Source organism: Varroa jacobsoni, unplaced genomic scaffold, assembly GCF_002532875.2.
Source record: "Varroa jacobsoni isolate VJ856 unplaced genomic scaffold, vjacob_1.0 scaffold_1157, whole genome shotgun sequence".
Taxonomy (NCBI): domain Eukaryota; kingdom Metazoa; phylum Arthropoda; class Arachnida; order Mesostigmata; family Varroidae; genus Varroa; species Varroa jacobsoni.
This window is the reverse complement of record NW_019214059.1, coordinates 4,707-139,402: the sequence shown is the minus strand read 5'-3', so window position 1 is coordinate 139,402 and position 134,696 is coordinate 4,707. Positions and strand designations below refer to the sequence as shown.

At 40.9% G+C, this 134,696-nt stretch overlaps 6 protein-coding genes and 3 long non-coding RNA genes across 21 annotated transcripts in view; 4 read left to right on the top strand and 5 right to left on the bottom strand.

Moving 5' to 3' along the window:
- Window positions 1-13,035: 13,035 nt before the first annotated feature.
- LOC111267222 (uncharacterized) lies at window positions 13,036-69,063 on the top strand. 2 transcript variants are annotated; one of them, XM_086971228.1, is made up of 4 exons: window positions 13,036-13,256; window positions 62,586-62,695; window positions 63,430-63,564; window positions 67,839-69,063. In XM_086971228.1, the coding sequence occupies exons 1-3, from the start codon at window positions 13,212-13,214 to the stop codon at window positions 63,437-63,439; spliced, it is 165 nt and encodes a 54-aa protein (XP_086827354.1). In that variant the 5' UTR covers window positions 13,036-13,211; the 3' UTR covers window positions 63,440-63,564; window positions 67,839-69,063. The 2 variants fall into 2 exon arrangements, with proteins under 2 accessions (XP_086827354.1, XP_086827353.1); XM_086971227.1 differs by lacking the exon at window positions 13,036-13,256 and adding an exon at window positions 60,839-61,240.
- Window positions 69,064-81,774: 12,711 nt separating this feature from the next.
- Window positions 81,775-97,202, bottom strand: LOC111267219 (uncharacterized). Of its 6 annotated transcripts, XM_022845312.2 has the most exons (19): window positions 96,982-97,202; window positions 95,299-95,346; window positions 94,478-94,783; window positions 94,060-94,104; window positions 93,575-93,622; window positions 92,923-92,967; window positions 92,653-92,730; window positions 92,354-92,395; window positions 89,777-89,818; window positions 88,583-88,633; window positions 87,815-87,907; window positions 86,767-86,808; window positions 86,190-86,258; window positions 85,695-85,733; window positions 85,450-85,491; window positions 85,140-85,181; window positions 83,856-83,897; window positions 82,594-82,674; window positions 81,775-82,279 (listed from the first exon to the last, which is right to left on the bottom strand). In XM_022845312.2, exons 1-19 carry the CDS (start codon window positions 97,067-97,069, stop codon window positions 82,095-82,097), a joined length of 1,428 nt encoding a protein of 475 aa, XP_022701047.1. In that variant the 5' UTR covers window positions 97,070-97,202; the 3' UTR covers window positions 81,775-82,094. The 6 variants fall into 6 exon arrangements, with proteins under 6 accessions (XP_022701047.1, XP_086827355.1, XP_022701048.1 ...); XM_086971229.1 differs by lacking the exon at window positions 83,856-83,897; XM_022845313.2 differs by lacking the exon at window positions 85,695-85,733.
- Window positions 84,778-87,148, top strand: LOC111267220 (uncharacterized). 2 transcript variants are annotated; one of them, XR_002684475.2, is made up of 4 exons: window positions 84,778-84,865; window positions 85,080-85,183; window positions 85,400-85,465; window positions 86,754-87,148. It is a non-coding gene; the product is annotated as an uncharacterized LOC111267220 (long non-coding RNA). The 2 variants fall into 2 exon arrangements; XR_002684474.2 differs by lacking the exons at window positions 84,778-84,865; window positions 85,080-85,183; window positions 85,400-85,465 and adding an exon at window positions 86,206-86,306.
- Window positions 97,203-100,556: 3,354 nt separating the features above from the next.
- On the bottom strand, window positions 100,557-103,692 carry LOC111267215 (uncharacterized). 3 transcript variants are annotated; one of them, XM_022845306.2, is made up of 7 exons: window positions 103,555-103,692; window positions 103,236-103,414; window positions 102,593-102,749; window positions 102,175-102,281; window positions 101,597-101,930; window positions 101,234-101,444; window positions 100,557-101,057 (listed from the first exon to the last, which is right to left on the bottom strand). In XM_022845306.2, exons 2-7 carry the CDS (start codon window positions 103,381-103,383, stop codon window positions 100,821-100,823), a joined length of 1,194 nt encoding a protein of 397 aa, XP_022701041.1. In that variant the 5' UTR covers window positions 103,384-103,414; window positions 103,555-103,692; the 3' UTR covers window positions 100,557-100,820. The 3 variants fall into 3 exon arrangements, with proteins under 3 accessions (XP_022701041.1, XP_022701043.1, XP_086827356.1); XM_022845308.2 differs by having other exon boundaries at window positions 103,236-103,411; window positions 103,555-103,635; XM_086971230.1 differs by having other exon boundaries at window positions 103,545-103,562.
- A 101-nt stretch (window positions 103,693-103,793) lies between these two features.
- Window positions 103,794-106,125, top strand: Sf3a2 (splicing factor 3a subunit 2). 2 transcript variants are annotated; one of them, XM_022845310.2, is made up of 5 exons: window positions 103,794-103,910; window positions 104,367-104,532; window positions 104,999-105,197; window positions 105,395-105,587; window positions 105,936-106,125. In XM_022845310.2, the coding sequence occupies exons 2-5, from the start codon at window positions 104,379-104,381 to the stop codon at window positions 106,050-106,052; spliced, it is 663 nt and encodes a 220-aa protein (XP_022701045.1). In that variant the 5' UTR covers window positions 103,794-103,910; window positions 104,367-104,378; the 3' UTR covers window positions 106,053-106,125. The 2 variants fall into 2 exon arrangements, with proteins under 2 accessions (XP_022701045.1, XP_022701046.1); XM_022845311.2 differs by lacking the exon at window positions 103,794-103,910 and adding an exon at window positions 103,998-104,020.
- A 1,593-nt stretch (window positions 106,126-107,718) lies between these two features.
- LOC111267214 (uncharacterized) lies at window positions 107,719-110,521 on the bottom strand. Its single transcript, XM_022845305.2, has 2 exons — window positions 110,006-110,521; window positions 107,719-109,249 (listed from the first exon to the last, which is right to left on the bottom strand). The coding sequence occupies exon 2, from the start codon at window positions 109,187-109,189 to the stop codon at window positions 107,912-107,914; it is 1,278 nt and encodes a 425-aa protein (XP_022701040.1). The 5' UTR covers window positions 109,190-109,249; window positions 110,006-110,521; the 3' UTR covers window positions 107,719-107,911.
- A 153-nt stretch (window positions 110,522-110,674) lies between these two features.
- LOC111267218 (uncharacterized) overlaps window positions 110,675-134,696 on the top strand; it is a 28,716-nt gene continuing 4,694 nt past the window's right edge. The window contains exons 1-3 of one of the 3 annotated variants that reach the window (XR_002684472.2): window positions 110,675-110,912; window positions 125,257-125,516; window positions 125,734-125,918. This is a non-coding gene — a long non-coding RNA (uncharacterized LOC111267218). Of the gene's footprint in view, window positions 110,913-116,028; window positions 116,113-125,256; window positions 125,517-125,733; window positions 125,919-134,696 lie in introns of those variants that run through there. The other 2 variants (XR_002684471.2, XR_002684473.2) reach the window with 2 other exon arrangements.
- LOC111267216 (chymotrypsin-like elastase family member 2A) lies at window positions 115,769-117,701 on the bottom strand. Its single transcript, XM_022845309.2, has 4 exons — window positions 117,464-117,701; window positions 116,952-117,179; window positions 116,195-116,391; window positions 115,769-116,071 (listed from the first exon to the last, which is right to left on the bottom strand). The coding sequence occupies exons 1-4, from the start codon at window positions 117,632-117,634 to the stop codon at window positions 115,807-115,809; spliced, it is 861 nt and encodes a 286-aa protein (XP_022701044.1). The 5' UTR covers window positions 117,635-117,701; the 3' UTR covers window positions 115,769-115,806.
- On the bottom strand, window positions 121,927-132,972 carry LOC147752573 (uncharacterized). The gene is made up of 3 exons (XR_015313704.1): window positions 126,412-132,972; window positions 124,829-124,888; window positions 121,927-122,563 (listed from the first exon to the last, which is right to left on the bottom strand). It is a non-coding gene; the product is annotated as an uncharacterized LOC147752573 (long non-coding RNA).

The following is a 134,696-nucleotide window of genomic DNA, read 5'->3' as shown; positions in this document are numbered from 1 at the left end:
ATAGATAGATTGATTGATTAGATTGATTGATTAGATTGATTTGATTGATTGATTGATTGATTGATTGATTGATTGATTGATTGATTGATTGATTGATTGATTGATTGATTGATTGATTGATTGATTGATTGATTGATTGATTGATTGATTGATTGATTGATTGATTGATTGATTGATTGATTGATTGATTGATTGATTGATTGATTGATTGATTGATTGATTGATTGATTGATTGATTGATCGATTGATTGATTGATTCATTGATTGATTGATTGATTGATTGATGACTCCGCCGCTCCTCTTCGAGGAAGAGAGGCGCAAATGACGACAGCAAGCGAGAGGGAATAGTAAGAGTAGTAAAAAAGGGGTGGAGAAAGAGGCGAAAGGAGGAGGGGGACCAGACGACATTTGAACGCTTGACCGGGCAGAGAGATCAGCGTCAACATAGCCGCTTGAAGCTCCTGCAGAAGCACTGGGTGGAACCGTCCTAGGAAAATTAACGAGATACAGAGAAAGGGAGGAGGGAGCTGGGGGGTGAGTGGGGTGTGTGTGGGTATGGGGCAGCAACAGAAAATGACACATACAGGCGTAGAAATGAAACATGCCGGAGCAGACGAGTTAACGCAGCCATCGCCTAAAGGAAGAGTGATAGCAGCAAAGATAGAAGATGTTAGTCAATGTGGACGTGAATTAACGTGCGGGAAACCTGCGTGGAATAGCAGATTTAAAAGAAGCACAGAAAAAAATATTCGCTAGGTAAAACAAATTTCTGATGGGGAATGGACCTCTAACCTTTACAGTACGAATTTATAGTCGAAGACGGAAAATCTGGAACAGAGACAGATGGTGACTGCTGACTCGATTACAGCTTTGTGCGTCATATGCAATCCTATAACTAAAATGAGTAGGACAAGAGAATTGCAACTTTAGGTCGCGTATGCATATAGTGGAATATAGCAGAATGAGCATGTGCCTATTTGACTGGCCGTGATACCGATTTATTCAGTGAAGGCAATATTCACACGTAAAGGATGAATCCAACAAAACGTACGCCGAAGTACATAGATATTAAAGCCAAACCGATGGGAATCGTTTTCTGTTTTAGAGTCCCAAGTATAGGTAGGTTGCTTCATGCCGATGACAAAGGCCGAAATAACCACTCTATGTACAGGGGCCTCAACACCCTATACCCTAGGACAAAGGAGCCCCTTGAGTAGGCTGCTGTTGTTTCCGTTCAATTCAATTATCGTTCGCCTCGGCGTTCCCAAAGTCGCGAATTCTTCACTGTTGGCGATAGTTACAATCCACAGCGACATTTCTATTTGCTTCTCGTCCGTTTAATGTTTTCACTATTTAGAAAGAGGAATTGAGGATGAAATAGGATGAAGTGATTTAAGTGACGAAGGTCCCTGTGATTTCTTTTCTTGTTTCAACGAAGAAATGTCAGTAGCACACGTTTTACCGGTAGTCGATTTGCGACCATACGTCAAACGATATCACCTACCTAGTAGTATAAAGTAGGTAGCCACCTAGTGTCGGGGTAGTCTACAGCTGGGCGAAAAAGGTAGACCACCTACTACAATATAGTTAGCGTCTGCAGAGTATGAAACCTAAACCAGGACTTGCGCATAAAAGTATTACGATGTGCGTGGACACGCACCCATGGAAAAATACAGACGAGGCCATACTGTCAGTGTACGTTTTGTAGGCAGATGAATAGGCAAAAGCTGGACTTTCCCACAAATGATCACACGAAGCAGTTTCCTGCTTTAAACCACTATTGCACTTCTAATTTTGCTCTTATTGATTACATATATGTATTTGATATGCATGCTAATGGATTTGGGTAACTGCTGAAGCGATAATGCCAGCAGTCTCGTATTAGAAGGTTTACAAGACCAAGTCGGTATTGATACGTATCATCTGACTATTGATTGTAGCATAGGATGAATTGAAAGAGAAACAAAGTAGTTTCGGGTACATTCAATCCGTATCTCCACTGACGGGACCCCACCAAATGAAAAATCATTTGGCTACGGAGTTGTCGACAAACAGAACGACCGCAGAACTTTACATATTTATAAACTATAAACAGATCAGCTTGGAAATCTTAGATCAGAAATGCCGATACCAAAGCTGACTATAGGACCGGGTATGGCCGAGTGAACCAAGAACACAATACTATACCTAACGTATCATCGTTTACATGCACTTCCCAGTAGTTCTGTGGGGCTCTTGAATTAGCTAGAGACCCTATTTTGACATCTTTCTAGATCCCTTATCTCGCTCTACTACAATATTATCGCCACTCTATCTCAGTCCGTCTCCAATGGCCAAAGTCTCCCTCTCGTTATATGTATATATACACGCTCTCACGGAACGTTTCTACTTTGTGTCACTTACGAGTTAAGTATGAAAGAACGTTTTAGCTATCAATAGGAACTGGTATACAAAGTGGCAATGGATCCGGTGTCGACTGTAGTGGATTGGAAGGAATGATTCTGCTCAACGTTGAAACAGAACCGATAAAGCTGGTGCTAAATGAGCAGATGCAATAAGATAAACAAACAAAGCGAAAATAGTAAGGCATCGGTAGAAATCACCAGAAACAGAACAAGAAAGATCATGGTTTGTACAAACATGAGATCGATGAGGCCAAAGTTGAAAATGTGACAAAATTATATGATTAACCTATATATAACCTAACTATAAGTAGTTCTAGCGTATTCTGAAGCATTCCTGCATTGATTACTTTGCTTTGTTCATCCCATACCGGTATGTAAGTGTCATCAAGGACTCTGCCCAGATGACCTTTCATTCGGCGATGCGAAGAAAAATAAAAAAGGAATCCGCACAAAACAACAACAGCAAAAATACAATGAAGTTTTGCGGACGAGTCCAATTCCATTAAAGCATATGTCTATAGTGTTTACTCGTTTATGCATTGCTGAATTACATGCAACATTTAGACAGCATATTTCTTGACATTATTTCATATTTTATTGATGTGTTGGCCCTCGGCTGAGGCTCTCTTTTCGCCAATAGATTAAGCACAGTTTGATATGGTGCTGGTAATGGTAGGTCTTTTCCTCATTGCAGAAAGAACAAGCAAAAACAGAAGGCTATAGACACCCAATAGCCATACCCTCGTCTATGTTGGTTGGTTCTGTGCTTTGTTTTCCCAACACCACTGGCCAAGGTCATCATTGTTGGCATCATTTTCTTTCCAACTTAGATTGATCTATAATCGGTTATGTCCCATCTCTTCCGCAGGATAGCTCGCATTTAACTACGGTACCGTGTCAAATCTTTCTCGACTTACGTAAGCTCCCCAAAATCTGACGTCTACTTGGACGGGACACCTTGTGCTTTAATGAAGCGCCACGATGCAGAAAGGTGGATTGATTTTACAACGGCTAATGCCGAACAGCGCGACATTTATCCGTCGTACCAGCTCCGTTTCTTGTTTTTGGCCCATTTCTACGTCGTTCGTACGCATTCGTCTGCGGCTACACACACTTTGTAAATAGAATAGACAGAGCGTCTTCGTTGTCGTGCTGCGATCAGACGGCTGCATTTGGAAGGGATGACGGTTAAGACCGCGACGTCAGCCGCTGCACCGTAGTCAACGTCATCAGCCTCATCATCATGCAATGATCAGACCGCAATGGATATTAGCACCACTATAATCGTAGTTTTTCTGCGGTTCATTCATTGATACTGTTTACCTTCAACGTTCACTAATACTTGAGCCGCGCTTCGTTCTTTTAACAACTAACTGCAAAAGAAATATATATGTATGTGTATGTAAACATATTCTGTCATTTGTTGCAGGGGTTGTCGATTACTATTACCAGCAGCCCTACAATTGTTATACTATATAAGGCCGGTTTGCAAGCAATACATTGTTGCTTACTTACCGTTGCCGTCATGGCCCGCGCATGACGGCAGCGGAGAGCGAGTCCTTCGCGCTTTAATCTTAACGGGCTTTGGTGGCTTTTGTATTTAGGGGGATATGAACATATCTGTATGTTTTGTGTTGTTTATATAGATAGACATCTGAAGAAATACCTTGCTTGCTATTACTGAATTATATTTGTGTCAATAGAGAGGACACCTCATGTCATAGCTATAACGAACTTGTGACTTTGAAGTTATTCAGTTACAATGAATGGGAATATAATAACAAAATCGGCATCATATTAAGTTCGGCTACGTCAACACTACTAAAACCCTTTGTCGCAGAGAAGAGGAGATAAACGCACTGAGTTAAAATGCGTTCCGTTGTGTTATGTTTTCGTGGCTTGCTTCGACCGTTGTGGAGGCGTTGCGGGAAAGCTTATATTGATAGTTGTACGTCAAGTTTACGAGCAGCTCGCCCCTGTGGATCTGTGTATACCAGAATATATAGATGTGAGTGCTTGTGTTAACCATTAATATGTTCCTTATGACAATATGTCTCAACGATTGTAGGTCACACTGAGGCGCGGCCAAGACGTTCGCTCTGTCTGGACTATGTCGTCACGGAGTCGAGGGGGGACACGCTAACAGGTCATAACAGGAGGAGCAGTAACGGATGCACCTATTGAGCGAACGGTAAAAAGCAGATGATTTGTGCACGAGTTATTGGGAAGGAACGATGACGGAAAACATCATCATAGAAATACACTACAAATACGTAGAACACAGGGAAAGCTAGGTGGCTACACGGCTGGCAGCGATATCAGCTGATATGTTCAACATATGTTCCTCCCCGCCGTTAAGGTAAGGAAAAAAATCTAACAGAAACTAATATATATATAACAGGGGAATAGTCCGTCATGCGTTCCCTGCAGCACCAGATAATGGCGGGAACTTTTTGTAGATCCTATCCCTTCTGAAGAGCAAAAATGCAAGAAGGCAGTTCGCCGAGGTAAATATAACCCTTCAGCGCTAGCAGACGCAACGTAGCCATTTTTTGCTGCTAAGGAATAGTCACGCTTTGACACTGTATCATAAACTCTGCAAAAATAATCAACGATCGATTATAGCTAAAACAGAAGCCGAATTTTAGGCTTATTTGGTTAACAGCGATAGTAAGTACGTTATGGTCCTCTGATTATGGAAGGTGATATGTACCTAAGCTTAAGGAGAAGTCGACTACCTAAAAAAATCCAAATGCATTATACGGTCATGGCTACTTCATTAAAACGTCAAGGATGCTTCACCTATCCAGCCTAAATGGTAACCCTCTCTCTTTTTCACACCGACCTCGATCAGAAGATTCATTCGTCAAATGTAAATTCACGTCAGTGTTACTAGGGGATACAGAGTGTGAAAACGATACCTCTGAAGTCAACCGTGACATCACCTTTAATTTATCACTTTTCCGTCAACTTAACCATCTTGGGAAAAAAGTTTATTGAAACTGACATTTTCTCTGCAAAAAACCTTTTGTTGTCTTTATCATCGTAATGCTTAATATGCCTTTAAGTTTTATCGTCTTCGCTTCCGCTAAGCTTTCCTAAGAGGCAGATATCTATTTTATTAACTATACGCCAAACTGGTCAAGGTGGGAACGAACGCGCGTATTTCAGATAGAGGAGATGTTAGAAACTGATCATAGAGGCTGAATAGAACGGAACACAACAACATCAAAAAAGACAACAAATTACATCAATTTGGTATCAATGGTTTGACACAAGCAGCGTGACAGCAAACAGATCAGCGAAATGACAGAAAAAACGGAAAATACACATTTCGACCTTTATGCTGCTGCCGGGTCCGAGAACAAACGGAAGATGAAAAATGACGACAATCGATCAGTCATCGATTACGTTGATTCTTCGGATCAATTTGTTAGCTAAACAATAGTTAACAGTGTGCCGCTTCGCTGGCCAATGCAAAATGTGTGAACGAAAGCTGCTCACGAAGCCGTCAAGTTTGGTGCCATTAGTTCGTCGAAATCCCATAGCAAATCCCATAGTATATAGTTTAGCTTTCTGAATTCGTACAAGCATACAATCTCTAAGGGTTTTTTTTTCCATTTCGATTTCACACTAACCAGGATTGTCGGTTCACCACGATTACATAACAAATCCACTTAAAAATGACGGTGATAATTACTTAATATAAGAATAGTGTTCACACGTTTAAATGATGGAGAAAAATCAAGTGGTTAAAGACGATTGCATGATCCACGCATTACGGTAAGGTACTCGGAACGTTCAGATCAATCTGTTTAGTTACTCTGGAGCCTGCTCTCCCGATGTATCCTTACTCTTTCTACACTTGAATCAAATGATCACCTATATAATAATAGTAAATAGGTTTAATTAGTACATAGTCATTTCTATTATAAAAATTGAATTTTCTCATGTAGTCATTGTGCCAGTCAACCACCATTATCTCTATGCGCATTACTAAGCTATACTCGTTGCGAGACAAAACTGAGCCGTTATGGCGACAGCCGACGCATTGTCGACAGACAAACAAGGTAGGCGAGACCGTATAAACTTGCACAGTGTACACCTATCAATCAACTGAGTAAATAGCGTTGTCACCACGTTCTGGTGTGTATTTGCCTAAAGTAAGAAACGTTTTACGGAACTAGGCGGTGGCCTGAGCAGTTAGGGCTAAAATGTTCCATGGTTTAAGGCAGGCCTTCTGTCACCTGCACATACGCGTTCTAGCCAATAGGAACAAAATAGTATGATTGTCAGCGTCTTATTCTCTATAATTCGATGTATGTTGCTTCCGCTATGCGCCCCGCTGTCTGTTCGTGTGCCATCCCAAGTCGACCTATTTGTCGTCTTGGCTATCTACATCTTGTGCGCCTATAAAGCAGAGCGTATTATATAACAAAGTGTAGGTATAGAACTATTAGTATTTTGGCGACGATGCTGGTCGAGCAACATTTATCGTTAGCACTTAACGACGACGAAAAGAAACTCGAACATTAGAATCCAGAAAAAAATCCTTCAAGCATAATGCTCTTCATTTTTCCTACCTTATTTTTCTCCACGCACGACCAGGATGCAAAGTATTAACGTTTCCATTTTATATCTCTTAATTTCTACCGTTTCTAGCGAACAGAGAACTGATGCCAAAAGCAAACGCAAAAGTATAGAAGTTTTAGTCGTAGGTGCAGCGGTAACTGCGGCTCCTGCTGCGGCTTCCGTTGATGTCGGTCGCCATTGCTGATACGCTGAAATGATTTACTTGTTCTCATAATATGTTTTTTTTTGGCAGCGGCGAGAGTGACGACAGGAACAACAAACCGGTTATAATATCATAGATTACGTATAATGACATATTATCTATGAAAGGATGTAGCAAAACGGTCGCAATCGCAATTAAGCTTGCTCGTTTGCCCCAGCTATTAGTGGAGGCGAAACGCATCGCAAGGGAGGACGCTCAAACAGGCCAGTAACGAGTCAACGTACAGATACACGGCACAATCAGACAAAGAGCCAATTACACAGACGGGACGAGACCAAAACGTCATAATATACTGTTCGAGCGGACGGATAGACTGGCAACTAAACACTGTCGACGCCGTCCATCGCAGTGCTGCCACTGTAGAAAAGTTGCTGGCAAGTATATCTCCAGGCCATTACGTTTCGAGTATTAGGTCCGGCGTCGTCATTAGACACTCTGTCAGATGGCCAACGAATCGCGTCCCTATGTTTCCTATGGTTCGAACCTAGACCACACCATGTACTTAAGATTAGCTGGCAAATATGTTACCCGCTAACCGATCACGAAAGTCAGAGCTGCCTGGAATAATATGAACGGTTTTAGCTTTGGCTAGTGCAATGTCAATCAAGTATCATCTGCGAAAAGGGCCTTGCTTCTTGCACCTTCGGTTTTTCGTTCGTCCTAGCTGACAGACGGCAGTTGTCGCTGACGCTTGCCGTCACCTGGTTACATCTGCTTGTGAACTGTGGCAGAACAGATATGTATAGGTACGCATCCGTAATGCTCATGTAACCAGACGACAGATATGATTGAGCAAAGAAATAGATGTGATGTGTCGTCAAATAGCAGATGACGACGTTGGCAGTCACTGGTTTTCCTTTTATTACTATCGTTCCTGTCCGTTCGGCTGATCCTAGTACCGTTGTTGCACGGTGACCGTTGCCGTTATTACGGCGGAGGCGGCCGCTGTTATGCCGTGCGCAGTCGTGTTTGGGGCCGAAGCCGGCGAGTTGACGGGGTAGGTCAGTGCTGATCCATCGCAAAACTTGTCGCGCATATAGGAACGCGCGTAATCTGGCAAGCGTCAAAGCGCGGTAACATACTGCGCTAAAGAGAAAAGAAGAGAAGAAAACAGCAGACGGTAAAGGCTACCGAAGCGCTGATGCCCGCCTATGATGGCTTTCAGTACAAAATGCACGTGCCAAGAATACAAACAAATCACTTCTAGTCTACTGCGTGCGTCCGTGAACGTCTGTGTGTATGCGTGTTTACCGATACTGTGAAAGATTTACCTATTCGCTCGAGGAATATAGATCGCATCGTTTGCGCCAACGTGTGCTGTTCGGCACAATGGTAATGTTCGTAATGTCAACCGTAATAACCCACTAGCACATCATGCGATGACAAAAGCCGCAAGTTTGGTCGCCATGGACGGCCCTTGCAGTTCCGCGATACGCAGACGATGTGAAGACAGCGAAGTGCCACTGCCTTTCCAAGGAAACACAAACCAGTTACTGACAACTTATCATACCGAAAAATTCAGGAAGAAAAATCAAAGAAAAGATGTACACAATACGGACTCTACATTTAGTCGATGGAAGGAAGAACTATTTCGGTATTTTGATGTTCAGGTGTCTTTCGCCTACTTTTTATTATGAGCTATGATATATAAGAACGACTGGACAACAACCGAATGATGCATGTATATATTCAAATATGGGAAATTTGTTCAAATAGAAAGTTTGCGCCGGACTGATGATTATCATATACTGTAGTTTTTTGGGCTATTCAGCCAGGGTCAATGATATGTGTGTAACGCAATCTGTGAACGTTCGAGTAATACACAACGGGTGGAACTTGTGCCAGGAAAACTTGTCTCCTGCCGGGAAAACATCGACTGGGGGTGGCAGTAACGACCTCCAATAAGATGCAAAGGCCCGCTGCGGTTGATATAGAGTGACAAATTCAAACGGGGCCATGACAATGATTATGTCAATCGTCGTCCGGTTTACTAGTTGATACTATCTGTCATCAGTCGTATCTAGGCTGTAACAGATTTCATAGCATGGATGAGCCTTTTGGCACGCCAGAGTGACGAACTAATCAGAGCGAAACAATATGCCGTTATAGAGAAAAATTAATAATCTACTTGGCAACAGATGTAGATAGCGGCCATGCATCTGCTTATTCCGACAGGTAGAACTGCCAAGTAGATTATTAATTTGGCTCTGGCGAATTGTTTGATTCAATAACATACTATAGTTTCATATAGAAGTAAATGAAGTACGTGCCCTTGCGTAATAATGCATGCATACGTAAATGGCGTGCGCTTGTGTGTACCTGAAGCTTCAGCACTAGATTAGCTAAAACATGCAGCTTTTACCTAGTATAGTTTCGACGAAAAACCTCGAAACATGTCCTCCTATTAGGACGAGTTTTGACCTAACTGTTGCGTTTTTTTCGACCTAAAAAAATCCTGCCATCGGCACTCGACGCCATGCGTGTAACTAAGGGTCGATCTCCCTGAACCGGCTACGGTAAAAGTACGGTGTCGTTACATGGGGCGCCTCCGTTGCGCCATCGCCCAGCAGTCATCTCTTTGGTGACGTCGCAAAACATATCGACGGAATGCAGCTCTCGTCATCTATGTCGTCTGCAAATGATGTCCCGCTTTGGGCATTTGTCCGCGAGTTCTGTCGTCAGGCGATCTCTTTTTCGCTGCCCTATCTTTGCCTGTATTGCTGTGGCCAGCTTGATGCATTGTTTATTGAGGAAAATATTGAAGCTGAACGGCTAACGTTTACGGAGACGAACACACACACGTCCAGTTACATGCACACACTTGTGAACGGCCAGTCATCGTACACCGTTGACATCCAGACGATTTCTACAATATGCGCGTGGTAAGCACTCCCTTACAACACAGGTGAGTGGCCACGGCCTCAGCAAAACCACTACAGACCCTATCGACCCAGGCCCTCTCTCCGCAACCCAGTCCCATCGGTGAAGTCGAATCAGCATTAACATTTGAAGGTTGTCAACGGCAAATCGTTGCTGTGCGGGCAAGCCACTGACTGAGCGGCTGTTTGTTGCCAAAGTAACCGTTGACTTGACGATTGAAAATTTGAGTGGATATGATGATGCTTCTGCTGCTGGCGTCGGATATTATGAATCTGATGATTGTGCATGCGACGCGCGCTGTGGAGCAGCGGTGATTTATTTGAAAGACATAGATAGATATATGTATAAACGGTTTATTTCATTAAATAAATGATCGGGCAGACACATGCTATAGACGAGGGTAATTTTCTCCAATAGCTTGAATGCACACTCTCGCACTGAGCTGTTAGTTCCAATAAAAGTTCCGACGAGAAATAGAGAAAAAAAAAAAAAGAAGAAATAAGATGACAAAAGTATCTGGTGGTCGTCTTCATTGTCGCCGCCGCCGCCATCAGAAGCTTCGTTTTGAAAAATAGAAACATTTATATATTAGCAATGATCGTCACAGCGTAGCGTGGTGCTGATATGAGCAGAGTGACTTCGGCGCCACGGCCCAAAATGCCTGACGCCTGCACGATCGCTGATAGTGATACATGTAATATGACGGTAACGATACGGAGAAGCTTTATGACGTCGTTGATGGCGTCAGTGGCTTGCAGCGTGGATTCACGATTTTTCACCAGGCAAAGATGACGAAGAAGTGAGGTCCAGGTAGGGGAGCATGGTAAATGGGATAAAAAGAATTGACAACAACTATGAACGAGGTCGGCCAGCAGACGACATTCAGCAAGCTGGCAATCGGGAATTGGCAACAATGTAGTTTCCACTGGATAACCGTCTGTTCGTCCCCGGTGACATATTTCTTCGCTAGATCATAGCGAGAGAGGTAACGCGGGAAGGGTAAAAGGGTGACAAAATATGCGCTGTAAGCAACCTGCGAACGAGCGCAAGCTTTATATATATATATATGCTTAGAAAAAAGCCGGTGCTGTTGAAGAATACGGGTCATGTATACGGTATCTTAATGCGTTGTTACCGACTAGCCAAAAAGGAAATATTTAGTTTTCCCTAATTTTCTCACCCTTTTCCCATGTAAATCCTCGTCCTGGCTGAATCTAAATGTATTATGGTGCTTTCTTTCTTCAAGGTCGGACAATGATAATGCATAGTAGATGAAATAATTCGCAGACGACTATATACACGATCACTTACAATGTGAGATATCTAAATTCATCAAGACCAAAAAAAATGCCATAGCCGACAATACGTTATGATCGATAAAGGACATAACGGTTTAAGCGGAGTCATCGGAAACGCGACTGCTAGCCACAGTGACAAAAACTGCCACTTTCCATTTGCGTGAAAATTGAAATTAATGATAAAGCTCTTTGTAATTTACGTTTTCAATGGGTGTTTAATTGATTTCAGCTTACTTGTACTTCGAAAAATTAACGCAGCCAGTCGATAATCGGGTCGAGGTATCCGATCGCGGGTCTGAAGAGACCCGAACAAGTTCTTAAAGATTTTGAAGAAATTACTATGCGACTTTTATTATCACTACTGTGGTCGTCGTCGTCGTCGTCGCTGCCGCCGTCTTTCTTTTTTCGCTTGATTTTTTTTTTTTCAATTTTTCGCCACTTTTTTACGTCGTAGTAGCGGTAATAGCAGTAGTAGTAGTAGTAGTAGTAGTAGTAGTGAAATATGGTGTGTAAATCACTTCACGTTTAGCGAAATCACTGACGAGCAGCGGGCACAGTAAATGTGTCAGCAACATAGAAAGTCGCCCGAAAAGCGGCGTTGACGTCAGGCCATAGATTCATATATTTCTCTAGCCGTCGGGAGCAGATGATACAGCGTTCGGTAGGCCAGCTAGGCAGGAGATTGGAGAAAAAAAAACAGCCAGCGGACTAGCAAGCTGGCTGGTTGGTTAGGGAAAAATAATGCCGAGAAATGACTTATTGTCAATGATGTACCCACAGAGCTCTGGCCGCACGTCAATGGATATACGCGAAAACGCCAATCACCCATAAGGCCTGCGCCATGTAACGCCGAATCGAGTAGAAGGAAGCGATAACTTTCGAGCCACCGTCAATAAAGCGGTGGTTTACCTTTTTTTTTTCATTATTTGTTTTGTTCATTAGCTTTAACGACTAAGGAATGAGCACACCGGCATGCCTGGGTGAAAATAGTAAGAATTTATGTAATTTTAATGCTTTTCAGTTGATTTTTTTCGCCTGACAACTAAATAGCAAGACTCTGAGTGATGTTAGGTTTTTTGTTCAATAACCAACATCTCTACCTATTAGAAGAAAAGGGGGATTAAAGAGTCACAGACACGGTATAGTTCCAGTATAACGTAATCTAAATTTTGCAAAAAAAAAAATGTGAGCGTGCAGCATTATAAAAATCAGAGCAGATTTCACCTATATACGCAAAATGCGCGACACATGAGCGTGCTTATTTATTGGGAATTTCGCATACTTTCAGAAGTGGTACCTGAACGAAGTTTAACGTGCAAGTATGTTCATAAGCGCCTATGTTAACATGTGACGAAGATATGCCCGCATATGTGGGGGCTGTACGCAAATCCCAGATAATGGGATAGTAAGGGCATAGAATAGATCAGGATAAGTTCAAATGCGTTATTGTAAAATGTATTTATTTGAAAGCAGCTCCACAACTGTACTATATAGAGAAGTTGAACCTTTCATATAAATTGATGAGAGCAATTATCGCCTTTAAACGTTGATTTCGAAAGAGTTCTATCGTATTCAATGTTTTTCGTCGCTGCGATCGATCGTCTGCTTTCGGAGCAGACGCTCAAAAGGCAACCTTTAGCTTGCACGCGGACGGCGGTCGTGCAGCTATTTTTCATGCAAACAGTGCATTGACTTCGACCCATGCAAATATTGTACAGATGATGATTCGTGCGGAGCCGAGATAATTAAACTAGGTGTTACCAGTGAATGTTAAAATAAACAGATCCAGTCGGCAAGCCAAGAGTAGCCGGTATCTATGATTCGATTGTGGCAATGCTGAAGAGGCGAGAATCTGGCGGGTTGCTGATACAGATCGAGGTGGGCAAGCCAATAGTAGCATTATTCTAGTTGGTAATCACCTCGAACTAACTGCGACAGGACGGTAAATACCCTGTACGAGACGACAATAGTCAATGGCGAATATCCATAATGTTGTTAAAAAGCGTTGCAAAATACCTGTGTGTGCTTTATTAATCGTTACGCTTACCACAAATATTCGAAGTAGTGCAGCGTGTCTAAATTCGATGAGAAAAATCTGGCCTCAAATTTATCAAATGTTTCTGGGTGCATCGTAATTGAATTAACTATGTTTGCACTTATCGGCTATCGTCTTAATACTCTAGTGTCGTCCTGATCAGTCAGATCTTGCAGATATGCAAGACCAATTACCCTTTTCTAAGATAAACTACGACAGCTTTGGAGTGATATGTAACTAGGCGTCGTGTCTAACAATGCTAGATTTCATCGTTTTTTTTCCATTACATTTTCCTAACCCAGCACTTGGCTTCAATCAGAAAATCGTTATTCGATCGATTCTAATCTACCCGTCATGCAATAACACACGTGTATTTGTAAAGACTTTACATTTGAACCCTAGGCACAGGTTACAGATGTCACCAAATTAAATAGAAATAACAAAAGTGCGTTTTTAATATACTCGACCACTTTTCTCAGTACTCGAGCATTGCCAGCGTAATATCAATTGATGCGTTCTTTTTTCCAAACGTACATCTGGTATGGAACTGTGCCATTTTTTATAGATCTCTATAGATATAAATCACCTTAATGTACAGCTATAAAGGTCTTAAACTGCGATAACCTAGCCTAAGGCAAGCAGCCTATTTCCTTTGGAAGGTGTGCCAATGGCCAACAATAGCACGCACACTAGTCACATTACCTTAGCACAATCAGCGAGAAGAGGCCATTACTATTCGACACACAGACATTTATAAATATACAGACACATTCGCGAGGTATCAATCGTGTACACAGAGGTACGCTGTGATGGCTTCGATCCTGTCGCTGTCATATTAATCCAGTGGCAACCCCCATGTGCTTCGTAACGTACACAGCAAACGGCCACGTCGGTAAGCATTACCGCCTAGGGAGCTAGATTACATCCGATTGCAATAACTTAGAGCCCGGCGACATACTCGGGGGTTTGGTTAGTGAATGACGAGTCATAAATGTATCGAGGTCGCAAGTATATTCTACTTGGAAATGTACGATGTACACACCCTTATACGCCTACCCGAACCGAATGAATGTTTAAACTTGTGAACAAAGCCTTTGAAGGGTTATGGGGAAAAAACCGATCAGCATTTTCATTGAGAAGATCCCATTGAGATTGAAGAGCGGATTTTTCGCATTATGCTTTGTTTAATGTCCCGATGCTAAGGTAACTTAAACGAAGGTCTTTTTAGCTATATAAAACCTTCGTGTATGGTAGGCGATTCAACTCGAACAACGGTAAATTAGCTACGATAACTTAAAACTATCGCAGATTCGGTTGTGGATGGTGGTAAACTAGCAACGTGCTAAATGATGATATTACACGCTTATGCCTTTCCGATGATCAGTCAGAAGCGCAGTTGAATGGATTTGTCAGCGAATCTATTTTATAGAACGAATACAACAGGACCAGTCAAAGTGAGCCAGATTAGAGTAATGGCATTTTGTCGTTTGGACGAATGTCACGGCATGCTCGAATGTCTGTCTATCCACATCGCTGTGTATAGTCGTTGTACATGTTGTACACCTAGCCGTCATGGCATTCAGTTACGAAGCATTTGGTAACCGAGCGCACTACAAAAGCCAAGTTCGGCCTAATGTACATCTGTTAGATGGCCAGTGAGGTGTCGACGCTTTAGGCTGCTTCTACGCTCCCCTCCTTCGCTCTCACCCAGAGCCCTTTCGTGGCGAACCAAGCAACCCCGTTGATTCAGAACCTACTTCCTGTCGGGTTTCCGCCACAGTTGAAATCCTCAGGCAGCCAGGGCCCGCCACTAAGATTAACCTGCTTAGAACGTACGCTTCATCCGTTCGCGCTATGTGCTCAGAAGCAATTTCTCTTAATTTCACAGGAAAGACCTGGCCTCAGCGCGTCTGCCGCTGTTGCTCTTGGTATATAAGAAAAGAATACTTTTATTTAATGCCCCATCCCATGCTTTGCTGCGTTCTTCCCCTCCTACCACATCTAGAATCACTGTCGCTTTGTCGACCGGAGCTCGCAGCCCTTCAGGCTCCAAGCTCTCACTGTTGTTACACCGCCTCAAGGCATTACTGCTTCCTGTAGACAGGTGACGGCTAGCAAACTTAATAACTCGCTCCGATTCGTTTGCTTTTCCTGCGCCGGAGTATGTGTCGGTATGAGGGAGGGAGTGAAGCTCGCAACTGAAGTTGATATTAACTTGATATCCTTGATTTAACCGACAATGACCACTGCCTATTCCATGATATAATAGTGGCTTTAATAGATATTGGACTGTTTCAGATGTGAACGCTCCGGAATTGCCGGAAACAAAGCAAAGGAACAGGCGCTTTCCTGCGCCGCTTCTTGCTCAGGTAGACGTTGTCTACCAAGAAAAAGCAAGAGGATTGTGCTGCATTCTGTTACGCACGGCCAGTAGCGTCACAATATGGTTCCTCAATTGGCATAGTGGAGTGTTCGTTGTCTATTACTAACTGGTTCATACTTTGTGTATGTTGAGTTCTGGCCTCGAAAACGATACAAAAGTTTCGTTTCTATAAATTGTTTCAGCGACCGGTTTTTCCTACCTCGTACATATCTGTTATAGTGAAGTTCTTATTATTTATTTGAGTATAACTAGTAGTTGGTAGAAGTCACTTTGTTACCATCGAAACCCTCACTCTGTCACGCTAACTATAGAGGCAGTATTAGTTTCGACACTGCCAATGAAGACAATGATGGACGATCTCCTTCAGGCTTGTATCCAGTAATAGTTTATAGTTTTAGCTAAAAAAGTTTACATGCGACCAATGTAATGTCTTTTCGTTGATGATGAATGTGAAGAATATTAATTCGGTCGTTGCTAATGATGTGTCTGTGTTAAGATAAGCCAGTAACTAACTGGACATATAGAATGTTGAGCGTAGAGAGATGTCGATCAGCCTGCCAGGATCCGAGAAAGCAGCTAGTATATACCTTAAACAGTGTTTTGGACAAAGCAAAAGCAATGACCATGGAGGCCTATCATCAATACCTGTTCGAAAAGAAACCTGTCGAAGAGAAGATCAACTTGTTTATTAGCGACGAACTGCCGGCCATAGTGGAGACTAGCCTACATCGATAAGTACATTGAAACTTGGTAAGCTGTTCGGTATTGCAAATCTCAAGTTGTACGATAGACTATTGGTGCTTACTTTTGCCGTATTCCACGATGGCACCTCGGGGCCTTGATAGCGAGGCTTATCGACAACCTTAACGAGACAACGATGACAGGTGTCATCGAGTTCAGCATATGTTGTGATGTCACCACGCCACAGCTCCGGCCACCGGGCCCGATGTTGCTTGCGCGCCGTATTAGCGCGACACGAGAAAATTGGAGGGACAAAAACTTTTCTTTAGACCAGCTTTTCATTTACTTAGCCACTTGCCATAGAGATGAAAATTCAAGTTGTGGGCCATGGAAACCGTCGGCGGCCAGCATTACTATAAAGGAGCCCTCGTGGAAAACCCCTAATTTACATAAGTGGACGAACTGCACATACGAGGACGACATTATACAACGGGTCAGCTGGACAATTTGCATCCTAGACTGAGGCAGATATTTTATTTTGGCTCAATATACGAAGACCGTACCGAGGGCATTTACGGTGGTCAAAGGAGCCTCACGGACGGGCAACAGGTACTACAACTGAAACATATAATGCGCTGAAGTGGCCGCTACGAACTCTTCTGCTTAATTTAAAACACTCGATAGTTCAAACGTAAACAAAAAAAGATCATTATAATGTCGTTATCCAGAACGATGATCTCCTTTACACTAAAATCATACCAAAATGAAATAAACAAATACTGTTTGTATTGAAGAAAAATAATTATTAAATAGAACCAAATCTTATAATGTAACTATTAAGTAAATAACGTAAGAAGTTAACTTCGTAGTTGCCAAAGGATCAACACTATCTCATTCATATATTCGATGATTCTTTTTGTTCAGGTGGTCGAGTTGAGAAAACCTATGACCTTGTAGCGTTCCAGTATCTTACGATATTATCCAACCATAGTATTTCAAGCAAGCTTGAAATTGGAAGCTTGGCAAGCTTTGGTCTTACTCTCACCATCGCACTCTGTGGATGCTGTATGATGCTGTGCCATTAACATAACCATTGTTGTTGGGCATGAATTCATAATTCCCCAAATTATTTCATAAATTGACGGGGATTATAGAACGGACTTGTTTGCCTTGTCGCCAACGCACCACCCTTCATCGTAGATCTCTAACGCCAACTCAACCAGGGGCTAAAACGGACTGATGAGAAAGAATCACTTGCTGAGTAACTAAACGAAAATGCTAGATATGAACTTCGATACTTTTAACGTCACCCTAGACAAGCCCCAAGTAGCCACGATCCCGTCGTTTGTCGAAAAAAAAAACGCGCTTCATTCATCAATTGATTGATTGCCAAAATCTTGTTGTCCTTCGAGTTCCGACCTAACTTTATATCTTCCTTATGCATATTTTGCTTAAGTAAAGAAAAAAAAATGCCTCTTTGTATTGTATACATGTAACAGTAGATGCTTGTTTGCCGTAAGCCAACCAATTTTTTCAATCTTGGGTATGATAAATCTCAGACGGGCTATATAAATTATATGAAGCGCCTTCTTCAATGTTCATCGCTCTTATTTCAGAAATGGGCCAGGTAGAAAGTAGCGTTCCCGCTCCGCACTATAAATTGTCATATTAGAAAATTTAACAGGAGCAATTAGTCGATAATTAAATACTTGTTGAGCGGAATAACAATGATGACGATGATCTTTCATAGCCAAACGCGAAATTCAAATTCGTTCAGCGGATAAATATTGGCCCGATTCCGACGTTTAGACTGGCGTTGCTTTGAGCCAATCAGTAATTACAAAACTTGCTTGGATATGTTCGCTCTACTGCGAATTATACACGCTGTTATTACTACGATATACTTTTGCGCAATCGGTGGACGAGAAATAAATTTAAAAGCTAAGTAGAATATAGTACCTGGGTATTAATGCTCGTTTTCTAAAAATAAAAAAAAAACTTTTAGTGTGCCAACTTAGGACGAATAATTGTTGCGGCAATGATGATAACGCCAAACATAAAAGTTTGTTCGCAAAAAAAAACAACGAAGACCACGGTGATGGCTGCAAAAATTAAAATTATTGGGTATCATAACGCATGGCTGGGCTGGAATCACACGACTGAGGTGGAGGCCAGGTTGGCCAGAAGCTAATTATTAGCAGAAAAAAAACCAAGCTACTGCGCGCGAAACATCGCTAAGACACGGCGATTAAGACTAAAAATACATTGGTCTACCCAGACGACCAGTATTGAGCTGTAGTCAAAGACAAATTAAGTCATGGCTGCACGTTTGTGTACACGTGTGCATGTACGCTTTTGCGCGTCGACAAGCCAACAACGAATTCTCTTCAATGAACGTTTGAAGTAATGAATCAAATAAGCATTGCACACCACCCACGACACGATGAAGATGTAATCGTCTGCTGTAGGATTACCGCCTTTCGACATGATACGATTGGCCTCTATGGCTTCGCAGAAGCTGAAGTCTACGAGCGTGTCTAGCATAAACGAAAAGAACGATACTGTTTCAATGGACTAATCACAACCCTGCGTTGCAGTTTAAAGCCATTGGTTAATTAAATAGGTGGGTACATTTATTTTATTGTCACATTTAACCCGTCGGCGTCTATCTAGCCAAAATACAACGTCGTAATTACATAGATAGCTAAATAAATGGATCTACAATCAATATAGTATATAACTTAAAGTGAAATACTAATACGAAACGAACAAGTTACTAAAGTATAAGTAGGTTGCAATTGTTGACGATCTAGCAGCTTTGTTCTCCATGCTCACGCCAATAACTGCAAGCAATTCGAAGACCCAATTTCATTATGAGAGACGCATACAGATAGTCCTCTCTTGAATAATATAGTTTCTAAATTATGTCGTTTTATTGTTATATATCTTTAGTGTCGTTATTCAAAGAAATACGCAAAGAATAGAACCAATTTTTTGTATTTCCGACCTCAGTCACCATCATGGCTATCCTAGTCATCCCCTTCAGAATCGTCAGCCAAGTCGACAGGACACCCTTATCGTCTAGCCATGGTTTAATGGTCGGTGCCCTTGAGGTTTCGTCGAAGGGGGGTCCGTTAGAGGAGCAGGTTTGATTGAAACAATTAGCTCTCATGTCCCTTTTCCGCCGATTGGTCGTTCCTAGTCCGCCCCAAGAGCTAACGAAGCTGACTTTGACAAAGCTCACCTCTTAGATATTCGAGCACCGTATGACCCGCCATCAGTCGCCATTCTTACTTACTCGCTAGCCTACTCCTGCCTCTTCATCGAGCGACAACGCGTACCCGAGCACTCCGCACAGGTCGTAGCTTAGAGTTGGAGCCCGGCAATGCTACACTGATTCGCTAACCGACGTCACACGACGCGCTGCCATTCTGCTGCGCAGGTGGATGATGGCAGACACAATTCAGGGGGTGCTGCACCCGAACACTGCTCTGGTTGCACCAGTGCTTACGCCAGCGCGTTGGGATATTAGCTTGCTGAATTCGAGTCGGAATAGGAACCGAGCGTTGGGGGTTGGATTTTGCATTCACCGACTGAGGTCGTCCTACAAGACCCCCAAAACTGGTGAGAGCCCTGAGAGTTGAGCCGAGCTAAAAGGGAGTGGTGTGACGTGTGGGGCGGTTTAATGATGTGGGTTTGCATGACAGATAGCGTCGTCGTTGTGGTCCACTTTTGTTCAACCTGCTGATGTTGTTGATGATCCCAGTCGTCGAGGTATCGAAGCAGAAACTATTCGTTCTCTCCGCCAACAGTGGCCTTCTCCACTTAGTCCGGTAGTGTCTAGTAGTCCCATAAAGACTGCACTGGCTTTGAGGCCGCTTGCACAACTAACCTCTGTATCTAAGGAAGGCGGTGCCTTATGTAGGTATCACAAAGCCTTAGTCGGATCATTTTTGGCGACTTGCGGAGCTGCACGATGACAAGAAGCTGAGTAGCAGTTTGTTGAGTACTTGGGGGTGCTGTATAACCGTGAAAACTGATAAGCATGTGTGCCCAATAACTGGCATTTACATTGCATCCCTCCTCCGTTCTCCACTGAGGAACGACGAAACGGCTAGCCAAGGGAAAGGACGAGCGAGCGTGACAAATCGGTGTAGTCAAATGTGACCTCGATGCGATGTACCGCGAAAATGGCGCTCCTAAGCGCCTCAACAAATGTGAGCCAACCTGAGCGCAGGCAGCTACCATTGAAACAATAATCCAAGTGGGGAACGGGGGGTGCACTTAGGAGAAGCTACCCATACTGCGGCACAAGAGGGCAAAGAATGTTTGGGGTAAGGGATAATGTCGATTGACACAATCAAGTGTGCCGGTTTAGAGTAGGTTAAGCGGCCTGGCGCGAACTGGGCGCGAATCGTCTAAACGTAGATACGAAGTGCCTTCTGAAGTACCTGAGGCCCACATACCATTCGCGTAATAAAATCATTGTTTGTGTATGTGTGCACACAACTCTTATATGCATCTGTACTATTTTGTGGGATCAAGAGTGAAGAATATTAGCGGGTACACAGGGCGCACGAAACTATGTTTCCTATATGAAAGCATAGGATAATACGATTCGGTTTCATTACTGAACCGTTACTCGATCGAATCCTTAATCGAACCATTACCGAGGAAAAGTATTCTTTAAATCGTATAGGTTTCTTTCGCGTACAGGTTTATTAAAAGGTTACAAGGAAGAATCTGCGCCCTTAGCTTTAGCCATTTGTCAGCGCAATAAATATCAGGCACGAATTCCCTACCTTATTGTTATAGTTTTATTTTATAATAAATCTAGTTAGTACTTTCTTTCAGTATTTGAATGAAAATTACATAATAATATAATATATTCCTTTGCAAGACACGGGAGAATAGCTTGAAACAAGGAGTTCTACCGTTTTATTGTATTAGATGACCTGTTTGTTCAATATGCAGACAGGGAAGGTCTATTATGGATGGAACAGACCCTATAGAAAATATTAAGAAGAAAGTGACTGTTCCTGCGACATATTGTTGAAGTTCTACTTTCGTCGTTCATTGAAAGACGCGAGAAACGATCTGTGCTTTCGTATTGTCAAATACATTAGGCATACAACCCTTTCTTTGTCGTTCGTTCTCATTGTTCACTTTTAACGTGTGTAGCTCAGATTATTGGGTAGCCCAGAAAAGTCATAAATCGTACGCGCTCGTAGTGTTGTGCTGATAACAATCAACTTATCATAACTCGACATGATCTCCTGTATCAATGTGCCCGTTTGCGCTACCAAGCTAGAATAAGTTATTACGATGTTATTGATTGTGCTGAATGCTCTCTGAGTAGCTTGTTGGCCTGTGCAAAACAGTGACGCTGTTATCACAGAGAAGATGTGGGAGGAGGGTATGCGAACCCTGTTTACAATGTATACGCATGCACGGATACTCTGCCAGGATTATATATATATGCCCACATCGGCATAATTGCATGTAACGTGCAATTGAGATGGAAGTAAATTAGTTTAGATGAGCGGGTCGCGCACGTTAAGGCCGACATTGGACAGACCCCCTTCTTTTTCTTGTGGTTTCTTCTGGTGTGTAAATTATGACACTACTCAGTTGATTCTGCAGGATAAAACAAATCAGGATCACTATGGGACAGACAGACAGACAGACAGGCAGGCAGAAACTGGGATTGAGTAAAGCGGAAGGCAGGCAGATATGAAAAGAAAAACAGTTTTGACTACTGCCCCTCCGCCTTAAGCTATTCTTAGGTTCTCCGGATCGCCATGTAATCTGCATGGGTAGGCGGTGCCGGCTGAATAATTCCACGCACTACCGAGCCTTGACGCAGTCCTTTATGCGACAGCAGCAGCGGGAAAATCGGGAGCGACTCGACGCAGCAGAGATAATCACTACAGCTTTATCGTATTTTAGCTGTGAGACGTCGCCATATAAGTTGCTATCCGCGAGGTGGGGGGGCGCGAAGAGGCGAGTGTCCGCTGCGGCTGGGGGTGCTTTTGGTCGATCCGAGCAACATGGCCTTATCACTACGACTCACCGCTGCAGACGTTATTGTTATAAGTCGCTGTAAGGAAGGCCGAGGCAGGAGCGGTAGTGGTAACGGTTATTCCTATCTAATGATTTGGCTCACGAGCACAAGACCGACTCGCATCGTCGCTGCATCATCGAAGTAGCGGTTGTATCGCATGCAATCAGCTCATCAGACATTAGTAGGGGGCCCCGCCTACTGCTGGTGCCCACCCTTGGTTTCACGCTTTTACAGCACTGTTTTCTCCCCGATTCAGCCGTCCTTCGTACCATTCTGGATTGTATAATTTATTCTCACTGCTAAGAGCAGACTATTATATACCTATAATATATACCTTATTCAAATCATCGACAGTTAAGACATAAAACTGCGCGGAGCGATATGGCATATGGAATATTATGTACGATACCGTGTCTTCACAGAAACTAGAGAGATGTTGAACTTCGATATATCAAATGTTCGGAACGGGGTTGTTGGATTCGATCTATGCTGACGCGGCAATTCATAGCAGTATCGAAGACACACATATTCATACGTACCCATACAGGATAAACTTCCTTCTGCTACGTAATTAGCTACAGTGACTGGATGATCGACGAACAGCGCTATCGAAAGTTTGCTACAGATTCCCGCTGAGATCTTCATGCGCAGACAAGTTCTATAAAACTGTTTTTTCAAATACGCAATTCATACACCTTTATGAGAACGGGAAAATACGTATGTCAATAAGGGCAACAAAATGTCACTAACTAATGTTTTTTTGTGCAAAATTTGATATCTATTCTTATAATATTGATATTATTGTCAAATGAATATTTGTCGATACCACCGATTCTGATCTCTTTATGTTGTAAGGATTGCATAAGTACGGTTATAGACAAAATGAGGTGGTGACCTGAGAGGTATTATCTGCCGCCAAACGAGGTCACATATACGGTTTAAGGGCGTCGTCTCATATTTTCCCGTTACCGTGTCGATTGTATCCGCATATCGAAATGGCAGCCGAGTGCTAACACTGACCCTGACTCCTATCCATTTCAATCGTCATCCCTCCTCGATGGCTGCGATGGTTGTAATTGAGAACAGTCCGGAATTCGTTTCCCGTTCTGGCCTGCAGAGCAGTTTTCCTAGTGAAAGCGGTTTCCATTGACGTGTTGCACTTCCCCACTCTTTTATAGTCCTCTCTATGATGGCCCTTGGACGAGTTCTTCTCTAGCGTGACCACGGCTGAACGGCCAGCGCCTCGTACATTGCTTGTCACTAGGCAATGTGAGAGGACGCGGATGAAATACGGAGAGCGTAGGAACATTGGGGCGAAACGATTTTAGAGGGCGGCCGTTCGTAGCGCCGCTTGTTTTGCCGCGCCTTCAGCTAGCACAGCTGCTGCCCCCTGATTGGTAATAGACACCGGCTGGTCGTGGCTCCATCTCGGGGGAGAGAAAGAAGGAGAACGGGGGCCCGTTCGGGAGATAATCATAATACAGACTCCCAGTGACTCGGATTGTTGGATCAGGCGGCGGACCATTGTCGAAGCCGCTCCGATGACAGCGTGTCGAAAGCTGTAATGAGAGCGGCATGGCAAAACTACGACATTGGAGGAAAACGATCGGATTGGTGGCGGGGGTATACGACATAACCGTTTGTCTGCCTATGCCAACTGCGAATAGTTGGGTTAGGTGGGGAGGAATATGTCACGTTGTCCGTTCACTGTCATCGGTGTTTTCCGTAGTAGTGCGGACAAAGCTCAGAAGAAGCTGAGATGCATTAAGATTCACTAGACCACTAAATCCAGACGTGTGTAATCGCTTCGTATCGATGATATCTGATTTCTCATTAAGACGGTGAAGACGACTTGCGGTGGACTCGGCACCACTACAATATTCGGTCGTCCACCAGATGAGCCTGTAAGCGTGGCAGGCCGTCGGCAGGCAACGGGAATCGCTGCCAATACGACCAACACTGCCATCTCTCCTTGGCTAGGCCAAGCCTAGGCTGTGAGACTCCATCATCAGCTTCGACGAACGGTCCCACAGAAAGTAGATTGAGATCAGCGACGAAGAGACGACTGGGGACGTTCTGTTTTCGGTGCTAGACGGCCACTGAATGCATAACCGATTGGATCGAATGATCTGCCAGCCGCCGACGATTCTGGGGACTATTCGGTACGAGGATACAGCATGATAGGAACGCTCTAGGCACGATCATCATTCAGCAATCCTATGTATGTGTCATAATGTTGTCAATGGTCATTAAACAATTCTGCCGTCGAGATCATCATGGGTCGGGCTGCAAATGAGAAAGACCTAGTGGAAATGCTGTCGTACTGGTAGTTATATTTCGGCATAAGTGTCCTGAGTTGAGGAAGACTCGCTGGAAGCTGCGTTCGTGCGTTTCGACGCTGGACAGTCAGAGACGCTTCACGGGGAGAGCGAAGCAAGAAGTACAAATTAAAGTACTTGCAATTGCCGACCAGTAATATGAACATAAGAGCCAATACTGGAGTTGTGTTGGGGGGGAACTTCTTACACCGCCGACGTTGGAACAACAATAATGGTTTAAAGAATTTCTAAAAGCTAATATTTCGAGATACCAATACGCTTATTAATATGTGTTTTCCAGCTCAATTATTTTTAATTTAAATAGAAAAAAAAAGCAGAACAAACGTTTTAAGGGAACTCAATTCCGTGTTTACATACACGCCGATTTTATATAAGCATATATTTCTTATATTATATTACTATTTTATTTATAGAATATTACTATTTTGCAAATAACCGCATCGATTGGTTTCACTTCCTGGTCCTTGGTCCTTTAGCGAAACTTTTGTCCTTATCGTAGGTATAGCGTGTTTACCGTAGTACTATTATACGGCTTGCAAAATGCCCACCAGTATTGTTCACACAAAGGGCGCAATCCCCTCAAAGTACGAAACGTAAAATAGTATACAACAAGTGTCTCATAGAAGCTGTTTTGTGATTAGTCTGGCATGCTATGCCATGATGCCTCACGTGGTGGATGACACATCCAAGATCAGCAGGCAACAAGGCCAGGGTAGCACAAGAGCAATCTGCTATGAAAGACGCCTAGAAATTAATCAAAATATGGCCTTCTTTTACATTAAGTCGCTGTCATTTCAGTCTGCTGTCTGAAGGCATTTACATAATTTTTTAGGCATGAGAAGAGTCTTCGATAAAATTACACTGATTACCCAAGGCCGTTGGCTGACAATATGATAGTAATATCGTCGCCGCCAGCGTCGTCAAGAGATAGATGGCCTGCTTCGAGTTTGAATAAGGGCATGAGAACAACACAAACTAAAGTAAGTCCCATACAGAGTACGAAACAGTACGACTAAAATACCGGCATTAAAACTCGAAATATATTTACCAATCCACAATCTTTTAGGTACAACACGAGACGACTGCTTGCTGGAACTTAGCGAGCAATGTTTTCAAAGGCCAAACACGTTAGTCCTACCCATCAGTGTCAATAACAGCAAGCTAATAAAGGGTACGGTCCTAAGGCGCGTCAAGTCCCAAATATTCACTTCAGTAAATTAAAAAGAACTATAAAAAATCAGTAAATCGTAGAAAAATAATAACATAGATGCGATTAAACAACTACTGACAGAGGCAATTTTCCGCGTTTTGTTGAGATATATAAATATCGGCTTTAGTTACGATTTTTCCAGATGGTTTTCCAGATGGAGTTAGCATATGGATAGCAAACGAAAAGGCCATATACCTATCCAAATTTCCGCACACACCAGAGGTGGCGTTACTTAATAAAGCGAAGACAGATTTATCAGTGTGGTACGAGCTTTCTGCCAGGCTTAAGTTTTCCTCGCTTCGTTCCGACAGTGCTGTTACCATAAAATTGAACATTTCAAGTTTTTTGCCAGCGGAAGATCGTGAGTGACTTCTGCGTTTTCGGAAGCCATGTTTGCCTTCGTTGCTGCCACAGTTGCCCAACAGGAGTCATTTCATTGAACATACATTTTGCCACCATAATTTTTCCCATAACAGCAGCAACGCCAGTTGCTACTGGTATCATATCAATAACAGTAAATAAATGTGTAACAACCGAACATGCAATGAGAGGTCTACCCGCGACGAAAGCAAACGCTTGCACTGATAAATACAATATTGTGTAGCCCAGATACACGGCGTCGTATCGAGGCGTTACACTTTATGCGGCCGCCTGTTTTCTATAACGTTAACAGAAAAGCACGATCAAACAGCGCCTCTGAACGCTAACACTATGGTATAGATACGCGACGAGAGCTAAAACTCGAAAAGTTGACCACTTTATGCAGGAATATCATTTGACAGAGACCAGCAAATCAATGCTGTTACTGCCGCTGCCGCGTTTGTCTATGAGGTCCGATGGATTATCGAAAACTATGACATCCATGAATGGAGCAACGCACACCGGGCGTTGGTACAAGCGGATTGGCCCTCGCTCTAGCTCACACTAGCTTCGCACTTCGTTCTCAGGTGACATCTACCCAATGAGTCTCTGGTAAGGGACGTCCATTTAAAGCAGTGTGCACAGTAAACACGGTTTTATAGATGTCCTCTGGATACATTGGTTCACATGAAATACATTGGGTGGAGACTGTTTCCAAACCCTTTGATTTTACTACTACAACTATCGTTAACGTTTGTCTTCGGAAAACCACCTGCGACCTTGTGGCCATCACTTGCCAACTTTATAGCGACCCGATTATTTTATCGGTAGCTCAAATTCAAATGGAAACTCCTTGAACAACAACTGCCATCGGTATATGGGCCCCAATTGTTGCTACTTCTGTAAAAATGCGAAATCATCACCCCACTCACTCGTACGACAGCCGTGTCCATGACCGCCACCTTCGTGTCAAAGCTCGGTCGAATCATACCTTTCCAAGCAGAGAGGACGACTTCACTGCTGGACGGTTCGAGAGACGTCGGGACAATGACGATCGAGTAGGCCAACAAAACCAGGCGCAGAGCTCTATTTGCCCACAGCGGTGTTAGCAACAAACTCTATAAGAAACTTCAATCTATCGATTGGATTAAGCAAGAGCTCAGTGGATATTGTTTTGTCTATGCTGAGTAGGATTTTGACCTTCGGTGAACGTTGTTGAATTATGGATAGAAGATGTTGTTGATGTTAGATGACGTGCCTCCGAAGTGTTGACGAACCGGTGAGCAACAAGCAGAATAACGTGATGACGAAGATTATTGAAGCTTAATTTCTATGCAATCGCTCAAACGCAACGTGTTCCTGAGTGCTGCCAATAGACATTGTGACGGATCAGGTCCTCAGGCTGAAAAAACTATACGTACGGTTAACTAATTGTAAGTTTATGATATATTGTGTAGTTTGTTTGCTTGGGCATCGAAGACGGCGACAGCAAATGGACACGGCGCAAGCCCTCTCCAACGATACCGTCCACTAGAGAAGTAACGAGTTGAAGTGTGTTATGTCTGACGTGGTCTAAACTTCCGAAGGCTTCTGAATGGCAAACGATGCATATGCTAATGCGCCTTGAATTATTCGTACATATGTTTACATTGAACTTTGTCGGCTATTCAACTTGGTCACCTTGCGTCTATAATAAAGATATTATACTGACAGAGACAATGTGAGCATCGAATGTGTGCAGTACGCCCGGGTCAGTACGTGTCGTTACGGGAAAAGTAGCGTAAAATCTGTTCTAGGTTCGATTAGCAGGATCTTGCTACCGCTAGTAAGGACAAGCCCGAGCGTTCTGCCTGTCATTGTTTGAAGACTTTCGTCGAACCGCGACGATCAGCGCGTTCGTACGTATACGTCCGCACTGATACGAAGCCGGTGCAATTTAATTGCCATCGCCATGACCAGTTAATCGGACGAAGCTGACTGCTCGTGCGCTATGGCGGCAACGAAAAGACAACGGCTCGTTCGTTCACCGTACGATGAATTAATTGACGCTGATCACAATGGCGGCAGAAACATCAGCTGCAGCCGTAGTGTTGCCGAACAATAGAGCAACGGCAACAGAATTACGTGAAACCATTCGTGCTGTCGTTTTTTGCCCATCGGCGGGGCTATAGCTGTCACTTCATTGGAGCTGTTGTCGTTCCATTAGCAAATGTTACTTAATTCCGCTGTTGTTGTTATCATCATCGTTATTAAAACACAGCACAGTTTACTCCAGTTCAGCTTGAATTTAGGAGTTCGCATTGCCGAACTGCCAGCTCTGCCATAACACGGGAGGAGAGGAGGCGTCCTAGGGCGCAGAAGAAGGTGACGGTCGTAGGGAAGGCTTTGTCAGCAGAAGTGACTTTTGAAAAGTGCCAGCTCGAGCGGAACGCGCACCTTAAGTTATCAATGGTGGGCAAGTCAAAGATGTTAGAAGAAGCGCCGATGCGGCTACTCAACGAGAAAGAAACGCTTATAGGCGAAGAGGAATACATAAGAGGGAAAACGAACAGACTTATTGCGGTGACCATGGGCACTGCGGATCTAAGCGGGAAGAATTAAACACTTCAAGGCTCGTGTCCGCGCGCCCGGGAGAAGCCTGATCACTTCATTAGTACGGAGTGGGTGACCGGTTCCGAAGTCAGAAGCGAAGTAAGCGATGACGATACGCGACTCAAGGCATCGCAGACGATCGCCAGATCAGTGGATCAGATTTGTCGGGTACGATAGCTTGAGGAATACAAGTCGCTGTTATTTCTGCTGCAGAAATAACAGGAGCTGGCGCAGAGGTTGCTAGCTAAGCCCAATAATAACATCAGTGCGAATAGAAATCACACCGCAATCGGGACAGAAGAAAATATGTTTTCGCGCAGACCAAACCTTTCTCTTTCGTCTAGCTCCCCACCTGCTACCCCTCTTTCTCTCATGCAAACCCTTCCCTTTTTATGGTCTACAGGGGTCGTCGTTATCGCTGTTGTTGTTGTTGATTGTGTTGCGGCTGCTCGAAGGCCCTCTTAGCAGCTAATTGGCTCAACAGTGACGGTGGTCGCTGTGGGTAACTCTGCCAATAGTGGGGTGGGCGCTGCCGGCGCACTTGCGACCGCCACCTTCAAATGCTTAGTGCACAGATGATGAAAAGGAAAATGCCGCCGACAAAGTCTCAGTCGTTTGGATCGGACCGTCCACCGATCGCTCACTTCAGCGTTGGCCACTCCTCACTGCTCGCCCCACATTAACTGGTCTTCACCATTCACTTCAGTATGCGATTTAGTGTTCAGTCAACATTCTGCCTGCCATAGCCGCTGTTGCTGCTGCTGTCAGCAATGAAAGATGTGAATCGAGGGAATGCAAAGGAGAGAATGTCAGAACAAAGAAGATGGTTCTTGATGATGGCATCTGTTCCAGTTAATTTTATAATGGTGATGCTGTCAACCAATAGCATGGCTGTCTGGATTCTGCCATGTTTTAACCAGAAATTGCAATAAATACCCTTAGCGGAATAGTTCACAATACTTTCTACCTTTTACTAGGACCATGGAAAGACATACGTTTGAGAAATAAAAGACAACAATGTCAATTGTATCTAAAAAAAGGGCCAGGACACAGCTTCACGATATACCTGGGTTTTGCTTGTGCTTAAGCGAAAAAGCAACGTCGTCGCCTATATAGATGCGCATCTAATACTCGGAGGTTCGTTAAACGTAAGTATAGGAAGATAGTATAATTTTCCGTCCCTTCTTCGTATAGTACACGAAAAGTTTCGGCGTCGGAAAAAAGGCGTCCTATGTACGTCTTCTGCGCGCAGTCTGATACCTTTGAGTTGTGCTGTTAACTGTTTACATGTTCTTTTTTATGCCATGTTGTCAAGCGCATTTTGAAGCTTTGCGTAGGTGGATGGATGTATACGTATGTGCGCGCGTGCGTACGTACGTACGTACGTACGTGCGTATGCACGACTTAGTTGGTAAAAAGCGGTAACGAAGGGGAACGCCGTTACCTATACGTGACACTGCTGAGTTTTTTATGCGAATAGTTATAACGGGAATTCATTAGTTGTTACTAGTCTAGTTTGTACAGGTAAGCCTTTCAGCCGTACAATCTTTACCCACAGCGTATCAGCCCAGAATCCTGCCTTTTTAATTTTGTATCGAAACACCACAAACACAGATAGAAGTTTCATAGAATTAAGCCTGTGCCTACAACAATTAGATAATTTATTTTTTTAGGCAGCATTAAAGCTTTATTATTTCGTAGTGACGGGTCATAAAGATAATGCCGAGAACGACTGGCAAGTTAGTTCCCCGGCTGTGTCTCAGTGGCAGAATTTCTTGAAGAAATAAATAGCTGACACGCATTGTTTTATTGTATTTTAATCGTACGACAACAATCATGATCTCGGATGAAATCTTGCGAACTACTGAAGTATTTCCAAAAGGTAATATTCTATCGTTTTACTCATACCCTTTTACGACTTTTGTGTTCTGTGAAACCGTGAACGGCCCAATGAAATCTCGTTGTGTTTCCGATTGTCTGCATTTCAATCAAGTAACTAGCGTACCTATCTCTGAACAGGTCCGTGTAACTTCCAAAGACCTGCCTGCTCTGATGATACTTCAGTGTGTCAGACCCACAAACGAAAGAACGCACGCACGTACGTACGTGCGTGCGTGCGGCGAACGAAATCCACTCAGGTGGACAAAAATATCGTGTCACCCATTGTTTACGCGCCCGTATCTATTTGCTGGAAATAATGCGTGTAGTGACATCCCTCGTTTCGTACCTCTCCTCTAGGAGGATTAGGGCGATAGATTCGTCATGTACTATATACATAGACAGTTTACCTGATAAGACCAAGCGGCTCAAGTGTCGGAGTAATCGCGGTAATCGGTTATAATTACTAATAATAGTAGTAATATTAAGTTGTTATTTATAACAATTATTTATTCAGTGTCACCTCGGTGATTTAGACATTGGCTAGCTAATAATTAGGTTTTGATACGGTTGTATCGGAACGTTTTTTCGAATAGTGTATAGGACGCCTAAGAGCAAACTTTGCTTGACAATGTCCGACAGCTGCTTCGGTTCGACTTGTATCTTACTGCCCGTTTCGATGGCGTACGACAAAGATAATGAAGAATTGTAACAAGCATTCAGTGATCACTCTTTAAGGTTAAGTCTTTAGCAACCCCAGTGCCAAATGGGCTGTTTGTGAACCATTATTGTATGGAAGCAGCTACTACAAATATCTAGACATATTAAGTTTGTTCAGTTTTCGGTATAGGTCATTGCCTTTCTTGTTGCTACGTGCTTCTCAAGTATATTATTAACCACTTAGAAAAACGTCTGGCAATAGTGTTTATAGTCAGACGTAAAGTACGTACGTTCGACGAGGCACGCTAAGTGCTAACTTCGAGAGGAAAGTCCTTGTCTTCAAAAAGGTCATAAACTGAAATTTCTGAACGGCGTCAATTGCTAGCCACGGATAAAGAGGGTGAATATGTTATTATGTGGGTTATCGAAGAAGATGTCGCACCGATCGTTTAAATACATTATTTTTTCACTTACTTTTGCAAGTGGCATTCTTATCAGGTTTGCTCTGCGAACAAGGCCGGCTCGGGGCCAAGGCCAAACCTCAGACCGTCGCAGGTGGCCAACTGGCGCTGTTCGCCACCGTTGGATTTATGTTCTTTCTCAACAATTGAAAATTAATATGAGGCAGCGCGCACTCAACCTGCTCTCTAGCCTCTCGTTGTTGCTCGCTGATCAGCGATCATTACGTAGGCAAACTACTAAGATATTTATGCCACTTTACTATGCTTAGAAGCCGTAAGCTACTAGTGGCGTTAGTGGCGCCAAGCATCAATGGGTCGACGGTGGTACAACACGAAGCACTCGCCTGGGGAACAAACGTAAACTAAGCAAATGACTGTTGCGAGCTAGCGACGAAGCAGGCGGGCCAGCCGTGCTAGCGTTACAATTTCTACGACCACTATTGGCATGATCGTAACGTTTAGCATAGGACGGCGCGTTCGATGAGTCGCATAGCATTTCCTGTGACAGGTCGACGGACTGATTGTATACGTTTCGACGCAGTCGCGCATGACGTACTCGTCTGGTGACAGCCGGGTGCTTCATAGGATGCAATGAATATGAGTACTGTGAAGCAGACTGCTGCAGTTCCAGGATGTAGATTGCCTGCATATAGCCAAGACGCTGTTCGGACTAGACATGATACAGTTATCGTACTGTGAATACATTTGCAGCCTCGGCCGAAATTTACATAAATGCGCCATATTTGATTACGCACGCGAGTAAACGTGTCTACCTTCATCTTCGAAGCTTACATGACATCATCGCAAACATCTGCTGAAGTATACGATTCTGTTTTTAGCGATCCCCGTCAACGGCGCATATCATAAGCTTAAATAAGGTTTATAGCAACCAAGCGGTATTAAGATTAGGTAAAGTGTATTTTCGAAGCAGCAAAAGTTCATCAACGATGACCGAATTTGGGGTCGATCGGACTGTTTCCAATTTAAATATTAAATTGAATGGTTTAGCTAAAGATCAGTCAGAAGAGGCATATTCTATGGGAATATGTCCTTCTATGGTTTTGTTTGATGTCATTTTTTCTTCTGGCCAAAAGTGGCATCATGCCGCTTCCTGCATATAAGAATGCGAGATTTGAAACCAGCTACATGCTACCCCTTATCCAGCTATTCCCGCCGTCGACAAGCAGCTAATTATCAGTGATTTAGGCTTGACCGAACGGGTTTCTACTAGGACAGACCTTCAAGAGGTAGCCACTCCTTGAAGCCTTCTCGACTCAGCATACAGAATACAATGAAGGTTGTTAAATGTTTCAAGGGCGCGACCGAATGAAGTGTCTTACGACGCCGCCGCCGCCAAATGCAATCTTGTCTAACAACTTTTTCGAACAATGCTCTAGTTTGAGCCATTATCTATGAACTCGGGCCAGATATAGTTTGCGTTTCGACCCGCGATGCTCAGACAAGCAGACGCCGATGGGCTTCTAGCGAGCTAACTAGAGGGTGCAATTGGAAGGAAAATAACACTTTTGCTTTTGGTTTTCTTGGCACTCATTACTAGCGAGGACAACTAATCGTAGTACCAATACGGATTTTCAAATAGGATGACACGGAAATTTCTAGCAATAACACTGCGTATATTAAGTATGTAACCATGTAGCAACTAACAGAGGGTTTACTTCAACTTCAATGTGTAGAGCTCAAAATAGGAGAAGGGTGTTTAGCTATATATTTGCGAATGTGTGTTCACAGATAACGATGGAAGAACAGCTGCTCGTTCTCGAACGTCATGTTTTCGATCGATAGCTGATTGCCAGTGACAGTACTTAGAAATAAACGATGAAGACCAAGGCAAAATTTGTGCGTAGCAATTTGAACAGTAAAAAATCAGCAGTGTTCACATGGGTGACGGGTCGAGGGTCCTGCCGGAGCAAAATCCTGAATGAGATTGCTTATACATTATGCTTTCTTTTCCAGTTACCTATTCACCTAGTTCTTTAGTCCGACGAACGGGTCAGCGAAATAGCAGTAGTAGTAGTAGTAGTAGTAGCAGTACCACTGGCCTATTTTTTTTTTTCGAAACAATAAAGATCTGCGCATATAATAGCTATAAAGAAGTCTTATCTGCGTTCCTAGCTGAGCTTGTTTCGCACGTCATGACACCCCTAATTAGCTAGCGACAAAGGCTCAAGTTATCATCGTATGTAAAGAACTGGGGCAAGCCAGTTGGCCAGCGTCGAATAACGAATAGGACTAGTAATCCGGGCTGGTATTACACACCGGAGCCTATAACACAATGTAATGAATACGTTTATAGTGAAAGCCTCCTATTAGTGTGAGATGACGGCAAAGCTTGCCTATGAGGCAATCAGGCTCAGAGCAGATCAAGCAATTTCTGAAATGTACAACCGTCAACGTACGCTCGCTGAGGGCTCAACGCGCGAGACTACTACGAGAGCCACGCGTGAAACTAATCGCTATCGGAGCAAAATTTGAAGCTACGTTATACGTTCTCAAGAGGTCTCTTTGTTCAGTTATATCGGGCACGATGAGACAAAGTAGGTGATAAATTCGTTTAGTCATGTTTTGAGATGCCTGTCGTCTTTCAATGCCAATACCACGGGAACGCACAAAATTGCTTGCGTCCTGTTAGGGCTACCTAGGACTGATCAGTATAAAGAAAAGGTCGCCTGCAAGCGAAAGCGACTTGATTGAACTATGCCCACTAATAAGTTCTACCAGCAAAGATCATCTGGAAAGATAGAACCCCAACCACAGCTAAGTAAGTTGATAACTATGTTGTTAGCGGTCAGTTGTTTGCTTCACTACCGCGTGCGGTTCTCCTTGACGAGCTTGTCGAACGATAGAAGTTGTTTCACTTCTACAAAATTGGCTCGGAAATTGACCTTTATGCTGTATTACTCATAATTTATCGAAAGGGATTTAGCTAGCTGATTTGAAGCGGGTAATCGTTGTTTCAGATTCTCCGAATTGCCCCGAACAGAGTTGAGTCAAGGTTCCGTCGCGAGATATATGCCGTTACTTATAATCGAATTACCTTACAACCCAAAGTGTCATCTTAAATACTAGAGATTTTCAGAGAACCAATACAACTATAGCTGAATTCAATCTAACGCGCGCCCAAGTTAAAGACATTTTTCCATAAAAATATGCCGGTAATTTCCATGTAATGAAAAAAATGTTACTCAGTCTTTACGTCTATCTATGTGAAATAGCTATTACGCGTTCCAATATAACATGGTCTTATTAAGTCCCAGCTCGAAAAAGTTTACCTAACTTATAATCACCTAATTAATTAAATCAATTACGATGAAAACGAGCCCAACAAAGACATTCCTTACATAGATACGAACATTTCCATACGTTTAATAGTTCAAGTAAACGTTATGAGCTCAATAGAAAAACGCTTTTTTAAAGGCTGCCTCCGTGGAAAAGTCACAATATAGATAAGCTATGTGTGAATATAAATAATTAACACAATGGTAACCCAAGGCGAGCGTGAGCGGCAGCGTGGCCCAACATGCGATCAAAATTGATTACATTGTTAGACGAAAACAAATACGATGAAGATGATGTCGGACGGCTACAGCAGTGGCCTGACTGATTCAGCTGCTTCCGCATGCCCCTATTGGCTTGTTTCTATGGTGCAAAGCTGGATAGGCAGATTATCAAGTGGGTCCACTCCATACACCAACGGTGCTCGTTATTTCACCATCGGAAAGGCTCACCGTGCCTTCGGCAACCATGACGCTTACGTACATACAATAGACGATATTGGCCGGTGGCCGATGGGCCTTGATGTAGAGTGTGTGGGCCATCGAACAATGGGACTGGTAGTAGGGATGATGAAATGAATTGCTCGCACGCCGGAGTGAAGCATTCGCTGTGAGTGTTCCCGTGGATTGCTCCCTCGCTATCATCTTCTTTCGCCGGATTCACTCAATTGTGGTCACCAGTCGTGCAGGTGATACTAGGTCTGCTAGCCGCTACGTGCCGGCAAAATCTTCGATGGAGAAATCGGCCATAGATGATCACATAGCCAGTCAAGCAGGCCCAAGTTCACTCGTTCAATTTTACGCGACCGTATTTGTGTATTGATGGCGCTGGCGGGAGCAGCCGCGCTAACGGCAGCAGTTCATTGCGGGCGTCTCCCTGGCGGGCGTCCAAGGTTCCCACGTGAGTAGCTTTGAAGGCGTGCCGAAGTGGACTCAGTGAACCGCCCAGTCGAAATCGTTGCTGTTCGCCTTTGCTATTTTTGTCATCGTTCCTAGCCGGCTATCCACTGTAATCTCATCGTTGCGTTTACCATAGCGGCACGCGGTAAAAGAAGACCTCTTTTCTTGTTGACGACGTCGTTCATGTTATTGCCGTTGTTATCCGAAGCTATTGGCGACCCGAAGCGATTCGCTAGCCAAAGTGTTTGGTACCTTTGCTGCCCCTGCGACGAGAGTGACATCTGTGTTTTGAAGCGTTCTTCTTCTGGCCAGCGCTGGCCAATTCTGGTCGACCAGCCAGCGACAATCGGTCAGCTCTGTTCACCGCTGCAGAGAGTTGACTTCGTTGATTTAATTTTTGTCATCTTCCCTTTTCGGCTTCGCGGCCATTTCTACATGAGTACATATGTAAGGCTGTGTGCGTATGTTTCTGAAGGAAGAGTGACGTTGGGCGGCGGGGAGCAGGTCGTCGTGGCGGGTTCGTAAGCGGTTCGTCAGCTAGATGATGGCACCGAAAATTGATGAAAAAGCAGCAGATAAAAAGGGGAAGAGGTTGCGGAGAAGCAAAAATCGTACATAATACGAGTCGAAAAGGGTATACGAAGACATGAAGAGTCATCGCGCGAAGATCGGCCTTTTTGAGGTTAACCGCATCGCCGCTCATCTCTTCACAGGTCGACACAGAGACGTGTATCTAGCTAGCTTACTAACTGCTAGATAAATTTAACGCTTGACCACCTAAGAACCATTTTTCTCTATTGCCCTTAAAGCACTCAAGGGAAGCTTCAAAACAGGCCATGATAGGATAATGATAACAGAAACCGAACCTAGTGCACGAACGTCAAAAAGGGAAAACACTGTTAGTAAAATCGAATATATCAATGTCAGCAACGATCTTTAATGACGGGCCAACGTGCAACGGCAGCATGTAAAGACGACTTATATCGACACACTAGCTATGAAGAATAAGTTGTTCGCTAGCTAGAGGGCCCTCTCTACGTAGTCTCTGTCTTTTTGCCGGCTTTCAGTACCTAAATGGGCACCGGCTCGACGCTCGTGACCCCAAGGCTGGCTCACGCTCATCGATCAGCATGTACACCACTGTAATGCTGATATCATGGCTGTCTCCTCTACTTTAACTAGCCGAGAACGGGATGGCTGGCTCGCATGAAGCTCACTCAGTGAAAACATGCAATTTCCTAATCAAAACACCTCACGTATCTTCACTGGTGCACTATATGTAGATATATATATAGGTGTGCGTTACCAATGTAAAGGTATGGTAACGCTTTGTCAACGACCAATCGATATTGCCACAGTAGACATCAAAGCAGAAGGAAAAAGATCGAAGCGTTGGATAATGCTAACGAACCAGGGCCTAGCGTCAGAGCAATATACATTTGGATATTTAGCGTTTTCGCAAGTTTTCGACAACCGATCCGGAAGTACAACTGGCTTGTTTCAATAGGAAAAAAGCTTGCTTTTTATGTAGGATAATCGTAGGACTAACGAATACAGCATGCATTCTAAATTAAGATATAGGCAGCACAAAAGCCGATCTGTAGAAGTGTGCGCTATTTTTTAACCGTTTCTCTTTGTGCCAGTTGTTCCAAAAAAGCTTTGACGCGTTTATTTAACCCATTATACTTAATGTTCACTGTTAATGGGTCGTGCGTGCCATTGCGTCACTGGGACCAGGCTTTGCTGCTCAGATTAATCTTAGACCACGGGTGGTAGTCAGGGGCGGTTGATTGGACAACGCACGCAATCGTCGAGTGGCTTTGTATAGAGCCACATGTGTCGCTCCGGGGTGGGCAGCCTATTCAATAAAGACGATGAAGCGCTCTAATAGTTTTAGTAGAAGCAGTAGTAATTGCGCGCCAGCCACCCCACCCCCCGCCTCCCAAAGAAGGGATCGCCCGATTTCCCTTGAAAGACAATAAAAACCCGTTCGGTCGTAGTTAACGGAGTCACGCATTTGAAGCAGGAGGCTAAATAAGGCGCGCAATTCGAAGCTGGTACCATGTTGGACAAGCATCAAGATAGGCCAGAATTGATAAATAATGCTAAATAATTATTCTGCACCAAAAGCAAGCATACAAATACGAGCAGCGAAGTCCGAAACAAATCACCAAATTCATTATTTTTGGCACAACAAATCATCCGCTACGTATCGATAATGTTAATGGCCGGCTGTGGTCCCGATTAGTACGTGCAGTAGAGGCACAATTCGAATGTAAGCTTGATGATATAAACTTATACAGCTCTTGTTAACTCGACTGATCTCTTTAATATTAGGCTATATCTGGTTCCGTTCGTGGACAGTATGTTAATGTGCAAGGTGCCGCCATAAGAAAATTATATCACTATTTAGATACATTTATTTTCTACTGCTGATACATAACCTTCTCAGCACTGCGCAGCTGTTTACCATTGTATTCAATAGAGCTGCAAATTTCTCCGGAGGCAAAACTGTGAAAAATTTAGTTTTCGGCGGTTCTAGAAAGCAGTACTTTATTAACGCTCAACTACAGATCAACTTTCTCTTCAAGGTCTTGGGTATCAGAATAGTACGCGTCAAGTATGTTTGACTGAGCTCCAGAGGCTTCAACGACGAAGCAGGGGAAGACAGCACAGCTCCATCAGAAGCCTGAAATTGGCCTACTCACTAGGGATTATCACACATATGAATCGCCTTTTCAGCACGCGAGATTTTCGACTGAGCACAGACACGCGTATAATTTTCCATGCGTAAAATGTAATAGGGAAAGAAAATTTCTACCTTTTTGTATCTGAGAAAAAGTAACACTATTTGTCAGAGCATCGACGTTTTAGAAGAACACGGTTTTTTTAGATACTATTTTTTAAGAGAAGTCCCTAAGATTAGCTGTCACAGCAAAGACGGCCGTATAAAATATTAGCCGTGCACTCCTATGATATGTTTAGAGACGTGAATCTATCAAATGCTTGAGCTGGAAATTTTCTAAGGCACAGTATTAGGTAATCCATAAAATACAGCCAGAGCATCTCTGGTCGCGTGTCAACTGCGACCACGCGAACGTACTACATAGAAAAGTGCAAAAGGCATTCTCGCGAACCAACGATAAACCTATGTCAGCAGAACTTTCCTTACTACGATTAATCTAAATCTGGGCCAATTTGAGAAATCCTTGTCAGTGTTTACTGATGTCTGAGCCCAGTTTTCAGCGCCAAGTCGAAACTCTAGGCGAAGACCGATTAGCTCGTATAATAACACGCATGAAAATGCTTTGAAAAAACACGGTAGACCCATATCAGTAACCTAGCACACAATAACCCTATTTAAGACGAATGAAATTACGCCCAGTGGGGACGATTAACTACCTTCGGTGATAATGTCTGATTGAGCTTCCTTCTTTATGGCGTCTTCTTCATAATCACTTTGTAGTTGTAAAATATACCACGCTCGGCCTAAACCGTTTGCAACGATATCGCTTCTTTGGTAGAGTTCTAGGACGAAAAGATACGATGGTTTTCCGTAAACTATGATTATAGCGGGAAAATTAATCCGTTTCGAAATTTCCTGCATACATAGTCTTCGGCAATTGAAGTGCACTACAATAGTTCACTATAGATTACCTGGTAAATGTAAATATTATACGAATTTTTAGTACTTTGTTTACTGACCGCTCTTCTACATCAAACAAAACTTGGTATCTACTTTCTTTATCGCTGCAATGACCAGAATGTACCATAATGCTACTTTCTGACACGTTGATGGCTGTAAGTATTTCAGTGGAGGTGATTGGGGGGGCTGGAGTTTCTGTTCGTCAGGACGGACCAATGCGTAAATTGAAGTGCAGAATATGCCTTTTGCAAACGAATGTTCAGCGTGATCGTCTATCAACAATTCCGCATCCAAATGGTCGTTATGAGTGGCATCAGTGTTCGTGATTTACAACTACTCGTGATTACACGCGGATCATAGAAGAGAGATCAGAATAGCATCAGTACAGCGTCTGGATCGCACGCAAATGAAAATCGAAGCTCTCCTCGACGGCCCAACTACAAAACAGCCACTGTAACTCACGAAATAGAACGAGACAGGTTCTAACTGTTCAGGGCTATTACTTTTACATAGGACATATGTAGGAAGGCCATCATCGAGTCCTGCGATTCCATCTGAGCTCCTTCAAAACAGCACACATGTTTCGGGATAACGAACGTCTTCGGTTGGGCTGTAGTGAATTAAGCTGTAATGCGCTGCCTTGAACGCCAACAGTTGCTTGAGACCGTAGCACGCAAGCAATGAACGTCTGCCAACATGCAGTTGTTCCCCAGATCCTTCCACCTTTTCCTTTCTCGTTCGTCGTCTCATGTCGGCCAGAAATGGCACAGTATTTCTATTAGACCCTGAGTAGGATACGAGGTCCGTCATTGCTATATTGTGGCGCTATCTCGATCGAGGTGGTCTCATTCTCTCTCTTTCCCGCTATTTCTATTTCTTTTGAACGTCGTTACTGTCGGCGTGAGCGACAAAGAGGTGCGTCGGTGAAGCGCTTCGTTCGCGCTGTTGCTAGCACAACAACAACAACAGCAGCAATATAGGCAAAACAACGTGATCGCAAATGTAGTCACAACTGCGGCACACAGCCTTGTTCCTCACTCTGTGATTATTGTCGAAGCGGCGAGGACAGGCTGGCCTTCAGCGGACGAATCGTCTAGTAGCCGCAATACCTATTCACTTCCCTATTGCCCTTGAGGGCTCCTTTAGCGGCGGTTGCTGATCCGGGGGAGATGACTGAGCCTGATTACGCGTTACGCCACGAGGGGCGGGCCGGACTGCCTCCTCTTCGCACCATTGCGACTTCAAAAGGAGCTACCGACGGACCCCGGCTGATTTAAGAAGCGACGCACGAAAAGCGCATCGAGGCGATGGTCAAGCTAACGCAAAGCACCGAAGAAGGATTTTCATTGTCAAGATCAATAGTTGACATTAGTTTAATTCCGACGATTTCCACCACCGCTTCTGGGGTAACACCTCCGTAGCAATTAAGTTAGCTACATGGGAAGATGATGCGCTGTGTACGTCTACATTTTTCCAATTTTTTCACCATTGACGATAGATACAAATCGTGATCTCATGGATTTTATTCTAGTCGCAGTCGAGATCCTGGATCGGTTTGCTATTATTTATAATATATATAGTATTTTTGGTATCAATCACCATTTAAAGACGAAGTTGTAAAAGTAATTAGGCATGTAATGACATTTGTTTGCCTGGTCGCATGATGTTTATTTACTAATATAAACACATGCAATGTTGCATCAACATTTATTTATTTCGACATCTTGAAAATTTAGTTCTACATCATAAATTAATGATTGCTTCCATTCCTTATATTCATTACACAATGATATAGATCTTTTATAGCGACCTAGGAACGGTCTAACAAGAATGGTCATCCAAAACAAACCCAGAACGTCGGGTTGCGAAGCTGTTAACCTTAAAAAGCAACTCTCTTGTTTGTCAGGCTTTTCCTCATTTTCAAATCACGAACTGATCGGATCTTTTTGTATCGGTAATAGAACGGTTTTCTGTTGCTTGAGTTAAAATGTTCCGAGCTAAAATAAGCCCACCAGCTCAGAATCCTCTGCAAAACAAGCCTAATATATATATATATATATGCACGTTTACAAACACGGGTAAGTAAGTATGTATTGTCTATGCGTCTATGTGTGTGTGTGTGTGTGCGTGTGTGTGTGTATGTGTGTATATCCCTGTCGCACACTAAATTTGGCATTGCTTAGAACAACTGGTTGACGTTAGGACAAAGAATAGTCTTTTACTGCAACGGTCGCATCGAACTTACTTCCTCTGCTCTCCTCGTTCTGCAAAAAAAAAAAAAAAAAAAGGTCTAAAGAATCACCACTATCGAGTTATTTTCGCGCGTCGGAAAATAACGATAGCTGACTAGATTTTCGCGTCTGGTTGATAATGGACATTAACACCAAAAATAAAGAAAGTGATGATGATGGCTGCTACTTCTGCACAGCGTCTATCGTATGGTAGTATGATTTGAATAGAACGTCATAATTATACCATCTAGCGTAATAGAGCTGCTAGTGGTGACTCTCCCACTATCACATATGAAGACGACCTGAACAATACAACAAAGACTCTCAATACATCTAGACACGACAATATTTGCCTGATCATCACCGCGGCCGTCACCGAAGGTGCGAAATAGGCCTCCACATCGGGTAGGTCGGTCGGTCGGTCGGTCGGCCGGTCGGCTGGCTGGCTAGTAGGATGTGGCCTCCTTGATGTTGCCTGTGTTACCCTGTTTCGAATTAATAACCCTGGTTGTCGACGGCAGCAACAGTGTCACATATGTGCACGCAGTGTGCCATTGGCGTGGCAAGGAATAGTACGCATTAACGTTATCTCTGGTTGTTTTCGCATATTCCATCTGCCTTTGACACACAATAACAACACTGCAAATAAGGGAGAGCAAAAAAGTAAACGGAAAATTTCACGCGCGAAGTGGATGCCTAGGCCAAAAAGGGCTTTGAAAAGGACAAAAAAAAAAACTTAGAGATTTAGCTCTTTTCTGAGTTATACGTTTCACTTAGCTACGGAATCGAAAATGTTTATTCATTATAAGTATATGTATCTCAAATTTAAGATTTTCTTTGGTATTCCAAAGTTATACCTTGATATCCCTACAAGACTACCTGATAACTAAACGAGGCCCATGTAAATGTGTACGCGAAATGGACAATACTTTGAAAGTCGGAAACCACTGAACCCTGAAGGAAATGATCTGGCAAGCAGGAGAACGAATTTCGAAAACCGTAGCGCTCGAGTTCGTCATGTCAGTCCAGAAAGATGGGTCAAGCAGTCAAAGTACACAAAAAAAATCAATAAACAATTACGTAAGGCCACAGCCCAACGCAATTGTCAATTTACATTGATTACGCTAGCTCGTGAGGGTTACCCTCTCGCCAAACTTGACTAAGACACTTTCTTAAACAAAAAAAGCAAACAACTGAAAGCAGGCAACACATCTCACACTGTTAGATAGGAAAAAGTGTTTTATTTATAAGGCCATATACGCAAACAGGAACATGCTAAACCAAGGGTAGAGCCTAGGGGAAACATAAGCCAAAAGTAGTACAGCCTATAGATGGAATTTCATCATCAGATGAAGAGCGAATAATGCTGAAAATATTGCCAAGTTTTCCTGCTACAGATCCAGAGTCCTAAATAAACTGGTATCGTTACGCAGCAGTGGCAGTAATGCAAATAAGCTGCAAAAAGATGCTCTGAATATGGTTACAGAGGCGGCTTGATGGGCTCTGGCAACACCAGGAACTACAGAACTACAGGGGCTATAGATAAGTGTCAAAAGTGATTAGGCATCGTTTATTAGACATGGTTAGAAAACGTGTCTCGTTACCTTTAGGATAACTTGAACGTTACGGGGTGGAGGCCAAAGTCAACAATCGTGACGGCAAAATCTTACTGCCGGCATTCGAAACATGCAGGAATGCCCCTTACGGGACCGACAATTTCATCAAAAGGTCAAATCTAAGATCTGTTTACAGTGTGTTAAGTGCAGGTTGAAGCCAAAGATAATAGAACATGTGCAGCTAAACTAACTCCGGGCGTCTGAGTGAGCGAGCGAACACCTTTCCGGTGGCTAGGACTACCAGACCAGATAGGTTACATCTGGAGACGACATAAACAATATTACTATAGCAGCCTTTTGATACGTCCGAATACATACTAGCCTGCATAGTCAAGAGGTTTTTATATGTGTAAGATGTATATACCAAAGGTTCAAAGACACATACAAACCTTTTTGACTTACATATTCCATGAGCCTTTGTGGTTGAGTTAAAATACCTTCCTAGAACGGCCTTCCTAGACCTTACTAAGCATCTGTTATTAAAATTTTGTTTAAATTTTGAAGAAATGTTTATTCACTTGTTTAAAAGTGAGCAATTATCTAAACTAGCCCGTTATAGCCAGACCAGTTCACTACGAAATCGCTGTCTGAAATTTCGCTCAAAGCGCCATATCGACTTAGCTGGAAATAATCGTTGGGCTAGAACGTCTTCTTCTAGAATGGTGTTTTCGATGGAGCAAACGTGCGGCAGTGTGGCCTGACTGTTCAAGATAAATGAAGACTAGATAGCAACATAACGAAAGACTTGTCGTGTCCTAGAAGAAGGTACAAGCGTTGTGTTATTCTGTACACCCAGGAAGATAACGGACTAGTAATGAGTAGACGGATAATACCTAAATTAGTGAAGGGATTTTTGTAGATCAGGTCTTTCTGTTACGTTATAGCGGGCAAAATCTACCGTGGCAAATGATTCATCGCTTAATCACAGGCCACTGATTGATCCCTATCGGCAAATCACATTTCTTCGCGATCCAACTGCGCTGAAAGGCCAGCATCGGCCTTGTTCTTTACTCTGGAAAGAACAGCTGCAAAATGGACCAGTCGGCGGAGTATCTGTGGACTGCGTCAGACCCCTCTATGGCTGTCTGTCAGTGTGAGCATTTCAGGGCATTTTCCGAAAATTAAGTATTCTCGAGTGACGCGACTCGACTAACCTCGTCGTAACACCCGTACTACGGAACAGGCCCCTAACCGCTACCTGGCCAGTAGCAAAGCTAAGCTTTTCCTAGCAATAGCAAGCAAACACTTCTAATAGTTGGCTTGTTCCAGCTTTTCGCTTTCTCGTTCTTCGGAAGATGAGGAATGTCTGCTTTTTCTTCAGTCTCATCTGCTTGAGCTGATGCTTCTTTCTTAAAACTTAACAGTCCGTTTATTTCCATAGCGCATCACAAACGCACGTCGAACAAGATTCACCACAGTGTCCATAGCGCCGCCATTGTTGCTGTCGCCGTCGTCTTCATTAGGATGAGCATCATCATAACCATCATTGTGAACAGGAGCATCACAATCGGTGGCATTAGCGGCATTTTCCCGATTACCGTACGGAACTTACTCAAGCTAGCTCTTTCTTTTCCTCTTGTTAGACGACAACCGAAGCACAGGCAGGCATATAGAATGTCGTTTTATGTGGCACAAGAGGCAGCGTTGTCCTGAACCGCCAAGGCATTCAAACTCTCTCATATCGCCAGTACCGCTAGCGCTGCTCAAGCCAGTGTGATATCCGCACACACTTACCTGAGTACGGCTATCCGTCGTATCGTTCAGAGCGCTCTCGTTAAGGCATGCTTGTCACCTCAGAACAGGACAAGCAGGACGCCTTGTACTGTGCCACCCGGAGCTGCCACCGCTGCTAGTTCGGCAGCGTGTTGCGCCAACGGTATGGAGCAGCCAAGTCTTTAGTGTCTTCCTGCCGCGCCTCTTTGAACGCAGTCCGAGAACGGAATGATTGAGAAACAAAAAGCAGAAATGTTTGATTCCATGTTGAAGAGTTTTGTGCGTCCTTCTACGCCACGCACTTAGTAGCCGAATGCCGCCACTCCCAGTTTCACTCTCAGACGTGTGGAACTAGCCGCGTCGCCACCCTGGAACAACTGCGGAACAAGCGCTGCTGCCACTGCTGTTGTGGACGGTGCCCTGTGAGGCACCAGATTACCGCAGAGTAGTCATCGCAGCAGAGGCAGGAGACCGCTTGGCACCAGCCTGGTCCCCCATCTGTGAAGGGGTGAATTACTACAAATGCAGCCATTATTATTATGTCGTGCGCAGGAGGAAGTTAATCTTACATCGGAAATAATTGAGTCTGAATTTATTGTGCGATATGAACATGTGTGCGTGCCAGAATAGAGTCACGCAGTCTGACATTTTTTACATTGCAGTGTACTCACCTCCGCCGAGAACTCCGTACTTGATCGTATACAAGCACCTAGCTGAAGGGTAACGATACATCCTGTAGGGTGGAAAACTCTCGCTGAATATAACGTAAATACCATGCTCGCATGTTTGTAAGCCTCGGCTAAGCTGAGGAAGAATAGAAATCGCGGCATTTACTCAAGAGATGATGACACACATGTTATACATTCAATACAATATATTACATGAGACTGAGTACACATTTGAATCTCGTATGACCTGTCCAGTATATTCATGCCTTGATAATTATGTGAATTGAATCTTCTGGTGAAACTTGTAATAAACGGTAAGGGCAAAAGAAAAAGGGGCAGAAAAAGAAACGATAGTTGTTGCATTGTCCGTCATACATCACATAGCTAAAGCAGCTATGTCAAGGCATGAAAATCACCAAGAGTCGCCACGTTGCGGCCAAACCGTAACTAATCCATTTTACCCATTGTACAAACATAAATGAACCAAGAGAGTCACCTATACTATTCAATTGCGCTCTAATCAGACGTAGCAGTCTATCGCAAAGATATCATTGTCTAATATGAATTATTGAGTCTCTTCATTTCCACAAAGTAGACATCCGGTCTGTACCTAATGTCCCTTGAAGTGGCCGGGCGCCGGTACACGCTAGGAGCTTTAATGGTATAATAGTACAGGTTCCTAAGCGAGTCTCGCTCGATTTGTGCGCGAGATACTCTCCGGTCTAAAGGGCAGCGTGATGTCAAAACGGCGATACAATCAACTCTGTTGCTCTCAGCTGCTCACCTCTGTTTGTTTCCAGGTAACGAACGATGCCTGAACTACTCAGATGATCTTCTCTGTTTTCCGAGTAGATCTACTGGACGAGAGACAGTAGCAGCCGTTTTAGAACGAAACGTTTTCCATTACCTTATTCTATATACCATTCACAGTGGTGATGCATTTGCCAAAAGTTGATGATGCCAGAGTTAATTCGGCGATTGCCTGGCGGCTCTCTGAGGACACTGTTTTGGTCCGACAATTGCAACCGCGAGAGAGATTGTTCCGATAATATTTTCGATTGCTCCCTATTAGTTGGTCTAAAGAGACGATGAAAAGATGTTCAACGGTGCCTTGCCTGATGCGCGCGGGTAACAGAATATGACAGCAGAAGATTTGTCTCCTGTAGCAGCCGGTCAAGTCCAAATCAATCGTATAATACAAACCGCTTCATGGATAAAAAATCAACTGGGACAGAATAGGTGTCAGTGCTAAATAAGACGCCTTTTGAACAGTCACGAACTAACTCTAGGGACCTTTGTGGTCAATTATACACACTCGATAGACGATACGTAGTTCTACAGCCATTGCTAACAACTTGGCCTTTGCAAAAGAGGTTAGCGTATACCATAAGCTAAACTTACGCCAACGTTTGCTCCGTGACAAACAACAGAAACGATCAGATATAATGTAATATATATTTAAATTTCGAGTGAACCAACGAAGCATTTCGTCAAAAGTGCTAAATTTTTTATGTGGAAATATGTCCTATAGTCGTTATTGGTTATTTCAAGTGAAACAGCCTCTTCAAGTAAATGTGGGTGCGTCTCAATAGGTAATCAGCATCGGGCGTACCATGTGGAAATATTTACGCTGCCTCGTTCGAAGTGAGGTGCATCTTGTTTGCCGTGCGTGCTGGAATATCTAGGGAAAATAGAATGCTTTTCAGGACAAAGCCCCAGAAAAAAGACTGGAACCTATCGCTAATGACTTCTCACTAATTCAAGCGAGACCCAAGTCGAGTTATAGCAATTAGCTTAATCAAGTCACTCAGAACCAGCCGAGAATGGTAATCGACATCGAGTGACAAGGCTCGAGTAAGCAGCACCACTGCCACTGTCAATATATATATCTCGTCATCTTACACGTATATGCATTATACGTATGAAGGTAATGACGGTGAAGAGATATTCTTTCTAATAGTACGTAATCAAGTGCCGTTCGGTTCGGGCACGGACCTGCAGATCGTCTGACCAACACATAACAGCCAGGTATAGGCCTAAAAACCTGTGTCTAGTGACATATCTGATGTCCTTTCCGAAGCAATTCTGCTTTTCGAGATCTTCAACGATTCTAAAACCGTCGTGATTTACCTAAACTACTTCGCCACCTATTCTAAATGGCCTCAACGTCGTCTGTCTGCCCTCTTGTCTCTCAAACGCATCGTAAGTACTGATGCCATTCTGGCTAATGGTGTCTCCGGAGAATCTCGATGTAGTTATCGCCTCAGTCATCTTGATGACGCTGCAAGTTGTCGTCTTGCATTTATGTTTGCCCACTGTAAGCACAGAGTAAAATTCGGAATCGGGTTCTGTACCGCTGTGACAAACAGAACCGCACGGCGTAAGGGTATCCTTCAGTATGTCACATACGCGAGACTACTTCTCTATCCCGGCTTCTGTTGACCGTCCTTTAGGCGGTTCATACTCAGGTCTAAGCTTACAGGTTACCTCAACGGATGTTTAGTGAAGGATACGATCGAGATAAAAAAAAAAGTTTCAGTGGTATAATTATCTACGACACAAGCGGCTGTATAAACACGACTCAGGAACGCATGCTGGAATGTCCCAATGCAAGATACCTTGCCGATGTGCTTAGTTGTCCGCTTCGTGATCATTGGTCCGTTCTCGAATCTTCAAGACGGCCGTCCTGATCAACGATACTTCGAGCTTCTTAATGCCTCTGCCCAGAATCTACTTGCCTAAAGCATTTTCTTAATTAAAACAGTGTCGACTTTCAGTCGTCGACGGCTTTGGCCTCGTCAAAAGTCCAAAAAGCAAATGACAGCTGCTACGTAGGAAGATCACAAGTTAGCCGCTTGGTAAAAAAAACAGCGGAATGGACCTCGGAACGCCTCAAAAGTGACCATAAAAATAATAACCTATACTGGCTTTGACCTAGACTAACGTCGCGAGAGGTCGTAACACAGGCGATAACGGCATCCCTTCATACAGAGCTACTCGAAATCGCTGCGCAAAACATCGGAAGCGATTGATAAATTCCAATAGTTCTCGATTTTTTTTTTTTTTTTTTTTTTTTTTTGTTGAAGGCATTGGAAGTATTCTAAAAAGCTTTAGTTTGCCGGTATAACGTTTTCTCTCTTTATAGTTGATAGTACACTTTCAAGTAAAAGTGCTTTTAAAAGCTTAACCTATCTCAGAAATGTCCCTACGAAACCACCCATTGGGATCAAATGAGACCCACAACAGCGTTAGTTTTGTAACGAATGAATGGTTAGCTTTGTTGTTTATTCGCTGTAAAATTACTGAGACACTAACCGGCGGTCACAGCAAAGAGGGGATGTATTTTGGCGGGCAAATAATTACATCGAATGAGCACCTCCCCCTTAACTCTGCCGCCATAATTTTTTGAAGTATTTTGAAAAGAAGGATTTTTTTTGCACTCGTGCATATGAAGGTGTCCTGCGTCCGGTGATACTGCTACAAAATTATTGTGTTGTCATCCATACACATGCAATAATGTCTGTCCTATTTCTTTTATGGCTATGAATCAAATATACCCTTGCGCGGGATCATTAACAACGTGTTCCCAGTGAACGTTGATTTTTTACGCAGTAAACAACGCCTGAAAGATGTCATGTAGAAAATTTCGAGTGTGATTGGCATAATTTCGAAAATAAAAACGCTCAATCCACCTTTCTGAAGCGAAGTAGTGGATATTTTCGCTGTTAAGCCGATGATAGAAACACAACGAAAGGACAACACAATAATATACTGCATGTCCGGTTATATTAATTTTCTTCTTTTATTATTATCATCATCATTCCACCAGCTTTAATTATTTGAGCTGTGCTTTTTTTTTTAGCTTGATTCTTATATCGGGTACGTTCCCTCGGTGGCTAGCTGGGTCGGTGTCTTCAGATTTTGTTCCCAACCCAAACGACCGCAATATATCACCCTACTTTTGATTTTTACACGCTGTGAAAATACAAATGAAAAAATCTATTAGTAATAACAACCGGAGAGCGAGGTGACAGAATTTTGAATTACAATGACGGTGGAATCCTATTGCTTGCGTGATGCCTCGCCCCACAACACCAAACGGCCATGACCGAACTACTTTCTCGGATAATAAATTATTAAGGGAAAAAATGAAGTTATACGATGATGAATATTGGACGGTTGTACGTTTGGGTAGAGAGTTCAACCGATTAGAATAGAAAAACGCAGCAAATAACGAAAAATTCCAGTCGAATGTTGTCTAGGTCCACCAATCAATCCATGTGTGTGCACTCATCAAAATGCCACTTCTTCCGATAACGGATAGCTTGTCACATTTATTCTTACTTTGTTCATTAGTTAAAATTAAAACACCGAAACAAAAGCCACGATAAGGAACAGGCACAAAACTGATAGGACGCATGATGTTAGCACGAGCTAAAGTAACACCTTGGGGCAAAGTAGTGGCCACTTCTATAAAAAAAAAAACTTTATTTTCTCGACAGCAGCGCCAGACAAAACGAGGAGTAATAAATGTACAATTCAGAAGTAACTAAATATTGATAGATTTACTATGCATAGATAAACTCGGATCACTAGAATGGATAGGGTAGCTTCGATCGAAGTTGTTGATCGGACACATCTATTTTCTGGTTCCGCCCAATTTCTCGCCCAAACAATAGAGAATATAAGTATATAAGAACAGAGCAGGAAATAGGAATGTTTTCAATATACTTTATTTAGTGCAGTCGATAGTTGCCTGTAAGGTACGGCAACTGCTAAGTACTTTTTAGTAAGTAAGTAAGTTTAGGATTCGATCTAAATAAAAACAAGCGTTTCTCACATGTCGAACACAGAAGGTCATGCTTATTCGACACAGGCACCACCTACTGCGATTACAGACAGCTCCAACTACACAAATTTCGATAAATGGCATTTTTCGGAATATCCCCGTTTTAATCTATTAGTACCTTTTTGATAGCAACGTGCGCTAAGCCATATTGCTAGTTGTAAGTTTGTGTAAGTGTCACTTAAATATTTTACATACGGAAATCAAATTTTGGGCTGATAGAAGTCAAAAAAGGCCTCAAAAATTCCAAAGTTCAAAATTGTTAAAAACGTGCGAACAAAAACGCGACAAGCTTCACAAGATTATCCGACGAAGCTTCCCTAAACGACCCAATCGACAACTGAAAACGTTCCTCTTTGAAACGGGCTTTATTTTTTGTATCGAAAATCAAGCTGTGGCAAAAAAGGCAGTCCTGCAAATCTAAAACCTATGGAAGATATTCCAGTTAAAACAGTGAAAATCTTTGAATTTTTCAGAAGGCGTATGAAAACTGGCAACAACGTAGGCCATCGATCTCAGGCAAAAAGTTCGTGATTTTCATAGGGAAGGAGGGTCTTTCAGCGCGACGCAATTAAATAATTAATAACTTATTTTAGGCCAAATAGTAAAAACAACACATCATAATGAGTTTATCCTAATTTAGATGCCGTACCCCGTGTGTCGGAAAATCAAATGCGTATCTTAATGTAGATCTATTATTTTACAAAAGGCGAAAACTTATCGAAATCAGTAACAACACACTAAAAAGTGAGATAGGGATAACTATCTGTATAGTTTTAGTTGAGATTTCACCTACCTTCCGCGTTGATTCCTACAATTAGTTTTCCGTTTTTTGTCTCGCTTAATACTTAAACATGAAAATATCATCTATTGAACAGTGGCTATTTTTAAATTTATTCGTGCATGACCCTTAAGCAGAAAAATAAACGTTCTTAATAATAATAACGTAATAGTATTTTTACTCTAGATAAAAGAACAAATTACGCTATATCGATATTCAAAAAGTCGAGAACAGAACGACAAGGTACGAGTTTCTTTCAAAATTACTGGTCATTTGAACAAAGCCTTTATCCGTTAAATTTGTTCGACCTTTCCAGGTCTACTCACGACCCAGTCAGCTTTTTCGTATCTATAGTCAGTGGCGATATAAGATACTTGATGCTACCCTCTGCGATATTTGTTGAATACGCAGTTTCCATTCTTTATCGTTTTTTTTAATCATATTCCTATTCTAGGAAAAAATTCACGAGACGCAGGTAGTCGCGTCGGCGCTCCGCAACTTTGGCGGCTTATTTTTAACCAGCAAGAGCAAGCTGTAACCCCCCTTCCCCTCCCTCACCACCTCTGATTTGCCTAGGATCGCTTTCGCTTACCTTCTCGGTGCTTCTCCTTCTTTTTCTTTTTCGACTCCTTTTCCCGCGTTAGAAACAACAGTAACGACAACAAACAGAAGGACAAAAAGAAGCAATCGCTGGCGTGCCTGCTTCGCGCAAGCTCACGTCTGTCAGTCAGTGGTGAGTCCATCTGTTCGTCATTTACGTCACTCCGTAGGAACGCGATAATCACCGTGGTGACAATGATCTTCCCGGGACAAAAAGGTTCCAGTGATAATGATGCAGCAATGCTCGACTACCATGCGACAGGATGACTGAGCGATGATGATCAAAAACAAATCAAACTTTAGGTAATGAACGACCGAAGGAGCGAGTGAATGAAAAGGAAAAGGAGCAGCGACAGAGAGCCCGTGCTGGCCATTGGATCGTTCGACAATTTGTCGCGCTCGTCGCACCAGCAGCCGAATCGTTGGTCGTCGCGCCACGATCGTTGCGGCTGCTATTGTTGCTATTGGTGGTGGTAGCGGAAAGGGGAAGGGGGGGGGGTATTGTTCTTACTGTAGTCGTGGTTGTCGTCGGTGCTTAATTGAATGCCGACGCGGCCGCCTGGAAAACAAACAGTACACCCCCGACACCCCCGAATGCCAGCCAGAGCGAGCGGCTGAGATGGACGAAAAGGAACGGATTGTGGAACGGGCTTGTGAGTTTGAGATGGGTCTCAGGCTAAGCCTGAGTAGAGCAAAGAGAGAGGCCAGGAAACATCACGACAGAGGGGAACAGGAGCGAACGCTTGAACAGAATCTGACTGGGAATAATGCGAAGTTGCAGAGGTTCGGGAAGACTTTTGGATTGAACCATATTACCGCCGGGGCACTAGCAGCATAAGAGAAACGCAACAATAACAGAGTTGACGGTGGGGCGTCGGGAGCGACCAGAACAGTCGGAGAAGCTCCTATATGCAAAGTAGTTTTGGTTGGGTAGCCAAAGGCTGCGACGAGCTGGTGGAACCTGAGGCAACGCGGATCGGAGACGAATTAGGAGAAAGAGAGCACTTGAAGGTTGTTGGGTTTTTGCTTTGATCTCCATTAAAGGCAGACGGGAACTGGACCGAGTGGATGACTTTGCTATTGCAGAAGGGGCTAAGCAACTGCGTCCAACCCTGTATAGGTATTGCTTACAATATCGTTGCTACCAGCACGATCAGCAGTGCTGGTAGGGTGGGGTGATCCGCCGCTGTGCAAACTTTCAAAGACACTAAATATTTTGCACAATGTTTGCATACGTACAGATTAGAAATTACCAGAAAAGGGCATCCTTCATCCCGGCCATAATGTTGTATCATGTTTACATTTAAACAAGTCTTATAGTTCCGTGTGCTATTCAACCATATATGCTTCTTGCATCACTCGAAGTTACATTTAGCAGCCTAAATAGTAGAATACAAGTTTACAATCTATGACAATATCAGCTTTTTTAGGATACACAGCGAGTGACGGTGGTCTAACTTGGAGTTTGATACGAATTTAGGTCAACTAACTTACTTCGAAAAGGAACTACTTCATACAGGTTTATAGCTATACGAAATTCGGAACAGTTCCGGATTTCGTATAAACGTTTGTTTGCTCTTGAAAATCATGCTAAAAATCTCCGTTTTTGTAAAAAATCAATTTCGTGATTGAACGTCCCTGAGAAACGTAGCTAATCGAAACGGTTGAATGGCTGTAATAGAACTAAAATAATGATAAGAAAAGTAAATGTCTGGTTTCTGTGCTAGGTCGTATTTATAGTGGCAGTGTTCGAATAAGCCTCGATGGTTACACAAGGATGTTTTTTCATTATTTTCTAATCAATCTATCTATTGTCGTACTAGGGTATGTCAGAAGCAGTTAGGAGTCGCCGCACTCCCTACTAAGCTCGCAGATCAGTCCGGCTTCTAATTTTCCAGTTGCGTTACGATTCGACAGGAGTCATCGGAAGGAAGGAAGGACTTTTCAGGATAACGGCAATAGAGAACAATAGGGAAATCGAGATAAATGTAGATCAGCCATAGCAACCCGTGTCGTAGAGGTATTCCATCTCAGGTTGTCGACAGTCTTTGCCCTCAATGTCGACAACAGACAAACAGGACAGTCGGTCCATTACAGGTCTCACGAATTAGGCTCATTTTGCAGATAAAACAACGAACATTCGAAAAGAGCCTGCGCAACTTAATGTTGAATCCCCGTACCTTCATAGACTTCATAAGAAGTTTTAATGATACTCTACGGCGGCACGTAGCCTCAACTGACAACCGATGAGCTTGCATTAAAATGGCGTAGCAGTAGGGTGCACGCGCGAAACGAGGTTCAAGTGAAGTTCCATCGCATTGCTACTTAAATAGTTAAATCAGGTTATAATAAACCAGAATATCTCACAGGTGTCAAGTTAGGGTAAACGTTGAACGCTGTGAATAGGAAAACATCATTATATCATTCACATACAACTGACATACCTCCGTCAACTATCAACAGATTACAGTGTATTGGTACCATGTAGCTTTTTGATGTTTTGCAGCATTGTCTATTCTCTCAAAAAGCTTTCGCCGCTTACGCTGCATATAAGAGGGTCTGTAGAAGTCAGTGTCGGAGGTCTACTTGTTGTGATATACCGATAGTCGTCTCCGACTTTATAGTTGAGCACTTGAAAGTTTGCACGCAAAGGTCAAAGTGATGTACGTGCATATAGGAGTGTGAACGTTCATCGTATCTGTTGCATTTGTACGCTAAGCATTGCTAGAAAAGCGGCTTAGATACCCTGAAGAAGCTTGATTGTATTTGGTCAGTACTCGTTCTTACAAAGTTTACCGTAATCACTCATATATACTGTTCCACCAGCTAATGTGATGATAATGTGGCGCGCAAAGGGTCGGTGCACTACTCGATTACAAAAGTAAATTTTTACTTTCGGATTTATCGATAATATCTCTATAGGTAGTTATTATAACTTGCTTTAATACTGGTTCAAGGCTGTAACCGAAGTTCGAACAGATTACTTAAGCGATCCAACATTCTATGCCAGCCAAACCACTGACGACTAAAGAAAACGTGCTTTAAAGGAACTAGCATGACCGTGTTTTGACAGATCAATATGACCCCTATCCTCCAACCAAATGGATTATTATGCTTTAATAATTCAAAGTTACTATTTACAGGATAGGTTATATTTACACGTTAATTTTTAGTCTTACTTATGAAGGTAAGATGAACTTAACACATTTCGGCTACGTGTAGCAAAATCTGGTATATGCAGAAAACACTTCTTTTCTCATTAAATCGACCATATTGAATCGCTTGATATCTACCTACCTACTCTTTTGAAACCACCAAATTGGTTGCGATATACGGAACTATGCTAAATTGTTTGCAATTCCGAAAATATCAAAAAGTAAGCTGTTATTTAATGTTTAAGTGGTAAGTTTGATCGAAGTCAAGAAACAAATTAAGGATAGAACAGGCCTCATCTAAACGGCAAGGCTACGGTCGGACTCCTTCCCACCTAGCAACGCAACATTTAGATAGAACTCGTTGACTTGTCTCAAGAAATGCTTTAATTTGGATAAAGTTGACTTGCTAACAGTAAAAGAGGAGTATTCAGACCAGCATAAACCCGTACCTTCATAAGCTTCATACTCATTACTTATCTATTTAAGCAAATTGCTTGACGTCGGGTCGGGCTTGAATTCGGCCCGAGATATATATACCAAAAAACACAGGCAGAGTAACTTCGGTTTATTGCTAAGTAATCTACGTACAATGTGTAACCTTTCCCGTACCGCTTAAACAAGTGTTTTCCGTTCTCGCTAATACCTGGCTGATAAACGTGGGCTAGCGATTAGCAAGCCTTAACAAACATCTATTAGATATTTAAACATGGCGCCTTTAGATTAGGATTAGAGCTCATCTTCTGTCGTCCGCTTTCTGGAAGGACCTTTATCTGTAAAATAAAATACGTCCACAGGAAAAAATTCATTCGATCCTGGTGACAGAATATTCTATGGGATTTCTTTGCTTATGGAAGCTAGTCATAAAGATACGCTGTTACATTATGATGGTAATCCGCGCACGCTTATTCCTGTTAAAAATGAAATTGTTGAGGAGTACGCTATCTTTACGCTACGTTATTTACGCCGAATGTGTCGTAGAGCAGATTCTTGATATAGTATTGAGTAACTGCCATCTGTTACTATACTGTCTAAGATACTGCCTAACTGATCCTTTTCGTGAAGTACCACACCGTGCTATGATGACTCCTAGCATCCCTACGTACCACGCAAATTTACAATTTTCCAACAGGCGCAATTATGTCCACTAATCGTGCCGCTTAATGGCACTCACCAAGAGTTGTAAATACTGTTCACGTTCTTCCAACACCATTAAAAAAATTTCCTTCTTCAGTCCAGACCATCTTCGTTGATAGCGGGTGCCATTGCCAGAATCTTAAGATGTGATGATCACTTCATTTGTTAATGCCGTAGTTCGTCGTAACTCTCATGTATAGTGAATCTTCTTCTAGTGGAACTCTTTTTTTAAATATTTTTGATCTTTTGGAACGTTCTCCATGAAAGTCCTAAAAGGTTCAATCAATTTTAATTCCTAATTAATTGTAGGTCGCATAAATCGATCTGCTTCAGTTTCATTTATGTACCTCTGCTATAAATTTCTACTTTCGATGAAATGTTTTTTACTTGAAAATTAATCGTAATCTGCTCGTTATTTCCAATTACATCCTAAACAATAATAACAATCAGCAATGTATGGTTCGTTAATTTTTTAAACTATACGAAGCTATAATACAATTGAGGTACTGACAAATATAACGTTGGTAGCTAACAGAATTGTATTAAAGAAAATACCGTCAAGATAAACTCATGGTCTCGTTATCGTTTCAACTTTAAGCTTAACCCGCCATTTTCCCTAAGTACTGTGCTATATAATACTTCATTATCCTTTAGTGAGACATGTCCTGTAGGAGAGAATACGGCACATCGGTAGTTTCCCATTACGAAAAATTAAAAAAAATACTTAATTTATCCAATAATCTCATTCCTATCGCAGAGCTGTACGACACTTGAGAATTTTCTGTCCATGGAACCCAGCCCCAGGCAGCGTGCTGATTCTATACATATATATATGTAAAAAAAGTGTTTTTTTTATGTATACACAGCAAAATTACTTCATCAGACTACATACCTCGGACAGAAGCTACGAGGCATAATTTGTTGAGACATACAAATGTTGATGTTATCATTTCAGTAAATTTTATCATTCTCTCGCTGTTGAAATTTACATCTGAGGTGTACCCCCATCGGATTTCAGACCGTTCCCTCAACTGGCATTACAATAGCTTTAGCATGGCGTCATAAATTACCTGCATTTGGTGCTTATAAAGCGAGAGTCGATGTTCACAGAAAGAATAACTATATGTATTTTGAAATTCTATCCCTGAAAGATGGACGCATGCTAAACATATTGGTCTCCCTAATTCTATGAGGTGCGCTGAATAAAATGAAGATATCTAGATAGATAGTTCCAATAGAGTTGAAGAGCGCGCGCATCAATACTGGCATTGATATAGCGATCGACTAAAGCTGCAGTAGATGTACCCATAAAAAAATTCACATGCCTCTGTTTCCTACAAACAGGAGTGGTACAGAGTTTTTTTTATAAAAAAAAAAAAAAAAAAAAAGCTAATAAAAAATGAAAGACGACAGTGGGATGGTTCATCTAATTGATTTGTTAGAGATTCAGTGAGTAGTTGGTTATATTTAGCGTAGTTGGAAGAGGGTGCTTATAAGCACGATAATTCATTATTTAGATAGGGAATAATTAAATTCATGAAATTTGATTTTATAAATATAAATAGATCATGAATCACACTAGAGGATATAGTGACTCTTTGTGTAAAAGTCTTCATCGGTTCTTTAGAATAGGCAAGTTATTTTTAATGGGAAATATGTGATTTAGTTCTATAGCAGGATAGCCTTACCTGAAACTGTTGTCAGACACTAAAAAAAATTTCTGCTATACTTTTGCCCTTTCATTTGGCCATGTTGCTTGAAGAGACGAGCATCAGAACTAGCTGTTTAATAATCAGTATACTGTTCGCTTAACTGTTGCCTAAGGTTCCACGGACATGGACAAGTTCACATATATTTTGCCGAAAATTTCTAACGTTATCTGTTTTTGACCAGAAGCTCTCAAAGTCAGCGATAAAACACATATCGATCGCAATTGATCGAGCAAACGTTCTCCGCTGAGATCACGATACGTGCATAAGAAACAACTGTCCCCCCAGTAAAAACGAGTACGAGCATACAACAGACCTATGCAGGTGTAGCTTTTTAGGTATATATAGGTGAGACGCCACCTTTGATGGCTGTTATGAGCGATTATTTAGGTGTAATGGCAAAGTGTTGTTACTTCGTCTGACGACATATGGGTTCTACTGGTGCTTATGGTGCTAGCATTGTCTGATACGCTTAAATGACGATTTGTTTTGATATTCCTCGAGCATAGTTCTATGGGTTTGGTGCTGTGAGAATAACGAGCATAATAAAATTATACTCTCCGCTATGGCTGAGAGTACTATAGATGATAATTTCAATAAATCAGCCTATCCACTATCACTCAGGCGCTATAAATCTGTCATGGAAGTATGGGCATGGGAAGCGGTGTATTTTCATCCCCTGTGATAGGGGCACCTTGTATGTGCATGTTGCTTCATCAAACAATTTTCTCCTTTGCCCTCGTTTCCTTGCCTGCCGATTCTCTAAACTGTTCGATACGCACGTAGATAGTGAAGATGATCGTTTGCTTTTGCCTAGTCGGGAAGACAGTGATTGACAGAATATGTATACACAGGCTCTTCTTTAGTCATTATTAGGAAAACTATAGTTCATTGTCGTATGCGTAACTGTTTTAGAGGGTTGCAGAACTATGACATCTACGAGAATTTCGTCTAGACGTATCGGCGTATTTCAAAGTGTCGTTTCGCGACTGAGTGCCCAACTCGCGGGTGAACATCACCATTTAGTGGATCGTTTAGATGACCGCCGTCGCCGCGATCGCTGCCGCTACTGTCCAGCGAACAGATTCTTCTACCCTATCTATCCTCAATACCTACTCGGCTTAGTTCTCAAAGGAGCACTTCCGCGAGACTTTCCGCGGCCACCCGAAATCTGCATGTTCCAAAGCTACACGAAGAAATCCTGGAAAAAAGAGCACTCCGCTGGGGCCAGTTCCACCTAATTTTCAACTGCTAGCTTATTCTGTTGGCTCATAGTTAACGCCATTGCTGTTGGTGATGACACTAAGCATCGACTCAAACGTAGCTAGTACCATCAAGTTTCTCTCGAATAGTGGCACCGCGGAGTCTGCCCTCAGAGCTTGCAAATAGCTTAGACCGGTCGATGGCTGTACTCGAATACGCACTGGTCCTTAGCGCTAAACCGGCTGTTGGTGGGTCGATGACACGATGCGTCGAACTAACATGTAGACATATGCTGTCTGGAGAATGACAAACAGCAAAGGGCTTGACGGCCCATGGCCATGTAAGTGCGTATTCAGGACAGAATTTTGTAAACTTCATCGTAGAAGTGAACGAGCCCTTGAAACCAGTTCGTCCCGTAGCTGACTCTGGCTCGGTGCCGCGAGCAATTATACCTAGTTTCTCATTGGACCACATTTTTGATGACAGGCCAGGTTGTCCAATGTGTCAATCCTACCAGATCAGTATCTGTTTTTTTAGGCTGTTATTTTAGGCTATATATCTGGGCAGATATGTAACAGAGGTCTCGGGAGTCAAATGCGAACAGGAGCAACGACGACACCTGCGTAACAGCTCCACAGTTTTGTCGCTGTCCATTGTATACGTTAGTTTTACTTCCTCTCCATAATACGATCCCTGCAGTCCTTATAAAACCAAACAAAGCGTACCTGCGTTTGATGATCGCCTACCCTTCCGTGATCGCAACGCCATCTAGTTTTCGTACAAACATACATAGCAATCAGTGCGGAAGGGGATTCGTCGATGGCTCCTTATGCGTTATATTATTCGTATATTCGTCCAGGGGAACTCATCTTGGTCATTGATCTAGGTCTCTCGATGCAGTATTTCGCTTTTACTCTGCATGTCTCATTTACCTTGATGCTATCTCTCCAGCTAATCACTGTGGCTCTAAGCAGTCGTTCTTGCTCTGATATCTCATTCAGATGTTCCTCTATGGGCACACTCGTATCTTTATCTATGACTGTCTGTGGTGTTCTTTGGGGCGGGTGAATATATAGATTTGTGTATGTGTTTACGTATAAGACCGTGTACGGATAAGGCTGGCTGTTTGCATTGACATTGGTACGTTTCCATTCGAAACAGACATTTGCTTAGAGCCTGTTGTTGTCGTCGTCGTGCTGATGGGTTGATGGCCGATATGGCCGGCCGAAGAGGCTGATACGCGGCGATGTCTATCCGTTGATCTTACACGCCGTTACAATTCTGGTTGAACTCATCGTCGATTGGTCGTGTCCAACTGCGTCCGTGATGCTGATCTGTTACTACTACTGCCGCGTGTAGAAAGTAAAAGAAAGCGAGAGAGCGGCCAATGAGATAAGTGTCTGATGCCAACTGCGATTAGTCGAATGCTGAAACCGTCTCAGCCGAAAATACAATTTTGGTGTTTTTCCGATCTTCGACCGAGAAGTCATTAGGACGTTGTAGAGCACCGCGAGCATCAAATAGTCGGTAGCCAGCAGACGTCTGCGCCTGCAAAAAGCGCAACTTTAAAAAAATCTTACCTGAAAAATGTTACTACTGCCGTGATTGTTGTTGCCTACTTTACACTGAAAGACCTAAGATGGGAAAGGAAATGGCAAGGTCGAAAAAAGCTGATGATTCCTCGATGGAACTCTGACCCGCAAGGTGGGACAACTCATGAAGCCATAGTAAAATACACGATACGGCGAAATTAAAAACAAGCTAGGCAAGATGGCAGATTATGATTTAGTTTAAATACATCAATTTCTTATCTGTCTCCGTTTGCTAGCTTTGTGTCATCTTGAAACTGGGCCCACACAATCAAGCCTATGTCTGTCCTAGTGCTACTCTGTAGAAGGGAAGATAGAAACAATCGAACGAGATAGGAGGTTCTGTTAGAAGAAAGTAACAAGATCAGTTGATAAGCGAATGGTGTCGCCAGGGCAGTAATTTGTCTGGAAAGAACGTTCCCTGCAGAGGCTCCTACGCGATGCATATCTGCGACTCTGTGCAAAGTAATCTGCGTCGGTTATATTACGCTAGCACACGGATATAGTATAAGCTAAAACTTTCTGATGTTCCCACATTTATCAAACACAGATAGAACTAACACGTATGTATTAGTCATTCTATACTGTGAGAATTGGCAAAAGTGTCCCTCTGTCACAATGGGCTCATGACAATACAGTACATAGATGAAAACACTTAGCGTACGCTAGGTACTCCACGTCCGTCCTCGGTATACATTAAACGGTCGGGCATTTCTTATAATGGCGCAAAGTTATTGTTGTCGAACCTTGTACTAAGTATCATTATGGCTGTCGAGCGGGTGTATTTGTGTACGAAATAGGCAATCGTAAACAATAACAATTCATATATCGAAGATTCGATCAGCCGAATGATGAATGTAGCAGCAGCACAGCCGGTGTGTGTGGGTGTGTCTCTCTGAGAGTGTGTCTGTGGGTGCGTGTCTATGTGTGTGTGTATCTGTGTGTGTGTCTCCCTGCGTGTGTCTATCTGTGTCGGTTTGTGTCTGTGTGTGTGTATATCTGTGTGTGTGTGTCTCTCTGTGAGTGTCTATCTGTGTCGGTGTGTGTGTGTGTGTACGTCTCTGTGTGTGTGTGTGTGTGTTTGTGTGTCTGGTGTCTCTCTCTGTGTGTGTGCGTGTGTCTATCTGTGTGGGCGTGGGTGGGCGTGCGCGCGTGTGTGTGTGCGGCTCCAGAGGTAAGTAGGCAGCATTACGTATAAAGTCATATTGGCGACTACTCTTTAGAAAAGTAGTCGCCAAGTGAAATGAGTTCGATGGGTCGCTACATAGATATGTATATGTTATTCTATTGGATTGTTAGCTTCCTCTATCCTATATTGGGCAGACTCTGAGCAGATCAGACCGATCAGATCAGATCAGGTTGTTTCACCGTAAGTGAGCCTTTCCTCGAGATGGAAAGTGATAACGTGGAAAGAAGCTGTGTCCGAATTACCTTATTTTTTTTTTGTCGATTTATCTTAGCGGGCAGAGAGTGCGATTTCAGCGGTGGTCGAGGGGCGCTTCCTGAGCAATCTCTGCCGCCAGATGGATTTCGTTACTTTGCAAGTTGAAACCATTGCTTCTAGTTCAAGGTATGTAGGAGAAACCATGGCACTATTGCAGTCGGTCAGGCTGTCGTCATTGTAGAGTGTTGTTGGCACCAGCAAAATGGACGTTTTGCTAGCTCAATATAAATGATGCCCCAAAAAAACGGCAACTAGATACGTTTCCTTTTTGTTAACATCTTTGCATATTGCCGACCTGCTAGAACCTGCCGACCAGACTTCCTTATGCAGGAACATTCAGTGCAGGATGGTGTCGGATAGAAAAGGGTGATGCGACCGATTACGCCCTAATTATTTGTGCTTACTGATTTTCGTAGTATTTTTTTTGCATACTATGGAAGAGATCTTTGTTATAGTTGTCCTTTTCCTTCGAATTACAATGGTAACTTTGTATAGATGATACCTTTTAGAAGAACCGGCGAACTTATGTCTAACAAGAGTTAGCATTGTACTCTAGACACTAAGCGCTGTTTAATTTTCTGTTATAGTTATTATTTAACTGGCCACGTATTTAAGTGAACTAGGAAAAATTACAAAAAGCAAATAGCCATCATCTTTATTCGACTATTCTAGCTAAGTTGAATAGGCAACTTTCTACTTCTTCACTATGTGTTTTTTTTTTAACTATGCGCTATACTGTGTTCTTTTTTTTTTATAAAAAGTTGATGAAATTAAGCATGAAAATAGATCTGGCTAGCTACATGTAACTAAACAGAGAAAAATCCTAACCGAAGATCCCGCTTGCCTTCCGCCTGCTGCAGTGATGATTAACAAAAGTCCTGAAACACTGTTACTTCACTCGAAGAAGTACACAAGCATGGCCGAACGAGGGTGGCAAACCAACATCATTTGGACTTTGGACCACCAACAGTTCTGCCGATCAGTAGCATCATCAGGTGAGGTATAATATTCTATGACGAAGCAGATTTTCGGTAGCAATTGCTCGCGGTTACGGTGAGAGCTTTACTAGAAGCGAGCATCAACAAAGTTGAACAGCTTCAGTCGATCACGCTCGTATCCAGCCCGATATACCCAGTCAGCTTAGAGATTTGATTCGACACTGGCCGCTCGTACTGCTTAAGCTGTTGCTTTACGCCACAGCGAATTTCAACGTTCAGTAACCAAAGCATTAGCGGCAACTTGTTCAATGTTCAGTAGTTATCTGAGAGAAATAGAGGCAAAGCGTCCGACGTTGATTCCGTCGCCGACACTCATTCTCGTTGTGTCAACAAACTCATGTCTAGCCAGTTGAGTAAAGCAATGCTATCATCCAGCCGTCCCTACATCATCTCCAGCTCCATCGCGATTTGGCTCTGATAGTAGTTGTGTCTGAGCGATGGAACAGAAATGCCATCGCCTTCTCAGCCGCCCCTGCGAACTTCGGATCAAAATATAATACACAACAAGTCGTGAGATGAGAACGGACGCAAACGTGAAAGCGATGCACTCACGCATATACACACACAAGTAGCCAGCTTCAAATAGGAAGATGGTTCATTCCGCATTTGGCTACGTAGCTATGATTTTGTTCTTATCATTGCGTGTCACTCGAGACCTCCTAGTCGTCGAGCGTTCCGCAAAGCAGTGTGCCTGAATTCTAGATGGTCAGTGTAGTGAGTTCTGTCGTAATTATCCACGCATCCACGGTCACAGACTTAGAAGTTCCAGTTTCGGGCGTGCTTAATCGTAAGGCTAGCTTGTATTATGCAGCGTGTTCAGGAATTACGTGATTCTAGGTAAAATTAATCAAAGTTTGAAGAAAATTTTCCAGTAATTAAACGCTTCTTGTCAGTACTTTAAGTTATAGCAACCTAATTAGTAACTTATTCCTCAAAAACTTTGCCGTTACTTTACTTTACTTTACTTTAAAATAACGGATTCCAATGTGTCAGCTGCAAAAACACAAAGAATTCACATTTGGTTATTTTCTTTACTCTGATGATAAAACAGACTGCTAAAAATCACACACTATTAGCAAAAAAAATTGTTCAATCATTATTTAAATATTCAATAGTGGCGCTCTGTAAACATTACGGGGTAACATTCGTTCGAGAGAAGTAGTCTGCTCGCTGCTATTACTGCAAGTGTAAAGGCGCGCACCTATTTCGAATAATTTCTTCACCAAACTCAATCCGTTTCATCTGGTCCCATTTCAGTAGTAGTTGAGATTTACCCCGGCTCCGCATCATCTATTGACTCATTATTCTACGCAAAAGCAGTAATCACTTTACTACTTCAACAGCAATGAGGTGGCATTGAAGCGAGGGCAGGTTATCGCTGATATGGGGAACATATCAAATGACGACTCATTTCGGATTACTTGCCAGATTCGGTTCACGCTCAAAGCTGCGGTATCTAGTACCGTTACTCTCGATACTCCTCCTTTACGTTCTTTTCCTTTTCAAACATACATTGATGCGGACTTTATTCTGTTGGCACCACTGTGTGCATATATAGGCATATGCTTGGCAGAGAGCCGCCAACGGGAGTTTCTATGACGCGATTTGTCGGTCATTTGGACACCCATCTTGTTCCCACACTGACCCCTTCCCGTCCCATCCCTCTTATAAAGCACGAAGGAGCGCGATCAATCCGCACTGATGTCGCCGTTGCTATTGCTGACGATTTGTGACAATGGAACAGAAGCGATCTGGCTCGAAAACTACCCCTATTCCGGGCGATTGGTTCGGCACTTGCTCCATCAGACGGCGATGTTCGTACTAAAGCGGGGAAAAGACATCGGATAATATGAGGAGACAATGCGTCTGTTTGACTGTTAGTGTGTTTGGTTAAGCCATTATGTCTATCTACCCACCTCTGAAAGCTGACTATAGCGATGTCATCGACGTGTGTTCTAACGGTGCCCGTGAGCAGAACGGGAGGCTTTTTCCGGCTGGGGAGTAGGTTACTAATCGCGGCCCCAGTACTGGAGTCATAAATGCCATTTTACCGTTTGTCCTCCAAATGTCGAGCGCTTTCACTCGCGCCCACTTCATTGGCAGTCTTCGATTTAGGTGCCGTTGAAAAAGCGACAATTCACATCCCATCCCTGGCCGGCGTCGTTGCTATAACGATCCGAAACTCAGACCGGTTTTCCCGATTCCACTCGATTTGCGGCACAGCATCTTCGAATCGAAAACTGCTATGGGGTACTACTGTGGTGCACGTGTCGATTAACGCCTACCTTTGTCTGTAGCGGAAATAGCTGGAGGAATTAGGGAAAAGCTGCCTAGTATGGGGTGTTGTGAAAGGATTTTGGATAATAGAAATTCATTCCTTAGAACTACGTCTCAAAGTGAAATTAGAAAGTGAAAGCTAAACTCTCTACAAACCGTTAGAAATTCATATGGCTAAGACATATCCAATGCAGAAAGCTACATGTAAAATCAGATATAGTATTATTCATGGCTACCTATTATTTACCAGGCATGCCTACCTGGCGATGTTTGACTTTGGCTGTTGTGAGTACTGTATATAACAGGGTCGTCACCTTATTTCTAACATAATCTACTTTGAACCCTGTGTAACAAACTGAAGAGACGTGACAAAGAGCACAGGAAATATAATTGTAGAAATTAACGCGGTATGGAAGAACGACCGTTGTTCTTGTCGAGCTTTCCCCACAGGCAGGTTTTCCATATGATCTAAAGGCGACTTGATCATTTTAATGAAACAAAAAACAATTTAGTAAAAAACAAGATAATGCTATTCTTGTACATATACAAACCTCTTTTTCATTACATTGACTGCATTTGATCTTTATAGCTATTCTGGTTTCATAAAGGGCACATCGTGGATCGAAACTGGCACTTTCCATATAGGGCATAGGCAAACTGGGCGATCAACGTCGTCAAGAAGAAAACATTCAGTAAGGTTAAACTCCTTTTTGAAGATCTTGCTAAGATGAATGGTCTGCACATAAATATAGATAGTGTGTATAGATAGAGTGTTGTTTCGTATCGAAAACCATAAAGCATTTGCTAGTTTGGTAACGTTAATTTGCCAACCGTCAGGCTCGCTAGCGCCGGTGGCTTCCCGCTATTTTCTGACAAGCTTTTGGATCAGAACAAATGACACCAATTTTCCGGAACCAAAAAATGGTTTAAGCAAATAGATACGTTTCAAACTTTGAACCCAGAACCGCATGGCAAGAGGCGATGAGCTTCTGGCAGGTAAAACGATCTGACGTCGCTGAAAGTCGTATCAGTCGCGTTAAACCTAGACTGTTGTGTTTTTCCGATCGGTAATAAATTAACTGACGTAATTTCATTTTCTGTTATTAGCCTCAGCGACGCACAACATCATTTGACCGTTCGGTCCAGCTAGTCCCGTGCAATTTACGGCTCTGAACGAAAACTAGTGTTGATGTCGTTGTCACAAAGGTTAATTTAGCTATAGGAAATACAGTCTCGTTTGATTTTAGTGTCCTCACGCGCTAGTCTACCTACTTGTTTATCTTCGCGACCCCGTACAGCCCCTTTAGAGGCTAGTGAAAAACACGCACATTTGTAGTTGGGTTATGGGTTAGTTAGATCAGGGCTGGCCCAAACTTCCTGTGTTCGGTCTCCGGATAATAGACTTAATCATAAGCTATGTCACAAGGTGTGCTTACTAATTCTTAGTCTTCTCGAAATGTTTATTGATGACGCGGTCCAGGCTCCTGATCCCCAGGACCCAAAGCGCGACATTTTGAATGTTATGCATTCTATGCACTAATAGATTCAGCATCGCTTGCTGAATCTATTAGTTTTAATAGCCCAACATTTTCTGATCTAAAATGTTACTTTTCCATAAATTTAAAAAAATCTGTTTAGAGAACATAACAGAAATCGGGCTAAAATAAGTAAAAATGCGGTGACACTAGGATATCGACTTACTTTAGATCCAGCCAAGAATTGATGCCAACCAGTTAAGCCGGTGCTAAGAACATGTCTGGCAGTTTTTCTACCATACTTTACACCTGGAATCTAGATAGGTTTTAAATTGACAGAAGAATAATTCCAACGAACGGTGATGGCGCTAATGATCTTCTCAAATGATATATTTAGCATTGTGTATCTTACAAAGAAAGGCTTGATGTAGAATCCACCAAAAAACTGCAATAGTTGTTAGACAGTAGTGTGTTATAGCTTTTATTAATATCGTACCTATTCATTCTAACTGTTCACAGAAGAATCGTCCGAATCAGTTGAAGACCCAGGTACGGGTGATCAAAGTGCCGATGACGACCCACTCGACGAAATTCCCTGTTGCAACGAAAAGCCGATTACGCGCAACTTGTCAAACCAAATAGATAAACTTGCAAATACAGATCCTGCAAGTAAACCTACAGCTATAACGAGAGATCAACGAAAATATAATCGTTAACGTTATAGGTAATTAATCTACAAGAGCGCCATTGACCCCAGCGAAAAAAGATGGCTCGACCCCCATTGCAGGTGTTAACAAGTGCCGGGTAGATACACCAGCATTGCATCTGCTGAAGCATTAATTGAACCCATTTTAAAATCAAACAATTAATAAAACAATCAAAACGTCTGCAATTTTATCTATGCTATATAAAATGGTACTTTTAGGCAGAGTAAACTGTAGAAAGCTATAGTTTAATTCATGTTCATATTGTTGACACATTAACCTGAAAAGCAATTAAAGGTCTAAGCTGTCTATGATGTCATCATTTGTGATGGGGCTTTCCATATGTCATTTCAGGTTATCTACTCCTACTTAAGCATGGTTATGCTCTACCTATGTCAAAGTGTCTCTGGTAGTGAAAAAATCGATCTAGAGATGCAGATATCTAAAAATAAGTTGCCCTTCTGTTTAAATGCTAACACGAACAAACATTACGACTTTTGCCCCATGTAGGCGTGTGTAGTGTTTATTTAAATTAAACTTAAATCTTACCTTGCACCCTATAGGCAAAAACTAGTATATGCTAAATGCTCAGCATCTGAACGCAGCCTAAAAGCCTTAACTGACTGTGAGTCTGCATTATGTTGAACTGATTAAGCTGCCCTGTTGTGTTGTATTATCGTTCGATTTGTAGCATTTGTACACGCTCAACTTAAAGGAGAAGCTTTTTGGTGCCTCGAAAATTGAAGCCTTAATCGATATTTTGACCCACATTCCTGCTACAGAAAAATGACATAAAAGTGTCTAGCACCGGTAAACCAAAATAGTCCACAATCAATTTTTCTGGCATCCGAAGCGTTCTTGGCGTGACTAGCTTCAACTGGACTTATCAATACTCGTGTTATCTCTAATCACATAATACACTTCACTTTGCATCAGTCTGACTTGCCCATAGCCTCGAATAAACCGCAGGTTCGGAAAAGAACTTCCTGTTTCCAAATTAATTCATATACTTTTTAACTACCTGCGCATAAGGTATGATAGCTCCCGCGGAATCTACACCTACCATAAGAGGCATCCTTGCTTGGGCACAGCTGGACAACTGTGTCCAGCACATGCTTAAGAGAAGGAAAAATCTCCGGATCTCGGAGAAAGTGTTTAACATTAGTCGTCCCAAATAAAAGGAAGACCCAACGAACCGCAAATCATGAAGAGAGATCATCAAGAGAAACCGTGTTTATAAACCCTTATTCGGGTTGTTAGTGCAACAGGCATTTTCTTACTGAGAAGGTTGCAAAGAGTTACGCGAGGTACAGCATCGATGCAGTCTAGGCAAATCAGCTTCAACGGCATAAAGAATACAAAAAAAACCCTACATTCTACCCTATATTCGCTGACTTCGAGGCCACGTTCGATTCCGGTTCAAAAAATCAATGTTTTGTAAAAACTCGACGAAAAGGTGTATTAGTGTATTTTGACCTGATACGGTCGCTAGTCACAAGAGGCATCACTTCCCCTTCTCGTCGACATATATTATAGGCATTATAATTATTACGAATGTATGAAATAAAGACACGAAGTTAAATATAGCGCGGTATCCGGTTCGCCATCGCCCAGAAAGAGAAACGCACTGTAACTAAGAAGACCTATAGCGTAACCCCAAACGGTAAACCACAGAAGCACCTATTTGGGCGGTCTTGCATATATCTTGTTCCTTATCAAAGTTAGAGAAATACAAGTGATTTCAAGATGAAAAAAACATTAAGGAAGGATTAAATGTGCGGATATTTTCAAAGTTTATATAAACAACGATATGCCCACAACTTTACATGCGAAATATCTGATTTGATGATTGTGATTTAAACTAACTAGACTAAAAAGACAACACAGCAATGTTTCTAAGAGAGTGGCCTTTTTTCCAGGCCCAACTAATTTCGGAATATCTTGGACATATTTGTAACGCCTATGCAGAATAATGGCTTCTGCAGGCCAGTTCCTGCTATGTTAGACGCATCGAATCTTTAAACAGCAAAAGCTTTCAGTGGTAATGTACAGGATGTTTCAAACGTACGTCCACAGTCACAAGTCTAAACAAATGTTCCGGTTCTTATTTTCTGCAGTGCCGCTAGATATTGCTTGAGATAATTAGCGACCATCGCAGGATAAACAGCTGGTTCTAAACCCAGACCTCCACACATGTCACCCAACTTGGTAAGTAAACGCTGAATCACCACAGAATTACAGAACAAATCGTTAGGTCTAATTAATCTATATTAGCTCGATTGATGATTGATTATATAATGATTACCACGTTTTTCTCAGAGCCGATTAACTATCTATATCTACCTACTGCTGATTATGTATGCCAAAGCCGGGTAAACGATTTTTGGTCAAAAAGCGAACGAAAGATAACATACTAATCTTATCAACTTATTAGTTTACTAAGTTATGAAGACTATTCATTAGGTCTCTTCTATGATTTTATTTCTACTTAGTATTGATGCAGAAGACAGACGTTACTTGCAGCGCTGCACATATGACTTCGCTTCGACGTAGAGGCGTGTGTTAATATCAATACCTGTTTATAAATACCTGTTTTTTGGTCACCCTATAATTTACAGCCAATATATTAGTTTCATTAGAGTGGTAGAAATATACTGGATGCGGTAATTTGAAAAGTCTTTCCATGTTATTAATTTTTAATTTTATAACTGTCGCGTCAGTTGGCATTGCTAACGTCTCATATAATAACAGCATTTAAGCCCGGTAGCGTGTGTTCCGACCCATTTGCTTCGATGCAAAAACGAGCCATATATCACTTATTGAAGTCATAAATAATAAGAGGGAAATCTTGGTCGACTGATTGCTAATCGTTGTTTATTTTTTTTCATTGTTAAATTCCCATATTGATGATATTAAAAATGGTATGGAGCGATTTGGTGCTTTTACGTATGAATCAAAATATATGAAATGGGCAGGTAATCCCTTCATTGGTAATTTTCACAGACATATACTAATTAATGGTCTAGTACCAGAGAGCTTCTGTAACGGCGCGCTGTTATGATCCGACTAAAAGCGATCAGCTCGTTATCAATCAGTTGATCGATCTGTTCTAGCATCTGTCACGTTATAGAAGTATAAATTCTAAATAATACGTCCAGTATTATTACTTATACTGGCAGTGATCATAGTTGCATCTAGATTATAAAGTCTGTATCAGTCAGACGTCTACATCTCACATAGGTAACTAGTAAAATAGTGACAAACGATAATGAAAATCTTCAGTCACTACACAATTGTCTGATCCCTGAACACAGATAACTAGCAAAAGCGTTCTTTTTTGCTCCATCCGGGGTTATTTTAAAGGAGACATGAGCACTTAAATGAACATCCGAATTCATTTCGCCATACACCCGAAACAGCTGGCGTCTAACATTAACAGCATTATTATAATATAACGTCGACCTGCTCAAATGTGTTGCGAATCCTGTCCTTCGATAATTCACGTCCTGCGCTATCTGTAAGGCACTTCAAGTAAAACAGTGCCGACACAAAAAAATTTCGCGCATAGAAGTGCACAGGAGTGTAGCTACTTCGGCTGATTGAAGCTCTGAACTTTGTGCGAGTTCCACACTGTTAGCGATAGACAAAGTTGATTTCACTCTTATTTATTATTAAGTTAACGGGGTAATAACAATCCGGATGCCCGGAAGTAAGCAGGAAACGGGCTCTACAAGTCCTAGCACCATAATCAGTATATAGTACAAAGTTACATAAACTAGACGTGGAGAGCTATCTAGGACTGTGCCGCTTCACATATCATTTGGTGTTATTCCATCTGCATTTAGTTGTATTTCTCGAGCTAATTATTTCAGTTATATGTCATCCTACTATTAGCGTTTTTAGTATCCTGTAATTTAAGAGAATGTTTCGAACTTTAGTTCTGTTTACGAGAAGAAATAGTAGGCAAAGCAAATCTTAAGCCCCGTAGGCATCAGCCTCATGTCTATCGGCCCTACCAACCTCTTCAGCCTATCGACCTCAAACTTTATATTATCACGACAGTTTCGAAATCTATGTATGTCCTGTACAGGCCACGTCGAAATCGCCTTACACAAGATACACATAAATGCCGAAATAAAATTATATTATCTATTAATGCAATAGAGTAAATTTTCTTTTCACTTCTTTACCCTGAAGTTATTTTAAGGCTTGCATTATTGCGGAATATGTAACGAAGATCTTCGTTGCTTCATGACACATGCATTCGTGCGTTCCTGAGGTCATCATCGTGTATCCTTTTCTTTAGCAATCCCTATAAAAAGGCAACATTTTTCTAAAGAGTGTTTATTATACCCATAGGCATTATTATTAGCAGTCCTATTTTGGTATTCAGCCATGTAGGCCTTCGAAGCTAGCAATCCATAGTGCGCAAGATAATGATATCACTCGGTAACGCACAGCTAATTGGACATTGTAGCATTTGACAAGTACTTGCAACAATTTATTTGTTACCAAAACAACATCCAACACTTGTTGTAGATGTAGTAGAAATATTTCGTTGACCGTTTCGAACCGGTAAAAAAGAGGTCATCTCTATATATTTTTATTAAGATATGTTTGATTTACACATAAAATCTATAGATAAATAAGCATAAGCGGCAATTTGGCTTCTTGTTGCACAGTTCTGACAGTTACACGGAATACAAAAACCGATGCTCGTAACCAGTTCCGCTAAGTATGGTACTCGTTTTATGACAGGAAGAAATAGCTACCGTTTATCATTTGAAATTGCCAACACAATTATAAAATTCGGTTTTCCATGGACTGCACGACAGAAAACTGTAACGGATATGGGCAAGCAGGTAAGATTCTTATGCCTAATATAAACCTTACGGTGCCGGAAAACCTCGCGCGGCCACAGAAACATATTTTCCATTCGCTACTTCATCAAGTTAGGTTTTGCAAACATTTTGAAAACGTTTTTTTAGGATGTCCATGTTTGAACGCTTGCAAATTCGTTATCGACCTTGCATTACGTTGCTCTAAATACATATATACAGCGCTCAACTTTCTCTAGCAGGGTCGCCTAATTTTCCAAACGCTCGATGTCAGACGACCATGTTTATATAGTATAATTATGTTAGTGCGTCCTTTGACTAGATGGCATTTATACCGGTTTTCAGGCGCAGGACAAGCTCTAGCAGTAAGATGGCCTGTAAAAAATAGCTCATCGAATACGCTCGAATACCGAATTTTTTTGGCTAACTCACAAATAAATATAACGAGAGATGCAATCTATGGAACCTATCTGGTGTGCCAATTCCACGTGCTGTACCGAGCACATATTCACAGGTCTTGTTAAGAGTGGCCTGGATAGGCACGCAAAGACGCACTTCAAGCTTTTTGTGAAGGTCCCTCAAGACAACGTCAGCCAACAAATACACTATTAAATATATTAATACTCACCTCAGGGGGCGAGATAAGGACTGTACTAAAGTGTTTAGCAAAGATAATGCGGATGAGCAAGACTCTGAGGAAGGGCTGCGTAGCACATGATGGCCAAATCCAAGATGGATTCAGTTATCAACTCCTTTATTGTTAATAGTTTGTCTAGTAAACAGATCGTGTTCAGGAATGATAACGAAAAGCTTGACACAAAAGGGTAGCTCGATCAGGTTTTAGATCTGGGTTTTTGCGAAAAGTTGAAAATCACGAAGCTAACACCCAAACTAATAGGTATTCAGGATGAGCATAAAGGCCGATGGAAACGAAGATAAAATATCGAGCCATTCCGCAATACCGCGAACAAAAACTTCGGATGATCGTTCAACTAGTTACATTATTGAATCGAGCCTTGCCTGTTTCCCATCCTCGTTGGCCAGACATCTTGAAGTCCACATATATTCAGATTTCAATAAGAGGATTTTTCGTTTCCAAGGAAGATGAATCAGATTGGGCGAAATGTCTTAATTTAAGCCCGTTTTGCTTCGACAGTTGCGTCATTTAGTGTATATACGTTCTTCTTCCGCGTACCCCAGTGACAAAAATTCTACTTTAAATAGTAAAGCAGGCCCTTCAGCTAAGAAAATTCAAAAAATGATTTCACTTACAGCAGTCACAACAAGGCCTCTAAGTACTTCGGCTATAACACCAATTGCAGCGAAGCCCCCAATTAACCAAATAACACTGCCTAGGCCTCCAACATCAGAGACAACTGAAGGTACAGTTCGACCAAACGAGCAATTACGTAGAGCTCAGAAGAGATTTATCAGGTATTACGAATCCTGATGGTCAGCTGACGCTAACAATTGAACGTTGCGCATTTGCTTTTGAGAAAAGGCCAGTTTCGATTTGAGTCGAAATTATAAGAAATGAATGATCATAACAGAATCGGCCAGAGAAGCCATTGCATCGATATCTTCCGATGGCTAGTCGCATCGTAAATGGCACTACATCATTATCGCGGGTGATATTACCATGGAATTGACGTTTGAAAGCAGTGGAATGTACAACTGAACGAACTACAACCTCAATAAAAAGTATTATGCGAAAAACGAAGAAGGAGATCGATTGCCAGCAGTTCTGTGACATCGATCGATTAATCGAGACCTCCTCGGCGTCCTATAGCAGGACTACTGAAAGGATCACAAGTGACGTAGAAATTGTCCAAGACGCACAACGGGATTCAGTTCTAGCCTTTTATCCACTAGAGAAGGTACGGATCGACACAATCGTAGCAGTGTCTGGTTAGACCCCGGAAGCTACAAAACGTCTGGGAAACTTCTATCGGTTTGCCTATGACCATTGAAGTTCGAAAATAAACCAGTAACTGTGTAAACTAGATGAGGTGACGTACGAGATAGGATCGACGAATTGGAACAGGTTAGAGGAAAACAATCGATAGTTTCGTCCGTCTAATTGACGGTTGTTACGACAATTACCATGAACGACGAAGAGGAAATGACCTTGAGAACAACCGATCTACAATCGATAAGAGACTATCTTCGAATTAACTTAGCAAACCCCTGGCCATTGTAAGCAGCGCGTCGTTCTCGGTTAAAACTCCACAACTAAATATTCTATATGTTAGCCTTTGGCGCTCTGCCTGGCTCTCAGAAGAGCTTGTTTGAGCAATTAGATCGTTTCGGGTAGTTTTATTCTGTATCAGCATACGCAGTAGGTTTTTGGCTGGTTTTTAGATGACGCCATCTTCGATAATGACACTTTAAGATTCTAAGTTCTGTAATCAATTAGAAACCTAGCCCTTATCCGGAAGTATTGTCGATGTAGATTACGTCAGATCCTTTACGAGACGACTCTGTGTAAGGAAGAAGCAAATCGTGGTACGAATATCGTATTGGACATAGTCGTCGTAAAGTATATCTACACCTTTGATACTTCAAGTAGTTTTTGACGATACTGCGATAACGTCACACCTTTATCAAAACATCGGCTTAGAATGTGTGGGGATTTAGGGTCCTTAGATGGGACACTGGGAGGTTTCGGTTCGCTGTCGATAAGATTTATTCCGACCAGCCACATTCGAAGTGATATTAACTGGCCTTAATTGATCAGTGTTTCTTTTGCGTATGCCTTGATAATAACAAAAAAAAAAAAAGAGAAAAAAAAAAGAGAAAAAAAAACTGTTCCAGTCCGTAGTATGAGTTTAAAAAAATGGCTTTGTGTTCGTAGTGCCCTCATTATACCCTGAACGTTTGGCACTGTTCCCATAAATTGGACAAACCGGCAAATAAAATTTTCACCATAACTTCATCCAAACGCAACAACGTATTTAAACACCATTCTCAAATTTACAAGTTTGTGCTGATATTAAATGAGAAAGGATGATCGGATTCTGACGGGGCGTCCCAAAAACAGTTCGAATAACTATAACTTATAACACACATAATTAAATTGCAAAAGAATATATTTAAAATGTATAACCCTTCCCCCTTTTACACATGCCAACGAAGGTGGGCTCTTAATTTCTAAATTTAAATAAACACTTCATTTGATACTGTCATGCGTTCTCAAAATCCTCTAATGTTATCGGCTTTTTGGCGCAAACTTTACGATAAAAAACTTCACCGGCTTCAAGTCTTCGTTTCACTCATCTGTTTGAAGCTCGCTGATGTTTTTCATCTTTTGGAGCATTGGCTAAGATCGTAAGCAATTCCGTTCGGGTAAATAACTGACGGTCGTATAGGTGGATCTACCGGAAACTCCCTGTGATATAGTTTTTGCATCTCTGTTACATTTTCATACTCGTATTAACATTTAAAAATACATTTCTCTTGTTGAACGGTTGATTTTTGTCCGCTCATTATTTCCAATTCCCGAAAGCAAGAAACAATCAAAAAGTTATGATCCGTTAAATAGTGTGTGTGTGTGTGTGTATGTGCTTTTTGGGGACATCCTATAGGTAGTAAGCGAAGTACAGCCCTCTGCACAGCTCTAAACATGTGGCTTGCGTTTTCTATGCGCAGTACCAATACGTTTCAGGTGTCTACCGACGAAACTATATAGGTCATCAATGGTCATATATATTTGCTACTTGCAGGTTTTTTTAGGTGTTTTGAAAAATAATATATAGAACACTGCAGGTACTTAGAGCCATTCTATCAACAGCGCAACAGGGAAGTAAGATCTGAAATATTTTCTTAGGCATTTACATGGCAGCAGGTGAAATACCTGCAGGACCAAGGTCGTTAACCTAATTTACTTTCCTTTAAACCGATAAGATTTGATTTGCTCACTGGATTCGCTGGTCATGGAAGCAGGTTCATCGTATCTGGTCTTAATATAATTTCTCGATCGATACGGTTTAAGCTTTGAATTGATTGCGGGTTGAAAATGTTTGCCTGCGCCCATCACTTTAAAGCCTGCAGTTTATTTTAGACATAGCAGGTAATTAATGGCTGAAGGTTGCAAAAACATGAGTTGGTAAGCCGCCCCTACTTTGGGCAGGCTCAACCCGCCTGTTCAATACGGCCGAACATTGAGCGTGTCCAGTCTTCACAGCCTTGTCCAGTATTCTAAAACTACTGATAGAAATATATGATTTTCTCTAATTACTTAGCCTCTGACCAGATCGATAGCGCAATTTCGAGCATTTAATTTTTAGCCAATTTCTGAAATCTATCAATCAACGTTCCGTTGATAATACTAAATTATTTGCTAATTATCTGATTTAGGTTCTGTTTACTCCAGAAAAAGCAGAATGCGTGTTTCAGGGAAGGAAACGTTAACGGTGTGATATGCGAAAGGCTTGCTTTACTCCCAGTTATTTCCTGCCATGCTTTTAAATAGCTAAAGGCATTTGAGGCATTTTCTGGCGATATCCGACCTTTACGATAATTCTGCACCCACACTGCAATAGAAAAATAACAAGTCAGGTATAAAAACCTTGTAAGTGGTGTTAAAATCTCTCATGTTATTGAGTGGTGCTCCTTGGGTAGCTTTAATAAATTACTCCATGCACATACGGTAGCTTTCAAAACGCTTTCGATATCGTCCCTGCAAACAAATTGGCTCTATTCTTCAAGTATACCATCCGAATGGAAATTTCTTTGTCGAACAAAAATATTGAAGTATTTATGTTTTAGTGGAGCCTGTTTTTAGCTACTAACGCTCGGTCCGAAACCGCAATTGGATGATCCTCTAGCCACCGTGTTTCAGATCATACTGCGGTAGCCTTCGCTGATGCTCGCACGGCTGAGCCATCTGCAATTGGGACGTTACCGATTCCAACGTGATCCCTGTTGTCCTTATCTGAAACAGCTGTATTTTTATTTCTATCCTTTAGTAGACCTGTGTCAGATAGTCTTGGCCGACTTTTTTCACCATATACTTACCCTACCCGTGTTTTTTTATCCAACTTCTTGCAGTACACACAAAAGATATCACTGAAGACTCGTATTTTTAACCTGACGAGTTTCTGATTTGCTGAATTTTGAGGAGAAATTCGTTTAGCATGTTCATATCTCGTTTGCTATTAAATACATTAATACACAACATCGATTTGTCATAGACCGGTTCTATGGCGATCATATTAAGTTAAATACATTGCGTGGTTCCTGATCAGCCGTTCTCTGTCACCAGTTCCTGAGCGGCCGGTCCCTTTACGAGCGATACGAGCTAGCGCAAATAGCTGAGCTTATGATTTTGAAGATACAGCCGAAGATAGCTTTACCTACAGGACCGAAATTCCGCGATTGTTCGCGACGGCCTGCGGTCGCTGTCATCAACCGACATTAGGAAATTTTAGATTGATGAAAGCCATCAGTCATGTCGCCGCTGACAATTATGCTGTAGCCTTGGCCAAGCTCGTAGACGAAATACGTTTGCCAACATTGTTTTTCCTTTGCTTCTATCGTAGAGTAATCGGGAAGTTTGCAAGCGGCCAAAGAATCAACTTCTACCCACCGTGAGCCATAGGGGGTTTGTTTCTCACCTAATTCTGGAATTAAATATCAACGAAAGTCTATTTGCTTTTACCCGCAACGTTGTCAGCCTTGCATACGGGGCAATAAAATAACGATTCGCCCCGCTTGCATTTCAAATATGGAGCTAGCTGCAGTTTTTTCTAACAGTAATGATAGCGAAATAACGGGTAAACTGTATCACCTACTATCACCGAGGTAAACCCGATAACTATTCAACGTTCTGGGGAATATGTTTATGAAATGGCAACCCATTTTTTCAATCGTAAAGCGAACCGATGGACAAAGCCGATTTGTGTTGTAGTCAGTAAATGTACCACTTCGTTGGGAGCCAAAGGTGAGCGCACCGAATTGGTGTTTTGCATACAAAATATTCTGCCAATGCCCAGTAATAGGTTGAGCCAATATCAAGCAATAATATTTTTCATATTTACGTGACGGCGTAGCGGGTAACGTAATGCTTAATGGCGGCACCGGATCGAGAATTTGAAACATCTAGTAGCGCTGTTTACTACTAGAAAATTATAAGCGGAGTATAGTGACACACGGTTAAGAGAATTCGCAACGCAGTTGAAATATAAATAATCAGTAAACTTTACGCTTCTTTGATAACCGATAGCTAAGAGTGTAAATATTTTCGACTTACGAGAAACCTTCGTTAGTTGTTGGTCCTGCCGTGATTAAATGGGAGATTTGAAACAAACAATTTGATATTTTGGCCTAGAGTACTAGAACTTGTAATAGATATTCGCTACCTAAATAACTAGACAGTTCTGTCTACATGTTACCAGTAATTTTATTCTCCTCGTTCACCTTATGGCTGTTGATAATGCAGGTCGACTATTGTTGTCGTCCGCCTCAAACTGGACCGCATGGTCAGACCATTCATCTTGACCCAATGTCCGTGTTGTGGCTGGCAATGGGAAGACAACACACGAAATTTTTTTTTTGCTTCTTTATTTATATGGTAGCGTATTACTGAAGTAGGAAATCGAAGGCAGCCCTGAATTACTATGCTTATAGTCGACCCTCAACACGATTTCCTTGTTACGCCACCAAAATTACTATGAACTATCCACTGCGCGCTTATGTTGCGTAAGCCGTTGATCACTTCCGTAATCGATTACTAAATTTGGGCTTTGTACCAGTCCACGAAGCAGTAGACTTTTAAACATTTTGTCTAGCGTTTGAACACAGAAGAGGGTGGAAAATGCGAGGAAAAGCTAAGATATGCAGATATGAAATAACAGCAGGCTTGAACGGATAGGTAATCGCTAGACATATTCGACATACGCTACTACTGTTGTCGATTTACATTTCGCGTATTCTACCATGCTGTTGCATATTCTGGCTGCGGAGCCTAAGGCCAAGTCTCGTCTCTCTTTTTTTTTACACATATTCCTATAAAAGTTATGTGCACCGCCAACCACTCAAATGTTCAATCCCTCTTTATTGGCTGTGGTTTTGCACTTCGCATTGAGTTTCTCTTGGGTCTAGGCCCATAGTGTAGTAAATTAAGTTCGAAGCATATTCACGGACGAAGATTCTACTTTCCAAACAATATCAGGACCTACTTACGGCCTAGCTTTCCAAGTCACGTCAGGAAGCCGAATTGCATTGACTTTACCTAAGTCGCTACAACCGGATTAGGCAAGTTCATCCTTTATATTGAATGACAGACATTCGGAATACGTTGGGGACAAAGTTGCCCCTTTTTCCGAATAAGACAAATGTCGGTCATTGTTGTTCAATTGTTTAGCTAGAATGGCGTATGTTCTGATTGAACACTCCGCAAAGAAATACGCGCTTTCGTTGAAACGATGCCTTTCAATCGTATTTGATGATAGACTACGAAATTGTTTGCCAGGCTCCAAAAACGATCATTAAGGACCAGAAGGTCTTTGGCTATGGCACTGGAATGAGGAGCCGTTTGCTCATGTTTCATAGTAAGGCTTGTAAGACTGCGATGCGTGTGCGGTAGAAGGAGCCTCCCATGCTTCTTCAAAGCGATCAAGATGATTCACCAAAATGACATTATTTGTTGCACCCCATAAATATGCTTCCCTCCAGCCGAAATACATACTAGCCCAACAACCGCTTTCGTCTTTTTCGTTTATACAAAAAAAAACACTGGTCAAAGATGCAGCCGCATTAGAAACCTCTCTGGCTTTTTTGAGACCGAACCCGTTTATTTCCATAGGTCACGATCGATTTTTTTAAAAAATCGCAAATCTGTTTCTCTAGTATTTCGTTTTCTAGCTAAAGGCAAATCAATAACATAATATTATAAGGAAGTCCGAGTTCCGGGTCAGTTTGACCTGTAGAAAAATATGGCATGTCCAAACGGACCCAGTTTAAGTATACAGTTCTAGAAAAGTAGTTAATTTTTCTTGATGAGAGTCAAGCAGGAGCTTTTATAATTCTATGGTGATTCTTGTCTATGGGAGCTCGTACCGAGTGGGCGCGTGGCAGTAGGAAAGCGCCAAATGTATTGACGGATATAAATATGTTTGCCTGCTACCAGATTGATACCACCATTCTAATAGAAATAAGATGTTGAGGAGATATTTTTATATTGTCGCCACTATCGCAAATTATAAATGCTAGTTAAGGTAAAACCACTATATCTAAAGTTAGGCCATTCGGTGGCCTTGAATTATGCGACGCGAGTTATGAGCAACCGTGAAGAGATTTGTCAGCATCCTGTGCCTACAGCAGGATAAAGTTTCCTGCATACGGTATGAGGAGTATCATATACGGTTCATGTATTAGAAAATGTGCGGTAAATGAGACAATAACCACAGAACCCAGAATATCAATTATATTCCCAAAAAAACAAGCATTCATCTCGATAGCAGCAGCCTATCTAAGGAAGCCATCGAAGGGACGGATAGCAGTAACTTTGACAAACTTTTGGTCTATTGGTTTGTAATAAATGAAGTATATATAACCAAGGGTAGAAGAAAATATTGGAAAAATCTCTACCAGTTAGTAAACTAGTATGTACATATTTCTGATCACAAAGCGTTTTTTGCCATAAACCATTATTACTTGGATTGGGTAAAACAAAAAAAAGCTTTACTAAAAAAAAAATACTAAATATTCGACGATTGTTCCTAATTTAATGAATATGGAAAGAAAATAGGAGTATAGGTATATGATATGAAGTATCGGAATAGGTGTCGGCCACATCGTAATGCTGAGTTTTTCTCTCAGCAATGTCCCCACCAACGATATGTTGCTGGCATGACGCTCTTTAGTTTGTTTGGTGCGACCTATGGACAGTGTTAAATGAAGTACTTTATTAGATTATAGTTCTGCGAAGCTAGCTTCAGATAATAACCTCTTTATTTTTAACGACAACCTTACGTTATACAGTTAATCCAAATCGTTGCCAGCCAACACCGGTTTTACCATCTAGATCCGAATGTGGAAGCTTGTGGACTCTGAACTTCCATGAAAAGCTGTTTCACGACCGAGGCCTTCGTTGGGATCGGGATGTCATCGATGCCCCGATGGGATCTCGATGAGAAAGCGCTTTGTCGCTTGCTTCCGTAGCTCGTTTCCTCCAGTAGAATAAAATTCACGGTAATTAAAATAGTAGCAGTTACAATTCGATCAGCTAAAAACTAATATGATATTAAGCCTTTAGGTGACAGTCCACCTATTTTTGACGGTACAACGGCTGCTCGGCAAGAGCTCTTCTCAAGTTTAGAGATGACTTCTTCCGAAACGGCAAAATCTACAATAACCATCTGCGGTTCACCGTTGACCTTAAATATCAGGTCGTCTGCAGATACTTGCTTGCCTTTAACTAAAATCACAAGTACAAAAACAAATTAGGCAGTTCAGATATGAGGCCCATATAAATACATATTTTTGTTTATTGCACGTGCATAGCTTGCTACTCTTTCCATCTACTCACGGTGTGACTTAACGATTATGCTCCTATCCATTGTAGCCATCGTACGCGCGACAAATAAGGCAAATAGTACTACGATAAAAACCAGTGTACGCATCTAAAATGGGTTAAATCAACAAGTAAGTGCTGATAATAGTATTGATGATTAGAGACTGGGTTTTTGTGCAAGCAGGAAATCAAACAATACCCATAACACGTATACATACTTAGAATGTTGTATGTGGCCCTGGAATCCTTCCCGTTAACAAGAGTAATGGCATGTGGAGTCTTTCTGTTATCTTCAACCACTAGAATTTGAAGAAAGCATTTGCATTTTTAATTAGAGACAACTTCGATAAAGGGCAACGTATATGTGTATGTGTGTACTGATAAATTTATGACCATGCAGCAAAGCGTCTCGATCCATACGGTGCAATGAAATTGAAAACAGAACTACGGGAACTATGAGCATAACAAGATCTCCGACTCCGAGTACGGTATTTGTACTTAAGACTTCAAGGTGCCATATGAATCAAATCACCTTGTAGCTTGACTGCAGATGATTTGATGAAATACGAAGGACCTAAAGAAATATGCGTTTATCCGTTCTAGGCTAGCTTCTCTATTAGCGGAACAAATGAAAACAAATGTTTACGAGATTTGCCTTAATATCATCTACCTAAGCAGTTCAGCCTGTATTCTAACTTTTTACGTAAATAAGAAGAATATATATAAAAAAAAAAAAGGATTCGTCATTAATAAGCACTTAATAATTCAATTTTTTTAAGTTCAGATTTTCAAGTATTATTTTCATGTGAACAAGTCCTTGAAATAATTTCTTTCCTGGGTGTGGCATCAAGGGGCTTACTAAGCTTACCTGGAGTTTCTCCAATAGGCCTATGGAATGGTATGGCAACCATACAAACAGCTATCAATATTAATAATAATAATTTTTCATTTTTCCCGATGCTAAAGCCTAAACCAACATGGCCGCATGCTTGTTAGTTACAGGACACCAGGGCGACGCATACAAAAAAAAAGTAACGAACCAATACCATGCCGCTCAATTCATGTTTCAGGTAGCACCCTTCACAGATAGACTATTCCATTGTTTGCTTTTCCATTATAAATGTCTGCGTTTTTGCAAAGCTATTTTCAAGCCATTAAACTGGAGAAACGTTTTGTGTATTCACAGGTTGTTGACGTCTATTTGTTGGTCTCTCATATGCGCAGCTTAGGCTCTTGTGCACAGCCTCAATTCTGTATGCTTCTAACAATAAAAATGGTTCTATTCGTTGCAAATCTAAAAATGCATTTCTATAATAGCTTTATACCATTTAGTACTTAAAAGAATAAATAATTCGCTTTTTATTTTTAGTTACCTCTGTGTTTCAAGTTTTATGTCCGGTATTGCCGTTAGGTTTTCTACGTCCGACTACGAGCCTAGTCAAAACGTGTCCCTAAAAAAACCTGATAAATTTCTACTTACCTTCAATATCGACCATTCCGGCAAGCGGGCGACCACGGATATCTAAGGAGAGTGCCCGGAACAGTTATATAGTAATAATAATGATTATAATGAATCTCACATATGCACAGAAGCTATAAAACTTCAATCAAGCCAACTTTGCACAACCCTTTGGCATTTTCCTTCTACAATAACAGATAGCTTTCTATTTGCCCGCTTCTTATCGTTCGTGTTAGAAGGTACAGTATAATTTTAGGTTACGACTCTTTTTATGCAACAATTCATTTTTACTGTTTTGCGATGGTCGTTAATATAATGCTTGCGAGCAAGAGATACAGCCAGCACAACCATTATGTTTAGGGTTTCCATTGTAATCATGTTTTGATGTATGCAGCGCCGCAGTCACACGGGATTTAATTCGAATTTTGCGCGAATGCGTTCATCCTGACTCCGAATGTTTTTTTCTTTGACAAATAAATTAACGTATCACCAGACAACAAATATGAACGATAAAAGGTCTAATACACAGTGGCCCCATTGTGACAACAAGAGATATTGTTTTTTCTATATACCTTTCGTTTGCATTTCGTTAAGCCTAATCTTAGAATAGTTCCAATAAATACTAAAAAAAAAATATGAATAATACTAACTGTACGCCCTCTCCTGCGTTTAAATCTATTTTTTTGTACGTTTTTCCGCGTATTTGGAGTCTTAAACAGTTTATCATTGGATTAGCTTAAGGTTGATCCTCTAAACACCAAAGTAGAAATTACACAAGGTAACGTTCTTAGCAAAGACCATATTCGTCATCTATAATCACAACGTTTACCTTATATAGACGCTCAATTAAAAAACGTACATGATTAGTTTATTATTATTATTATTATAATGCGTTCATTACTCGAATCGAAGGATCCCTATAGAATCATACGTATGAAAATCACGTCCATAGGCTTCCGACTGTTTGCTTTAAAGCAATGATGTTCGTTAGCCCAATTCGGGTGCAGCTTGAACTAACTTACTTTGAAGATGTATGTTTTTACGGTCTTTGAACTGTTAAGGCAATAGAACTTAAGAAGCGTTCGTCGCTTCGAATATCCTATTTTCGTAACGGTTTTGTAACTAGAGAAATTTGACAGATCGATGATATTAAAGCTTCGACCACAACTGAACAGTAACTGTTGTTCTACTGACTGTTACCTGAGAAATCTTCTATAGGAAACGTCTTCATAAATCGTCTAATAGTACTTTTCAGTCAGAACCCGGGTTAAGCCAAAAGCCACCTAGAACCACCTCTTAACGCACCTGTTACTGTGATGCCCTCCACGGGCGCCGCATTTTCTCGAACTGTAAGCAATATAAAATACTCATTGTTGGAGCACTAATTAACTCATTTGTGTTCACATATTGCCTAGACGATTTTTATCAAGGATATGTTGGATTTTACCACAGAAGGTTTTCAAGGAACTGTGAATACTGCCGGAGAGTTATTACAGAAGGAACATTTTATATTTATAAATTGTTTCAGTGTTTAGCTCGCAGGTGTGCCATTTTTTGTTTTGCAGTTCATCTTTTAACTCCGAGTGAAAGAAACGGACGCGACTTTGTTACTTACTTTCGACGCTGAACGTGTAAGGTTCAATCGGCCCTCCATTCACTGCGGTTAGAAGTAACAACATCGAATTAGAAAACATATGACTAAGCACGATCTCGCATTTCATATACATGTTTTTTCGAGACTTCTAAGACGCTAAAAATTTGCCGAGTTTATTGAACTTCAGTGACTTTTCTTCATTGGTAAAGGTTTATCCATCTAATTAACTAATTTGTATAGCATACTGATACGTTTCGTGTACGTACTTTGAAATATAGCAGTTCCGGTGGGGGGGAACTCCGTGCCTACGAAAAATAAGGCCCTTTGAATTTGAGCTGTGATACGTGAAGCATTTTTAGCCTCTCCAGGCATTCTTCGACGTAATTTTGAGACAAATTAATTGGAGAATGCTCATGAATTCGTGTAAGATTTTCCTTATCAGATGCATATATCCAAAATAATGACACAAATGAAAATGTAACACGTAAACATCTGCCTTAGGCATCATATATGTTCGCTTGGTAAACAGAATTTGACAGAAACTAAAGCGAAAAAAATCAACATGTATCTCATTGTAAAGCAAGCACTTTACCTTTGTGCTTGGTAAGCCCTTATTCAAGATGGTGACCCCAAACATACTTTGTATTGTTGGCGTTAAGCAATTCGATCGTTCTTCCTACATGGCATACTTAAGATTGAGAACCCTTTACAACCTAATCCCTTCATGCTGCTATGAGACCGGATATTATACCGTGACTCACCTACTCTATCACTGGACGGAAACGTAATCGCATCTAAGGAAATGTCACCCAACACGGTCTGACCATTCACTGAAAATCAAAAGCAATCGGAGACAGGACGATGATCTTTTCTGATGGGTAAAAGCGTCTTTCTACTATTAACAACTTTACAGTTCAAATACAGAATCATAGAGCAAATCACTGAATTGAAGACTCGATTCTTTTATAGACCGAACATTACTGCTAAAAAGTTCTAGTGAAAAGGAAACCGCTATATGCGATAGCCGATGGGGCAGTTTGAGGTGTTCCATCAAAACTTCATTAGCCTTTGCTGATTGTCATCTTTATTGATCGATATCCTATTCTTCGTGGACGTGTTCGCCTTATGTCTAACGGTCCAATGTACAACTATTTTGTAGTCGTTACAAAAATAAGAACAGGTATTTACTTCATTCTGTTAACAAGTGGCGATTAGCGCAACAACAACAACAACTACACATTTATCATTCAACACAATTATCGTTATCATATCAGCACGTATGGTAACATCCTTATCCTTTTTTTTTTTTGTTTTTTTTTTTGTAGGAATACTTCATACCTCTGATGGATACTGTTCCTGGTGGAATCAATTTGTTTTGCACTGAAAACATAATGATGGCATTGATGTAAATTAACAAGTTACAAGCTCGAATATAAAATATTCAGTAATCTCTACCTCATTATATAATTAGATAAAGTATTTTAATTGATGCAAGAAAAACTGATTGCAAAAACATTTCTCTCATAAAAAGCATCATACGATACTGTATTTTCGAGTTGGTAAAGTTGTGTAACACATAATGCTCCTCCTGCCGTTCAACTATCAACTACTGACGCTGTAGCCTTGTGCTTAAATAGGAAGTAGCTTTTTGGGGAAAGCTTAGAACTATCGTACATGTCAAATTAGATTCATAAATTCTGTCTACTGCATTTTAAAACAAGTGTGCTTAAATGTATAATAAGCATCCTTAAAATGGCCAAAAGAGGTAAGGAATTAGCCAAGGATAGGGATTCTCGTACGAAAAAGTTTAGCCCTGTTTCGAAATATGCTACCACTGTAAGAACTTCAACGGTGACATATCTAGAATGAGTCTGCACACGCACTTCAAACTCACTACTAATAATAATAATAATATACTAATTAACCAAGTTGTTTTATATCAACAATAGCTATTACTTAATTTTCATATCAACTAAGTCTGCAGAATCAGTTTGGGAACACTTTGCACTTCTATAGACCCATGGAAACTGTTTCGAGAGTATGAAGCGGACGTTCCTACTGTTTGTGAACGGTTCTTGGAAGTTTATTAACATAAAAAGAAATAACGTACGCGCGCGCTGTTGCTGTGCTTGTGTTCAAACTAGCTGTACTATAAATATTCCCGTAATTAATTTAGACAGCTTGAAGTACGATGAACACAGTTATACAAACGTTCTGTAGAAGTCATAAACTCAATTAGCCTTTAGAAACAAGAATTGTGGTCGAAATCGACCCCCACATTAACTTCGGACGGTTGATTGACTGGCAGTGTAAGTTTGTGATTTAATCATACCTTTATAAAGTTGCCGTTATAATGATTATATCACTTTTCGAAAGTAATGCTTACAAACAAGCGCAAATTCATTGCGAATGTCTTCTCCATTGAAGAGTACCGTAATCCTTTGATTCTGTTTGTGACTTGGCTGTGGTCGATCTGTGACTGAAATATCGAGCAAATCATTCGAGCTGAAAATTGATTGCGTTTCTATTGTAACCGTTCGTCCGAACCTTACGTCTGCTTCTATGACAGTTATCAGTAGTAGTAGTAGTAGTGAGGGACGCACAAGTATTATGTAATATGTTTATATAAAAACGTTTATGATTTTTTAAAAATGAACAATATAGAATATGCCGACGCACATACGTTTAGAACTGAACCACTGTTATTCAGGCTACTGGACTAAAGTAATTCAGAATAAAACAAGCTTTATCAATGTGATACACGCTACGATTGTATTACCCGATCATGTCAATTTTCGGCAGGAAACTCTCGGATGTGCTCTCATGATGTCCAGCTATATGAACTTTTTACATGTTATCATAAGCTATTCAGTGGGATAATATAAAAATAAGTGATAATAAAAATGTAAACCTTTTGCTACGATAGCCGATCACAGATCGATTTCCGGGAAGATCATATACTAAATCCGGGAGTCGTAGGCCGAGTCTACCCATGGCCACGTAGTTTGGGTCTTACTCAGTACTCTAATATAATCACTCTCATTATCTGCAAAACTCATTCAGTCTGTTGAACAGTACGCATAAAATGCACCCTTAAAACCTACTATTATCTTCAATCAGATACGTAGTACTTCTATTGCTAATTGTTCCTTACCAGTTATCTCCACCGTGATGTCAGTTGAAGGATACTTGTATTGGGGAGGCACTGAAAGGAAGCTTGAAGTATTTATTACCTATCATATTTTATAAAACTATCCAACTTAACTTAGAAAGAATGTAGCGTAAGTTTCATAATGTAAGGAAACATTTTTAAATCGCCCAAACATATCGATAAACAGGTTGGACTCTAAATTTTAAGTTCGTTTTAAAGATTATTTAAATTTTTGCAAGCATATCATCTATTCTAGAATATTATTTATAACATACTGACCTTCTTTCTATACAAAGCTGTTACATGAATTATAACAGCCTGCATTTCCGTCAGAGGGCCACTCCTTTTTCTATAAAATATAACAGTTAAACTACTCGGGATGTCGTGAGTCTGAGGCGTACTGGAAAATAGCTAATTCACAGTAGATAAAATCTAACATTTTCCTTCAGTTGATTACTATTGCACAAGGTGGTGTTTCATGGTGGGGTTCTCGCTTCTTCAGCTTGTTGTTCCGCTAAAATGTTTTGAAAAAATATTTTCTTAATGGTTCCCATTATAGCTATTTACTATAAAATAAAATGTACGTTCGAAGTTCGACATAAATAATACTGATTTACACAAAAAAGCATTAGAGATCATTTCGCCCTCTGACTAGACTTCACCAGTACAGTTAGATGTATTTTTTATGTCGCCTTGCGCTTTCTTAGTTACGCAGGGTGCAGATGAGCACAGGTAGAAAAGCAGACCGTAATGTCGTCATTTAAAAGACAAACCGAAACTTCCGTCGTCTACACGGGAAATGCGTTGAGCCCTACTCATTCTGATAATATTTGAGCTTAATAATACATGTAATAGTGGATCTATAATACGCCATCGCAAAACTTCTGGTAGATTCCTAAGAGAACAAAAAAAGCTAACAAGTTTACTCGAATTTTTTTGAGCTAACTTGTAGCTGCAGTAGCGTATCGGATAATCAGCTTCGAATGGACGTTTGGCTAATGGTAAATCAATATAATTATATTGATACTGGTGTTTCTATCATTGTACATCCTATATAACTAGCCTAGCTTACGTTGTCGCCGATCGTTGAGAACGTCTCAACATATGGCATCTGTGTATTTTGAATTTTGTTCGATTTTTTGAAAAATTGTTTCATGTGGGTTTCCGCATGTGGTAACCTTTGTCTAAAAAACTTACTGTGGACATCCAGATGCTGAATAAGGAAGGCCCTGTCACTTACTGAAAATGCGAAAAGAAGCATACAGAGCGCAATTTATATTTTAAGTAGGTGTTACACAATGATCTTTAGTAGCAGTACATCTATATGCTGATACAAACACATTTGACATGGATATATGTTTCATAATCAACATGCAGCCAGTGTCATTGGTTGAACTAGTATTACATAAGCTTTCCCTGTGGACTTGCTATTAACCGGTATGGCAACAATTGACAATATCCACTATGGCTCGATCCTGGGACATATAACCGAAAGTGATTAATAGTGCCTTAAGTAACTACCTGTCAGCGGTTCGCATTTACAAGCGGAACAGTTAGTTCCTCAATAGGTAGCTCGTTATTCTGCCTATATCCTCTGATGACACTAAAACAACTATTACAAACATCAAATTACCACACATTTTACAGTAGAAAGGTACAAAAGCAACGAAACATTGTTAGATGAGACACTTCGAAAATAGGACGAGTCCTATAAACACTTTCTTTCTTTCGGTCTGAAAGAAAATTCCGAAGTCGCAAGTATATGAAATTCTTAGAACCCGTTGTTGTATTTTTCCGCATCTCCTGTTAACAGTTTAGATTTCGATCGAGAGGGAAAATAGTGAAATATTATTTGCTCAAAGATGTGCAAATGTATTTCGACATCTTATTCAAATACGCACAGCAAACGGCTGCTTTCTAACAACCGTCTGAATGAATCCAAATGAAAATGGTCTTTCTTTTAGTCTTAATCTTAAGTTACCTGTGCCAAGATCGTGATATATATATATATAGATCTCTGTGTGTGTGTGTGTGTGTGTGTATATGTATATATATCATATTTTTGCTGTTCAAGCCCCCAATCTTGATCGCTGTTTTCAGAAAGAAATTATCTCAACAAGGTCTATACAGGATCTAGATGTAGTTACCGCCGCTTTTCAAATGCGCTGCATGCATGTCATAGATGTTACAGTTATTGTCACACGAACAGTCGACTGGACGATGTGAACGTTTGTTCTAATGAACTTTACTCACAGCTGTGTGCTACAGTTAATTCTTTTTGTCCTATTATGTCCATTGTTTCACTACTGTGAAATATAGGTTCAAAAAGGAGAAAAGCTATAATCTTGAAAATGCGGAGGAAGCTTTATCCGATATGTTGCCTACTGTTGTAGTATCAAACTGCATGATGTCGCTTGTAATGATTTAACTCAATTAATAGAAAAAAAATAATGCGAAAATGTCTAAACGAAATAACAACAGTGCCGACCGCTTCTTTTGCAGGGCTTGACGTATACTCAGAAGGGTGAAAACACGCAAGGAAAAGCTGTTATAAAGCATATTGTAGTCAAAGATCTGTTTACTTGGCTTACAAGCCACAACTTGCGACACTAAACTGTAAATGTAGAATAAAGGTTGTTATTATTATTATTATTAGCAATGACCTTCAAACTCTCGCCTTGTCTACCTTGAGGGCGACACATGTGCTCACAGGACAACCTGGCTGATCCTCACCGTATTCACACAACAGTCGGAATACAAACGTGGCCAGTGCAGAGAAATAGTACAGACCTCAGATGGCTTGCACTTGCGTAAACCATAAGTACACAAAAAAGAAGCGGAAGCGATGCAGGCAGCCAGAATAAGTGCCCAGTAACTTTAGCATCAATAACACTAGTGCCATACAGGGTGTTTACGATGGCAGGCCACCCTATAGTGCCGGACACACAGCTTAGGCTTACTTTCTTCCACACTACGTACTTCTACGTATGTAATGTAAAAGTGAATTGAAGATTGTTTAAAGACCACGTAAACACTATAGATTCTTATGTGATCTTCAAGCACATCATGAGGGAGCAAGGAACACTATTAGCAAAGAATTCAGCGCCGATCTCACAAACAAGAGCACGTCCACTCGTTATGGAAAGAACCGTTTGTCAAGCACTTTCGATTATACTCTACTTTCGTAGTGGTTAGTAGCTCAAAGACATTCCCGCTTTATAACTTGGTATTATATGTTATGGCATTAAGTTCACCCCTGTTCATTTAGAACCTGTTTCGTGTCGATATCTGAATGGTTCTGATGAGCTTCGTACGAAGCCCCAGTGACCGACAAAGGGTCATATGGCGAAACACTATGTTGAATGCGATTAGCCAAATTGAAGGACGCGAAAACACGCTGATCTTAATGATAATAATTAAGTCTTCTTTCTAAGTTGTAATACAGATTGTAGACCCTATTTGTAAAGGATTTTAAAATAGGGTTTCAAAGCGTTTGACTTTCAGTGCGGATGCTCAGCAGCAGCAGCTGCCCTTACTACCAATATATGAAGCGAACGCGGCGTCCATTTTGGCCGAAATGGAATAATAGCAATCGACTAGTGATGGCAACACGACAGACTTGCAATAGGCTAACACACAAAATAGTTATTCTGTCTCTAGCCCCTACAGAACGTATAGCAGATCAAATTGTTAAGCCACGATAATTCTTTGCTACATACATGTTAATCACTTGAAAGCGAAGCCCTCTTAAATAAATTGAAGAGCGACACTTACGTATAACATAACTGCTGCCTTGCATTAACGCATCTCCGTTAACTGTAAATAATAGGGTAACAAACAAATATTATCTTTAATAAAAATCATTATCTCAAAAGAATCATTTTTTTAGCGTTAACAATATCAAGGCGTTGGCAAAGATCGATAACGATAATAGATTGTAGTAAGCTTTTTATTCTGTTCTGTTCGTAATTTTTGGAGCTGCAGCTCCTGGACTTGTAAAGTACATTTATCGTATAGGTTATTAGGCGTTTAAGTCGACTTCGTACAGCTTTTCAATAACAAATTGGACTCACCGGTAACTGTGGTTGCTACGGCGCGTGAAGGTTCTAGGTCCATCAGGCGAAATGAAGGAGGCTGCATATTTTTGGTGACTAGAAAAATATGTTTTTGACGTAAGGTTACAACAGCCCCTTATGAAACCGACATAATTTTTTTTCTCCTCTGTATAGAGAAAGAGAGAGAAAGCGATATCAATGTGAAGACGAACATCTACATTTGTCCCCTGCCGTCTTGCTTCGAGTCTGACGCAATTATATCCTCGTACAGCTTCGTAATATACGTACCGAACTGTAGATTGGCTATGACGTTGTTAGCCACCCGCGATACGGCTGTAAGTTTATACAACACACGATACGAAAAGCCGTAAGGCAAGCTTTGTTTTTATTCCAGTTGCTCAGAAGTTCTTTCTATGATGAAAGACAATGGTATTTATATATTGTTATTTACCGTATGTATGCATTTTAACCTGGCGGATATACGATCGACACCTATAATTGACGTTGCTATTAACATTTAAGTCACTGCTAACTTGTTCTACGTTATTAACATATGTGTTTAAGAATGAAGTAATGATTAGTGCTGAAAGCTATTGTTTAAGGAAAAACAACAAATTAAGTAATAAATAACGAACAAAGCCAATTTTTGTTTCAAATCTGCATAACTGCGATCTGGCAACAAATAGGGGCATTATTGACCTCAACTGGAGTACGACTGTTAAAAATAGAGCGCGTATATTTTACACGAAAATACAGGAAAAATTAACTATCAAAGGAAATTTTTTAGGGGTTTTACCAAAAAGAACTGTATCCATGAGAAATACACTGCTTCTAATAGTGAACCACTCAGACGACAACTACATTGAAAACATACACGTGAAGGTTTGCTAGTGATTCATTTGTATTATCCAATGTGATATTATAGCGTAAGCAAACTCACATTTGGTGTTTTCGATGCTGCTGAGGTTGATGTTGTTTTTGGTTATCGCTGTATAGAAATTAAATAGTCAGCAGTTTACTTCAGGATGTAAGCCAAACAACATAAATTTATAATTGGACAAATCAAAAAACAAATCTTTGAGATAACCGAAAATGATCGGTCAATTTTTGGTCAAGAGCAATTGGCAAAATTTTAATACTGCTTAAGAACAAGTGCATTTAAACTAAATCCGTTATCATTCATTGCAAGACATATGTCAAAGTAGCGGAAAAAATATCCTGCCATTTTGACTGCTTTTCTAATCGCTCCCTACAAATAAGCGTGATGGCTATTGCTCCAACCGCTATAAACGAGTGAGTTTATGTAAAACTTACAAACGTTAAATAAAATTTCTTTTCACTATATTCTGCGTAAAAGAATGAAGTTTTTCAACGTATTCACTATCGAAGTTGTTAAACATGTGACATGTGGTGGTCTATATTTACCTCTGGTGTTTCCCACATTGCTTAAGTTATTGTTGTTGTTGATAACTAGATGGCCATCACACAATGAGGAGACTGCGTTAGAATTATGGAGTAATATATTCAATAACTAAAATGTTATGAATAGAACGAACGACTTAAAAGGAAAAGACAAACTCCAAAGATTCGTTTAAATGTTTCATTCATATCCAAATGGTTTGCTAAAGATAAGCAATCATTTTTATCTAACTTGCTTTCTGTAGGTTCACTTGCTGATTTATAATCTTATGAAACGTGTTCTCAAACGATAAAGCACGTAATTTGGAACAAACACGTCCGTCTGAATGACACTGCTCTGGTTAAAGAGTTAATAGTAACGATAATAACTATTATTACTATTATTGTGTCTGTACAATAAGGGATCCGGATAAATGCTACATACTAAACGAATTGTAGACAGTTGGTGATGATAAAGATTGTTGTTTTCTGTGTTGTCTTTCAATCTTTACGCTGTTTCTGCTGTCCTTACGGCGTCCTTTACGTCGACGACCGTTGCTGTCATAACGAGTAAATTTGCGATCATCGAAGTCACTGAGCTGTCTTGCACGGTTTGTCTTGTAGTAATGACCCTGTCCATAGCGATAATCGTTGCTCAGAAGAGGTGGAACAACAGTCGTTGAGGCTGTTGTTGTCGTCGTTGTTGTTGTCGTTGTCGAGCTACTCGACCCCTTTCCAGCGTTAGCCAATGCTACAGAACAAATATGGCTCCAATTATCAGTGAGTATTTAGGCATAATAGAAACACATAGAAAATAACAATGAATAAATAAATAAAGTCAAACATATCATTGTAAAGCTAAGCTTTTATCATAAATACAATTTTTTAACACCGATGACATGTCACAGGATAAGTACAGGGTAGGTTTTTAACGCAACCACTAACAGAGAGAAAGTAAAAACGCAAATAACATAGATCAGATCTATTTTTCGTCTCTAACTTAAAAATATCTATTTATTTAATTTTTATAAATACTTAAACATATCGATTTTACATTTTTGATTAAACCTATTTGAAGTATTGTAGCTAGTTTTATGCTTCTTGTTATCATTAAAAAGCGATTGCACATCAAATTTTCTGAATAAAATTCCAATATTTTTACGTAGACATAATATAAATGAAATAGATTTTCATTCTATAGAATCTCATTAAAGGACATGATTACTATAATGTGTCGATATGTTTCTGAATACAATGTATCTTCACCTTTAAATAGCATAAGCGCAGCTGGAGCAGCTACACCGCCGGCAATGACTGTAAAATGGATATAAATCAATTTAATTATCTATCTCTATAATAAATGGTTGTAGCGTTTGTGCTATACGTATGAGAAGTAAATACTGTTGCTTTATCGCTGTTGATTCTTTTTGGCCAGGGCTTAAACAGCCTAGAACTAATAATACACATAATGGCCTGATAGTATACGTCTACAAGTCGTTCTCAGATTGTATCTAAACGACAGATTTTGGACAAATCTTTTTGTATGTGTCAAGAACGTCATTCTGGACGGTCATGATTATTCAATATAGCCGACATTCACTCATTAGAATATAACCACATTTTCAAAATATATCTTCTTTAATCGACAAACAACCTTGTAATAGTAATTGTGCGTCACGTGATATGGCTAGCTACGAGCTCATTGAGTTGCCGGCCGAACATGCTACTTACAAGAAATTGGCTAGTCAATAGGCAATCAATAATCTTCTTTTCAAAACGACCGTTTATTTCTATACAGAAAATTACTTTTTGAGTCATTTTGACGAATTTTGAAATGTACGAATCTGAAACTTATTGAGGATTTTCCGACTTGTCTCACAGAAACCGTCCTCGAATTTTTTACGCTGTTTGAAAACTGAAAACTGCGCAGATTAGTAGGCGAAAAAGGAAATGCCAATCGTTCGTTGATAGTGAGAACGTTGAGTGACAGCTGATCTCTAAATCTGCGAAAACAACTTTTTTTTTTCGTTTTGGTGGATTTGCTGTCTGGTCCTAGAAAAAATTGGCTTTCTTCTAGTACCACGAATAGAACGTGAACGCCTGTCTACGATCCGCCAGTTATAAATTTAACCGGATCCAGGAGAGATACCCTATACGCAGAGTCGAGGTTTGGTCAGATTTCAAAGGTCTGATTTCAATATCCGCGAATAGATATATGTAGTTTTATTCAAGGGATAAGTTGTCTAAAGCAATGTTTAACTGCAAGTACTGCACATAAGATTCGAACTGTCTATTGATTTAGTCAGACTTCGAAGCAAAGTAAAACCTCCACATTTTTGTAGCGCATATGGGTATATAGCTGTTAACATACGGACAGAAATGTAAATAATGACAACAAATAAAAATGATCTTCTGTACTATGTTGCTGCCAAATAAAGGCTAACTTATACCTAAGTATATAGGGGAACTCTAAGTTCGTCGCACCAATTAGATATGTTGCAGCAGCCTGCTCTATTTTCCACAGTAAATAAGTGTAGATGCTGTAAAAATTGAAGCATATGCAAAATAGTGACAAAATTATGTTTATAAAAACCATTTTCAAAACGTTTGGAATTCACATTATTCAAAAAATATTTGAAAATTTTCTTCCGTCTAAAACTTCGATATTTTGCTAGATATTAAGGAAACCGTTACTATTATCTGTATTAAGGATTTAATATACTTGAAGTAAATGGGGATAGATCTATTATAGCTATATCATGCAAGCTCCTATAATTATACTGACTCTAAAAGTCATTTTTATCAACTTCTATAATTCTGCCATAAAACATATACGTTTGAAGAGCTTCAAAGCCCCACCTGTGTACATGCGCCCTTTTGAGATTAGAATTTCGAATACATCACTATGAATGAAGATCAAGTAGGCCTTTATGGAAACATCGTACTTACCGGCTGGGATAACACCGCCACGGCAGTGAGTTACCACGCAAAACAGAATCACAAAAGAGCGCCAAGCGTTCGCCGAAAACAGCCACATTCTAGAACATACGGTCGATTTGTTCTACTGATGCCACCCACAGCGTGATCAATAAAACCTTAGACTACGAACGTACACCGTGACCAACTTCGGACTGCGGGAAAGCATCCGGCAGAACTGAGTTAACCCTCTATACAAGTTAACGAATAAATGCGCGCTTCTAATGTTGTTCAGGTTATACATACTGGTGAAAGATGGCATGGAGTATTCTGAAGGAATACCTAATTTCGTGCTCTGCAAACCTAAATGTATAGTGCTAATCTTAGAAATTGCCGAGGAGGCTAATTTTCGATTTATATTCACTACTACAACTGGAAGCACACATATGATCAATTCAGCGAATAAGTAGGGTTCGTGACTAAGACGGTCACTGCTACTTGTATTAGATAGCTCCATAGGGTTGAGCATTGGGCATGGTGACATAAGCTGCGAAACGCATACGTTGTAAATGGTTGTTGTACCTTCAAAAGAATCACCGGCATTTTCCCCCGAAGTTATTTGAGATAAAGACACCATTTAAAGAAACTATACTAGAACAGAACATCTTGGGCGCCGATAAACTGAACGATGACAAATCTTTATGAACGTTAAGAATCGCGCGCTGCCATGGTGCTACAAAAGAATATAGACGATTAGCCCGTTGTGTTACCAATTGGGTGGTTTAAATTAAGAAACCCTAATCAGGTCAGTTAAAAAACCAGCATAATTTTAATAATTTTATTATTCATAAAAGGTTTAGTATGTTTACAGAATCACTGCATTAGGAAACGAGTAAATTTACTTTGAAATATCATCAAGCTTCCTGAACTGCTGTACCTAAAGTTGGGCTAAAGAGACTCGTTGTTAAGTTATATCTGGACGTCTGATCGCATAGGAAGACCGAAAATAAATCATCAGACACCATCTTACTTCTTCGTGAAGCGATTTCAGGCATGAACTCAATTTGAGCACAGAACGAATGTATATCTCGCCTGCGCACTACGCAACGTTATCTTTTGAAAACATTTTTACATCTTATATGTTTACATCTATAGGAAGATCTTTCGTCCATATACATTCTTTTTTAATTATTTAAAACTTTATTTACTATGTTTTACATTTATTACATAGCATATTCACTTATAATGCGGTAATAACTTTTGAATAAAAGTGTTTCAACCCTAAACGACAGAAAGTATAATTCCGTGAGATAAACTTTGGAGACGTCAAGGTTAACAGTTCTATGTTGTTGCCGGTTAGCTTAGATTTCGTCGAGAAATGCGGTGCCATTACTATAGTATACTAAGCAGAGTACCATATATATATAGCTCAAATGAGTGATAAAAAAAATCGTACTTTAATATCTATTCTGAATGGTTACGGTCGGCGCAGGAATATTTTGGATGCCTTTAAAATAGGGTATTGTTTGACGTTGAAGAAAAGAGGTATAGTCCTTTCTTCACATGTGAACATTAGTGATTTCGTATAAAAAACGCAGCGCCACATCACGACTAGAAGGTGACGGAGCTAACTGTTTGTTAAATTTGCCGCTTTTTTTTAAACAGGCTCCGGGGGAGCACTCAGTGGCCAATAATAATGAGACCCCGAAGCTGGCCACATCCTGGTAGTCTTTCTGATTAGCTAATATTCGAAAATTCCGAAGAAGTGGTTGATAACGCCGAGTTGTACCGCAGAACTTTACTGCTTCGATCGGCGGTATTCTTCTCGCCCAGAGAGCTCCGCAGTACATCACCCAGGCCCGACTAAGGTGATACTCTTTTGATATGTTTGAAGGTATTATGACCCGTACTAAAGAAAATTCCGAATTAAGGAAGGCTCGAGCAATACGTTTCCTCGGGTACTCCAAATCACAGGTGCAAAGTATTTCGGGCATGGCTTTAACACCGATATCGTAACGTATCTGTCTTTGTATATCTGAGAACTCAACAGATATGTGCCCTCGCGGCACATATGAACACGGGTCCACGGCGCAATAGTTTTTGGCAAAACGGGAGCATATCGCGGCTTCATCGGTGTGGTCGATTGTAAAACGAGGTGAGTATGCGTGCTGAACGATTAAGTAGATGAGCAACCCTGCAGTGATGAGAACTATCAGTATACAGAGAATTACAAGCGCAACCCAAATGGGTTTCCTTCTTCTGCGGTAAGGAACCCACCTTAATCGAATCCTGTCGTTTTCATCGGACGGACGCTCACTGCTCTCGCTTACTATTCTGATCCGTGGATCAGCAATACACTCATTTCCTGCGGTCGTCATTATCATCGACGCAACCTTCACGTCTATTCTACAATCACACTAGAACACGGAATTAGCAGTAATAACCGTACAATGAATATGTCGCACAATGGAAGTATCTGGGCTTAGAAACACGCGTTTCTATTATCTAACGCTTATGTGTACAATTAGAGTAACGGATTTGCTTAAATTGACTGGCGTCACTCTCCATGTGACCAGCTGCGATGTATTTGCCTACGGCACTTAGAATATCAAGGGAGACGATATAGCAGGAAAATAAAAACGTTTTATCTAATCTAGATCTATAATGACATTCGAAGGTCCTCTGGGCCACTACATCACCGTTTCAAAGCTAATGGCAACGACCAAATGCACGATTTACCCACGCAATTGAACAATTCCATTCTAATCAAATCGATATGCCATTCGAGCGCCATTAATTATCTTGGCAATGAGGTGATTGCATGCGTTTTTCTAAATAGGTCGTGTTACTTTAGTTAAAATAGCTGTATCTGAAAGAAACTTTAATACCTGCATCATGCAACCATCGATGCGACCTTTCAGAAAGGCACCCTTGGCATAAAAAAAAAACGTTTTTGTTATCGAAAGCAACACGAAAAGGTGAATTATTTTATAAACCGGACACGCAGCAACGTGAAAACAAAATATATAGAGAACGTTCTTTGCAGTAGAGCGCAATTATTATTTAACTAAAATTTCATTTTGTTATTGCTCTTAGATATTATTACTGCCATATGTATCACATCTATATAATCTTTATTTTTTATATATAATACTGAATTAAAATGAACAATTTTGAAAAAGTTATAAAGTGAATACTTACTCCGTTAATGCACAGTGGCCGAAAAATTGATATCAGCTTGATAATTTTTGTCAATAGGAAACATCTATTAGTGACAGCTACTTCAAAAATATTGCTGTACAATATCCGTTACTAACGGATGTTTGCTGTGTCTTAAATATCGGAAATTCAAGTTTGCGACTCATTTCCCAACCGTATTTAGGAAGCAGATACACTTCTATCCACAAAGTCAATCAACTGCAAAGAAGTATTGCCTAATATTGGGTACTGGAAAAAGTAGGCCTACAGATAAGAAGAATCTATGCTTACATTTACGTTGTACTTGAGCGAAATATTATGTTTTTCCAAATATAAAATTTACAGAACGAGTTACCTAATATCTTTATACATACTCTTTATCTATTCAATATAATTAATAAACTCGTACATTAATATTAACAAGCCTGTTTATGCAATCACAATACCATCATATAACAAAAAAATTATATGTACAAATTATAATTATTTACCCATTTCTATATACCTATCAAAGCCAGACACACGCATGACCGGTGCTAACAATCAGACTGTCTCATAATCGTTCATATGTACAGCTGGATATGGTATGAGCATCTTCATTCGGACAATTACTCCCAGCGAATATAGTTTTGCTCAAATACTCTTAAGATGAAAAGCGTTCACCCTCTAGCTTCTCACATGTCCTCGGTACTCCACTTGTACGCATGCTCTTCTTTAGCCAATTTCTCGTTTTTCACAGCAATGATCTTTGCCTCAAATCCATTGGAGCGATCAACGCCATCCCAGCGATATCCAGGCCAAATTCTAAAGCGATTCGGCGGAGGGTCTGGCCCATTGTACCGTGGCCTTCCATCGTTGTTCTGTTTCTTTTTCCTAATGAACGCCAACATTGGGTCGTCGGCATGCACAACCTGTAAATAAATAAGGAAGGAGTAAAATCTTACTTCTTACTGTAAAATTCAACTACAATACCTTAAAAGGCTTACCCTGCATTACATAAACACGGCGGACGCCAAGGTAAATTTCGCTTGTAGGTAAGCCACGTATATACTAAACTTCACATAGTTAAACATGCACGATCACGTACGCAGCGGAGCCTTTCATCAAGGTCAGCATCATCCGCCGCTCGGGCTAGGGGCTTTGAGGCTTCATGTACTGCATCTTCAATAAGCTGTTCCCGTTGTTTCCTTTGAACCACTCCGGAGTTCCATTGTTCATAAACCGCTTTACGACGAGCTTCCTTTTCTGCTTGCTCCTTTTTGGCAGCTTCAGCCGCCTGTTTCTTGGTGTTCCGTAAGCTTAAACGAGATCAGGAAAGAACTGTGTTAAATACATGTTCGATTTTTTGTATAAGAAAATATCCAAACATTGCATACTATACTGTTTGTGATTTTAAAGTAAAAAAACGTCGAACTTAAAGCTCAAACTGAGGCTCGTTAAAACATTTTACCTGATAACGTCGGGTGTATCGAGTACTTCTGCTTGCGTGATTTCTCGTTCAGGTCGTTCCGGGTCGCCTCGTTTATCATTTTTTCGTCGTCTACGAGGCGGGCTGCTATCTGCTTGACGGCGGCCCTCATGTCCCTCCTCATTTTTCTGTTTCTGCGTATTCCAACGGTCCATGCGGGGAGGACTGGCATCTGAGTCAGTTCCCACCTTTGCTCGATTTCTTGGAGGGCTTTCGTCTGAGTCTCGTTGCTGTCTAGAAGGGCTATCGTTCGAGTCCCGTCGCTTTCGTAGGGCACTCGCATTTAAATCTCGGCATTTGCTCTGGTAATTTCGTTCTACGTCCCGGCAAAAATTAAATAGAAAGAGACGAGTTATGTGTGACTATACGTACCGTGTTTTTGAATCACATAACAAAAGTCATTATCTTTAAAAATGTTAGCGGATGCTCCGATACACAGTCGTGTTGACAAATGAAGCATTAAAAAGGTCTTACAGTTTACGTATTAAAAGCTTACTATAACTGCAACTACTTATATTAATACTACCGTTCCGCATTCATTATACAAGTACTTAATTTACCTGTAGTTTTTCTCAGAGGGCTTTCATCGGACGATGAATCTCTTCGTTTCCGACGCCTGACTGGACTAGCATATGATGGACTTCTAGAATCACGACGACATGAGGAGCTGGAATCAAATGAACAGTTTAGTAGGTTAATTTTCATATGCAGGTAATACACAATTATGGATATATTTCTATGCGGGAATCAGGTCACGGAATTTTGATACAAGGGCATGACTCTGTGTCCTTTGCACAACGAGTTCTAGCAATTAGCACTGCATCAGTTATCAATGCCACCCCTCGTAGCAAGAAAATAAACGATAATATACCGGTTAATTTATTTAGTATTTTTCATAAAGATCAACACCATTTTTTATTTGGTCAATTGTGATCTTGAGATATTGTGCGTATTATTAGTCCAAGTGGCCTAATTGACCTTGCATTTTGATGTGAATCCTTTTCGATAAAAGGCACCTCCCTTAAAGTTTTACTAAATGAGCGCATTTCTGGGGGTTGTTCGTCAACGACGGCGGCCACCTGCGGAGCATCTTCGCCTAGACTCCCCACATTTTCCGACTCCTCTGAATTTGAGCCTGTAAAATTCAATTCGATAATTATTCCTTACTTGCGTGTTTTTATATGCAAATGCGGTGGCTTGAACGGCTAAATTTCTCGCTGAGAAAGCCAGAGATCGTGAATTCAAGCCCCACCAATGACATACACTACGTAATGGTGCAAATAAACGAAAACCACATGATATCTATTTAATTCTGTTTTAAAACAGGTGACAAAGCTCGCAGTGATAGAAGCATGCTTATTTTAATTTCGAATATACTTTAAAACAACAAATTTCTTTGAGTGTTAAAGTGTCTTTTAGCAATGTTTATTTTCATGCAACCTTGCTAGGAGATAGAATTTGGCGAAAGAATCACTGAATTGCAATTCTCTAGCTAAAATAAAATACAAGAATTCTTATGTAATCTGGTTTGTGAAATTGTATGTAATATTATTATAATATATTGAATAGATTTATTTTTGTACCGATCTTGTCTATTATTTGATTCAAACATGAAACCTACCAGTCCTGACGTCTTTCATATCGACGTTTGCATCAAAAATTTTTAAATTCGGTAGTTTCGCCAATTTGACCTTCTTTCTAGTTTTAATTTTTTTCTTCGGCTCCTCAGGTTCCATATATCGTTTTAAATAGTCCATTTTCGTTGCCATATTTGCCGTTCTTCACACACTGTGCAGCCTTCTGTAATAAACAAAGTTACTATGATTATCTTTTTTGCACGAAATTGCAAAACAAAGTTTATTCACCACTTTATTTTGGACCAATACACAAAATCATATTTTCATATAGTACAAATAGAAACTACACACACATTTACATACATAAATAAGCTTCGAAGCATTTTTATTTCACTGTGAAGAGATGGAATATTGTTCGGGCCGCTTTATTCCAAGCAACAAATAGCAGACGATGAGTACGAATGCAAATACAACAACAACAATGGAGCATTTGTGCTTATTTCACTATATGTTTTCACTAAGGGTGTGTTGTTAAACATACATAGGTATATTACATATATATAGTCAAGAACGAGTAAAACATTCATTCTTTAGGACATCAAAGACAGAACGTATCATAATATCTCTATCGAGTACATTGTCGTCTGCTCACTGTCAATAAACAAACGCTGAAGTGAGTTTCTTTTTGTGCTGCGGAGCCTGTGCCATACATAGACCAGGTAAAAATTAGAAAGTTCTTCAAATGGCTTTGAATATGATGTGTAACTATGCGCTGAACTTTAAGAGGGTCAAAAATTGTAGCTAAGGCAGGGGTATTGTCTATTCAAAGGTATATTTTGTGTACCGCACTCTTCTTCAAAAATTATCCTGTTCAAAAATCGAGTCCTAATGACAATCTGCTCTGATTTAACAGTTATATCTAAGTCTCTCCTTTTTCTTTATGATAAAAAGATAGGTGACCAACGAGATACACAACGACAAGGTTAAGGTGAACAACCGTATTCCAAAAATACGAAGCATTACCTTTAATGTTGGCAGGAATCTTTTTCCAATGGTTGTTCGGTTCAAATAAATTGGAAAAATTTTATGTGACATGAAGATGTGGATTGCGATCATCGAATGTTTGCATATTCACGGATAATTTTGTAGTCTTACGCGTGTGCTTTATATTGCAGAATTGACATACGATGGACTTCCAACATCGTGTTGGAGGCAAGACAGGCACGGGCGGTGTCGCATCATGGAGTGAAACGAACCGAGATCGTCGCGAGCGACTTCGGCAGTTGGCGCTCGAAACAATTGACCTTCACAAGGATCCCTATTTCATGAAAAATCACTTGGGTAAGAACTAGTCGGCTATAAGCTATGCTTATGTAAAATCAATAGCTGCTGATTGTCATTTGTTCTTTATAACTGTTATTGTAAGTACACGTTTCTTTGTTAAAACATAGCAGTGTGTAATGGACAGCGATATCTTGGGAAACAAACCCTTACATAATGTGATGATAATCACATTGTGTAAGGGTTTATGAAAAATTGTTTTATGGAAAGATATCTAAATAATTCAATAACCATTTGAATTACATTTATTGGTCTAATGCCGTTTTTGCTAATATTATTTCAAATACAAGGATAACAATTCATAAATGTTTATGACAGAATTTCTCACTGTACGTACAAAGCTAGGTGACCATTGAATTGGATATGATAGATACGCAAATGGAAAATGTTCGACCATGCGAGCTATGGAAATGATTTACATGGTTATTCCATGATTGCCTAGTTATGTTTTGAATTCTGTTTGCAGGATCGTACGAATGTAAACTCTGTTTGACGCTGCACAATAACGAGGGTTCGTATTTAGCGCATACCCAGGGCAAAAAGCATCAGCAGAATCTTGCTCGACGTGCTGCAAGAGAGGCTCGAGACAACCCTATCCAGCCAGCGCCGGCAAAACCCCGTGTCGACATTAAGAAATTTGTCAAAATCGGACGTCCAGGGTACAGGTTAGCAGAAATTATGGTAAAATGGTAGCATATGCATGGAAGTGCTTCTCTTTAAATAAAAATCTATGTGATTTGTATCGGTCCGCTTTGAATGAAACAATCACTCTTTTACTTACTTATTGCATTATTACTATATTTCAATTTCAGAGACAAGAATTCATCCTAAAATTTTTCTGCGCATAAATGCATATTTACAGGGTGACAAAACAGCGTGATTCTGAAACCGGGCAGCAGTCCCTGCTTTTTCAGGTGGACTATCCAGAGATTTCAGAATCGGTCGTGCCTCGCCATCGATTCATGTCCGCTTATGAACAGAAAATTGAGCCGCCAGACCGTAAATGGCAATACCTTCTATTCGCCGCAGAGCCCTACGAGACCATCGCGTTCAAGGTATAACATTCGAAAATCAAAATTAAGAAATAATAAGAAAAGTTAGTGTTTCTTTATGGATTGCCTGAGTGAATTTCGCCATATTGGGTCTGATTTTCAGAAGTACAGAAATTCGGAGTAACTATAACGATCACTACGACAAAATGCGAAATGCTATTCATACGCCAGTATTCTTCCACGCACTACTTTGCTTAATTACTTATATACCGAACTTGAGGAAATATATAGGTCTGAATGCTGTATGCTTTGTCATACGACATCTTTATGATATATAAGTTACTTCATTTATTATTAAGAGAGACATATTATAGTAATGGCTACTTTTATCGTTTTCCTGTTTGAGTTTAGGTGCCTTCTCGTGAAGTCGATAAGAGTGATTCAGAGAAGTTCTGGACGTTGTGGAACAAGGAAACAAAACAGTTTTTCTTGCAGTTCTCATACAAGCTGCCGAAAACAATGTTTTAGCATATCTTGATCAAATTATCGTTATTTGTATTTATGAATATATTTAATAAAAGCCATTTTGTATTTCTCACAACGCTTACTGCTATCATCGCACTATATGTGTCAAATAACGCTAAATAATAATTTAATTTATAAATGTTATCTTCATTTTCACTTCACTTAAACCTTGCGCAGTTCTAGAACATAGTTAACATCAGTATATATTCACTTCTACAATTATCCCAAGAGAATCGGTTATTCAGTCATTTCTTTGAAGACATGGATAGCATTTAGTATTATTAGAAAAGTGTCTTACATAGATGGATACTGAGACGAAGTAAGTTGTAGATTTAGTCCAAACTCCATAATGTCACGGCCATTGAAATAGGGTCCATTTGATGGCCATAGCGCATCTCTTAAAAACGTTGTGTAAGTCGCACACTTGTAATTCTCTAAGACGTTTCGGTCCTTGTGAAAAAATAACGATAACGTTTTTGAATTTCAATTTGTGCAACGTCCGTGGTTGCCTAATAAATTGACATTTTCATACTTGAAATATACTACTTTTATTTATGTACTAGTCATGTGGTAAGTTTTCGGATATCCTGTGTTGTTATAACAGCCCATCATTATCCTTGAGGCGGCTAACAAAAGCCTGATGACACTGTTTGTTTGTACTGCACCCACTTAATAAACCTTCAGTAACTACAGAAATGTCTACTGGAGCTAGCGTATTGCGAAGGTATCGGCACCGAAACGTATCAAAAAGCAGACGATGAGAGGAGAAGGTGCATCAGATTTGTTCATAAGTGCGAGAGTAAATCAACCTTTAGATTAATTATAATATTAAACATATATCTATTATGCATTTTTCATAATCTGGCGAGGTAGTAATGACCTATTTTACTTCATAATTGCTATCCCCGTTTCGTATTGTAGCCTGAGATTAAATTTCTATTTTTCTCAAAGTAATATTGGTGTCTATGTGACTGCTCGGAATGATTACGTGTTCTCGGTATGGGTGGCATTGAAGGGCAATATGTGGATGGCCCAGATATACGCGGATTTTGCAGATCAAATCTAGAACGTTTGTCTGATATTTTGATTACCAGCGAGTAGGCCAATTGCAAATTGTATAGTAGCCACTTGTTAGTTTTTCTCACTTGCGTCTAACTAGTCTAACAACATTATTTCACGAGTTGCATTTGACGGCTATGTAAAAGGCTAAGGTCAAGTTATTGACAAAAAAGAGGTTGTGTGGGCAGAGGTAACACATCAGCCTGGCCTCTGATTTCGGCCGGACGGGGAGGTAAAAGATTTTTTATTTCGTTTTGAATCACACTCGTTTAGTTTACGCGAAAAGAATATAGGGCGTTTCAAGTTTCATATCCTTCCATAATGCTGTTAGGCGTTGCTTCAGGCGACTGGCTCCCAGCACGACACGAGGCATGTGTGCTCTCGGTCTCAAAACTAGATCGCCTCACGTGTTCCTAAACTTAGTAGGTTGATATTCCGGGGCACGCGAGGCGTATTTTACTCGAAGATCCAACTCTAGCGAAAGCATGTTCTTCCGTTACCCGTTTCTTGCTTGTTTTTCAACGAAACAGATTATATTAGGTAATTGTTGCATGTAATGTTATAATATATTAAAGGATGTTTCATGCACAGATAAATAATGCACGACTGATAAGAAATATAGAAATCAACTTTTATTATAAACATTGTACGCGTAAATACTGTCTCGGTTTGTTTGATGGAAGGTGCGTGGTGGGTTATGAAGGTAATGTTAAAAGAAGATTATGTGCTATGAACGTGTATAGTGGGAAATCAATCATTAAAATAGCTGTCAAATATGGCTTAACACCTATTGTGCGTATTGATCAAATTACGCAGGTAGTCATTCTTGCGTAATTTTGCTGCTGCGGTATATGTCGAGGATATTGTTGAGGCTGACGTCGAGGGTGCTTCCTAGCCAGACGTTGAAGATCTTCTTGGCACCTAATAGTGTAGACAGGACTAAAATCATCCTTACGAACACGAATCTCGTCGTCTTCCATCCAGCAATACTTGAAATCATGTTCGTATGTAAAGCGTTTTGCTTTTCCAAGAAGAAGCTTAGTTTCTAAAGGTAATTGGCGGTTGACGGTAATCCTCACGCTCGGAAATGTCCTGTCAATATCCGTGGCGTAAACCATAAAGTCGTTCCATTTCCAGTATGCTGTAACACATGCCAGGAACCTGTCACGTATATCTCTATCCGCAAATACGGCTACAATATCAGGCGATCGAGAATAAAGCCTGTACGATTTCTGAAAGTGGAAAAATTGTAAGGGCTCTCGACAACACCTTTCAATCATTGATTCTTCTAGATCAAAGCCAACTACCCGTGCGACTGCAAATAGCAACTGTATTGGCTGCTCTTTTGGCTTAATGGGGAAATTTATAAGGTCGACTGTTCGACCCATTAAATCGCTAGCATCTTCCACAGTATCGTATATGATCGGAGATTGACACCGCGACAACTCTCGTGGCATACATTTAACAGTACCATCGAGAAACGTTCCACATGCGAGGACGTTCCACTTTGAGGTAACAATTAGCCGTGTTGGATGTATGTCATTTATCGCCGATATCGGCTTTCGAAAGTGACCAAGGACTTTAAGCAGGTCGACGGACACATTGAGGTTAGTACATGCTACAATACTGCAATGTAACTGGCAAGTATCACGGTCTAACAGGCTTTTGCCAAGGTCACGGAAGGCTTTTTCAAGCGCACGTTTAAGTTCCTCGATCCGTTTACGACACGCGGGGTCTAGGCACGCTACAATGTACCTCGTTTCTGTTTTTGCTAAATAGGAAAGCTTATTAAAACGAATTCGCAGGTTTGTAAAGCGTCCACGATTATCGAACATAAAGGCCTTTAAACGTTTCTTAAGCACATCTTCGCCAACGCGCAAATCGCAAGCCCATAGAGTAACATGCACTTTGGATTTGTTGTACACGCTGTATTTTCGTCTCTCTTCACTAGAATTTGTACCAGGCCACAGCCTCATCTTTAGGTTTTCGGCCACATCGCCTAATGCGTCCAACGATTCTTCGTCATCAACTGGTAAGCTTATGTAAAATCGACGCAGCTCGGACTCCATCGGAATACCCATGGCCCTGGCTGCCGTTTGTAAATGGAAACAAGTCCTCGCAAGTCGCTCGTGGGTTTCAACCTGCAAGCGCAAGGCGGGTGATTGCTAAGGTATTAAATATGTATATATATGTGTATATATATTAAATTCATTTTTCGATCAGAAATTACTGGCTGCTTTGCGCACGAAGTAACGACATGTACACGATACTTCGCAATTAAGAAACACTTTTAGTATGTTTTGGATTTTATAGTTATGAGTGAAAAGCTCATTAAAAATTGAATCCTTCCTTCGACGATTGAGTGAACTGTGTTATAGATCCTGCTGAGTAAGCACACCCCAGTATCTAAAAACCGAAACGGTTAGTTCATCGTCGGAAAATTACTTGGAGGTAGTGTTTAGAGTCTGTCTTATATTCGTGGTCACGCGAAAATCGTAACCTTTTCAAAGTTTAGCAGGCTTAGGTAAGAGGTATATTTTTAGGATTCACGCACTGCTGATTAACATTGCAAAATCATTATTCCTTCTTGGAATTTTCTCATATTTTTTTGTGAAAAACAGCGGAGTTGTTCTATTTTATTCTGAACCTATGACTGTGGACCATAATAAGGCAGAGATATGCCACTTGCCATATGAATATAACGCTGGACGAAACACCAGCTGAGAAACGGAGCGATATACACAACTGACGAACATGAAGAGGAAGAAAGAGAAGGAGACAAAAAAAAAAAAAAAAAGGTTTCCAGTTTGTTTTCGCCGACATAATTCTTGCCATTGTTTCGTTTTTTATCGTACATCTAAGTATTTGCGCAAAATTGATAACACGCATATTCTCACCTTGAGGTTAAAAACAGGTGCAGAGTCTGCTCTCGCTGCCTGCGAGCATCGGAGCTTCGTTGTTTGTCCACACGCGTCCTTTTTAGTGCGATTCTTAAATCTTGATTGGCGAAGTCGATTAATTAACTTATTTCCTAACAAGCAACTTTATTTTTATATGTCCAGAGCATTCAGATAGCCAACCGTTAAACTGTTGAACCTATACTAAGGTCTCTGCTCTTGAATAGTTAATCCAGGTGACATGTAGACGAATTTTAGTCGCTTGGAAACGTTATTGGCAAATCGGATACGGGAAATTGTGAGTTCCCTTTTAGCGCTATCGTACTTCAAGGCTCTGTTAAAAGTTGCACGGCTAAAAACAGTATTTTTGTGATTCTCCATATCAAAAGATATCAATACGGAGAATGCCACCTCAGGAGATGGCCAAACAGATCTGTGGCAGTTTCCTAGTTTGCCGTTAATTTACACGCGTGGAGAGTATTGCAGACTCAGCAAAATCGACTGTTGGATGACACTGTGTTGGTCGATCTGTCCGCAAATTTGTCAATATAGTGAACGGATTGCAGGAGAACAACTAGCGTTTTTAGCAATTAGCTTTGACTATTCGTGAAGTGGCACTTCATGTACCTAATGGAACGTTTAAAATATGATCGCTCCGACATGTCGCGCACCAGATCGTGACGTGTCGTGGACACGGAACTACAGCGGTCAGCTAGTTGAAAATACGAATTTTTATTGTGGCAAACAGCATGCAGAAAACGACGAAACTAAATAAAGAACTGTTTATGGTGGTGATTTGACCAGCAAAGGATAAAGGGTGATGGTATCGATAACCATTACAACTAAATGGAAGAAATCTAACACGATGTTACAAGGAGTGGTACCATAATATTACAAACTAAATAATGTAAGTTTTTGTACATGTGAATGACGCCGTACAAATTAGACATTCAGTCTCAGAAGTATTTTATAGACAATAAAGCAGCTGATCTACTGCGTAATACAAATCGTACCAGCATAATAATCTCTTGGGAACTCAAATTAACAAAAACTATATCAGTATATCTGTCTGCCTATATCTATCTATATATACCTATCTATCTATATAAATAAATTCTATTTTTTTTTTTTGAATAACAGTATTTAAAGTCGTTCTCTTTTTTGCGGCTTTTTCTTCCCGGGAAATCGTGTAGTAGCGATGTCCGTTTTGGGATGAACTGAAATTTTCTTACTTGACCAATGACTGTCCGCTACGATAGCTATCACTTCGTAACGATGATTCTTCCAACACGCACGGTCGATTGTTTCAAATATTATTGCATATCTGCGATTGAAGACTGGATGCTTAGACAACAGGAATTATTCCCACACAATAACGAAAGAAAATGTTGACCTCGATTACCGTTGCTCTTATTAGAAGAAGCCACGATACAACAGCACAATTAATTTTCGTCACGAATTTTGAAAAATCATCCAAGTCAATAAACTACAATGGTGCGGTACAGTAATATAAAACTGAATATTTCGTCTGCCAAAAGCTTGATTTTTTCCACCATGTTTCAGTAATGAGGGTTAACGATCGAACGCACAGAATTATATTATGTTTTCATTTATATTTATATCACAGAGAGCGTCACAAGACCCTATCCTAAATCGTTTTCTAATTATTAGTGGGAACTTATTTACTATGCAGACGTTGTAGAACTATAACATGAATACATAAAGCCATCCGATAGCAGGTAACAAAAAAAGTTTTAAAAAAGACGATTTTGCACAGCACAAAATTTAGGCCGGCTTTTAAACCCGGATTTCACTGTACTATAGTCATTAACTAAATAACTGAAGTTGCAACTATCTCTAAGGCTAAGTGTTGTCTACGTCTTACCATACCAAGTATGCTAGTAAAAATTGGACTGACTAGTTCCTTCTACGACATAGGTTTAGATAACGATGCCACGATGTAAACGATTAGAAGAACCAATACCCAGAATGCGCCCCGAGGCGTGTGCACCTAAATGTTTTCTGCATCGGCTTGCCTCTTTAATCAAAACTTCCCTTCAATGAGAGCAGACGTGGTACTACACACGTTTGGCACCTTAAGCTTCAAACTCCAACAAGTTTCGCACTAAGCTACCATCTTTCCGATCTGTGGGCATACGCCAGGGCCGATATAGAAGCGCTTTAGTGCTTGCTGAATAGTTTTTCGAATGTCTGCATGTACACCCGTCTTGGAGGAACAGGACATGACCGCATCTTCAGTTTGGGCTTACGCGATCTGCAACAGCGCTGCGTTCCCGTTAATTTGATACAGGAGCCCGTCAACGAGTATATATGCAGGAACACCTACTCCTGTATCATTTCTAACGATAACCTCGTTTAGATGAGGGTTTGCCTGTTGCATGTGCTTGACATTGGCCGCCTCGAGGCCCAATAAGGGCTTCCAACTGATGTGCCGCAAGCGATCCAGGGCCAGAATTCTTGCTATTTCTAGAGAGTCATTACATTAACCGCGATAACGCGCCCACGTTAGGGTTTGCCGGGTCATATTCTGCCAATTCCAGGGCCCACCGGACTTGTTGGGACAGAGGCCCTTCTTCAATGTTTTAGCTAGTTGTCGCTACAAATATTTCTGTTATTTTCAAATTTGTACTCTTTGCAAAATATAAAGTAACATTTTCTTTAATCTGTGAACATACATATATCCCGTAATACAGTATCAATGAGTTTATTAACAAAGACTAAACATTTTTGTCAATTGTTTCCGTACTGAATATGAAAAATTAGAATGGAATAAAAAAAACGCTTAGTCACCAGGATATTAAAGGAGTGCACCCATATGTTAACTACCCCGAAGTTTATGATACAAAATCATTGTATCTACACAAATATAATTTGGTTTTATTACACGTGCAGTAGTTTACTATTACGATTCACATAGTCGGAAACCATTTTCGAACCAGAAGATTTCCTTTTTGCTAACTTTGTTTTCATTTAACCCGTTTATAGCTTTAATCGCAAGCGCTATTGGATGTTGCGTTGGGAGTAAAGGACACTCAAATTACCATATCTATCAACGTATTCGTGAAATGTAACTGCCGAAATCTAAAATTTTGTCGGATAATTATTCCTGCTCAACTTTGTAAGATGCATGGTTCTATTGACGTCTACAGCCATAGATTAAATCACCACTGAATACAACGCTTATGCAGTTAAGCCATTGGACGGAAGTTTCGCTTTTGATCGAATCTGTGGCATGGAACATAACTATTAAGTCTTGTTAAGGAAGTTGTTTGTTGTTAGGTAGACCACAAGGACTATCACAGAACATTATTCTGTATGAACATAACTTCGTTCACAACTCTGGAAAGATGGTTATGGTGCTAGGTTTTCTAGTAAGATCACATGGAGACAACGAAAGCTGTAGTTTCTATTACATTGATTCCCTTGTGTGAGTGGCACGTGGCTTACGGTGGAAGCCTTGCATCGTTTATTTAGTTACAACATGGCGATCTAAGCAATTCGCGACACTCATGCGTGATTCAACGTAACTCCAGATACTCTATGTATACTTTTGCAAGGCCTTTCGAGTCGCGAGGCATTCGTTAAAGGTAGGAATACGCAATCGTCTAAAATATCATTTGAAGTTCTCTATCGACAGGCGCGTTCCAACGAGGACGTAAATAAGCAGATTTTGTATAGTGAAGCTTGGTTCGAAAATATTATCTAGATGCTCCAAAGTAGACGTTTTCCCATATCCTCTCTACGTCGTAGGTAGCCTTTAGGCTATGAGAAGATAAAGAGTGCTGATGGTAGACATCGCTACCAGGGTCTTTCTGTATCTATTCCAAGCATGCATCTACCGTTGAAATTTTTTTCGCCTTCGTGGGCGAGGGGACGGTCTCGCAATAGAGATCGCGTCTTTTTGCGTAATTTTGAAGTGAACTCTAATTTTTGTGGTTGACGAGACCATCGGCAAACTTCACGGAACTCAATGACAAACGTCTAGTGGTATATAGTCGAATGATAGCTGGTCTGTGTCTCGGCGGTAACATAACCCACTACCGATATCTGGCGCAAGATTTCGTAATGTTAATTTGAAGGAATTAAATATTGAGTTTTCGACTCGCTGACATTAAGTTTATTAGTTGCTGCTGTTTTTTCAAGGCTCTAGAGGGAAAGTCACAGTAAAAATTTTTTTTAAACGCACGTTAGTTTCCAGTGTATGCCGGTCATTTAAAACTCTACGCCGGTAGCGCACCGAAAACAAACGGCAATACGTGTCTGGTACTGTTTACCGGAAAAATAGACGCCTGTGTGGCCTCAGGGTACTCATTGTTTCCTTCACAAGGGCTCACTAGTCCTTTTAATTTACAGGACTAATTGCTGTTTCCTACAATGAACGTCCGAACGCCCAACGAATGATTTTGAGCGTCTGTTGAAATCTACTTGCAGGCTAAATTTCTGACACGTTAGATATTCTAGCCTCATGACCAGTCCAGGTCATTTTCGCAGATCATGACTTGGCCTTTCGAACCGTAGATGCACTTCGGAAAATGCGGAACGTGCGCATCGATTGTGGTCCTATATAAGCAATAGCAAGCGAATAGCAGTGCAAAGAGGACTATTGTCACGTAAATGTTCTGCCACATATTATCTACCGGCGGCGGCGGCGGCGGCGGCGGCGGCGGCGGCGACTGTAAGCACGAGCTCTCTACTGACGTTTTTCGTTCAGCCGCTTCCAACATCGCCCTGTGGGAACAGAACGCTGGTTGAGGCGTTGGATTTTGACCGCCTGACTTTACGATCGAGTGAAGTTTTGAAGTGTTATATATATAAACATACATATATACATGTATGCAATGATAGAAGTCCGCTTGCACACATACTTCGACAGTATGCAAGATAGCATAGAACGTGGTGGTTAAAGACTCAAGCTGAGAGATAAAGGGTGCGGTTGGGACCAGATTAATGAAATGTACAAGCTAATTGCTCGATACCTAAAAAGGAGAAATGTACTAGTTAGATAACAGAAAAAACGAATACACTCATTATTTACTGTATGATGTTGGGTGGATTATGCACGGCGTTTCGCTATAACAGCGACGTGGCGAAGATCAATCTGCAGAATCAACGCAAAGAACAAAGTTTGAGAATTACTAGTAGTAGTTTTTGCAAATTATCGTATTTCGCGACTTTTTTTTTTTCGTTGCAACTTATTCGGATTTTACGTAGGAACTTGACAACTGTTTTCCGATCCTAGTAATCAATTATGCAGAGAGGACAATGTAAGCTTCTCAAATGGTCAGTTATCCAAATAGACCTTCGTTGGCGCGTTGCAAACTCAAAACCAGCCAACTCTGTGCATAGTAGGATATAACATTCTGTTGTTCACTATTTCTATTAATGTGCATCCTAACAAAGGCAACCTGCCAAGCTAAGTTAAATATGAAATTCGGTTATGGTAGAGCACAAACAAAGTCGTGAGTAACCAGTTGCTTTGATGGGAAAGATTTTCTCCATGTTTGTTATGAGCCTAAATAGGTCGCATTCGTAGTCCACTTCTTCCACTAATAATGTCTATTTTATTTTTTTAAATAGTCTCTTACAAACTCGTATGGCTTCTGTTGAAACCGTGCTTTTCTAGATTGAACGTTGTGATTTTTTCGATTATTTACACGGTGTCTTGGACAGCTAAGCCTCTGGTGAGATATAACGTGTCGCTGCTTCGAGTTCCGTAAATAATCCACAAATAATATACAGAAATTTGTTCAATATAGAAGTTATTTATTTAATATTGATTTTTAATACTTGGCACGGACGTTATTGATCCAGGGTACGTAGTGTGACACCAGCGTAAAAACCGCTGGATGATTAATGGAGCCGCAGAGAACGCCAAAGCTGGTGACACCGACAAGCTTATATTCGCCGTTGCTGAGGCAAGCAAGGGGGCCGCCAGAATCACCATAGCACGTTCCTGGCCCAGGGGATTCCACGTAGCCAGCGCAGATTTTTGAATCGGTGATACGGACTCTGTGTATGTTACGGTATTGCATTGCACAGATCGCGCTGAAGGTGAAACATGGGGAAAGCATGTACGTAACGTCTAAGTAAGTATAACCTTGTCATGAATACATATTCGTCATTGTCGACCACACATAATCATTAAGGATTACCGAAATTTCAACATACTTGCTTACGATCGGCTGGTCGGCCTTGAGAAGCACATCAGAGAGGCTACCTCGGGGGCTTATTCTGCCCCAGCCTGTCGATACACAGATAGAATTTTTGAAAGCGTTTTCATCTGCACTGGTGGGCAAGCAAATGGGAGCTGCAGTGTCACCGTCCAAGGTGATGCTTCTGTCGACCTTTATAAGCATAATGTCATCCTAGGGACAGGTTCAAAGATGCACAAAGAAACCACAACGATTAGTAGGTAGATCTGGTTAACAGCTGTCCAGACGCGAGCACAATGTTCGAGAGTCGATCACGGAAAAGCAAATCAGAATTGTAGTCTTTTAATATTCGCTGACAGCGGTAAACGTTCTAGCTAAAATCTATGTTGCATGCACTAAACCTTCGTTCATATTTTTTTAGAAGAACTCAGTGCAAAAAAACGGAGTTCGTTAGTACAAAATGACCAGTTTTTTTTTTATGAAATGCACACGTGTTTGCTATTGCCGCTAGTATGCAGAAGTGTTGTTGGCTTTCCAGTTAAGATATGTGAGTTAGCACGGCGTTAGGGAATATGGATTTATAGAAGAATAACTAAAAACCTAACTACATTGCTATAGAAGCATTATCAAAATCAATCTAGAGCTGCACTTCTAGTAACACTGCGAGGATAAACGTGACAGCGTATTTATTGATTGGTGGAACTATCGTTTTCTATGAAGTACGTGCATGTAATAATCTGCAATCGTATGGCAAACGTTCATAAACTACTGACCTTCATAAGGTGCTTGTCCCATCCCGGATGGTGGACAGCTTTCTCAATCCTGAAAATTTGGATGGTGGGTTCTCTCTTTGTCAGGTTATGGGCACCGACTATGATGCGGTAAAGCCCATCGGAGGTGTAGCAATGAGCTGCGGTCAGGATCCATCGGTCGTCAATAATAGACCCACCACAATTGTGCGTCCATTTGTTAGGTTGCCACCAGCTTTTATTGTTGAAGATCTGCGATTAAGTAATGGATTTTTACCTCAGTACAGTTCTTGTCTAGGAAACAATAAAGGAGGGATGGCGAAGTTTATCTCTGGATCGATCCAGGGATATGTCAAAATGGCGGGGTCGTACTGTAAATGTAGACAGATCTCAAAAGTGCCCGCATTCTGATTCTCCCTATGCGTACATATCATGAAGAGATCATAATGGAAACAATAGAACACACAAGATGCCCTATTTCATTGACAAATACGCAGCAAGGGTCAAATTTGTGGCAAGTGCTGATCAGTACATACCTGAAACGAAACTTGCCAAGGGAACTCGTGTGGAATTGCTTCCTGACCACCAACGATGTAGTTGTAATCTTGATCAAATGCACTAGGCTGCGGTAAGTTGCTGCGTCTACCGCATTTTTGTCCTGCAGCAAAGGCCGTAATCATCGCCATGAAAACGAAAGTGATCTTCATTCTGTTCAGCGCCTTTGTATTTTACACCCAAACTGTAACTGCGGGCATATAACCCTATGTCACGGTTAGAGGGCTATATATACAAAGACTCCATCTTATGATTTATAGCGATAAGGTGTTGTATATCTTTTTGTATTTCCATTCATGTGTCTTCAACGGCGCTATTTGTTCGCCTTTACGCAGGTTATGGATGTAAGAGCGACGCGGATTTAATCAGCTACACAAATTTTGATGGCTGTAAATTTTGATTGCCGAATAGTGTTCAATTCTTCCATGGTAGCGTTTTGCCTATTAAAGGTTGATTCATGACTGCAATGTGCAAAGTGGTACGACCTTAATACCACACAAAATGGACCCGTAAAATTGTCACCTACATTGTAAAACAATGCAGCATTACCCGGAAATATCTATGTGAAGTATAGTCCTAGTGCGGAATTTCAAAAACAACAGATGTAGTTTAAAATCTAAAATCTGTCAACTATATCTATGGATTTTTAGCTGAGAAAGCACAAAAGGTTACGAGATGTGTTTTGCAGATTTGCTAGACAGCATACGTGCATGATGTTTCGTGGAAAAGACCTTATGAAAAATTAACGACATCTTTTCCTAGAATTCAAACTCCAAATTTCAAACATCGAGGCTAATTATCTGTCCCTTAGATCAATAAGCACCCAGTTACTGCAGTGGTGCAAGACATATTTACCTGCGTAACGATGACGTTTTCTTCTGTTAGTGAGCTAAGCCCATTTCTTATTATCAAACGCAATGAAATTATTGTACCGTTTTACTGCTAGATTATTCTGAGGATGACTTGCACAATTACTAGAGAGAAAAAGTAGTAATTCTTGAATAGTAGATTTTGAATAGAACATAAATAGTTGACAAGCTGTACGGTTATTATGAATGTTATTATAACAATATTCATAAAAAGGATCTGAAGGCACATTTTAACAGTGGGCCTGTGTTTTCAGTAATCGCTAGTGAACGGCAACATACGGATGATGCCGCTGCTTTAAAATCCGTTGATTAATTAATCCGTTGAAATTAATACCGTTGCTTTAAAATCAGAGCTAAATCGCGCTGAAAGTGTCAAGCACTTGATTTACTGTGAAGTGTAAAGGCCTTTTAGGCCCTAATTAGGTACAAATAGGTAGGCTGAATTGTCGGCGTGCTAGAACCAGACACTCAAAATGATCATGCGTTTGTCGTAATTACTGTCCGTTTATTTTTATTACCTCATTCTATTCCTCATCTATTGGCGACCACAGATTATGCTAGTAGATTATGTTACTATGAGTTACATTATGTGTAGTTACAGGCCTCGAAGGCAAAATCCTTGCCTTATTTAATTTCCGTTGATTTTCTGCTGCTGCTATCGTTCGCTTTTCCCTAGTGGCCATCCATTTATCTATCATTACATATTAACATGTATATTAACACCACATTTGTCTGATTATTCCGTTTCGTATTTGGCGCAAACGACGCTTTCCCTCGTCTTCTAATGCAAGAGCTATTGTTTACAAATAAAAGAAGTGTACAATGTTTTTTTTGACGTTGAAAGTTTGAGCCGTTGTTCTTAAGGTTGCGAAAGTCAGCAATAATTCAGTTTTTTTCAATATCCGGCTAAACGATGCAGGGACCATGATACAGTACTAGTCATTAATGTCGAAATGTCATACAGTAGAAATATCTAACAAAGTAATTGTTACTATAGTTATGGCTGTCCTTAGCTTTATAGATTTGCTAAAGCTACAAAAATCACTAAAACTCTAATAGAAAGCGTTGTTAAATAACATCTAAAGCTAATACATTTGCTGATTCGGAAGATAATCCTCATTAGTCCATGAATACGTACTTGGGTCGGTAATGGCTCAATATCAGGTTGGGCCTCACTGACATGCGATGTGGTCTATGGGAAATGCACAAATACATCCGATCTTTATTGTATATACTGCGAAGGTGTAGTGACCTTTTGTCCGGCGCCCGAACTCTGTGACACCTCAAAGTATGCGCAAATATCGTTTCCGATCGAGTGCTGCTTCAAAGTGACTTAGGAGCTAACAGAGAACTTCGGCGCTGCTAAAGTCTAAAGGTTTTTATGACACAACTTAAGTTGCCAAAAAAGCCAATGCATGGCACGTTGCTATCTCTGTAAACGTACCCACTGTTTGCGGAAAAAAGTTGTTTTTGGGGTCGAAAAGCTTGTAATTTTGAACTTAGCCGGATATTGGCAATCCTTTAGATATTGAAACTAAACCTCGAACGCAATGCGGCTCTCAAAATTGGATACCACTGCTAATCGTTAAATTATCGACAAAGCGGCTCCGTTTTAGATTTAAGTTTGATAATATAGATTGCAGAGGAAGAAGGCTACCGCTAGGAAAAAGCTACGTTTGTTTTCTGTTATACGTAAAATATTGGAAGGTCAATAAGCCGTTACACACTGCAGTTAGATCTCGGGAAATTTTTTAATAGACAGAAGACGCTCCATGGCGAAAATATACTTTCACCAGGCTCAATCATCAGTGAGAACTTAAAGCTTTGGAGTCAAAAGTAATAGTAGCACTTTTGAGCTCCATAAGAGAAATAATCAGCTATACCGTCTATGTTTATTCAATTTGAGAAACCATGTATTTGGAAACCGGCAGGAAATCTAAGTTAATGAATACGTTATTATGCAACAGTTCAATGTGTTATTAAATCAACACGAAAGTACCGTGCGATGTGTCCCACGAAGAAACCTGGGCAGTATTCGCATTCTACTGTGGGCGTACAAGGGCGTGTTTGCATGTTTTCGGTATTATTATTTAACCAGACACTGCAATGTAGTGAGCTGCCAACGTAATCTATTTGAAGAGTGTTCCACTGAAGCTGTGGAGCTACTCCTTGACGGCTCAAGAGTTGTCGCAATAGAGCATCTATTATAGGAGCCATCAGAACGTAATGATTTTTTCATAATGAAAGTTGAAGCTCAACATCGACAAACAGATTTTTACATGACATCAAAACATTTTTAAATAGTATTTGAGTACGTTACTTTGAACATTGTCGAACAAAGTTATCAACCGTTTCCGATGAGTTCTAAAACTCGTATGATGCATAACAAACGGTATGAAACGCTGGATGGATGTTCGTTTGGAAGCAGCTCGGTGCTTCCAACAATGTAATTACCGCAAAAGCGTGGGCGGCTTAGCATATTGATTGTGACAGGATGCAGGATCGGTAAGCTCACAACCTATAGGATTAACAAGTGATGATTTTGAAGCATAGTACTTTAGTAATAACAGTAATAAACTATAAATAAAAAAAATATAAAAAATAAATACATTGAATGTAATCAATTTGATTTTTCTATCTTCTATTTTGGGCGTCCAGAAAGATAGTGCTATAACTAGAATATTAGTACGAGCAGTTTTTTCTTTGTTTTGTAAATAGTTATTCATATTTCTTGCGATCCTCATGTCAAGTAGAAACACATCAAGTGTTTATCAAAATTCATTTTGTTAGATTTAAAAGATGATACTAGGCGTTTTCTATGTTGGCAGCATTCATCTTATTTTCGTCCTTTCCGTCGCTAATTTCTCAAGTGCAGGAAGGTGCATCAGTACGTGGCTAAACAACACCGAGTTACTTGTCACACCAACGCTTGATTAGTTGAAATCTTTTTTGTTTTCATTGTGGCTTGAAGATCAGAAGACGTCACAGGCTGACAGTTGGAGTGATAATTATTATACTATAGTGATTAGATATTTATAATGAAGATGAACAGTTAACTATGCTATGCGATATAAGCCTACACCACTTGTTTGTAGTGAGCTGAAAACTTTAGAAATACAAACAAGTTAACCGTACAAGGTTACAAACAAGTTAACGTTGTTATTTTTTGTTGGCCAAGTGTCACCTACAAGGTTACAAACAAGTTAACGTTGTTATTTTTTGTTGGCCAAGTGTCAAGCCTAGCCTGAACGGTTCTACCGCAATCACTACCCATTAATCTCTCTTGTACTTTGCGTCGAACCAATGAGATTTTATCTTACAAACCGAATTATTTCAGGTTTGCCTAGCAACGGCTCAGAGCGAGTTGGTGCACGGTGCCCCATAGATACGTAACCATAGTGTGATCATTTTCTTAAGCATAGACCGTCCTCATTAACGTTCGAATAAACATTAAAGAAGATAGATACGTGGCGTTTTGAATTAAGGTTGGCTAATGTACAGTTTCTCATAGTACTAGAAAATTCATAAGAAATTTGAAAGAGAAAAAGGAGATTTGTAAAACGTCATATCACAATTAACTTTATTATTATTTATTATTATAATACATTAATTTCATTTGCTGAGCAATGGCGATAGATACTCGCCTAAACTAATTAAGTCGGTTTTCTAAGGGAATTTAGAAAACGCATTCAACCGATCAAAAGAAGGCATTATACGTAATATTTTGTAAAGGCCGTTCTGTAATGATTTATTATAAAGAAGCTAATTTATATACAAATCGTATTGACTAATATATGAATGTATGAGCCTATATATGCGTTAAGAAAAAGTACAATATGCTTGTTATACATGATAAAATCCGCGTGTTTTTCTTCTACTGTCTCTCCAAGCAAGATCGGTTATCGCACCGGCTTTGTAGCACTCTGGGTCCATATCGCTCGGTTCTAGTTCGGATTCACGTGTGAATTATTTTTGAAGCCCTATTTTTTTCAAATCGAATCACCGGTTCAGCTCCTTAAAAAATCAATATTTTTCACAAAGTAAGTCGACAAATTGATCTCTAGCCAAAGCATGAAGGCCCAGGATGCGCCTGAAGTAGGCTGGTGTTATGCGGTCGACCCTTAGTCAATGCGACGGCCAACGAAACTGTCAACGTTTTTCGGGCAATGTGAGTTCTTAGTTGATTCATGTAGACCATCACCTGAACGCCACCTTAGAAAGTGCAATTCATTTGAATTGTGGTTGTATTAAAAACTGTCAGTGCCGACAGCGAAACTTCAACAGATTTTTGTCAGTCAGCCGTTAGTAATTACTTTTAATTTGAACACAGGTTTATGTGCACTGTTTCTTAATGCTGCGAAAAGAAGACTATTAATTCTGCCAAAATATAGGTCGAATAGCGGCTTTTATGTATTAAGCTAGATTGCTAATTCTGTCGCAATAAGCTGATAAAAACAATTGAAATTGTATACATTTTTCACCGTCTAGGAGAAGAAGCTTTGGCATTTCCTGATAATATCGTTAAATTATTTGAATTGACTGGCATTGAAACTGTCTGAAATATTATACAAATTATAATTTTTTTTTTCATAAGACAAACAGTAACTAGAAAGCTGCTCATAAGCGTATAGGACAACAACGAACGTATGCGACGACAATAAATTATATTCACAGTTGTAACTGTCGTAAAATAAGCTAACTGTTCTCTTTCAAAATAGAAGGGAAATTTCTAGTTTGATAATAGAAGTTGGACCGGATAAGTGTTCCTCTGAAAATTCTATTTGATGAAAGAGCGTTTTTTTTTTTGTTTTTTGGTTAATTGCAAATGTAATCTCCTGTTGTCCTTCGCCCTGTTATAGCTAGTGATACTAAATATGATTGGAATGATCTAAAACATTGATCTAATAACGTCTGCCCCTCTTTTCGGCCAATAGAGATCACCTTCCGTTAAGTCATGACCACAAACGCTGAAACACGGATTGCTTACTTGTACTTAATTTTTTGAAAATTTTTATAAAAATTAAAGTTTGTTACCTTGAAATTAATGTGGCACTGATTATTTGAAAACTATAACTATTAGAAATTGCCAATACAGAAATTGCGTGCTTCGTTTCGAAAAGTAACTCATTGGACGGAACTACTTTGCTGACACTGAGAACTATTAGTTATCCTATTAACAACATAGATTGAGATATAGGTAAATACCGTGTGTATCTAACATATTATAAATTTTACAAATGTATTCGAAGCTCAATACTTCTTTGCTTTCTTTGGTACAATGTGCAGAACGTCTTCATGCAACATAGATTGCGTTGACAATGTATTGGAAAATTCAAGTCTTCTCCGGGAGACTTGAGAGGCCTGTTACACGCAAAGTGACGATGAGCTGCAAAAAGGGGCACTATATTATTTAGGCAATACAGACCGCATTAAATATCGAGACGAAAATCGCCGACAGTTCAGGACGAAACGAAGTAAAAATCCGCAAGTGGATTTTTTCGAGCTCAAGGTGTCTCTTTCTAACACCGTCCAGGTGTTTACTAAACAGGCATCAAGGATCCATATCGAAACTGACTACCAATGGAAAATAATGGAGGAAATCTAGAGCCGGCTAGGGCAACCTAGGGTGAATAATATTTATATAAAGTGCTCTGTTCTTGGCACTTCTTGCTTCCGCTCGTACAAAAGGTATTGATAGTCATCGAATGTGACCGAACGAGACCACGAAGGGCTCAAATAGCCTAGGGTTTAATGGTACACTATTTATCCGCCATATTCGAGATGGAAGTATCTGCGAACTATTCTAGGACATGCCAAAAGACGTCTCCGTCGACGACCATTGAAGAACTTATTCAGTACTTCGAAATCATGTGTTCCACTACGACACCCGTAATAAATCTTTGTTATTACAATGCCAGGTTGGACGATCCAGGATGCTCGCGGATTTCCGCTATTAATTTGTTATTCGTTTTTCATTATCCTAATTTTGAAGAATTTAAATGAGTGGTTATGTATTAGGTATTTTCGCCTAAAATAACTATTTTCAGGAAGAGCGGCCATGGGTACTGATATACCCGTATTATCAATAATACCTAGTTTCAACGCACCCAACTCGAACTACCTGGACTCCCTAGCTTCTTCCATCAAGCAGGTTCTTTCTTTAGTCTTGGCTTAAATGTGGGCGAAGACACAAAGACCGTCGAGGAAACCATTATTCCTCAATCGCCGAAACAAATCGAATCAAACATAAGCCTTGGTTCGGTTCGACCTGGCTATAGTGCTCTGTACGAAGTGATAACGTTCTTTTTGCTGAATTGTAGCATAATTTAGAACCTCCGGCTGTCCCTAGCGAGAAATGGTGCCCATAGATATATGGAATACGACGTCGGAAATAAGCCGCTATCCCTAAACAGCCTTACGAATGGCCAGGTAACACCCAGATTTTGTACGTAATCTGCAAGACTAGTCGAAACTTACCAGTGAAACCTCCATATCAGTGGATACTGTATTGTGGACCTCGTAGCGTTATTGTAAGACCTAGGAAAACAAGAATAATGAGAGATTAAGTAGAAAACGAACTCGTAGTAACAAAAATCGTGGCTTTTCTTACGCATCTTCATCCCTAAGAGACTTCTACAGCAAGCAGTGCCCAAAAAATGCAGCGTCAAGAAATCTTATTGCCTGTTTCCTTTTAGACGGCTTTGTTAACGCTTGACTCTACGTTGGCTGCGTACCCCCAACATGAGGGATTACTTTTCGCTTAGTTATCCCAAATGACAGTAGAAATCGTATTACTAACTCGAAAGCTGGCACCTGCGAAAAACGAGTTTTTATTACAAGCCCCTCTTAATAGTACCTTCGATAAATAAATGCCTGGACTTACGTCGAGTACTGGCTTTATTAAGCTTTGTTTCAGACAGTTGGCTAACGGTACCCAACGAAATGTACCTTCGACCGGTTTGGACCTAAACCACCCACCACCATATGTCCGCAAATTCGGCCGGCAGACACGATATCACTGCGCTATCACAAGAATAGCGGTACTTACAGACTTATAAAAGTTCCTTAAAGCCGAACAGGCAATATGGACCCTTTCGTAGCCAATTGACGTTTGATGTATAACAGATTCTTCTAAATGGCAACAAACGTGCTCTGTAGAAACTTCGTAAGTACCTCTACTTCCTTTGGTCCCCTAGATAAGATTATCGCCAAACTGGCCATGACGGAAATGGCAAACAATATTCCCGCGGCCTTGCTCTCACTGCTGCAGGCAAACCTAGTCTTTATCGAAGGGGATGTCGCGAGGTTAGGGTCTTTCCTGTGATTGCAGGGTGCGTTCAGGGGGATAACCAGAATGCGTTGCCTGTTTGCGTTAATTTCAGACCAGCCAAAATTGGCGACAGGCCTGCGACAGCTCAATAATACGTTACTGCCTGCTGACAATGTCGCTATCATTTAAGCTATACGTGGATGGGAGAAGCATCCTAGAGCTAAACCCGAAAGAAACAGCCATGACGTTTAGGCGGAGAGGCCGTAAGAAATGACTACATAAACGTACCGTATCAAGGTATATTTCCTTTGTTTGATAGCCGCATCTTCACTGAACATGCGAATAAGACAGTTGAAAACGTGAAGTATTTGTCTTGCAAAAGACAGAAGTCTGATGTGTTTTTTACAGGCTGCGCTCACTTGTTTCATTACATAAGTAGTTCTCGTTTCTTAAGCGGTGAAGCTAGATCATATCAACGCCCCAAACGCTCTCTTAGTTTCCACGCGAGCTCTCTCAAGAGATTCGCATCCTTCCGTTAGGATATCTATTAAAGTCATTTACTGTAGAGCCTTCTTAGCGTTCAGTCCACGTGATCACAAAAATTTCAGGTGGCCACTATATGAGCACGAATAAGTTCGTAAATGTTGATTGAGGGTGCGCTTCCTCGTTTATTCCTTTCGAAATCACTATCAAGAGGTCAGTTCGACTACTTTCACCCTATTTAGGACCGATATGGGGAACAGTAAAGAACTACTGGCTACGCATGCAAATTAGTGTTTTGAATACTTACTTTGTTGTACGAAGTTGTCCTGGAGCATGAAACGGGATTCCGTTCAGGACTTAAGAAAAATTGCTCTGCTCGCTGCAGTGCGAGAAGAGCAACGAGCATTATTACTAGAACATTGCCGGCCAGGCTAAAGCATGTATAATAACAATCCGTCTACAAAAGCGATTCACTAAATTATGGCTTTAAAATAGGCAGGCTAAACCTTTGGATTTCATTCTAGCAGCTGCACGTAAGTTTGCAGTTGGCAATAATGCGACTTCCCCCCGTAATCGGACGTTCCTATTAGATTGTCAAGTTTTTCTTTCTGGGTAGTCGCAAACAACAACAACCTTCCTGCTGTTCGTCTGCTCGAACAGACATAAACGGTGAGCCTCCTAAGCGGAATTGCTGCTTTTGACAGGTTGCAAATACGGTGCAGCGCTGAAAGGACGGCCAAAAGTGTTGTCTTACAACGTCTAACCTTAGATAACTAGATAATTCAAGGAGCAACTGTGTAATTAATAAATTACTGTATATTCAATCTCTGTATATTTACAGTTATCTTTTTCATTGAAAAAAAAAGTAGTGTTTCAAGAACTTGACTTTGTCTATTTTTCAAGCGGTAAACAACGTTGTTAGCCCATAGACCTGTTGGGTCGCACAGATCGCCAAAGAAAACATCACTTTTTTGCATAATGCTCAATTTATATTTAGGTACTTTTCAATCTCGCTTTAAATGTGGGTTTTTTTTTTCTCATCATTATTACATTAAAACAATGATGTAAGGTCATCATTATGATTAATAGTATAACTATTAGCGTTATTGTCATTATCAGCATCATATTTTTCCCATATCATTATTTGCTTGCGTTTGCGCCCCTTCCGTTTCCCTATCTGTTTATCTGTTACAGTTATTTTCTTTTTCAACGTGCACTACTATCTCATTACTTAGGGAACCCATCTCGTTCGTGCAGCATATACGTATTTTCCTCGCATTGGCGACAACGGTATGATTATTATTACATAATCTTCGCTTTCATTCACTTTTTTAACCTGCCCTCCTGTTCGCTTACGAGCAGTTTTTTTTTTACGTACATACTCGTACCTTTTTCGACTGGATTTTGCTTATTGCGCTATCTGCGTACTGCTCGCACCATAGACGACCTATTCGAGAGTTTCACTGGCAAGCAACGCTGCTCTCATTCTTATTGCTATCGTGTTAAATCCCAATGAACACCGCGATTAGCGTAAGTCAGAACAGCCCCCCGCTACTTTCGGGGACCGTATTGCTAGAAACAAAGAACTTAGCCAGAAACAAAAAGCCGACCCTGGTCGACATTCACTGGCGTCGCTTGTTCTGTACTCCTGTCAAGTTCGCTTCCTCTCGAAGTGGCCTCTCTTTCTCGTAATTTCCTTTCGCCATATGATTCGTTTCATCTCATTTGTCGATCTTTTTACATCAACATATCACGAACTACAAATTGTTCTCGTCAGCTATCACTAAACCTTTGCTAAAATTTGTGTCATCATTCTTCATTTATTTGATGTTCTACGGATGCATGCACTGAATATACTATCTTGCTGCCGTCCGTTCTAAACAGACAGACGTAGTTTGCTACATAAATTTGGTAGGCCGGTGACTGCGACTGTCTTACGTCGATCTTTTTTGCTGTCTCCTCCATTCTAGTAAAGTCGTTTCTACTCTTTGCCATTTTGCTTGTTCTTGCTTCGGCGGTCGTCTCCACTCATCCTTAGCAATGCCATCATCTCGTTTCAACAGTCTCCAGAGCGACTTTGGTTTCTACATATTTTTTAACTTAGTTAATTTAGCTCCCACACGAAAAAAAACAGACTTTTTCGTGTAGGAGCCTATGCGTTGTGTACCTTGTTTACATCTGTACAAGAACATCTGTATAGTAGTGTGTATTATTTCTGACTCATTCTGAACACCGTAACGAAACCCATAGCGCATTGTTGTAATTAGCAAAATGGGCAGTTTTACGATGATTTTGCTTCCTTTCTAATTATTCCGGTCCTGCTGGACCTCACCATGATTTGCTTGCTATACGACAAAGAAAAATATCGATACTAACAAAAATGCATTTCATGAGTCGTCGTCGTTGTATATAGTATAATAACACGTGTTGATTTTTCTTTTATTAGCTTGGTTTTTTTGCGTAACTGACTCCGTACGATTTTCCCTCCTGTTTCGTCTCGATTTTATTGATCCATTTCCGTATAAACGGTGCGCAAGATACGAAGATAATATTAGTTGTGCATTTGTTAAGTAATTATCTAGAATGTCATTTATGCGGAGTTTTGTCGCGAATTCGATACCAGATATAACTGTGGTTCAGCTTGTCTCTATAGACATGCTATCATGTTTTGGTTCGGCCCCATGAATTCCCGCTCCCGGAAATGCTACATGTAATTATTATACATGTTTGATTTGATAACAAGTGTCAAGGTCTATTTGTAGTGTCTGCTCTGATTTTCGTGCATTGTAGGTTTCGTTTATTTATAGGTTTGTCCCATGTTATTAATAGACAACTATTATATAATAACGGTGGTGGTCGTTTCAACAGGGTGAGGTCGCTGTCGTCGACAATTAAATGGCATCACGCAATAACATAGCGTATTTAGTCTCTTTTTTGCGTTTGTTTTAGTTGTTGTTGTTGTTGTTTTTTGCAATATTTATCTAGCAGTCGAGTGAATTGTCAGTACGCCTGTGAATTATTGTCACTATAGGTTCCTACATCTATGTGCCTCTATTGTTTCTACCGATGGGGCAACGTTAAAGTAGCTCTTGATTGACTGGTCAATGAATCACTCTCTACCATAGAATAATATTAGGTATTGATCATATAACAGGTCGGTTTAGACCATACTGCAAATGACGAGTTCATTAGCGAGTGTGTGGCATAAAATACATCAGTAAATCGCGTGTCTTCCCAACCATTTGATTTAAATGGCCTGAGCTTGTAGTAGTTTCAGGTCATCGTTCTCCCTAAAAATACGCTAGGTGTTTCTGCTGTCACACATCACATTTTCCCGCAACCTTTCCTAAATACTATTTAGTATTATTTGCTTAGGTCCACATCCACTCATAAAACAGGCGGAACAATAATTGAATTACGGACATCGTTGAGATTTTTCAAAGTTGTCTATGGAAAAATAAACATACTAGTATTATAGCTGAATTCGGCTATTGTAGTGCTACCTGGATTGATACAATCTACTGGCGTGTGACGATAGCAACTTGGTTCACTAAACGGTGATTTTTCATTATTTTTCTTCCAACCAGTAGCGCGATGAGCTAAAAGATTCCAAGTTCCTACTTACGAGCTTGCAAAAATCATAAAGCAGTGTTGATGGGCAGCTAAACGTACCCTTAAACAGTTTCCCTTAGAAATGGTCTGGTACGTATTACTTACTCGTTTTCAAACTAAGCCAGGCAGTGAATTAATTACGTCATCATTTTGATTCCTATTCTTATCGATTTGTGTTCGCAGACAAAAATGGAAAGGATAACAGGATAGTAAACACATACACTATTACATAATGGCAGGTTTACGTTTCCTCTTGTTTGCTCATCGTCAGAACGTTGGGGTAGTGTTAGCAAGAATGTTCCTTAAGGGACTATATAGACGGGGTTCTAGCTGTCCGTGAAAGTTTAACAGGCGAACTCTCTCGGGCGGCGTGTATGACCACTTCGTGGCGAAAGGCAAAATGTTACATGGATTATTATTAACAATGAACACCCTTTTTTGTCGCCGTTACCGTTTGTCTGTTTAGATTGTACAAGCTGCTGCTCTAGAGTCGGCAATTGAAGAAGCCAACCAGAATCATTGTATCGTCATGATCATGCCCTATGATATTTTATCTTCGTCACTCATATAATTCTTCGCTGCGTTCCCCTTCGCACTGCAGCGTTCCGTCAGTACACCCGCTACCGGCTACTCATAATGGATTCATAACCTTTAGCCTTTGTCGATTTTCATCCTCTCCGATAAGTTAAACAGTCATGTTCAGTGATGTCTCCTAGTGTATTCTGCTTTTATTGTTGCTCGTAAAACATGTATGCGATATCAATAATAACAATTACCACTATGAGTGTTTATTTTCTCCGCTGTAGCGTACTCCATTTGATCGATGTCAACTTTATCGGGCCAGTCAACGAAATGAAATACAATTGTGCTCACTATGTCTCTACTTCATCTTCACTACCTTCGAGTGTTGTCAGCCGTCTGCTTATACTGGACTTTGTTTTATCAGCTGACGTGGCGATTAAGCAGGATCTCACCTATCGACAATTCTCAATGTATGTGGTTAAATAATTTACTTCGAAGATGAGAGAAGGCTGACGCAGTCCTGAAACGTTTTAAGGAATCAACATAGGCCTAGTTTGTTGGCTGCAAAATGTGTTCAGTACGCAGGCAGTTTTGCGATTAATGCTAGATCCCGGGACTATGTGACATCACTAAAAAATTGATCGGAATGATCATGCTTCATATTAGTGCTTTTGTGTTGGATCCATATTGCAATTATCTCATCGTGTCACTGACCTGCAGAGAACGTTAGTCGATTTACTAGAATAGTTGTATCACGTCCTCGAGTCTTGCATAAGCTTCTGTGTGTGTATACACACTGTCAATTTCAATATTGCGAGCTTTTTAACGCTAGCCCGTACTTCTACGAAATGTCGGGAATAAGGGTATTCCAACTAATCACCATAACTTCTTCTGTATCTACACCATTTGGAAGAAAAAAGCGGAAAAATAATAATTTCACTTCATTATCCTGTTCTTTTCTGCCGCTGATGATGACGTGGGGGCGAGGAGGAGGGCAATTTCTTCTTGTTCACTTGTTATGGGGGCTTCGTTCTTTGCTTCAGTTGAGTTCGACATATATATCGGAAGCGATGGCGATGACAGCAGATAAAGGGCCAGCTTCAGATTGTTGTCTACCATTATTTCAAGTGTGATTGCGGACCGTGCTCTCAAAGAACAAGGGGCTAGCGACACCGCATTGTCCTTCGACAAACCTTTGTTTGTGCGTTGCCTTGAAAAAAGGAAGACGAAGAGGAGGATGACGGGTGACACGAAAAGAACCTGCTGCGGCCCCATTGTCTCCGTACAGTCTCCTGTTATTCTCGTTTTTCAGAAGGCTTTCTGTATAGCTTTCCTATAACTCTGTTATTACTCTATACGTTCGAAAGGTATTTTTCGTTAGTTTTTTTTCTCTGTCCGGGCTATGGCAGAACGCTGGAGAAGACAGTCATCATATCAAAATAGACGATCAACTAAAATCTACTTTCCCCGATAGATTTTTCTTTAGCGTTGCAAACACAGCTTTTGCTCTTACCTCCGCAACGCTCCATCTGTGCTCCCCTCATCTCTTTCCTCTATCTTTTCATTTGAAATGTAGCGCTAAGGCGACATTAGATGCCGATAAAAATAATTTGATCAGCAGCGGGAGCAATTTTGCTGCGCGTAAAGCGTCGAGCTATTTCGGAGACGAGGCATTTCGGCGAAACAGGGGATTCGAGTAGCGGCGTGGTCCGCTGACACAGGCTCATAGAAAGGAAAAGTGCACCCGTTTTTTGCAGCATTACCAAGCTGACGCTTTAAAGACAATGCCAATATAGAATTGCACTATAATATTTCTATGTATTAGAACCTTGTGAGCATTAGTGAAAGCCAATTCGACGTAATGAGATGTTGCACCAGTAATCGATTTGGCGAAACTAAGCACGTGGATAAATCTATACATGTCATGGTTATATTGCATTACTTGCCAATAATACATATTATAGACGATAGGGCACCGTGTTAAAGTTAATCTGCGCTGTAGGTCCTCTACTCTGTGACATTCAGCTACCAAGAAGCGTATCTCTTGGACAGTCGTTTGTGTACTCGTCTTAGGGGAGAGTCCTTTTACGTATAAGCGCCTTGGGTCGGTTGCTGTTTTCAGGCACGAACGTCACGTCTTAATAGACGAGTCAAGTTACTGGGCTGATGGTCGTGGGGACAAATCGATAGGAAAATTCGTCGACGAGACTGACTACTTTCTGCACAACTTCAGTGTAGCTATATCGTATGGCCATTTGGTGTGGCACATTCGGCTGCCACAGTCACCACATTGATCGTTCAACTAGAACGTGTCTGCGTGCGTGTTTTGGCTAAAGGACGTATCGACTAACGACAAAAATTAGTCGCTGCTATTGTCTGGGGCGCAGAGAACGCTCGATCAAATGCCTAATAAATACCTTCCTGAGTACCTAGACAGGTTAAAGGAAGACGACTATCATCCACTGCTTTCATCCAAAGCTGCTGGCTGTCTGAAGAAGGCTTTAGACGTTGGTTGTGGGGGGCGTATAATATATGTGTAGGCTAAATCGCGCAGGTACGTACAAGACAGCGCTAGAAAAGCCAATCCTATTACCACTATCAACAGCGGACTCGTAAGAAACAAGGTTGCTTTTACTGCTTCTTGCCAGCGGAGAGTCGACAATTTTTCTTCTAAGAGAAATATTCTATACAACTAAAAACAGAGAATAAGCGAAATCCCCCTGTACATATGCAATCAGCGATTGCCCTCAAAATAGCGGAAAAGCTCCAAACTATCCCGATGCTGCGGTCGGCCTGTTTTCCACATAAAGCTGTACTTTCGTCGTCCATCGAAGGCTAAATTGGCCAGCTACACGTCGTCGTTGTCATCGGCTATAGGTACTTGTACTGGCTACAGAAATGTCATCGGCAGCTGAAACAGTGACAGGCATACAACTCGTGCTTACCCGTTAGCAACTGAAACAGGGTTGACAGCAATGAGGGCTGCAGTTACGACCTAGTTGCTGACGGATTACACATTTACGCTTGCACCCAATCTGTTACCTCCGCCCATTACCCAAGTGCTCGATGGTCACTCGTGGTCGTTCTCTCGTTAGGGTCCGTTGCAAGGTGATTGTTACGAACTCGACAGCTGCAGTTGTCGCTGTCTCTATGACGAGCGAGGAACGAAGGACAAGGAAAAAGGATCCGCTTCGATGACTGCCAATTCTGTTGTTCCGCCACTTGCCGCTTGCTCGCGAGTTCGATCAGCATCTTGCTGAACAAACTCTTGTTATGCCTTCTCGACGTGGCGCTAACGATCGTTACATACCACTACAGTCAAAAAGGCCAGGCGCAGAACAACAAACCTGTCAATGACGAGTTGATGTACTTCTTGTTTCTATATCGTTCTGATTTTTCATTTTCTCATCACTTTGTATTCGGCGATTTTTGGGTTTCAGACCATTTTGAAGCAGCCATCTTCGTCTCACTCGTTTCTTTTTCTGTATTTTCTTGTGTCTTTAACGTTTGTTCGGGTTCGGCGGAAAAATGTATTAGCCTTATAGGATCACAAACGTGAGGTAGCCATAGAAACGATTCTTGCGTTGGCCGCAACAGCCAGTCGTTGGTCGATGCAGTTAGAAAGGGAGTCTGCTAGCAAACGCGGTAATCGGGAAACAAGAACGGATGGTCAGGCGGGCGTTCAACAGGCCGCCTCGTGGGCAAAGCAATTGGATAAGACAGTCTTTAGAAAAGAACACTGTTGTACCAGAGTGCCATATAAGGCAGCAGATGGGAGTTGCTCTCTGGCTGGCGGGCGGGCGGTCAGGTGAGCATCTGAGTGACGAGTCGACCTGTTGGTGCGCGCTAGCCACAAACATGTTGTTTCTACCACCTTATTCTCCTCTCAGTCGCGTAATGGCTTAACCTGGTGCGCGCGCGCGTATATCTGAAGCATCTCTTCCCGTCCATCGCTTTCGTTTGGACTCGTTTGCTTGGCCACCCGCTCATGGTTTGCTTGCTGCGCACTCGTTTTTCTCTGCGTCGCTATCTCTTAGCCTCTAGGATAACTCAGCCAAGCCAGACTAGCACACAAGAATAATTCAACTGAGAGACAGACCGGCCGACCGACCGCCCGGTCATTTCCAAGCCGGTCATAATGAAACTGTCGCCCAGGAAAGTCGTTTCAATTCGGGGCAATTCCTGGCACACACGAACTCCTTTGCCTGATCGTTTGCTTCCATGCTTCTATACACATTTCATGCCGTGCCTTCTCGTCCTCTCTCTGTATTCTGTTTCTAGCTCTGTCCTTAGCTCAAAAGGAAAATAGCCACGAGTAACGGACAGACGAGCGAATAAGCTAGCCAGGTAGTGGACTGTTTGTTTTTCAAGTGGAAGCTGAAAGTGACGACAACTTCTCTTCAGCGTTTGCTGTAGGAGAGTCTTCGGTACTCGCACGTTCCTGTGCTAGGGATGCAG

What these genes read in the sequence shown, in the direction of transcription:
- LOC111267215 (XM_022845306.2), bottom strand. Translation starts at nt 103,383, where the DNA reads ATGGCAACGAAAATGGACTATTTAAAACGATATATGGAACCTGAGGAG. An exon ending in CCCTCTGAGAAAAACTACAG is followed by an intron (nt 101,931 to 102,174) that starts GTAAATTAAGTA and finishes GCCGGGACGTAG; the next exon opens with AACGAAATTACCAGAGCAAA. An exon ending in GATACACCCGACGTTATCAG is followed by an intron (nt 101,445 to 101,596) that starts GTAAAATGTTTT and finishes ATCTCGTTTAAG; the next exon opens with CTTACGGAACACCAAGAAAC.
- LOC111267219 (XM_022845312.2), bottom strand. Translation starts at nt 97,069, where the DNA reads ATGTGGCTGTTTTCGGCGAACGCTTGGCGCTCTTTTGTGATTCTGTTT. An exon ending in CGTAGCAACCACAGTTACCG is followed by an intron (nt 92,396 to 92,652) that starts GTGAGTCCAATT and finishes TATTATTTACAG; the next exon opens with TTAACGGAGATGCGTTAATG. An exon ending in AGGAACAGTATCCATCAGAG is followed by an intron (nt 86,259 to 86,766) that starts GTATGAAGTATT and finishes TTTGATTTTCAG; the next exon opens with TGAATGGTCAGACCGTGTTG.
- LOC111267216 (XM_022845309.2), bottom strand. Translation starts at nt 117,634, where the DNA reads ATGAAGATCACTTTCGTTTTCATGGCGATGATTACGGCCTTTGCTGCA. An exon ending in GGGACAAGCACCTTATGAAG is followed by an intron (nt 116,392 to 116,951) that starts GTCAGTAGTTTA and finishes ACCTGTCCCTAG; the next exon opens with GATGACATTATGCTTATAAA. An exon ending in GACCAGCCGATCGTAAGCAA is followed by an intron (nt 116,072 to 116,194) that starts GTATGTTGAAAT and finishes TTTCACCTTCAG; the next exon opens with CGCGATCTGTGCAATGCAAT.
- LOC111267222 (XM_086971227.1), top strand. Translation starts at nt 63,432, where the DNA reads ATGATTAACAAAAGTCCTGAAACACTGTTACTTCACTCGAAGAAGTAC. An exon ending in CCGATCAGTAGCATCATCAG is followed by an intron (nt 63,565 to 67,838) that starts GTGAGGTATAAT and finishes AACTGTTCACAG; the next exon opens with AAGAATCGTCCGAATCAGTT.
- Sf3a2 (XM_022845310.2), top strand. Translation starts at nt 104,379, where the DNA reads ATGGACTTCCAACATCGTGTTGGAGGCAAGACAGGCACGGGCGGTGTC. An exon ending in TTTCATGAAAAATCACTTGG is followed by an intron (nt 104,533 to 104,998) that starts GTAAGAACTAGT and finishes TTCTGTTTGCAG; the next exon opens with GATCGTACGAATGTAAACTC. An exon ending in ACGAGACCATCGCGTTCAAG is followed by an intron (nt 105,588 to 105,935) that starts GTATAACATTCG and finishes GTTTGAGTTTAG; the next exon opens with GTGCCTTCTCGTGAAGTCGA.
- LOC111267214 (XM_022845305.2), bottom strand. Translation starts at nt 109,189, where the DNA reads ATGGGTATTCCGATGGAGTCCGAGCTGCGTCGATTTTACATAAGCTTA.